The sequence below is a fragment of the Rhinolophus sinicus genome, chromosome 13 (genome assembly GCF_057876585.1).
Source record: "Rhinolophus sinicus isolate RSI-liver-muscle chromosome 13, RSI-T2T, whole genome shotgun sequence".
In the NCBI taxonomy this organism is placed as follows: domain Eukaryota; kingdom Metazoa; phylum Chordata; class Mammalia; order Chiroptera; family Rhinolophidae; genus Rhinolophus; species Rhinolophus sinicus.
The window spans coordinates 3027088-3171266 of NC_142513.1; the positions used below are offsets into that span (position 1 = coordinate 3027088).

The 144179-nt window shown below is 46.2% G+C and overlaps 1 protein-coding gene across 3 annotated transcripts; it reads right to left on the bottom strand.

The window, feature by feature from the left end:
* Nucleotides 1-5066: 5066 nt before the first annotated feature.
* Nucleotides 5067-104812, bottom strand: ZNF831 (zinc finger protein 831). Of its 3 annotated transcripts, none has more exons than XM_019757164.3 (6): nucleotides 104471-104812; nucleotides 63888-67646; nucleotides 62606-62745; nucleotides 48520-48671; nucleotides 7451-7611; nucleotides 5067-6713 (listed from the first exon to the last, which is right to left on the bottom strand). In XM_019757164.3, the coding sequence occupies exons 2-6, from the start codon at nucleotides 67608-67610 to the stop codon at nucleotides 5865-5867; spliced, it is 5025 nt and encodes a 1674-aa protein (XP_019612723.3). In that variant the 5' UTR covers nucleotides 67611-67646; nucleotides 104471-104812; the 3' UTR covers nucleotides 5067-5864. The 3 variants fall into 3 exon arrangements, with proteins under 3 accessions (XP_019612723.3, XP_074173439.2, XP_074173440.2); XM_074317338.2 differs by lacking the exon at nucleotides 104471-104812 and adding an exon at nucleotides 90165-90537; XM_074317339.2 differs by lacking the exon at nucleotides 7451-7611 and having other exon boundaries at nucleotides 6551-6713.
* Nucleotides 104813-144179: the final 39367 nt, after the last annotated feature.

Below are 144179 nucleotides of genomic sequence, written 5' to 3' on the forward strand. Positions count from 1 at the left end.
CCTTGGGCTCCAGTAGCAGGATGGTGACTTGGGGGGCCTCAGAGACATGTGAGGTGTGTGGCTTCAGGGAGCCTCCTGGAAGACAGTTGGCATTTTCCCAGAGAGGGGTTCTCCTCCCAAGCAGCCGGCAGGCAGGCGCCATCTTTCCTGTGTTGAGCCCGCCTCCCACACTTACGGCCAAATCTGAATCTGATTGGCCTGGTGAACTCCGCCCTGATGACTCAGCTGGGACCCTGCCCCCTCCAACTCCAGCACAGTTGGAGGCACTTTCTCTGTGAGCAGGGATCCTCTCTCACATCGCATGCCTTTTTGGAAAACTCTCAGAGTCCTTGGGCCCCAGGTGGATGGCCACTGGCCTCAGTGTGCTCTGAGACTTTTGCTGAGTTGCTCCAAATTGGTATTTACACAATAGTCATGGGGATGTAAAATAAAGCCTAGGGAATATAGGCAATGATGTGGTAATAACTATGTATAGTGCCAGGTGGATACTAGAATAGTCAGGGGGTTCACTTCTTAAATTACATAAATGTCTAACCACTATGCTGTACACCTGAAATTAGTATAAAATACTATTGAACGTCAACTGTAGTTGATAAATTTTAAAAGGGGGAAGAGGTGAAGGGGAATAAGAGGTCCAAATTTCCAGGTATAAAACAAGTAAGTCATGGGGATGTAATGTACAGCATAGGGAATATAGTCAGTAATATTGTGATAGCATAGGATGGTGTCAGATGGTTGCTGAACTTATTGTGGTGATCACTTCTTTAGGTCTATAAATGTTGAATAACAATTGTGTACCCCTGAAACTAGTATAATGTTGTATTATTATTATAATACAACATTTTTAGCTACATTTTTAATAAAAATCTTAAAATATATACCCATATGTGGACACATGGCAAAAAGCATTAAGATGGTTCTCAAAATACTAAAGTTTAGAAATACTGGATTGATTATTACTAGAGTTTGATGAGTTAACAAAAATGCTGTAAAGATCCATCAATTAGTATCACCTGTTCCTTCTGTGTCCCCATTCCCACCTTTTCTTCCAATGTGTTGTGTCTGCACTGACTTCAAGTGGCTTCAAGGGGAATAGACATAGAAGAATAACATTTTGCTGGTATGTAAAAGAAGTCCACTTATCGTTGCAAAGAGTACATGAATTAGCGTCATAAGGAGGTATTGTTTTGAATGAAGGATGCTTTTCTCTGTTAGTGAATAATATTAAATACCCAAGAAATACCAATTCTAAGGGGGAAAGTTTGGGATTATTGCACTGTGGATAGTGCCCTCATGTGGCTTCAAAGTTTAGCTACATTTCTAAGTTATGAACTCTAAAATATGGCCGACAATAACAAACGAGACGTGTGGGAAAAGGAAACGAAAAGAAAATGTGATCATGTGCCCGATCCTTTTGTTGAGCAGGATGAGATACCAAGATGGCGGACAGGCTGTCTGGTCAAGTCCTTGGAAATCGTCAGACATGCCGTTCATACAGGAGAGAGCTGTGGTCGTCTTGGCTAACATGTCAACAAATCACACAAGACATTTGCATTTTCTGTTTTATTTTTATCAAAACAAAATAATTTAACCATGTAAAGAAGAAAATAAGTTTCCACAAATAACCAAGAAGGCAGTTGCTTCACTGATTATGAACAATCCACAGACTAGTAAGTTCTGAAGAGTTGACTGCAAACCGAAGATACTGAGGCATCCTCTAGCTCCAAGTGACGGAGACTTGCTATTTTCCCTGACTCCTTCCCTTCCAATGGTGAAGCAATATTCTCGAATGTCCCTGTTCTTCCTCAGACCAAATTATGTATATTCCCTCGTAACTACAAAGCGTGGGTAAAAAGAATGGTACAGGGTACAGATCCAGCAGGCAAGATTTGCTGGGTCCTGACATCTAGATTTAAATGAGTTCTGAAAGATAAGGACAACTAATTGTGCTTCAGTGTTGAGAACGGTAGTGTTTCAAAAGCCAGTGAGTCTTCCCCACAAGAACTCTGGGAATCATAACTGAAGTGAGCAAAAGTACACGAGCCCTGTGTGCTGTGGTGGGAGAAGTCCGATCGCCCCAGTGCCAGCGGGACCATGTGCACCTCACCATATTAAATTATGTCTGGGGAGCAGAGCAGCAGACATTCCGATAATGATGACAGTTTCCATAACTATAAAAATCTGCTGCACCAGGAAAATTTTGTGCAAAATGCAAATTTCTATGCTGGGGGGAAAAGGAATAATGTGATCATTCTAAGAAATGAATGTAAAGGCAAGGAAAAACTTTTTGGCATGAGGGTGCAAATCATTCATTCAGCCTTCATGCCAAGGACCATGGTCACCATGCATTTTTGCAAGGACACTCCTTCCATCTGCGCTTGAGAGGAGGACCTTTAGGAAGGAAAGTTTGACTTGCCCCCAATTATCCACAGTGCTATCGACAGAGTTTTTACTAGAATCCAGAGGCACCCCTCCTCATCTTTTTTTTTTTTTAAGTCTCTTGGCAAATGAACCATAGGTTCTCCTGGGTTGTGAATTAAAGGTATATTCGCTTCATCCAGAATCTCAAAGGTGATACCCAACAGGACAGATGAAGTGTTCTCCGTCATGCCTTACAAGAAGGAGGTTTCAGGCTGTCCATCAAAAACCACGTGACTTGAAGAGTCCCTTAACAGTATAGGTTGCCAAGGGTCACACAAACCTCTTTCCACCATGCATCTCTAACAAGCGAGATCTGGCCAGGTGTGGGTACAGAGGGAGAGATAAACATGAGTCCTGACATTTGTATACCTTGACCAGAGAGAATAGCAAAGGATTCAACGTACCCCTTGTATTATTTCATGCCAGTATCCTTGGAACTATTCTCTATGGAAGAAGCTGAGGCACCAGTGGTTAAAACCCTTACCTGAAGGAGCAATAAAATTAACAGCACTGGGGGAAAGAGGGGGAGCCCTGATCTTTAAACTCTAGTTTGCCCTGTTCTAAAATAGATTTGTTTTCCCTTAACCATTACACAGTACACAGTTGTAGAGTAGAAAACTGCAGCAGTCATCAATTGACAATACCAAAATCTTATTTTCAGTAACCCAGACTGGGTTATAGGTCACCGGTGTTATCCTGAAAATGTATCCTGTAATTGCATTCCACTTTAAGAAAACCCATAGGAAATCAAGATTTATAAAAGTCAGAGATCGTTTGTTGCTTTATAAAAGGATTCTTCACTAAAAAACAAAAAAAAAATACTTACCTTAGGATGATTTTTAATAGCCAGTTCCTCGAGGGTCATTCAAAATACACTTTTGCTTTTTTAAAGCCACTAAAATATAGCTTTTCATAAATCCATGATGATATAAAATAAGGAACACTTGTAAACAATGGCACCCACCAGCTAAATGACCAGCTGAAACAAGATAGTTTGCCAACCTGCTCACCTTTGTAAGAGAGACACCAGGAGTTAGAGGTGAACTCAACATTCTTCCATATTTAAACTAGGTTGGAATGTGGCAGCCAGCTATGGTGGCTCATAGACGGAAAGAGCGTCCATCACCATCTTGGAGTCAGTGCTATTTGGAGCTATGACTTGCTGACTTAGGTCCAGTCATCCGGTTGACAGCTCAGCAGCCACCCAGAAAGAAGAATCTGGAAGATTGTTTTCTCCCCCAACCAGGGCCCCCCAGACAATTCAGCCTACAGACATGTCTCCCACTCACTCAGTGGTGTTCTGTTTTTGCTTTTAATTTCTGAATTATGAACCAACACTTGTAAACTGGATGACTGCACTCCCACATCTGGAATGCTAGGGAAAAAATTAAATGGAGTATCTCTGAGCTCACATTCTTCCTGGCAATAATTGGCTACACGTGTCTTTGCTTCAGTTCCCCACCCACACTTCTTGGGGGTGGGACCCCTTCCCATGGCGACTCCCTCCAAGCCACCAAGCCCTTATGTATGTAAAGGAGAGGGCTGCTCATCCTCCCTCAGGATCGAGGATCGGAGCCTGGAGAGACATTCAGTTCATCTTGTCCAACCCTCTCGTTCTCAGTTGGGAAAACCGAGGCACAGAGACAGTGTGTGCCTTCACTGAGATTTCCCAGCCGGTTATGGACAAAATCAGACCTTCCCTCTCTCCCTCCAGGACTCAGACCACGTTCCTAGACAGCCTGTCTTATCCAGGTGTCATGGGCAAGTCAAAGGGTCGACAATCACCACATCACCATTGCTTGCTTCAAAAAGTACACAACGTGAACACCTACCATCCCGTTTCCCTCCCTTCTTATGTTTGTCTTACGAAGTCATGTGGATATTTACGAGCTCATATGAAATGACCACAGATACATGCTAAGTCACTAGGGGAAGCTGATCCCTCCTTGAGGTGTTGGACGAATAACCCTAAAGTTGGAAATTTCATATGGACATACTTGAAACTTGACCATCCGTGGTCACAGGCAAGGACGTGTTAAAGTATATTCGTACGTGGGACATGTTGGGTGTCGCTGCCTTAGAAGTACAAGATGTCATGTGAATGTTGTTACATCAAAGTTCAGCCAAAAGTGCTCAGCTGGCTATAAATTTTGAGTTGTACAAAATCATACCAAAAACAAGTATAAAATCTTATTGAAATGCAGCAGCGGACATCTCTAAGTTGAAGGGGAAGGAGAGGAATGCATTCCACATGAGCCTCTGCTCTCTGAGTGAGCTGACGTTGGAGCAGCTATTTTGTTCTGCACGGGCCCGCTGGCTTGGAATGCTGGGGGATTGTATCTGTGCTGTTCTGACTTGCACAATACAGAGGCTGATTTAATTTGACAGCAAAGTAACACCAAGCCCCCAAAATAAAATTACTGAGATGTAAAACAGCGTCAAAACTCCAATTAGTTTTGTATCCTTGAAGCTTCTGGAGGAAATCTAAAAGGCTCCCGTCACGATGAGCAGGCATCAATTTAAGCTGCAGAGATTACTAAAATGTAACCCTCTAATTGAAATTGCTCAGAGCACAATATGACAGAGAGAATCACAGGAAAATAAGTGAATTTTTCCCCCTCAAAAAAATGACTCATTAGAGAGACTGTTCTATTAACTTTTAACACAACGTTCCTTTGCAAGAGCTGGAAAAACCGAGGGCTTCAGAGGTCTCCACAGAAAAGGCACCGGGCACGAGAGCAGTACATGCTGTGTCACTGGATCATACATAAGCATTGACCATTTGTGCAACATTTAAAGATAATCAGCATTTCACCAGATCATAGACATTTTGAAGTGTATTTACAACTTTCACTAAGGAGGAGAATTGCTCTGACCAAACTTCAGTATTTGAATGAACCTGGATTTTGTCTCCAGAATGGACAGAAGTCTGTTGGTGCCCAATTCCCTTGCAAGCCCCATCTCCCCATCTTTGCGAGCCATCCCAGCCATTCCACATATGCTTACCACCTTTGACACAAACCCTCAGTCTACAATGAGATGTCAGTCTCCTTGACTGTGGGGTTGGTTCAGTTGCTGATAAATGTGTCGACTGTGGCTCTGTTGGTTAGTGCCATTTTACAGAATGAGACTGGGGTGGGGGGGCTGCGGGGAGCCAAGCCACAGCCACCACGTGTTGAACATTCTCAGACGGCTTCACTGCCAACTTTGGCTTGCCTGGCACCACACGAACACCAGCAGGATGTACCCCAGGGGTTCTGGGGAAGGGTGAGGCTGACTTGGGGGGGTTGGAGTCGGTTGAGGATGTCTTAGAAAGAACCCAAAATGGCTTCCTAATCTTTAGGTGCTTCATGAAGAGAGTTCAGGTCTCCCGCCAGCTTGACAGCATTTACTGTGAAACACCAACAGTCGTTGACTGCAGATGCCATCTTTCTCTGAGAGCCTCATATTTCTATCACTAGTCGGTCTTCATCATCACTGCTCGTGTCACTGAGCTCTACTCGGGTCTGCTTTCTCATTCCTTCCAAACTCCTCTTCTTCATAGTTTTCGAAGGGGCTTCTGGGATTTCCGTGGGCTGCCCTGGGCTAGAAGGAACCACACAACCCTTCAGGGCAATTAATCCAGATACTTGACATTTCTCACTGTCATTTCCTAGAGGAGGGCAGGGGACGAGCATTTCCCCACACTCATATTGCCCCCCAGAAGGAAAAAGTGTCTTGTATCTCCCTTCCTCTGGGTGTGAGCTAGTTGAACTTGGTCCTGAAGCTGGTATTTCAAGATGAGATTTTCCAGGTGGCCTCAGTGGAACTGGGCTGGACAGTCCTTGCCCAGGTGAAGGTTTTCTTGGCAAGAGTGACGGGGATATGCCGTGTGCTATAGCTTTTCTGTCTGGGGAGCTCTGTGTCAGGGTCTCCCCTGCAGCTCGGCCCTGGTCTTGTGGCTCTGCACTGTGAATTCCCAGCATTGTGTGACTTGCTCTCGCCCCCAGAGAGGTACAAATGGCGGCCACAGAGGTAGCAACATCATGGCGGGGGGAGTTTCCTTTGGACACAAAGGAAGAAGGCTCTTGGGCATCTGAGAAAACGCACGATCTGGGATCTGCTGAGACTTGCTCCTGGGAGGGTGGCAGCTGTGTCTCAAGCAATCCCATGTCGAGATCTTTGCCGCATGAGAGAAGGCTGTTGCCAGCCACGGCCGCATAGGTGTCAGACGGCAGAGATGACAGGGACCCGACAGCAGAGTTCTGAGGACAACAGTCACCACCATGCGCATCAGCAGAGGGAGAAAGATCCTGCAACAAAGTGCAAAGGAAAATAAATGGGGAGGAAAAAGGTTCATTGGTACCAAACCACTTGTGGTCAGAAACGCCGTCCTCCATGAAAACAAGGTCTTGGGTTCTTAACGAGTTTTTACCAACCATGAACTTCAATGTCATATTCTCAATAAGTTTCCATTCATAACGAATCAGTGCATTAACGTGAGGAAAGCTCCCTGTTGACACAGAACAGGTTGATGGGGTGCTGTGTGTTTTTGTCTGGCTTTGTGAAAACTCAGAGCCCTCAATTATCCAGTCAGTCCTCAGAATCCAATTTTAAATCGCAACAACCCAAGGGGTGGATGAGCTGCTTTGTAGCACCATGTATTTCAAGTTTTCCAGATGAGCCTTTTTCAAAGTGTGAGTCAGCATTCTCGTGTTTTTCCACCCTTTGTCCCCCTCCCCAGTCTGGCTGGCAGTGATGTCATGTGGCAGGGGCACCTAGAGAATGACAGCATTTCAGCTCTGTTCAGGGATGAATTAATAATATGTAATGTAAACGATTAATGACATAATTATTTTTAACAAACTGTCAGGGTCATCCCATTCTTCGGGGACACAAGGTTTGGAGGCCTGTGTTTGCCTCATGGGCCGGGAACCTTCCGTACGGGGTCTGAGCAAGTTTTGCCACCGCGAACACCAACAACAAGGAAAGGAAAGCCATAAATCCAGACAACAGGTAGGCAGACACCGTCCGAAATCAACACTCCCACCTTCACGGTCAGTGTGTCTGTTTCCCTGACAGCCCTCGAACTTGTGCCGGGAGAGATGCTTCTTGAGGTTGGTCTGTTCTCCTCCTCTTCCTTCACTTTGTTCCCACAACCAAGAGACAATTCTGAGGTGGCACAGGATGTCTCCCCTTGCAGATTTAGACCTAAAGAGGGGAAGGCATATTTGTATACATCTGACATTATAAAATCCCCAAATAGTAATTTCCTAGGGGTTTATCTGCATCTTCATGACTAGCTCTACGCTCATTAGCCCTCATCGCATAAGATGCGTTCGGGAAATCGATTTACCTCGAACCAGTTCACCCGGTCAAGAAAAATGTCTCTACTTCTGCTGAGGAAAGAAGTGGCAAAACCAATTGCCAAAGACAGAAAAACCCCTAAATATGTTTTAAAATATTCCATGTGCCTCCTTTTCAGAGTCATCTTCCTGGCATTTTAGATGGGCTTGAATTCAACCAGGGGTGGAGAGTAGAAATGTCCCCCTGTACCACATGTGACTTCTTAGTTGCCATCAGAGCACTGAGCACTGGGACATACGGCCGGTTTTGTGTTGCTGTTGTTTTGTGCTGGTTACTGTTTGATTTGGTGTGGGGAAAGGCGGGGCAAAGGTGTGACGTTCACAACATCCATAAAACAGCCTCTGTCTTCGGAGGGAACAGCTGCTTTCCTTCACCCCCGCCCCACCCCACCCCACCCTTACTCTTGCCTCTATTTTATCATATTGACCTGGGATGCAGGTCCAAAGGACCACAGAATTTCAGAGAGAGTAGATCCATCATGAGAGATCAGAAAAACTTTCTAGAATGGCTGTGTCACCAGAGAAAAGCATTAGACCCACTTTTAAATCGGCTTTTATTTTTATTAAAGTTACATATGCACAAAGTTTTAAAAAGTCAAACCTTTCTACTTATTAAAAAAAAGAAAAGAAAAAACAGCTACATCTGCCCACGCACTCATCTTTTACCACTTTTGAGTCTTTTAATATTTATCTCCTTCCCTCCTGGTAACATGTTTACAGAATGACGCCTTGATTTATTGTTTTTTTCCACTTTGGAGGACAGCCTAGGACTTCTCATAGGGGAGAGGAGGGCTTAGGATGAGCCCCCTCGTCCATAACCTTCATTGCTCATATGTATACACACTATTCACCCTCCTATCTTCTCAACAGTTGTATGACCATGATGTCATAGTTTTGTTTAGAATATTCTGCGTTTACATTTTTAGGTTCAGGAACATGCTTTACACCACTGAGCCACGCAATGTGCTATAATTGCATTGCTTTTCTTGCCAACACGGTTTTCCCTGGAGTTAATAATTACTTTGCTGTTTTCTCTTGCTTAGTTTTCCATGGAGTTATTACTAAAATCACCCCCCAACCTCCTTCCCAATTGTCTAAGGTTTCATTTCATGTCCTTAGAAAGGTCCTCCGTGAAAATGTCTGGCCTGCGCCCAGGGCCCAATGTGCGGCTGTGGACTGAATCCCCTCCAGCCCCACCACCCCATCCTGGCAATTATTTTCTCCAGGATGGTTCCTGGACCCTCACACTTCTTTTTCCTTGGTTTACTCCCTTGCCTTCCTAATGTGAAACTTCCAGCAGTTTCATGAAAAAGAGTGTGTGAAATAAAATTGTTTAGACTTTAATTGGCTACTTGTCCGAGTAGAACATTCTGAACTGGAATTTACTTTCCTTCAGAAAGGAAGATGCCACTCCGCTGAGTTCTAGTTGTTGGGAAGTCTGGCGCGAACACCACGTATGAGTCATCAGCCTTTCTGTGCTCCTCTCTGAAAATTCCTGGGCTCGTCTCTGTCCCAGTATCACCAAGGTCCTGGGCCTATTTCCATTCAATGTCTGGGCACTCACTGCGCCCTTTTGATCTGAATCGTCCTTCAGACTTAGAAAAATATGGTATGTCTTTGATGTTTTTCCCCTTATGTTTTGTCTTCTCTCTCTTTCTATTAGGTTATTGGACCTCCTGGTCTAATCCTCTGTTCTTTTCAATCTTTTCTCTCCTATTTTCTATTTCTTTGTCTTTTTATTTTACTTTTGGGAGAATTCTTTCACTTTTGTATCCCAACTCCTAAGTGTCTATTTCTGCTAGCATGTTTTTATTTCTAAGAGGCCACTATTACTATGATTAATCATTATTATTCCTTCTTTAGAGCAGCCTGCTAATATTTCATGGCTCCAACATCTCCTCAAATCTCTGTCAGTATCAGTAATGATTTGTTGTTATTGCTGAAGTTTGTCTCTCCCTACATCGTGTCTCCTTCTTGCAAGTTCCTTTGTTTTTGTTTGGTTTTTCTTTTTTCTTTCGCATTGGAGGCTTTCTTGAGATAGTCAGCGATCTTAACTATCTGCCCTTGTTTAAGAAACAGGCACGAAAAAGCTGTGGGGGAGCTCTTTACAAGTACAATTTGTCAACCATGGGCCACCCTGCATGGCTATCGGGTTGCCCTGTGTAAGTGGACCCTGAAGCCCTTCCCTTTAGATCTTCCCCACGAATAGATCAGCTCCTACACGAGAACCCTTCAACCTCCTCCTGGAAAGTACAAGCCAGGCTGCCAGCATACTGGAGTCACAACTGGGGATAAGAGTCAGGGGGCTCGATATGCAGTGTTACCCGTTTGGTTAAACCCTCTGTTTTCAATATAGCCCCCTCACTCTCTGCTAAACTAACTGCCCCATGTCCCCCAGCATTTTGTATGTGCTCCAGAAACTAAGACCTAATATTCTGCAGGGAAGTGACCACACTGTGAGAAGTAGGGTTAGAGTGCAGATTTGGGAGCTCTGACTGCTGCTTAGACTTTCAACCAAACATCCTGTGTTCAGTCCTACCTGGTACGACAAATTTCTGAGTTTTTAGGGATGTTCCCACTGTTAAATCAAGATTACGTTCTCTTGGGTCTGCTACATTGGTTACTGTCAGCTTCTGCATTCCAGCCCCAACTATGGCATTGTTTCTTCTCCTGTCACTGCGTCCTTGTGGGCCTGTGCACCACAGACACACTTCTTTACTAACTTCTGGATTTTTAGAGGAAAGTAGAGGTCAATGAGTGTGTTCTGTGCTCCATCTTGAACCAAAAGAACAGACCCACTTCTTCTATCTCAAGGGGCATGTTACTAGATTACCAAGTGCACCAACCCTGAGCAAATCACCTTTGGAAATCTGCAGAAACGTGTGACAGCTTGAGAAAGGAAGCAGCGATTTTTCTTTCATACAGTCTTGACTTGAGCACCTGCCTAGTGGAGTCATCCAGTGACACAGAACCAGGCTTTTGGTCTTCCACGCCTTTGCTCAACAAATATGTCCCGGACGCCTTCCATAAACCAGCTACCATGCTCAACCTTGAGGAATCAGAGACCCAGACAAAGGTGCTCTGGCCCTCAAGAGCTTCTGTTCCACGGAGGGGAGGGAAGCAAAGACAAGGAAACTGATAGATGAGATCATTTCAGGTTGTGACAGGGGTCACGAAGGAAATAAACGTCAGGTGGGGCTATCACAGACAGTAAAGATAAATGGGGGTATTACAGAGAGTAAAGAGAAACAGGAGGCTATGACACAGGCTGACAACAAATGGGGGAGGGCGAGTATTACAGCCAGTCATGATAAGCAGGGGGTATTACAGAGGGTAACACTAAACGGGGCATATTACAGAGAGTAATGGGGGGGTGACTGTTTTTACATAATTGAGGAAAGCCTCTCCTCTGAAATAGTGACAGCTTTAATTAGATCTTCAGAATGAGAAAGACAAGCCCACGAAGGCCCTTCCAGACAAAAGAAGACGAGAGGCAGCGGTCCTGAGGTGGGAAGGAGTTTGGGGGTGTTAAGGAATCAATGGTAGACCATCGTGGAATGAGGGTCATGAGCAGTGCAGGAGGCAAAGCGAAGGTGGGAAAGACAACAGGGGCTCAGGTCTGGCAGGTGCAGGTGGCTGATGGAAAGGGATCTAGATTTTAGTCTACACTCATTGTGAAGAATCAGTTTTTCCAGCCGGGCTCCGCATCTTTTACAGATGCTTGTTGCTACTATCTGGAGACTAACTTTGGGGGAGAGAAGAGTGGAGGTAGAAAAAGCAGTCACAAGATTACCAGGGTAGTTTGGGGGCCAGATGGGGTGGCTTGGCTAAGGTAGTGAAAGTAAAATGGATGACAATGGACGAATTCAAGATATTTTCATTTTCACCCAGGAAAAATCACCAAAAGATAATAATGGTGATAAACGTTTCTATAGCCCCATAGTTCACCAAGCACAAGTACCTCACGCTAAGTGGATTAAGCTGTGTCCCCAAAGTGACAAAACAACCGGGCAATTCATTCAATGCAATGAAGAAGTAAAACCAATTAGTATAGAGAAAATAATCAGATTGGCCAAATGTCTTCTCAGCAGGTTGTTTGGGTTTTTAAGCTTAGTGGAAAGGCCATGTGCACATTTGACCAATAACTTCTGACTCATCTGAGAAAGTGAGGGAAGCAAATCCATTGATTTAATTTGCTTTTGACCTACAGTCTACAGAGGAAAGTGAGTTATCTTTAATAATTGTGAAAAATGTCCAAATAATGTCACCAAAGTGTGTTAAACACATTTGGATTATTGAGGAAGGCTGCTAACTTGCTTTTAAATGAATGGCCCTTTTCAAAAAGTAAGAAGTTGCCCTGGCCAAACATGAAGGCACAGAGTGTGATCCTGTTTAGGTTTCAGCATCACTATATGAATCACTTCAGAAGTTTCGGATTCTGCCATCATAATGCAATCTACAGAAATTCCACCGCTGTCGCACAATTATGCAAATCTTATTAGAAAAACCATCTCTCATCACAGCTCTGTGTGCTGTTCTGCTTTCCCCCCGATTAAAGACTGCATTTTTAATAATTTTCCTCAGAAATAATTGCCCAGCGATGTTGAGAGAGGAAGAGACTGCTTAAAGTGTTGCAGCAAATTTCAATTTAGCCGTCTTGAAAAGACTACAGGAAAACTGTAAAATAATTGGAAAGAAAATGGGATGAAGAAACAACATGATGAAACTTACAGCATGGCTGTAGACACCTCTGATGGCAAACCTTCTCCCGGCTGCCTAATTCCTAGGCCTTATGAAAATGCTAATAAACATATTACCCTAATAACCTTATCTGAAAATGTAAGTAGTTTGACACATTTTTTTCAGTTGCCCCCATATGCCAAAAACTCCACGAATTTGGAGTCCAAAATCTCTGAATTATAAGGAAGGGATAAAAATGAGCCTACTACCTTGGCCTTCAAAGTAAGCTATCAGTATAAACAAGAATGCGGGTGCAATCTCTTAAACTATTAATTGATCTGAGATTAAATTGTTTAGAAGCATCTTTGCCACTGAAGATGCTTCAGATGCTTTGCCACTGAAGATGCAGTTTATACCATGTGCAAGCAAGTATAAACTGCAAGTACTTAAGGAAAGCTGAGCAGAACTCTAAAAGAGTTCTAAAAGAACTCTAAAAGTAATCACTTTTGCTCATTTATTCAAAAGTTTGGGGAGCCCATTTTTTTGAGTCTGTATTTTTGAGCCCCTGTTATTAAACCTAAACATTTATCGAGCCTATGGGCACTGAGCATTGAGCACAACTATTACTCTGTGGTAGGAACTGTGCTGAGCCCAGGTCGTTTATCCAGTGGCAAATGAGGCGGACACCCTCATGGAAATTACCATCTAATGGGGAAGAAATTCAGTCAGCAAACAATTACGCAAAAAACCTCACCAAGCAAATGTGGTAAATACTATGAAAAAAAAGTGGAGGGTGCTATGAGATAGTGAAACGGAGCCCTGAGCCCCCACCTACCTCTATGGAAAAGAATAAAACCACCCATACTATAAAATCATTCTGACCTGCACCTGCTTTGGCTGGTTTTCTCTCTAATAAATCTGAAACATTCATTCATATATATATATATATATATATATATATATATATATATATATGTGTGTGTGTGTGTGTGTGTGTGTGTGTGTGTGTGTGTGTTTTAAGTTTCTATTGCATGCCAGATATTATTCTAAAATTTTTTGAGAGTAAATTCATTTGTTTCTGCAATTCTATTACAATTTTGTTTATCAAAACCTCTACAGCACAGCAACAACAACAAAACATGGCTCAAAGTGATGGAAGAAAGAAGCTTTATTTCTCCCTGGCAGAGGCTGGGGGGCATCGATTTCAACCAGAAAATGATCAGAAGTCAGTAGGCGGTGAGCGGTGAGAAGCAACCTCAGACTCTTAGTTCCACAGGCAGAGGGAGACTCAAGAGAGGACCAGAAAAATGTATTTATCGAGTACAGCTTCGGGTATTTTTGTACTGTCCTAATGCAATCTTTTGAAAGTTTGCCTCCAAGTAATCACAAACGAATCTTTGATTTCAGAAGCCACTTTTCTTAGTGGTTTTCATCTCTTTTCTATTCCTTTGATGACAGGCAATCAGGACGAGAACTCTTCCCACACAGAAACTCTTCACCTTAACCATGTACAGTGCAAAGTGATGTTTAAAATCTCGCTGTAAGTTAAAATTTTTATCATGTCTAGACAACAAGAGCATGACTTTAAAATACAGAGCCGAAATAGGATTATGAAATCTTGGAAGGAAAAAAAAAAGATAAACGGAATGCCCCTGGAAATGCCAAATCCCAAGGCTGAACCCAGCAAACCCACTTTAGGTACCACTAGTTTAAAAGTTTCTTGTTGCCAAATGAAAATTATCTGTGTGGGTCTCTTCCCTGTGACATAACTGATATACTCGCAGCGGCTTCTCATCTTTTCTCAAGATTTACACCCGAAAATGAAAGAGAAATTATTCTGTTTCGGCAATTTCGGAGCACTAAGATTTAACTAATAGCTTTAGGGAAAGAATTAATACTTCTCTATTAATTCTAATGAGAGGAGATGTAAGAAAGTCATTAGACTCCTGTCAGAGAAGGAGAGAGAAGGCAGAGGGGGTGGGGAGCCCCAGAGAGACCCCTCCCCAACTCAGGAACACTTGCTGAGAACTCATGGGAAGAGGGAGGACAGAGGTTAGCTCGCCTGGGGCCTGGGATGAACTAACACAGGAAACTCCTGAAGAAAACTAAGTGAACAAAGGCAAACCCTACCTTTATTCCAGGGACTTATCAAGCCTCTTCATACAGTATTTAGCAATTGTACCTTTTATGTGTGTGTAATTAGGCAACACTTTTACTTCAGAAACCACCTGTAATCATGGCTGTCTCTACATCTCTGTTCCTGAGATGAAAGGAAAGTGTTTTGATCACTTTCTCCTCTCAGATATTTTCTCCAAGCTCAGTGAATGGGGCTGGTTTTAAACCTTTCAGTGACTTTAAAGCTTGGTCGTGTACAGAATTCAACAATGTTCCTTCATAAAGTGAAACAGAGACCTCCAGAATAAAGAGAAATAATGAAAACAGCTCAGGAACACACTTAGAAAAGTTGATCTCAAAATCCACAAGGAAAATGGGTTGTGGATCTCTTTATGCCAGTGGTTCTCAGCCGGGTGTGATGTCCAGAGATGTTTTTGGTTGTCCTGATTTTTGGGGGGAGGATGGGGTGCTCCTGGCTTCTCATGGGTGGGGGCCAGGGGTCGCCCAACACCCTGCAGTGCCCCCGGACAGCTAGCCCACCACAGAGAGCGGCCCAGCTCCAAAGGTCAGCAGGGCTGCTGTCAAGAAGCCCTGGTTTAAACCAAGAATCCCAAACTCGAATGCTGCAGGGACCAGACAAGTAACGTAAACGAGGCAAGTTTCCTTGGGTGGAGACTGCTGTGGATGGACGGTATGTTAAGCTCAAGGGCGAAGCTGACCCTCACCTCCTGCCGACTGAGACCGGGAGGGACGAGGGTCCAGTTCACCACAACTGTCCCTTTTCCAAGAGAAACCTAAGATCTGGATTCCATGTGTTTTTAAACCCTGATAAAGAATTAATTTTCAGACAGCAACACTGTGCTAACCAGCGTGTCTGTGGCCTGAATGTGGCTGGAGAGAGGCCAATTGGTGGTGACCCCTGGTTAGTTAAGAAGTTCAAGTGTGGACGACGACGCAGGGGAGATTTTAGGCTTCACCCAGGCTCTGCTCTTGGGCTGAAATAAAGTTTCTTTTAAAAAAAGAAATACTGTTAACAATATTTATAGGAGACTAACTCTGTATTTCAAAAGGAATTCGGTAGCATCTTATAAAAGGAATACATAATTATAAAACATGTGTGCATCCAGCAACTGCTCTTCAGGAAATCGAGCAAGAATGTTTCCTGCAGCAGTCGCTGTAGTAGGAAAACCAATAGCCGTCAACGTGAATATCCGTCAACAGGGGGAGGGTTGGAGAAATAAATGATGGTACAGATATACTGTGGGACTTCATACCATTATTAAAACCATGTGTTGTTTATCTAGTTACAAAATAGGCCTAGAGTTATATACAAGATATATTAAGAAGAAAACAGTTGTAGGTTACCATGTATGATATGATCTATTTGTGTAAAAAAATAATAAAGCAGCTGTCCATACTTGTATGTACATGTAGAAAGATGTGGAAGACAACACCAAACTAACCCTGGCAGCCTCAGGGGACCACGAGGCTGCAAATGGTCATTTCCTTGGCTATATCGATGTTGCTTTCTTTATTGCAACCAGCATGGTGTGGCTTTATTGGATTGAAAGAAAAATAAGAGACAAATAATGACATCGACTCTAAAATTAAGACCGAAAGTAATGAGGAAAAGTCCCAGAGTATGCCCGAGCATGCGCTGTTCAGGCCAACTTAGAGCACACTACTGATAGAGGCAGATAAATCCTCACATTCTCATAAAAAACGTTTCATTTCTCAGGCAGAGAAAAAGTTGGGAGACTCACAAAAGGAAGGAAAAGATACATTTTTCCATTTCTAGCCAAATCTGAAGTATTTCTGTACTATCATAATTTTTTTTTCTGAAATTTTGCCTCTTCTGAGTAATCATTTTCCAATCTCTTTTCTCAGAAACCACTTTTCTGTATGGTTCACATTTCTCTTCTCTTTCTCTAATGAAAGGCAATCAGTCTGAGAACACTTCACTTACCATTTTCTCCAAAAAAAAAACATATTTATTGGGAAAGTATGCTTAAAATCTTTTAGTAAGTTGAAACTTTAATCATGCTCCGACAATAAGAGAATGCCCTAAAATAAAGAGAGGACAAATCGTGGAGAAGCAGAGTAACTAAACGAAGAACAAAAAAATTGCTCATGTTATTTGAATTATTTAGTGCCAGAATTGAATCAAGAGAACCTACTTTATGGATCATTACTTTCAAACTTTCTTAACTCTCAATGAAAATTATAGAGAAAAGAAGCTCAAGCTTTGGAATATAATTGATGTGTTTATATTGCCTCATCCTTTCTTAAGATTTACACCCTGGAGAAGGAGGTGTTATCCTGTTTCAGCAATTCCGTAAGCAATATTACTTAACTAATGGCTTTAGGAAAAAAGAATATCTCCCCATTAATTCTGACAGGAAAAATAATGGAACAGAGCCATTAGCTCTAGTCAGAGGAGCAGGGAGGGAGTTCGTGGATGAGGGAACACTGGGGTTCAGGCTGCCATTTTGTTTCTCTCAGGAAAACATTTTGAGGTGATTTGTGACAGAGAGCAGAGCAGAAGCAATAGCAAGGGGGCCCCCTCAGCTCCACCTCTCCCAGTCCACTCATAACAGACTAACAGAAGTTTAAAGGCCAAAAAGAAAGAAAATAATTCTAATTTACTTAATTTCAGAGAACTACATCACCATCCTCACATAATATTTAGCGATTCTCCCTCTTCAACACGACTAGGTAAACCTTTTATCTCAGAAAGTACCTGTCAGAAAAGTTCTCTTTACCTTTCTTTTTTTTTTTTTTTTTTCAATGAAAGACAGCTGCTTTGATCAAGTTATTCCTGGAGGAATTTCCCCTAAACTGTGTTAGTGAAAAAAAGAAATCCAGTTAAAATACTTCAGTCGCTTAAAAGCTTAGTTATGCACAGAATTCAAAAGAAAAGATTCTGGTGAGAAAGAAAGTAAATGAGACAAGAAGAAAGAACAGAAGTGCCTCCCTCACCCTGGAATTAAGTACGGGTTTATTGTTAACGATTTAAGAAGCTCAATTCTACCAGGTTGATACAGTGTACACACAGCTGAAGAGATGAAAATTAGGACATAATTATACAATGATTAGTATTGTGGCAAATGCCACAGGGTGATGAGTTATGAATCATACCACAAGGTAATCTGGCTCGAGAGTCAGAAGTGACCGGCCTGAGTAAGCCTTAAATGTCATTTCACAAAACCGTCCAAGGAGAACCAATACGATGACTAAGAAGCCGCAACACATTTCTTCAGAAAGTGGTTGAAGGTCCCATCAGAGGGATAGAAAAATACATTTATCAAAGTCTAACTACAAACCAGAGTATTTCTCCCTCCTGATGCAATTTTCTGAAAGTTTGTCTCTTCTAAGTAATCATAGGTTTTATTTCAGAAACTACTTTTCGTGGTGGTACTCATTTATTGTCTATTTCTTTGATGAAAGGTGATCAATTTAAGATTCCTCTCTCAGATATTTTTTTTCCCCTGAAAGGTATTTAGTGGAAAGTTGTGTTTAAAATAAATCCTTAAGTTAAAAGTGTGTGTCCACACCATAAGCAAGTATCTAAAATTTAGAGAGCAAAAGCAGACTTGAGGTGAAGGAGAAAAAAACACAATCAACGAAAATACCATTTAAAATCCATAATGCTAGGATTGAAGTCAAGAGTACCTATTCTTTGAATTAGTATTTTCAATGTTTCTAATTACTAAATGAGTCTGAAAAAGCCAGACTTCTTCTCGAAATATTAATTGAGGTATTTGAGGGAGCTCATTTCTCCTCAAGATTTGCATCCTTAAAAAGAAGAAATTGATCCATTTCAATGACAATCACCGGGAAGAAAGATCTTCCTTTTTCTCTTCCATTAATCCTGATAAGGGGGGAAATAGACACATGTCAGAAGAGAACCAAAGACAGGAAAGAAAATACTGGAGTTGGCCTCATCAATTTCAGCTTTTCCAATCACCTTGGGAAAGAAAACATTCTGAGTCCAGTGTCTGTAAAAAGATAACTGCTCACGGAGAGTCTAAATCTTCCCTCAAACCTGAATTACAGATTACTGAAGCATAATTTGACAAGAAAACCAGGAAAAGAGGATGAACGAACACTTCTCTCTTTTTATAACATGTTTAGATAGTTTATCTCGTGTAGGACTTGGACATTTTTCCCCCCTTACTTCAGAACACCTGGCATTGCAGTCCTGTCTGCTTTTTTGAAGGAAGGCAAGTGTTTGAAAAGCTGAAAGCTCTCTTCCACTCAGATATTTCTTCTAAACAATGTTAGTGGAAGAGCCAGTTCAAATATTTCAGTAATGTAAAATCGTGTACAGGTAAAGAATTCAATAGTGTTTCTTAAATACTAGTCAGGAGCAAAAGGGGACTGATATAAAGGGGAAAAGAATAAAAGCGGCCCCAAAATTCTCTTCAGAAACTTTTCATACCCAAACTTACTCAAGAATGTATGCTTTCAGGCTTACTTTATAAATGTGGTTTTTCTTAATAAGGACAGAAGCTCGGCTGGGTGGACGATGCTGTAATTGAAATACTTTCAAACTTGGCTTCATCTTTTCTCAAGATTTTCATCTCAAAAGCGAGAGTACTTCTGTCACTGCAAACCTGTGGTAATGCCACTCAAGTAGTGTTTTTTGAGCAAAAGCCTCTACATGGTTTCTATGGATCCTGACAGGAAATAAAGGGGGACGGTCATGAGTTCTTTCAGACCAAAAGCAGAGAATAAAGACTCTCCCTGCTATGAAGAGGTCACAAAGACTTGAACCTCAAGGTCACTTGTACCTTGGAAGCTGAGAGGCGTGTAACAAAGGGGAACGTGTAATAGCAGCAAGAGATGGACCACATTCTTACCGAATTCTATGAAGCCACTCTTTTGTCCTCACCTCAGCTTTAGAAATTCTACCTTTAATGATGTGAAACTTGAAGGACGGGCTGTTTCAACTTCAGAAACTACCATCTAGACGTGGAGTAGCTCCGTCTCTTCCTCTGAACTTAATCAGGCTGGATACTGCCCCAGAAATAATTTTTAATCCTACCAAACTAATTAAGAAATCTGATTTCTAATTTTTATTTTTTTTTTAAAAAGCACTTGACATATTAGAGTCATCCAGAAAGTCCACGCTCTGAGGAATTTAAAAAATCTTTACGTCTTCCCTGAAGATTTCTACTCCACCACCCATAAAAGGAGTCTGTTTTGCAATTCTGAAGCAATATAAGAAAGGAAACCCATGATGTGACAGAAAATGGGAGCTGCCCCTTAGCTCTTATCTGGAAAAGAGTTTAATCAATGTCATGCACCCACAAAATTCCACCTGGAGAAGGGGTAGAGAATGGAGTGGGAATGAATTGCACAGATGATACACACAAGCTAAGGGGGTTGTGGAAAGAACAGAATTTAAAATACTCGAAGCTTGCTAAAGGGAGAGACGATAATCTTTAGAGCTGCCTGCCTTCTGTCAGCTCCTGAATCTTCCCTGGTGGGGGTCTGGGACAAGGGTGGGGTTCGGGGCATTGGTGCACCTGACCATGTAACTGTCCACTTGGTTATTTTCTTCAATGAAAGACAGCTACGTTGATAAGATTACATCTTTAAAATGTTCTCCTAAGTCACAGGGTCTAAAATACGTCCAGAAATGATAACTAAATCAGTACATAAAACTCTGGCCCAATAAAAGAAGATTAAAGAAGAGGGTACTGAACCTTAAGCAGTTGTCATTGAAAATCTATTCGGGAAATCTTCTCGACTTCTGTTTAAAAATATGTTATTACTAAATTCAAATCAGAAAAAGAATACACAGCTCAAATTACCATGGAGTAAACTAACATAATGGTTTTGAAATAAAGTAGTTTACACTGTTTCTGTGAATGCTGACAGAAAAATAATGAGAAAATTGCATGAACATCCATCAAAGAATGAGAACTGGAAGCGTGGAGAGAGGGTTCTGGTAGGCTTTCCTACTCAGACCCCTCCTGAAAATAAAAAAAAAATAAAATAAAAAAGTCAGTCTAGAGAAAGCAGAAGAAAAATGGGAAGTGGGCTTGCACCCAAAGGATACTGGTACACGGAAAGGGAACCGTGGCAGCCTGCCAGGGAGGGAATGCTAATTATTATAATATTCCCACATGCTTTCTCTCACTTCAAGGAGTTTTCAACTTCTCTATGCAAAAGCAACCTTCAAAACTTCTATTTTGAGAATTATTCATCTATGTTACCTCCAATATTTCTCTCATATAGAGGAAAACAAGGCTATCTGTTTTTCTTGCAGAATATTCTCCCATCCTATATTCACCATGAGTGATTGCCAAGCATATCTCATTGTTATGAAAGTCCTTTCAGGGAAAGGAATCCATACCCAGCCTCTAATAAACACAAGGGGAGAGGACGGGGAAGATAAAATAGCATGAGGTAGATAATAAACTTTAAATGGGCTTTGGTGTACAGATGTACCCTGTATAGGAAACCACCACGGCTCACCACTGATTACAGAAGCTGAGTGTATTTTCTGAGCCAGAATGGTGCAGCTTTGATGCTTTTCCCTCCTGAATTTCAAAGAGAAGAGAAGATGAACCCTTTTTCTTCCGTGCTTTAGTTTTGAAAAGAAAATGAAGATGGCCTTATTGATAAGGTATTAGGTCCTAGAGGACCACCCCCCCCCCATCCCCACTCCCCTCCCAGCTGAGAGGCAAACACCTTATTTCAGCCAAGCAGCCCAGAAGGAAAAGACTGGGAGGGACACAGAGAAGTGGAAAGAGAGAGATCAAAATGGACCAATTACAGGGGAAATTGAGGGGTCCCAGCGCCCAGGTGACTGGATCCAGTCTCCCACCCCTCTTAGGAGGTAACTAATGGAGAGTTTGAACAGCAGCCCAGAATCAGCCCCACTGAAGAAGGACCCTGGGCAGATTGGGCAGGGATGAGAGGGAGCCTCCAACGCATCACAATTCAGAACTGAAATCAGATTTGAAAGGAAGTTCAGGGTACATTCGCAAGCATGTGGAGTCCCCCAGAGAGGTCTATACCAGAAAGAATGGTCTCAGGGCCTTAGGGAATGTGGAGCACCAGATAAAAAGTGCATGCACAGTTCAATGTCAAGTTCACGGTACTAATGAATCATTGTTAGCATTGGCAAGTCTTGTGCAATACTTGGGGCATACTTACACTAAAAAGTATACACTAGCTGTTCATCTGAAATTCAAGTTGAACTGGGTGCTCTGAATTTTCATTTGCTAACTCGGGCCACCCTTCCTTAGGGTAGAGGGAGACTGGAAGCTGGCTGGGGGCTGGCCGTGCTCAGAAGAGTCTGACTGAAGCCCTGGGCTGGGCAGCCACCTCTTCTCCCAGCTCCAGGCACTGTCCACTCTTGAGCCATGGATGGCTGTAGGGTCTGGATATATTTGGGATGAGCAATTATTATCAACAAGACATCTCCACGAGGAAGGCACCTCAAAAACATCCCGTGTGAGGATATGGCCCCAACAGCCCTCAATGGAGAAATAACTTTGGGGCGGGAAAATTAAAAAAAAACACACACAAAAAAACCCAAGAGCCCAGCTCTCAGAGACAGGCACGCAGAGGGACAAGTAGCAGCCCAAAGCCCTCCTGCCATTTTTAAGAATTTTTTTAACACTACCATGAAAACACAACCTTCAAAATGCCAAATGTGAAAATATATTAGTCTCTATGATTTCAGAATGATTTCTCCCGTGTGTACAAGAACTATCCATAGTATACAAGGCTATCCATTTTCTTCCCCAAAGGATCCCCTCACTTCTACCCACTGGGAAAGACTATCAAGTCTAGTTCATTATTATGAAGTTTTTGTCTGGGTGCGAAACCTTAGCTAGCCTCTAACAAATGCAAGAGAGGAAGGATGCAAAGAGCGGAAATGGCGCAATGCAGATAATAACATCTAAAGGGCATTATGTAGAAACGTATTCTAGAGTTCTGAAGGATGCAGCCACACTCAGTAATCGCAGGTTCAGAGACATTTTCTAGATGACAGTTTTGTTATACTCATAACTTCTCCCTCAAGAATTTTAAAGCAGGAGGAAGGGAGAAAAAAGGAATAAACTTTTTTTTTCTTCTTTTTTTAAGTCAGGAGGAGAAAAAGAATGCAAACTTTGGTTTCTATTGGTAAACGTGTCAATGGCAATGTGCCTCAGAAAAGGACAAGAGCTGACCTTGAGGGCAAAGGGCCCATGAGAAAATGGTCCCTCATCCAAAGGACACAACCCAGACCTTAAGGACAGGGCTCCCTGAAGGGATGGATCCATCAATTCAGGAAGATAGTGTGTGTTCCTTTCCCCCTTCTGCACCTGGAGGACAAAATGGAATGTCTGGTCCATGTGTCCAGTTGGCTGGGGGTGGGCAGACAGACACACTCACTTTTGTGTTCATTGCCTGGTTGCATATAGGAAGAAGAAGGTACAACCACTGCGTGAAAATGTCAGGCCCAGACGGAGGAATGAATTCACAAGGCCTTCAGGTGGACCCAGGAGGCCACAATACGTCATCAGGGAGTGAGGGACTGATGAATGACCAGGCTGAAAAACCCATATCCTATAGCCTTCCTGTCAATTCAAGACAGTTCTAGCCTCGCTATGCAAAAACAGCCCTCAAAAATTACATTTTAAAAACTTATTAGTCTATTTACCACAGAAATATTTCTCCCCCATATCCATCTTTCTCGCTCCACAGCGCCCTACCCTGCTCCCTTGCATGGGTGAAAGAGAACCAGACATGTGCTCCATCGTCAGGAAGGTTCTCTGAGGGGGAGAAGGCTATGCCCACCTGCTAATAAATTCAGGGACAAGAGATGGGAGTCTATGACGTAGTATGAGGTAAATAATAAAATTTAAAATAGGTTTCAGTGTAGAATTGTACCCTGTGATTTTTTTTTTTGGTTTTTGCTTTGTTTTAGTAGGTAACATCTCTCCTCTGATTATAGGTTCTGGGTATATTTTCTCAGTGAGAATTCTAATGCAGTTCCTATCCAATATTTTCAAGGAAAATAAAAATAACTTACTTTTCCAATAATGTTTTGGTTCGGGTAAAGCCTATGAAGAACTCGGTGTTATGTAGCAGCTCTGGGTTATCTTTGTTCCTGAAATGCTAATTATACCATGTGTCACACCAGACAGAATAAGGTGAGCAGAGTGACTGCAGGGCAGAGGGCAGAGGACAGAGTGTGCAAGCGTGGAGAACAGGGAAATGGAGGCAGGCACCAAATCCTTCTGGTAGACAGAAGTGGAACTCCTGTGGTAAAAAGTCTAATGGGGGGAAGCGGGGTAGAGTCACTTTACAGTGGAGAACTTGACACACACACAACCTCAGCCAAGTGACCAAGGTCAATATGAACAGCGATGAGTCATGTTGACAGTATGGACCCTTGATATGATGAGAAGGGCACTTCACCTCTGAGGTCTTGCTCCCCAAGCCCCTCACTCCAGTCTAATCATGAGAAAAACATCAGACAAACCCCATTAAAGGAACATTCTACAAAATACCTAACCAAGAACACTCTAAACTGTCAAGATCATCAAAAACAAAGAGAATCTGAGAGACTGTCACAGCTAAGTGGAGCCTAAGGAGACAATGACCACAAAATGTCATATGGTGTCATGAGTGGGACCCTGGACCAGGGAAAGGACATTGAGGAAAACTAGGAATACCTGAATAAACCGTGGTGTTTAGTTAATAATAATGGATCCGTAGTTAGTGGATCATTACTTGTAACAAATGTGCCCCACTAATGTAAGATGTTTACAGGAGAAACCAGGTGTGGCACATATGGGAACCCTTTCAACTATCTTTACCACTTTTCTGTAACTCTAAAACTGTTTTAAAATAAAAGGTATATTTAACTAACAAACAAAGAGCAATGTGCTAGGTGCTCTTGGAAGGACTGTGCAAACTTCTTTCCCCTGGGCAGAGCTCTGTGGGAAAGGGGGTGGTCTTTCACTCCCATTGCTCTGAGTGTCTCAAAACCTACACAAAGTCTAAAAACCTCCTGAAGTCCACACTTTCTCCCCTTTTGTGGGGCTTGTGCAACATCACACAGCTCTTCTAAGACGCATGAGAGTGTCTGTTCTTCCCTGACAGGCCTTGAAATAAACAGACATATATTATTCCATTTTCCCATTTCACACCACTTTTGTTAACAGTTTTCCAGAGCATTGGGCTGTCAGGACAAACTATCTCATTTGCAGGGCCTCATGCAAATGAAAGTGTGGGCTCTTCTTCAAAATGAGGAAGAATTTCAAGTTGGCAGAGCATCAGATCAAGTGTGCGGCCTTCTGAGGTGAGCCCTGTGTGCCTGCCTGGGTCATGCGTCCGGGACGATTTCCATTAGAAGGTATTTATGGCTTGTGGTGAAGCTTTTCTTAATACCAACAATCACAACAACAAAACAATGGCTAGAGAACAGAAAAGCAGAAAAATGTAGCTTTCGTAAAAGCACTCTGTGGCCTGAAGTGGGGCTGCCCTTTGAAGATGTGCGCCACCTACAGGAGCGGCAGCCCCTCTCTGTGCCCTGTAACCCCCAAAGGGACCCCACAACCCCCAGTTGTCATCTTTTCTCAGGAAGGAACCCAAAATCCCACAGTGGAAACAGTCACTCGTGGCCAGAGGCAGGGAAAGCAGTGAGAATTGAAAATGAAATGGTTCACCTGGGCTATTTCTCTTTTATTCTTTTTCAGAAGATGGGGGTGGGTCAAGGGGATTGTTGGACACACACATATACACACACTCACACACACACACACACGTCCAGAGAGGTGGCTTAACTTGTCAATGGTGGACACGCAATGCATGCAGTTGTCAGTTTTGATCCTCAGGAAAATTGGAAAAGGCTTGAGAAAATTCTTCAAGGTATCTCCCCAATTCCTGTCATGTGTTTGGGATAAAGCAGAGGCCTGGCAGGACCGATAAATGAAACTTCCGTTGATTCCTGTCGCCAAAGGGGCACACAGTGTTTCAGTGTTTATTGAACTAGAGGCCTGCTGTATGGAAAAGTCTGGGTGGCTGCCCTTCCTATCATTTTAAAAGGCCTTGGCTTTACATTTGGTAGAATTTAAGTTCTTGGCTATGTCTTGATGAGATTGGGTTTTTTATTTGTTTGTGTGATTTTGGGTTTTGTTTTCTGGCTCTCCTCTTTCCAGTGTGGAAACAGTCACAGCTGGGTTCCCCTTAATTTCTGGTGACGCTGCTATTTCCTTGTTGCTCAGATTTCCCCAAGGCACGAAGTGGGTCTCAAAGGCAAACGCTGGGAGGAGGCCCTTGGCCAAAATGGCGGCTGTGTGAGGCACAAAGCTGATCGTTTGGGGGAAGCTCCCTGAGACCATTGCCCTGCGCTCAGCACAATCAGAAAGTGACAGGGTTGTAAAGGAAAACCAGGAAACCTCACCTCCATGCAGAAGCCAAGTGACCTGTGGCAGGTCCCTTCCTTCCTGGGCCTCAGTGTCCTCATCTGCACAATGGGAGGAACTAGCACTTCCTGCAACAGTGGTTGAGAGACTGAAATGAGTTGATACTACAAGCACCATACTCAGGCTCTGGGATATTGCACTCCAGAAATGTGGGGCCATTGATCCTATTGGTGCCACCTTTGTCATCATCACTATATGTTGTTGTCTTATTCACTTAATTGTGGTGTGTGGCCTGTCTCTCTTCAACTAGAACAACAGCTCCATGAGTGAGGGGATCTGGTCTGTCTTGATCATCATAGTTTTTCCAGCACCTAAAACGCTGCAAGTAGCACATAATAGGTGCTCATGAAAGATCTGTTGAATAAACTTACTAAGTCAAGCTAGTCTGGCTCCAAAACACGTACCATACACTGCTTTTCCACTTCACTCCTCAGAATCATAAATATGACCCCTCTACAGAGATTTCCACCCTTTGCTGTGACAGTAGACCCTCGGGGAGGTTCGTCAAAGGGTTAACTAAGTATCCAGCATCTCAAGGGTCCCAGGGCGGAGGCGGACCCCAGGGGGGATACACAGTTGGACAGGCTTTCCAGAAAATCTCCTTTTCTGATTAATTCACAGCAGTTCTTCCTTCCCACCCCCACGAGTGAGATCAATAATGATTTGACTCTGCTCCACTACTCTCACTGATTATAATCATATTTTTAAAACCCTGATCATTTTTTTAAACTCCATTTAATGTCAATTTGCATTCATCAAGGTTTTTTTTTTTTTTCTTTAAAGGGGTAGTTCTCTTTAAAAGCTAAATATGAATTTTGAAAGCAACAGGCCCTATTTCTGAAGATTAGTTGAACAATCTACTTCAGCCCCGTTTCTGCAGGGGACCTGACCGTGAGGACAGCGGGAGCATCTCAAGTTACAAGCCAACTCACGTTTTCATGTTCCATAGCGTTTCTCTCCTCTTGGTTGCACATGATATTAATTTTCTTTGGCGCGGGGGTGGGGGGTCTTATATAGGTATATCCATGAGCTCCCCGTGGGTGGTCAGTGGGGGGTACTGGGCAGGGACAGTGTGATATATGAAATAATGGGACACTCTCATTCAGTTATGAGAGTCTCATGCCTTGTTCTGTGTAAATAATAGCAAAACATTTTTACTACTCTTATTACCATAGCTCACCATATAATTTGAGATTTCTCCAGTGGGTGAGAGTGGAAAAGCAGAGACTGAACAGAAGTGGCAAGGATGAAACCAACCCCACCAGGTGTAGTAACCGGAATTGTGTGGACAGAGGAGGAAACCTTGTCCCTTGTTTTATAACTGGGGGTGGGAGCAGGGGATGCACCAAAGGGGTTCAATGCGGAAGCATTCAGAAATGGAAGAGCTTGGAAAAGAAGTGCACAGCCCCAAGCTAATAAACATCAACACGGGTGTTTAGTAACAAGATTCTTGAAGTGGTATCATTTGGCTTTCTGCATATAAACAAACAAAAACATGTTTTTCTCTAACTACGATTTCAAAGTTCTATCTACAGTTTTTTTTTGTTCACTTGACTCTTTACTCTGATCTGGAGTTCACTAAGGAATTACGATTTTACCACTGCATACAGAGACTCATGGTCAAAGGCACAAACGGAAATCTTCGCATGTGAATAGTACCTGGAAAATGGCATTACTGGTATGAATATTAACCGAGATTTTCTTCATAAGGAAATAAATTGTGGACTTTCACCCTATCTCTATCTCTGTGGCAGAGCATGTGAGTTGCCTCCCTGTTTCTAATCCTTTTTCTTAGTGATAAGAACCCACTTTCTAGCTAGGGCACAATGCAGCTCTGTTAAAGCTGTATTTCCCAGTGCTTCTGCAGCCAAGGTGCAGCCATCTTCCCAACCCAGAATCCGGGCTGGTCTCGTGAGTTTCCTTGGCCAGTAGGATGCAGCAGAAGTGATGTCATGCCCGTTCCACACCAGGTCTCAAGAGCTCTGTGTGCTTCTGCTTTCTCTCTCTCTGAACCCATGGAAGGCTGGAAGACACATGCTTCATTCAGCCCCATCCCCCTTGCTGACAGCCAACCAACTTCCATGCGTGTGAATGAGCTCATCCCAGACCAGCCAGACCCCACCAACCTGTCAGCAATTCCCCAGGGGACCCCACAGATACTTGAACAAACCCAGTAAGACCAGCCGAGCCTGGCTCAAATCAGCAGAATGCCCAGCTAACCCAAAGACTCACGGGTAATAAGAAATACTTACTCTTATGACCCACTGAGTTTGGGGGGCGAGGGTGTTTTTCACACTTATATCACAGTGTAAAAACTTATATCACAGATAAATGTGCTTGATATAAGTAGCTAATGCTGGATAGCAAATACCTTTCATCTAAGACATATGTATATAGGTACGTACACTTGTGATGATTAATGTGTATTCTTACAATTAAAATTCTTAAAGATTATTTGTTCATATATCATAGAGGTAAACACGCTATACTTTGGGGCTTCCCATTATAACTAGCGAGGTCTGGAATGAGAAGCATACCGTTTAATCACCTGGGCATGGGGTCAGACCGCCTGATTCCTAGCACTTGCTTGTGTAGACCTCCAACCCGGCACTTAACCCTTCTATGCGTCTCTAAAATGAGTATAATTTAGTACTGTGTTTCTGTCAAAAGTGTACAGGTGATGATAAAAGGGCTCAGAATGGTGACGAGCCCACGGTAAGTACCCCCCCCTGATATTAGCTAAGATTACTCCTACTGTTATTCTTATGAGATAATATAAAATATTGCAAACAAACTATAATCTGGCTGAGCAATTCAAAGAACCGAAGTTTGAGAATAAAAGTTTTCATGAGAAAGGTTAACATTCATGACTATTTAAAATAAGACGTGAAAAAATATAGTTGCTCCCAAATACCCCCTAAGATTGGGTCATCACTTAGCTATTGGGTCTTTTTCTACCTTTTTCAGGTCTGTTTATACTGAAATAAAGAAAGCGCCCCTTCTCCATGTCCTCTCAAATTTTATCTTACTTTTGGAAGGTCACATCTGAGTCAAGCAAGATCGGTTGGCTCCATTTTGGCCCCTTCGCTGGTCACTTAGAAGAGATATTATGCTAAGGACTTGATGTGCCTGAGGGTAAGAGGGGTTTGAACCTCCAAAATTTATCCTTCAGAAAAGCAGGGGTTGCCTTACAGTGAAATCCTTACAAAGTCTCCCATTTTGTAGAAAACTCTCCCAATTACTCCATTTTGAATTACAAAATACTGTTTAGAAAGATTCATTACCCTGAATGCCAATCAGTGCGGGTTTGGGTCACTCATAGATATCGCCTGACAAAACTGATTTTCAAAAGGTGAGGGGAAGGGGGACCTCTAAAACAAATTTAGTCATTATTCCTGAGCTTTTCGGACACAATTATAAGCACTGAATGTTGTAAACAAGTCTCTTGAAGTCTGCTTTTAAAAGCAAAATAGGACATGTTTATTTGGTGGAAATTGCAAATGGGCACCTACCAGAGAAATGAAAGCGTTGCCCTCATGTTACCCAAATGGGTGTTATGGCTGTGGATAAATTTCTATGATGGCATTGTACTCAGATTCTAAAAGTACTAACTCTCAAAGAGCTGGGATGGAAGTGAAGGTGCCCTGCTCTGAAAACTCTATTAGATGACTCAAGCAAGTGGCTCTGGTGATGACAAAGGCCACATCAGATGCATGCTACAAGTTCAGCGAGAATGGCTTTGTGAAATGTGAGCAGAAAACACAATATCACGAAACTAGCATTTCATGTGCCGTGTGATTTAAAGGGGCATATGCAAGAAGATGAATAAATTCAATATTATACATACAAATTTGCCTACTGCGTCTGTACCTTTATACGTTACATCTCAGATTGGCCCCCAAATTCCTTTTGATCTTTGCAATGAGAAAATAGGGCTCGTATATGTTGGGACATATGTGGTAAGTAGCTGCATTTTACGATTTATTGATAACTGGTATCTTAGGTTCTTGTGTCAGTGATTTATTGAGGAGGCGCTTCTGGGAGAAACTTGAAGGAAGTGAGAGAAACGGGAAGAAGTTAGACAAAATATGGTTTCCGGAGAGTCCACAGGAGCTCTGGAATATGAATACATCACAAAATGTGTCCCCCTCAGGGGCAAAAGGGCTGAGTGGTCACAGCCTCATCAGTCAGTCAGTGACTGCAGGCCACCCCCCGGTGGTTGTATGTGTATTGGGAGCGAAGAGGTTCCCTACAGCCAAGGGCAATCCTTTAGAAAAGGGTACAGCTAAGAAACATAAGCAGCTGTCACCCTCCACAGCCAGGACAAAGGCACGGGTGGTGCTTGACATGAAAAGTGGTCTGGGAAAGACACCAGCAGCATCAATGACAACCATCGCCTTGGAGCACACAGCACATGGACTGTCACTGGCTGACTGCACCAGTCTTGGTTCTCCGCTACCTAGGAAGCCAGAGGAGGCTGGGATACACACCTGTTGTTCTGAGCTCAGCAGCCATTCCTCCAGTCTGATTCTTTCTCAGGAAATTTCCCTTCTCCATATAAATTGGCTGGCTTATTACAATCCCTTCTCCAGGAGGGGGCCTATTATACTTGTCTGGCCCAACAGAAAATGCAAGGCCAGGCGTCTGACCCAAACCTTACTAAAGCAGAGTCAATGCCGGGACTTGAATTAGAACGCTGTCTTTCCACCACGAGCTCTGTGGTAGGCTGTAGGCTGGGGCCCCTGGGGCCACCCCACGCCTAGGGGTGAAGGCCCCCCAGAGGAAAGCTAACTCAGATAGGAAGAGAGATGCACAGAGCCCTGGGGACAGCATCTGGGTCCATGGATCCAGCAGGGACCACCCTGGGCTTCTCATTACATGAGCAAACAAATTCCGTTTTTTGCTTAAACCTTTTTGAGTTGGATTTTGGTCCCTTGCTACCAAGAATTGTGACTCATACAAAAAAAAAAAAAAAAAATGTTTTCCTGCCTCTTACAGACATTACTCATTTTCCTTGCGCCCCAGGGAGTGAGATGGGTGGGTGCCACAGATACCTGCTGACCCCACCACCACCACCACCCCCCCCCAGCTATATTAAAGGTGGGATTAGGGATTTAGCTAACTCACCTAATGACAGACTTCAAATTCAAGCCTTAACTATCTGCTCCCAGTCCCGGGAAAATCATCTAACGTGTCTGTATATGAGAAACAATCGTGACTTTGATGAGAGAAGCCAGTCTTTCCTATAAAGATGCATTTCCAGAAGACATTGATTAATCTACTTTCCCATTCTTCTAAGCAAAATAATAGAGAAATCATCATTTCCGTGCTTATCTAACTACACAGCTGACTGCTTCGTGACTCCTCAAATTTATTGAGTGGCAAAACTGGAAGCAAAGAAGAAATATGTCCTGTGTCCTCAGAAGCATGCAAAGCCTCAAGCTCTCAGGACCAAAGCAAGTCTTGCTAAACCAGCTGTGGAAAATCGAAGGAGAGATGGAGAAACGTAAACACAAAACCAAGCAAAATCAAAAAGAGCCTCTTCCTCTTCAGGGAGACTTCCAGAGCAAACCAGGTTAAGTGGGTTTTCTGAGCTTGAATGCAGAATTACTTAAAACTCATGAAAAATGTTCCCCATTTCTTAATTTAAAAAATGATATTTATGCTTTGAATGTATAATGAAATGTTACCCTAATGAATCCAAATAATTGAAATTAAACACAACAGGACACACCATAGGATGTAAAAAGTAAAGCAGATAGAGATTAATAAATAAAAAATCAAGAGTTTTCCCCCCTTCACTGAGCAGTGTGAAAAGCAGGGAAGACCCCTATAGACCCAGGAGTCGTTTTAAAAGGAAAAGAATTGCTTCCATATTAAAGCATACAAAACCAATTTCTTTTGAGCCACTAACATGTGGATTATTAAAAAATCAATAACATATTATGTTTAATCCATGTGAATGAAGATAAATGGGAATGTATGTCTTTGGTCCTCAGTAGCCTTGGCTGTAATGCTTTTTGGAATCACTGTTGCATGTAATTTCTGTTGTTTTTGCTATTACACTTGGAGACGCTTTAAAGTCTCAACGTTAGAGGAGACAGGGGGAACTCAAGGAAGTGTGCTTGATTTGCCCTTCAAGAAACAATGTCAGATACACAGTAGATGCTCAGTAAAGAACCGCTGAGTGACTGACTGGATGAAGCCACTTCCCCAGGGCAGGGCCAAGCGCCAAGAGCAGTCAGATTGATCAAAGTACCAGGACATTAAGAATAGATGGGTCTCATCTGACTAGATTTGGGGTCCACCCGTGTGTGTGTGTGTGTGTGTGTGTGTGTGTGTGTGTGTTTGAATGTGGCTTCATTACTATCATGAAAAAATGGGGAGATTTTACTTAATGGGAAATTCTGAGTCTGGTTTCCCTATAGAGATAAATAAGCCATGAGCTATGATGCTCACCGTACAATGTGATGCCAAGCCTTATTTTTAAATCACATATATGTTTATATATATTTATAAGCCTTATTTTTAAATAACATATATATGTATATTTATATATATACATATATATGTATGTATATATATATATATATATATATATACACATATATATATAGAGAGAGAGAGAGAGCCCAAAAAATGTATACCCATTTTATGAAAGGAAAAAACTGTATTAAAATTGTAATATAATGAATGACGCTAGCATTCATTTGATTAACTTTTGAGCGAACATCATACTACACATTGCTACTGTAATTCAACTTTGAAAAGTAATACATAGATAACATCTCTTAAAATGTGTACATTTTTTGGCACCCCAATATATATAATGATACAAATGATATCTCACCAGCCCTGCAAAATGGATACTGTTATTATTGTTCTCGTGTTACGGATGGGGAAACAGGAAGAGAGGAGCTAAGACATGTCCCCACGGCCACGGGATGCTGGATGGTGGCACTGAGACTTGAACCAGCACTGTGCCACTGTCGCCTCTGCTGGACAGGCTGCTGCCTCTCTCCCTCCCGCGTCTCTGCTTTAGAACATTTGCTTTTTAATATTTCTATGTCTGCCTTTTAAAGATATGGCCAGCTCTGTGGTATGTTTCCACGTTGGGGAGAATAGAAACATCTCATGTGCTTGGCACAGAAAAATTTAGAAGTGCTATTCAGTGTACAATGGCTGGGAGCCTGCGTGGGCAGCCAAGCCAGCATTCTGCATCCCGTGTCCGGACAAGGAGCCCCAAAACATTCTTCAGCACCCCATTTGGTCCTTCCTTTCTCCATCTCGGCGACCCTCTCCTTTTCTCTTGCTCTCAGCCTGGGCTTCTGCTTTCCCTCTTTTAGTCATTATTTTCACTCTTGCACATCTGGGAGGCATTTAATGAGATCAATGAAACTACACAAAGGGCCGGGGTCACCTGCGTGCTGAGACAATGGCACGAGTTGCTTGTCAGCGGGGTTCCAGCCTATTGATTCAGAGACTCAAACGCACAGGGCTTTTGGATCAAAACCCTCCACTCCCTTCCTTTGGCTGCAGCCTGGCACATTAGATCAGCCACCTGAACTCCTAAGAACATAAAATCAGTTCGTGCCCAGGGGTCCCTTGGTATTGAATGCAGGCCCCGCGAGTGCACGGGTCCCCCACAAGGGCAGCGAAGCCCAGTCCATGCCCAGACACACACCTGGGCGAGATCAGGAGAGGGAAAGGAGCAGAGAAGAAACTGTGGCCTCGGGCGCAGACCCGAGCGGTGCCCGCCTGCCTGCTGCTCGCAGACCAGCACTAGGGGGCCCCCTTGAAGCTTGGAAGACGATTTCCCATCAAAATAGAAAGTCGTGCTTCGCTTTTTCCGGGTAATAAATTCACAAGGCTTGTTTTTTAACCCCCACCAGAGGTTAAAATAGTTTGAGAAAAAGTTGTGGTAAATTCATGGATAACTTTTGAGGTTATGTGAGGCTGTTGTCAAAAGAAAAAAAAAAAAAAGAAAGAAGGAGAAAGAAAAAAAAAAAAAAGAGCCTTTCTCTCTGCTCATGTAAGACCCAGAATCAGAGAGCCCGTGAGGGCGGATGGGAGGGGGGCTTTGGGCTTTCGTGTTCCTTCTAGAAGGGTCCACGCAGAACTGTGATTGTCAGGCCTCCCTAATGCCACTCGGGGGGATTTGGGGAAGGTGGGGAGGAGATGTTGATTAGCCGGCACTGCGGCTGCATCAGGCTGACTGCCGCCCAGCCAGCTGCCTGCAGCCCAGACTCTGCGGGATCAAAGGCTGCCTCTGCCGCCTTCTGGATTTTTCCATTGCTCTCACTGCAGTCCGGGGCGAGTGCTGGTCAAGGCTTTTGCACTCACTTCTTCCTGGCAGGTACTCAAGAGTAAGAGCAAAAGTTGCAATGTCTGAGTAGGGGTTAAAAAAGAACAAGAACTTTATCGGATTGACGAGAAAGGAGACAGAGGCGGCAGAAGGAAAACAGCGCAGTTAAGGGAGGGGGCGTCGCACATTAACTGTGATTCAGAGACTCAAATGCACTGAGTTCATTTTTCAATCTGCCTTTAGCTAGGGGGGAAAAATAAGGAAATTATAGAAAATTGAGAAACAAACATCTCCGAGAGTGCTTTGCACCCGGGGTGCTTAATGAACACTTAATAATTTCAAATGCTAGTACTTAGAAAAATGGCTTTTGTCCATTCCGGGAACGCCAGGTGCCTCGTAGCAAAAACGGAAAGCTGAAAATGACTGAAAATAATCATTAATGTCTATGTGGAGGGGGATACAAAAATTACCTTTTTTCATGTCTCAGGAAGTTAAGAAAATAAGCAAGCCAAAATTGTAAGAGTTTTAGCAAAGGAAAAGCCTTGGAACTGAACTTGCATTTCTCTACCTCAATGTTTGAACTTGGGCAAGACTCCTAATTAGGATGGAGAGTGGCCACAACTTCCCCCCCCTCCCCAACCCCATGGGGCCATATTGAAAATTAGATGAGGAAAAACATTTGAAGGAAACTCTCCAAACTCTCACGTGGGAAGCAATGCTAGTTGGAGCACATCCTCCATGATTCCTGCCAGCACCCAATGGCGGGGTAAAGAAAGGCCAGTGTGGATGCATTTATCGTGAGGAAGGCCGTGTCCTGGAGCAGAGGTATCATTGCCCAGAGGCCTGAGATGAGGTGGGGCTGGAGCATGGAGGATTATTCAGAGCCCTTCCTTTATCTTCTCTACCTTCCCCTCAGCAGGGAGAGCACCATGCATCCATGTGACGTGAGTTACAGTGCCCTCAAATACCCTCCTAAGTACCCACTAGGTCCCCATGGGAAATTCACCATTCATTACTCATTTGTTTGGCTTGCAGACCTGGGGCGGACAGTTAGCCCACAGTCAGCCCTGGCAATCACCACACCTACAAAGGCCTTTCTAGTTGACGCAGGACCTTCCTTCTCACCATCTCATGTAGCTGGAGGCTCTCCACAGTCCCATGAGTACATTTCCTAGACGGGCCTCATGGGGTTTTCAAGGGCTGGGTTAAATGAATCAGTGTAGGTGAAACCTGCGGACTGGGAATCTCCCGCCACCCCCTTTTACAGATGAGGATCTGAGGCAAAGAGAAGGGATGACCTTTGCCCAAGGATGTAGTAAGAGGGCAAGTCAGGACTCAAAGGAATTCATTCCTCTGAATCCAAAAACAAAATTTCTTCCTCTGCACCAATCTTGGCCTAAAGGAGGCTGAAAAGGATGGGCCGGGGAGATTATTTGGCTTTCCAAAGTCTATTGTAAGAGGGAGATGGAGAAGACCAGGTCTCTGGGATAAGAAAGCACCTGCAAACACAAATACAATTTAAACAGACCTGTGTTCTCAAATTCTAGCTAGATGTTGAAACCTAACCTCTCTCTGTTTAAAAGAGAGATTAGTAAAGAGTTAGTGAGGCAGACGTTAAAGACATACTAGCATCAACACAAGACTTTCTCTTTGGTGAAATCAAGACGCTTAAATGGGAATTGAAAAGAGAATTACTTTCTCATTATGATCAATGTGGTCTATATATCACTTAAAGTTATTTCTTCTCTAAGCTCACCATTGGTGACACCATTCTGCCTCACCTAACTAACACCTTAGTTAGAGACAATCCTAAAGGCTCGCTTGTCTCCAAAACTAAAAAGGCCTTGCCCCTCCTGAAGACCAGGTACCAGGTGGAGGTGGAAGGGAAAAGTTCCAACGAGATGAGCCCTTCCTCATTTTGTACCCCATCTGGAGACCTGTTGATCATGTCTGAGGTCCTCACTTCTCATCCTGCCCCATCCTCTGATCCCATTTGGCTGCGGGCTCCAGCACATCACATAGAAAATTCTAGAACAAAACTCAGGTTTCTTTTGCAGGCTCTGCTGAGAAGGGGCTCTCTCCCAACTCCAAGATGAGAAGGGTTTTCAGAAAGTCCTTCAAAAGCAGGACAGCCTCCATTTCAGGTTTAAGATTGAAGGTATCCTCTCTCTCTCTCTCTCTCTCTCTCTCTCTCTCTCTCTCTCTCGTTTTTTCTTTTTAATTTTTAACATAAACATGCATTTATCTTTCAATACCCTTATTTCAACTTCTCTTTAAATGACTAAATGGTCCTACTCTCCCACCTCCCCACCTGGACCAGATTCGTGCCCTGGCCATTTTTGCCTTCCCACCTCTGTCTGCGCAGAAATCAGAATTCAGAATGTGTCATTCCGTTTCTACAGGAATCTATTAATGATTGCCAAGGGAAACACTTAGCATTTTAGATAAATAAGTAAATAGTAGTTAAGTGCTGTGCGCCTCAATTTCCAGCAGTTTAGTGTGTATGGCAAAAATATATATATATATATATGGTCCAAGGAGGGAAAAGCATGATAAAGAATGACAGCCTTTGGGTCTTCTGCAAGCCTGCATTGCTCCCATCTGCGGGGAGGGGGGCCGGATGGAGCGGCCTTGGGGAGGGGCGTCGTCGGAAGCACGGCCCCTCCTCCCTGCGGTCTTGCCTCTGCGGGCGCGCGCGCCCTTGTCCGCTGCCGCCGGCCTTGTGAGGACCCCGCATTGGGACGCTTAATCGTATCAGCGAGCTTACCGCATTGCATGTGTAATGACTTGTTTACCAGTCTGTACCGGCTCCCTCTGCCAGACTGGGCTCTCCCTAAGGACAAGGGCCGTGTCGTGTTCTTATTTGCCTCTCTTCCTGCTCCCACACACTGCCTGGCACAGAGCACACCCCGGTAATTGCATGTGAACCTCGGGCTGTGTGACTCTAATCTATTTCACAAAGGTGTCTCGGTTCACCAACCCTTCCCTGAGCTCCGGGAGAAGAGGCTTCATACACCTTCTGCTTCTTCCCTCTCCAGGGGTGTGAGGGAGCTCAACCGTTCACAGATACAGGCTGAATTTCATTAAACCATGAGTCAGAGATGGTTTGGGCGTCTGTGGTGTTGACCTGCCTGGCCCCCTCTCCTTCTGGGAAACCATCACTCCTTTACTCTTAATGGCTGTAGCAGAGGTGACCCCAACTCATCCCTCCACACAAGGCACGACCCAGACCTAGACATTCAAATCCCTAGTGATGGATTCAGGAGAGATGCCGGGCCTGAAACAGGCCAATGAGATTTCATCTGGGGACTTGGGTTATGAACAGGAGTCAAGCCAACATGGGTGTGGACAGGCTGGGCAGGTACCACAGGAGCCAGTGATGATGACGGAGAATAAAGAGGAGCCAAGAGATCGAGAGAAACTGAATCCCAGTGACATCACTGACACCTCTGGACCCAGCCAAGCCTGAAGCCACTATTTCTGTTACGTGAGATAACGAATTTTTTGTTTGGCCAATTCGAGCTGAGTCTCTTTTCCTCATAGCCCAAAGAGTCCTCCGTAATGCAGACATGCAGGGTTTAAATTTCCACCTCTGCTAGCAACATTTCAGAGTAAGAGAACCAGGGCGTCTGTTTGGGGATAAGAAAAGCTTGCAAAGAGAAACATTGCTATTGTATTGGCAGCTGCAGCCCTGGGAGCCTTCTCATTTTATCCCGGGAGTCTGGGCTGTGGCCCCAGATCCCACACCAAAGCAGAAAGTGCTGAGAAATTCATCACTCTGGCTTGTGTTGATAATGAGGAATGAAGACAGTCTCAGCCTTTGACTAAAGCCACATATATCACTGTTTGCTTCCCCGAGCTCCCCAGCGACCTGAGTTTTCTGGGAGTTAGCTGAGTAACACTTTGGGCTCAGAAGCCTGCAAATCAATTCATCTCTTCTGCAAGTTCCTAACCGGGTCTAATGAATTGGCGAGGCACAGAGGAAGCCCTGAGTGGCTGGGTGCCCTTTGCAGGGACGGGCTCTCTGGGAGCAGACTGAGACATCGTGCCTCGGCTGAGGAACAAATCTATTAATATTTGGAGAGAACATCAAATGTACCCAGTGGATTCAAAGTTTGGTCAAGAGAAACTCACTTCTCTGTGATTAAAAAATAAAAAAGTCTTATCATCCCTCCATGTTTTTTTTCGCTGGATAACGCCATCCTGCCACAGTCTGTTTAGGCAAATGGATCTCCCAGTGGGATGCAAAGTCAGGTGGAAAGGCCCTTTTGTCCAAGGGCATTAAAAGAAGTACCTTTTGCCGGTCTAAGGGACTTTTTAGAAAGTGTGATAAGATCAAGGAAAGAAGAGGTACTCTAATATGCGACTGATGGAAATGGAAATTGGGAAGCAATTTGGAAGTATCTACTTAAAACTGCACAACACAACACTCAAGGCCCAGCAATGCTCTTCTCCCGTCTGCCCTGGAGAAAACCTCTGCTTGGGCCAAGGAGTTTCCAACAGTGGGTCCAAGGAGCATGATGCAATAATGAGCCACTGGAGATGACCAAGTGACCCATTGTGAGAATGGCTATGTAAATTAGGGTATTCTGTGCCAGACTCTGTCCCCATTTACGAGGTTGAGATAGGTCTGTAAGTATTAACAGTGTGCAAAACTATGTCGTTGAATAAGAAAAGAAAAAAAAAAGCTTTACAATGAAATGTGCAGTGTGGTACCACTCCTGTTTTACATATATATATATATATATATATATATATATATAGAGAGAGAGAGAGAGAGAGAGAGAGAGAGAGAGAGAGACAAAGAGAGAAGAGAGAAAGAACGATCTGGCAGATGTACTTCAAACTCCAAACCAAACAATAGTTTTATCTGTGGGGGAGGAAGATTGGGAGTGAGGGGTGGGGGGGAGAGTGGGGGGGAGCAAAGCAAACATTAACCTCATTTTAATATGTCAAAAGTAGTATCAGTCATTCATGATTACACATGTGATTAAAAACTGATAATTAACTTTCTTATTCCTGTAGGTGGAGCATCGCTTTTTCCAAGTTCTTGTTAAACGCGGACATGCCCGGTCTCAGGCGCCTTCTCCTCAGCCTCCTGGCACCCACTCTATCCACCCCAATCCGTGTTCCACTCTGCGCCCAGAGGCATCTTTTTAAAACCTACATTGGGTGGTTTCTCCTGCGTTCCTGCCCTGCACCCAGATCCTTCAGTGGCTCAGGATTGTTCTCAGGAGAAAGACGAACCCCCCCACCCTAACCCCCCCTGCAAAATCCTGCCCATGTGTCAATCCCCTCCCCCCCCCCATCTCCTCTCACAATGCCCTGGGCACAGACGCATTTCTCACCACTCCACCTACCACAGACAGCACGCCCACAGCGCCCAAGTGGGCTCAGGTCAACATCTCACCCCCAATGAGGCAGAGAAGGTGGAGCCTTCCAGTGTGTGTGTGAGGGTGGGGGAGTGGGAGGGGTCTTGACAGAAGTCTCTTGAATGGAGAGTTTAAATCTATAGATGTCAAGGCTTTACCAAAGTTGAGGAAATACTAGATTAGACAATACCAGCCAACAGGGATCCTAGTGACAGAGCAAAGGAGGATATAGCAGCACAACCAGAGTCCCAGGGAGAGGCTCAGACCCCCCGGGGTGGGGGGTTGTGATCTCAAGCTTACAGTTAAATAAAACAGAATGACATAGTGAGAAACCTATTCTCTTATAATCCCTCTAATTAAGGAAAGAAGAAAGTCTCAACTGGGTGCTAGGGCATCTGGAGTGCCTCCCTTACACTTCCCAAAATCTCGGTTTAGCAAAGGGAGCAGACCTCGAGCTCCTGGCCTTCCGCCCACAACACATTCTAGCTAGAATGTATGTACCAAAAACACCATTCCTAGTGTTTTTACTCTGTAACGTCCTCTCAGTGGCACGTGATGTTGGCTTTCTGTGTCGGTAACGATTAAGAGCTTCTCTTTAAGGTAAATGTATTTACGTTTTATGTACAAATAGAAAAATAAATAAAATAAATGTATTTGCATGTTTTGCAAGTGAGCCTGAAGGATAACACAAGCACATGATCATCTAGGTGGCGTGAAGCAGATGTGACACTTCTGAAGGTGGCGGATGGATTATTTGCATTTAGAAAACACTGTTGACCACCAGATGTACCATCTCGGTGGCCTTGGGCAAGTCACTGAATGCCTCTCTGCGTCTCAGTTCCTCTGTCCGCAAAGTGAGAACGACAGTCACTCATCACAAGTTTGTCATGGAGATTAAGTGGGGATGAACCTCCTAAGTGCAAAGTGGCTTCTGAGTTTAGTTACTGAGGGAGTGTTCTCAAATCTCACTTTAAAATGTAGCCTTGAACTTCACCGTGTTTACTGCTAGAAGCCATGCCAGCTGCAGGAAATTGCAAAACCATAAACTCAGTGTAGTTCTTATCACTCAATGCAACATCTCCCTTCATCAGTATGACTTCAGATGTGTCATCCAGGCACAGGCCACCCTCACTCCTCTTTAGTGCTCCCATTTTAGTCTGTGTACCCTCAGAAGCAGCACGACCTCCAGTGCCCAGCAAAAGCCCGACTAATTAACCTCCACTACAGCAACATTCTCCATTCAGTTCCGCAAAATGCATTTCTAAGGAAATGTGTAAGAGCACTCTTTATACAATGGAATGTTTGAATGTGTCCCAGCTTTGGAGTACATAGAACAGGTCTCAGTTAATGGAGCAGGTCCTTTTAACACAAAGCGTTTCAATAATAATAATAGTTTAAAAAATAGAAGCTGATATGTTATCGGCAAGGGAGAAAGCGATGTGCGTATAAACCCAAAAACAGAGCAAACCTAATTATGAGATTCTTTTTTGCAGCCCGGGGTCAATAACTGTGACAGTAGGAGACCGGGAATAGGGCTGCGTGCAGGTGGGTTTTAAGCTCCCTGAGACTAGAAAGCCCCACTTGAAATGCAAACAGATTTCAAGGATGTTGTGTTCATCCCCACTGCACCCCACATCCTGAGAAGAAAAAGTGTCCATTTCAGAGCAGTGACGTCATCAGAAGGGTGTTGGGAATTGTGTAACCACAACAAAAGGGTACCGGCAGAGGCTTTCACTCGGGTGGTGTCACCCACTTTGTATGGATGTGTGGGTTTTTCAATTGCTTTCTGTAATGGAAAGATAACACTTGAATGAGAACATGTGTGCACGCACGCACACGCACATACCTGCAAAGCTTCTCTTCTTAAGTGGGACCCTAACTTGGGAAGTAAACATTACAGCGACCATTTTCATGACAAGACTTGGTGGTGAATTTCCCCTTAAGCTAGAAGACACGGTCTTTCCCGCACCTGCACCAGCTGGCATGGGGTCATTGCCAAACAGAGACAGCCCCCAATTCCTAAGCTGGCACCAGAAAGACAGGTGTTCTGGGGCGAGGAGAAACCACCCAGCAGGGTCCCAGCACACCTTTAACCTGTACCCTGACTTTTGAGATGTGCTGTCCCCCTCACTTCCCAGAAGACACACCTCCAATACCTTAGTTAAGCCCCACTATAGCAACCAACCCATTAAGATGTCATAACCATTTTAGAGGCTTAATGCTAAAACCAAATGGCGTATCCTGACCAGCAAAGTGGGGACACTTGAGAATTTCTCACTCCCCTGCTCAGGGGGAGGATTCGCTGTTCATCTTCAAAGCAGCCTAACGGATGGTCTCTTTTTTTCCTTTACAGCAGTGGCCCCAAACATATTGTGAGAATTTCTGCTCAGAGTTGTAGACACCAATTATACTCATGACTGGGTTTATAGATTTTCAAAGATGATTTTGACTACAGGTGGTTTTGACTAAAGGACTGGCTTTGGAAATGAATTTCCCACTTAAGATTCTGTCCCACTGTAGTGCAAGGGAGGATCGCAGGTCAAAGGACATCAAAATGAACATCTTCAGGTCCAAAGTCACCATCTTCATCTATCTGTGCAGAGCTTCCATCTGTACCAAAACTGAGGTGGTATTAGGTACTGTATTTCCCCGAAAATAAGACCTAGCCAGACAATCAGCTCTAATGCGTCTTTTGGAGCAAAAATTAATATAAGACCCGGTCTTAGGTTACTATAATATAAGAACGGGTCTATAATATAATGTAATAGAACAGAACAGAACAGAACAGAACAGAACAGAACAGAACAGAACAGAACAGAACAGAATAGAATAGAATACATAATACCGGGTCTCATATTAATTCTTGCTCCTAAAGACCCATTAGAGCTGATTGTCCAGCTAGGTCTTATTTTTGGGGAAACAGGGTAGATACCCTTAAGGTTGAAAATGGCAATTCCACAAAATTGAATCTAGCAAGGGGGTCAGGGAAACTGGACGTTTCTTTTTAGATGAAAAAGTTTCTTTTATGAAGAAAAGAAAGATGAAGTTTCTTCTGCGCTGTTCAGCTCACTGCCCCCCTAACTAGATGCCTACTGGATCCTTCTGTTACTGATGAATCTCTGTAACACCACAGAGACGAAACCTCCAGGTTGCACAACCATTTCTTTGTTCTCAAACCTCAAAAGATTTGGGGGCTAGTTGGATAGTCCTTTCCAATGAGCCTGACCTTCAAGGAAGCTCAAGATAAGAGATTTACCTCTGCCTGGTCAGTCATTCACTCAAAAAACACTTACCAAGGAAGTGCTACCATGCCAGGCACTCGTACAAAGGTGGAGGTGACCATCAGCTTGGTAAATAGGATCCTTACTAATTGAAATCTTTGCCACTGGGGAAATGCCACCTAAAATTAATTCATTCACAATGGGGACCAAAATTTCACAGTAAACAGTGAAGAATTAAGGACTTTGAGAATTTATCTTGAAAAACAATGAAACCAAAAGTTATCCTCATCAGTTTTCTCTTGTTCATTTGTCACTTAGTCTCATTCTGCCAATGGTCCCTGCCATCAACTTCATGAAATTTTATCTCTTATGCACGATTTGTGGTTTCACTTGGCAATCAATGTATATAGTGTGAAAATTACCCTGAAGGGCAGGGATGGATGCTAATGGTAAGGATTTTGAGAGGAAGACAGGGAGAGAGTGAGAGAGGGAAAGAGGGGAGAGAGGGAGAGGGAGAGAGGGAGAGAGAGAGAGAGAGAGAGAGAGAGAGAGAGAGAGAGAGAGAGAGAGAGAGACTACATTCATCAGTAATTTATTAGGGAAGGGAAGGTCCTATCCCATGACAATCATTATCTCTCCAGCCAACCTCTGATTGGGGCGTCTCAAAAAGAAAGTTGGGATTACAAGGGCCTTCCCTCAAGTAGATGTTCGCTGTCCTTGGCACATTCACTGCCCGGATAGCTAAGAACCTTCTTTTACGAATCCCTTCAATGAGGCAGCTTGAGCTTCTGAGGTTAAATCCACCTAACTCCACACCTCAACCCTGATCCTAAAGGGAACATGGGTGAGGAAGGACGTCCTTTGAAATATTGATACCCCTGCCCATCCAGTCACTTTTATCCTGGGGTGTCTAGTACTAAATCAACTCTATTAGACATCTGTAAAGAAGCTTCCAGCTTCCCCCACCCGCTTGCCAGAAACCTAGCTGGGATGGACCATTGAATTTAGGTTTAAAAAAATGGACTCAGTTCTCAGGAGAGCCTCAACAACGCCGATCACTATAAAAACCTTATAATTTAGGTCTTTATCTTTCATAACTCCTCTGGCCTTCTGCTTACAGATGGCTTCACTGCCAAGCCATCTGTTAATTCAAATGATTAGTTCCAAGCTATCAGAATGGTTTAAAAGAGAGGGAAATTAAGCATCCTTTTAAAAAAAATGTTTTTCAATAACATCCTCTCTCTCTCTCATCCTCATCAATTATTGACAGGAAGATTCTCCAAAAATAAAGAAGACAATCACTTACGTCTTATTTCAGCCCCTGGACACAAGTATTCCTGACTACTTATTTTTAAATGTTTTACTGATTCTAGTCAGCCTATAAAGATCAGGGCCAAAGGTTTTCCCTACTTTTTAATCGGAAAATCTGCCCCCCTCCACAGATCATTATCAATTTTTGGTTGGATTTCATCAAGTTCCCCCAAATCATAGCCCCTCAGGTCACTCAGAACAGATCACCCTACATTACCCTGCCAGAGAAAACAGGTCCACCCCCCAAAAAATATGCACCCTTGCATTCCCTCACAAGCATACTCATGCGCGTACACACACACACACACACACACACACACACACACACACACACACACACACACACACGGGACAGTCGGCTCCCTCACTGAGAAGACAGCTCTGATCTCTCCGCCCAGGACCTGCCAGGTCAAAGGAGACAAGAAAGTTGTTTGTAAACGGTGGACACCAAGGCCCATCTTTCAGTTCCTTTGAAGTTAAAGCACTTTGTCTTCAAACACCCACCACTCTCGGAGGGCCTGTCACTCCACTATGAAATATTGGCATTGGCAAGTGGTGGTACTCACATCCCCAAACCCTTTGATTTCCAGGCGGCATTGATTTGAATGCACTCTACCACCCTCCAATGAGATGGTATCCATCATGATCCATCCAGCCCGGCTTGCTGGCATCGCTGTTCCCCTGACACTTCAATAAGGAGCAGGGGGTGATTAATATTCCCCGGGCCAGTGCTCAGACCACACCCAGCTGTCTCACAGCTGCCCTTTGGGGAGCTCCTTCGTGATCCTCCTAACTGCAGGGGAGAGAGCCCTTTGAAAATGGGCACCGGTGACCCAGGCCTCTGGCTCAACGAGCTGCTCAAATAATAAACATGAAAGTACAGACATATATCACCATTCGAGGCTATTGCTGTGACATTGTCACCGACACTGGGGGCCTACGTTCCCAAGGGGAATTTGAACTATGGCTAGCCTCTTATTTCTTGGCTCCACATTCAGATTTTGTTTCTGACTTTTTTTTCTCTTTTCTGTCCAGGTACGGTTTTGTCCACCATTCATGGGCACCCCCAGTTTGGGGTGCCATTTAGGATTGTGGTATGACAGCCAATGTTGAGAAAAGAAGTGCACAGAAGTGAGATTTCTCCCAACATGGAGGGAGTCGGAAGATGCCCACTGTTGTCAGTCTGTGGGAGGGAGCAGGACAATTCCCTGAGGCTGAGAGAAGCTTTTAGGGGAAGAAGGGATGAAAAGGACAATGAAATGCAGAGGCTTTCCAAATGGTCTCTCTGATCCCCCTGGGTCCCCCACGGTCACCATGAGCACACCTGGCGCAGGTGCAAATTAGGAGGAGGCACCCACTTCTATTGGAGGGTATGTGGAATGGCGCCCCCTGTGGGACGAGGGGAGAAGAGTCGGGGCTCCTTGCTTTGGGCTGACCCGGCCCCACAGCCAAAGCACAAGGCCAGACAAATTGGGTGCTGGCTGGCTTTCAGCCCCTATTGGCACAATCCACACAGCCACACACGGGGGCCCTGACCATCCGCTGTGCAGCCTGCCACTGGGCCTTCTTCCTAAGGAGAACCTAGTGAGTCCCACAGCCCAATGAACCCGTCAGGATGGAGGCTACCTGTAACCACTTGGACAACACTTTCCCCGAGTGTGGGACATGCCCTGCTGGTGATGATTCCGTCTTAATGATTTCATGTTGATTTAGGTTTCAAATAGAACTCTCTTACAGTAAGAATACAGCCGGTGTGTATCGTGCACACTGAATGTCCATGTGTGCCACTGCCTTTTCCACATAGAAACGCACATAGAAACGCGTTTTAAGGTCACTTCTGTTGGTTTGGGGATAGGGGAAAATTTGTGAGAGTGGTGTAGTGGTTGAATCGTGGCCCCCCAAAAAATATATGTCCAAGTCCTAACCCACAGAACCTGAGACTGTGACCTTACTTGGAAAAGGGGTCTTTGCAGATATAATAAATTAAAAATCTCAAGATAAGATGCTCCTGGATTTAGGGTGGGCTCTGAATCCCATGGTGAGTGTCCTTCTAAGGGAAGGACAGAGGGAGCTCTGACCCCCAGAAGCACAGGGGAGAAGGCCACGAGAAGACAGAAGCAGTAGACGGAGTGACGCTGCCACAAGCCAAGGAAGCCTGGGGCCAGCAGAAGCTGGAAGAGGCAGGAAGGACCCTCTCTTGGAGCTTTGGGGGAAGCAGGAGACTCCTGACCCCCAGAACCATAAGAAACTCGCTTTTTGTTGTATTAAGCCACCACGTTTCTGGCAATTTCTTCAGCAGCCCTTGGAAACTAGTACAGATGGTACCCAATGGAAACAGTGACTTCAATGGCTTCCTGTGTCTTCCATGCAGCCCAGCACACACCAGCCCACCTGGACTCAACGTGCCTTCCCCAGGTCCCCCGTTCTCGCCCCGGAGCATTTACTCACCACTCCCTAGTACAGAGAGCCTCTGTTCTATTCTCTCTACATCCGAATTTCCAGAAGAAGTCCTATATCTCCCTAGAAAACACCCCCTTTGGGTTCCTCCCTTAACACTGGCCTCGTCCTCCACTAAACAACGGAGACCCTTATTACCGCATGTCTCACATTCATTTGGCACGCAGCATATGCCAATTGGTATGCATGCATGCTTATTATGCTCAGTAGATAATAACAGCCAACATTTATCTGCTTTACAGTCTGCAGAGCCCTTGCCACACACAGTGGCTCACTTGATCTTCACACAGAGGCATTGAGTGAGTAAGACCTACATCAACAGCCTAGTTCCAAGCAGGAAGCTAACGGACCCACCCCTGTCATTCCCAACGCGATGCAAGCAAAGGGAGTCTGTCTTCACCCTGCTCCACGTTTAGCGACAGCAGAGCTTTTCTTTCTCACCCCTTCAGTGCGTAGCATGGAGCTCAGGGATATAAACATGGAGGCTGAGGTGAGTTGACAGGGGCCGCTTGACTCAACTCTTTTTCAGGTGCTGGGAAGAGAGCTGGTGAGAAAGCTCTGACATCTGGGACAACTGGCAGAGTTCTGGCGGTTTCTGTTAGAAGGGGTGCTATCACCCAAGCACACCCCACTGGGCAATTCCATTGGTTGTATCTATTTGAGAAGGAGGAAACTAATGTGATTGACGATGAGGGCCACAGAAAATGAAGAAAGGGCAAAGCTGGGCTCCTTGGTTGCATTTGTGCCTTACCCCCACCTCACCTCATCCCAGCCTCTCCCACGCGATCTTAACCCTCCACGTTCCACAGAGACGATGCTTTCCTCCCACAATTGGCCATCCAGTTGAGCAAATACCTATCTTGATTTAAATTCTCACTGAGAGACAAGACTAGTCCTGCCCTTGCCCACTGGAAAGGGCTTTGGGGGCTAGGGGTTGGGAGTTGAGGGGGAGCACAAAGCGCCATCTGCCTGTAGGGGGCACTGGAGCTACACAAAGATAGAGGGAGAGCTGTGAGCCAACTGTCCTGTGGGACCAAAACCTCAGACATCACAGAGCCCAGGGTCAGCCCTTGAGCCAAACAGACAACAATTAGCCACAAAAGGATGGTAATTCAGTCACTGCTGGCCAGATGGGACCCTGCAGCCTTTTCACAGATGGTCTTCATTTTCCCCAGTCAACACCCTGCAAGCAAGGCTAAGATTGGGCTCATTACTGCTGGAGAGAGGGGAGAAAGAGGGGAAATTGAGGTCCAGAGAAGTTAAGCAATTTGTGCTGGTTGCCCAGTGATTAGAACTGAAAATAGCCCGTGTTCCAGGAAGCAGTCTCCATTACTCCGTCCTTCATGCATTTCCGAGCATGATGAAGAGGGCCCCTCTTACCACTCACATGTAAGCGACGTTCCCTGCAGCTCCCACACATAATAACTACTTATGTCTCCATTTCACGTGGACGCTCAAGCCCGTCCACTGACCTATTTCAGCCTTGCAATGGCCCTGTGGAAAGAGTCACCTGAACTTTCTTTCTAAAGACGGGAGGAGGGGCTGGGCACCAAGACTTCCAGTTGGGGGGAATCTGTATGTAGCACACGTGGGCAGTACTCAAGGATGTTGTGGACTTCTCAATATTGGATTCGCAATCAATCTCACTGGGTATTCTCACCCAGTACCCTGTCCACCAGTTTAGGGTCCTGTTGACTGCCCCACAGATGTCACACTTTTGTCATCATCTCACAGGCATCTGTCCCTGCTGCTAAACTTCAGGCTCCTGAGAGCATAGATGACTGTCTCCTGCTCATCCTGCAGCCTGGTACCTTTTCAGACGCAGTTTGGATTCACCTCCAAGGAAACTGTTACCTGTCATGTCTGAAGAAGACTGCCCAAGAGTCCTGCATGCGTCCAGCCCCTCGAGTGGGGGAGGGTGACTGTCTTTTCTCAGCGCCCGGAGTGGCTTGCGCAGTCTATCTGCTTTCATATGAACACGACACTGCAAGAAATTCCCTCTGTACCTGTGGGACAGAGAAGTACATGGATAGTGACCAGTCTTGAGAGCATGTTCCCAGAAGTTGATACACACAAAATTCCACAACGGTGATGCTCAGACAATAAAACCCAAGTCCCTGTGGGGGAGGAGGGGGTTTGGGACAACACAGGCTCTAAGTAGCTTGTCAGCTCTTAGAAACCCCTTATCCCTTCTATCCTCGTTTTCGTTCCATGACATGGGGATAAAACAGGACCTAACTCATGAGGTGTGGTAGGGCTTAATGATGCAGTGCTTGTAAAACGCTTCCCAAAATGCTTAGCACATAGCAAGTACTTACTAAAGGTTAGTTGCTGTACCTAAATACTGAACCCTATGGTCGTACACTTACTAAACAGACTTCTGATAGCGCATTCTGCAATGACAGAAATGCTCTATAATCTGCATTGTGAGCATTGAAATGTAGCCAGTGTGTCTGAGGAACTGAGTTTTACATTTTATTTCATTTTAATGGACTCAAGTAGCCACACGCGGCTAACGGCTAATGCACTGGGCAGCGCAGGTCTAAAGGGTCTCCCTGGAAAACATGGGCATTGCAGACCATGCAGAGAAGCCTTTCTAGATGATCTGGTCTAATCTCCAAAGCAAATTATTCACGTTCCAGTGGGAGGGCATAACAACGACAGAAAAAGAAAATTCTAGAGCTCTTATTTATAGTTAATTATTTTCATACAGACTCTCTTATGTCTATCGTTGCATGCCCTTTATAATGTACATAATACATGGTTGGAGTAGAACACATGTATCGTTTGTAAATGAACAAGTATGCATTTGTTAGGGTGCAGGCTCAAAACCATTTACAACCTGTAGTAAGAATGTGCAACAAACAACAGATCAGCAAGCTAGTCTAGCGCCCCCATGTTGCAGGTGACAGAACTGAGACCCCAAGCCGCTGTGATGTGCCCTGAGACACAGGCAGACCAGTTGGTCAAGCGGGAGTTAGGCTCTGACCCAGGGCTCTGTACCATTTTGTAGAGGTCACCATCAGTGGTCAGCTCTTTAAAAGGATCTTTGCTCTGCTTCTAGCTGCCTGGTCAAGCCACAAAGACTCCCTTCTCTTTATAAACCTCAGTTCACAAGAATTCTAGTCCCATGACGCTCTTTCAAACCACCTGGCTGAGGAGGAAGGTGAGGCAACCCGCTTGGCCATTTTCCTTTCTCATTTGTCTGAGCTGCCGACATCCAGCCGCAGTCCCATGATCACCAGGGCTGCTCGCAGAATTTTAATTAAGGTCTGCAGTATGAATGCAGTATCCTCTTGGGTGCTGATTTTTACGGCACCAACAATGAGAAAGTGACTTTTTGTTCATTTTCCCTGGTGTTTGGGAGGGGCTCCACGTACACGGTAATGTTGCCTCCCCGGCCTTGAACAGGAGCTGTCATTCCCCAGGGGTGCCTGCCTTGTTTTTTGAAGCAGTCCATCACTGCTTGTCAAGACCACAGGTTCCTGAAAGAGCTATCTGAGCCGTGGTGGAAAGTAACAGGGCTGCTGTTTCGATAATGACAAGCCCCTGAACCCGTCGGGGCTCCTGCTGGACTGGGGCGGAGAGTGATTTCAAACTGCAGAAACAAAGGGAGGAAGGAAGGTGGGGGGGTCACAGGGAGAATTCTTCTATGTGCTGTGGGTCACCTTTGCCCCCAAGTCCGTGGGTGACTGCCACACGCTTGCAGGTGTTAAGAATGGCACAGTTTGAACTGCAGGGAGGTTTTGCTTTTGGAAAGTGTCCAAGCAAGGCACTCCACTCAATGAAAATAACTAGGAGCCTGCTGGGAGAGTCCTGGCCCCTGAATTCAGATCTCATTCAGGGGGAATTTCAACCCTTTGGACCTTGGGGGGAGAACCCAAGTGGATCTTGGCGTTGTCCTCAAAGCAATACTTTGTTAAATATGGGCAGGGTCTGTTTCTTTCTCTCCTGGGTTCTCCCAGAACATTCCACGTGCAACCCCTCATGGAGCAGGTCCACCCTGGGGATGAACAGCCAGGGTGACACAGGCTCCCCATCACCAGTCACGCCAGGCCTCCTGCCGGTAGGTGGCCCCGTGACTGCCTGTCACCTTCACCAGCTGCACGGCCACAGCCGGTGCTGGAGTGTTGACTACTAACGGTCCACACTTAGCCCCTCTCTAGAGGATTGCCCTTGGCAGATGGGTGCCATCTTGCCTGGAGAGACCTGGGGGAGTTTGCACACACACACCCCTCTCAGGAAAGACCATTAGCCATTGACTGACTGTCATGGGATATGACAGCCCAGTCCCTTTGCTTCTAAGTAGGACAGTCTCTGGTGCATCTCACACTCCAGAGCTCCCCATGGGATCAGGCAGGACTGGATCGCCAACACCAAATCTTTGCTTAGCTCTCCCCTTGCCCTGATCTGCTTCCTTCACTCCCTTACAAGCCTCCTGAGAGTCGGCCCTCCATAAGTTACTTGGCCAAGAATCGCCACCTCAGGCTTTATTTCCCGTGAGCCCAACCGCAGACGCGTGATTTGACTGTCTTTTCCTCCTTCCCTTCTCCTCACTCCCATTCACCTACTTCCGTCAGAGATATTCACTTGGGTGTGTTTGATAAACACCCTTCAATATGCACATGTCCTGATAAACATGTCGTGTCACTTTTGTGCATGACATTGCACCATAGAGCCATTCTTTTGCTTACTTTATTTCTACTCGAGGTCATGTTTATGAGATCAATCTAGATTTCTGTATTTATGTCTAATTTGCTGCTTTCAGCTGGCCTGTATAGTGGTTTACTTTTTTTTAATAACCTGCCATTTAAGGTCCCGATTTTAAATCCAACTCCTAGGCTCAGCGTACCCTCTGCTCTCTTGGTCTCTCTCTGTCGGTCTTCCTTTAAGAGCATAGGTTATTGACACTGCTATAAGATCAGTGTGACATCTTTGTTTGTAGCCCTCATAGAAAACCCATCAGAAAAAAGTCTTCTTACCCCACATTCAGCTCCAGCAGGGACAACGACAACTGGTTGCCCAAAGTCAAGAGCTCAGGGGACTAGTATTGGCTGGAGTGCAGTAGGAAGCTCATAAAAGGAGACAGGGGAGGTTTTTGTCATGTATCTTGATGCTGCCTGAAAACCACTAACCACCCTGCCTCCTCCAACCCCACCCTGTCCCCTTCTCCAAGGAGAGTCTTACAGGTTTACACGCCTACCTCACACATGCTCATCCTGGGGAAAGAACATGTGGCCTGCCATATTATTCCTCTCTTGATCCCATAGAAGGAAATAACAAAGCAAAGAGAAGTAAAGTGGAGGTATGGTCGACCCTTTGTGTCCCCACTAAGCAGAATCTGGGACCATGGTTAAAGCTTCTGGTGTCATGGGGAATGTGACAAAGGACCCCAACCATGTGTAGTGGTGGCCATCACATCTCTACGTCCGGTTGTATTTCCAACTCACTTCAGAGACTGAGCTCTCCTTACTGACAGTCTAATCTCACTGAACAAGTAAATTGTGCCATGGCTAAAGTGAGTAGACACACGCCTCAGACAGACAAACATCTGCTCCGTAAGGAAAAAACACCATCAATTAAGAGAATTACATTTTCAGTGCCCAGGCTTTTCTCTTTTGCTCCTCCCTTCAATGATTAATGTGTAATTTAGGCTTTACAGAGCACCTTTCTCCCACGTAAACTCCCATCTCTTCCTCGTTCATTCTGATTCGCTGGGGACTTCGCAGCTCACTGTTCCGTTTGTCAGAAGCTTCCTAGAACAAGTCTCTGGGTGTTTCATGCTTCATATGGCACTGTACACAGTTACAAATTAATCAATAGAATCCAATTCCATGGTCCAGTGCTTGCTTTAGACATGGCAGAGACGTATTCTGCGAGCTCTCTGAATCCTATGCCTCTAGTTAATGTCAGGGCAATTAGGCATCCAAGTATGAATTTCTACATTTTTTCCATTTCCAGTCTGAAAATGGATCCTGCATTTCCTCATCCTCTCCTTTGACTCATGTACTTTCATTAATGAAAACAGCCATTTTCATTACAGTGTGATATTTAGAGTTAACAACAAACAAGGAGATGGATGAAATGGAATGGAGGGCCCTAAAAAAACTCCAAGTAGGAGTGGAAAGTTAAAATACAGCAAATAAGTGAGAAAAAAAGTGATTAATCCAGGAGTCTGCATCCTTTTTGTACAAGTGTCCAGATAGTAAATATTTTCAACTTTGCAGGCTGCGTACAATCTCTGCCACATATTCTGCGTGTGTGTGTGTGTGTGTGTGTGTGTGTCCTTTTAAAAATTAAAAACCACGTCTAGTGCACAATGGCATTCAAACACAGGTCAAGAGCCAAATTTGACCCATGGTCCATAGTTTTCTATATGGACAAATATTAGTTCTTCCTTACATTATACCGGGGATGCCAAAAAAAATGTATACACATTTTAAGAGATGCTATCTGTGCATTACTTTTCAAAGTTGAATTGAATTATGGTAGCAATGTGTAGTATGACATTCGTTCAAAAGATGGCATTCATCAAATGAATGCTAGCGTCACCATGCGACAGGCAGGACAGTCAGAGAAAATGGCAGAAGCCTGGTTGTTATTCAAGGAGCACAAGACCATTCTGAAGTGGTATTTGAAATTCGAGAACGTTGTGGAAGTACAGCGACAATGGAGGGGTGAGGATGCATCAGAACCTCTAACGCGCCTACCAACTGCACGCATTTGTGATAAGTCTGAGACGCACGGTGCTGTGTGTGACGTGCACAAGAGAAGACCCGGGAGCACTCACACAGCAACACGTCCTGCGGCTTCTGCTGAGGTGTTGGGACAGTTCACACGCTCGCCACAGAAATCTGCCAAACAGTGTTCGCCGCAATCAGAAGGGTCTGGGTGCTGACGGTAACCACTTTGAGCACCTCTTGTAATTGCAGAAGTCAAACGTGACTTGTATTTGCCTTTTGTTATCGGTCTATATTGAGTATTACAATTCTCATACAGTTCTTTCCTTTCTTAAAATGTGTATACATTTTTTTGGCACCTATGCACATTACAGAATATATTTTTGTATTTGAGACACTGGGAGCTTGAAACTAAGAAAATATTTCTTAAACAAGACCTAAAAGTAACAATTATAACTGAAAAGTTAGCTCTGTTTCACTACATCAAAATTATAACTTCTTGATGACAAGAGAATCATAAACAAGGTTAAGAAACAACAAGTCCATTTCAAACAGTACTATGGACTCATTACTCTGATTGACTACCACCATATTCACCCTTATACTAAATACAACTAAAAATGCAGATTAAAATATAAAAACGTTTAAAACTTATATTGCAACATATTGGTGTTAAGGTTAAAAAGTAAGATACATTTAAAAGTCCATATCCAAGTGAAAACTGAAAGCTGAAAAGGTAAGAAAGCTTTCATTTTGAGGGTATTTGCAAAGCCAAGTGAACTTGGTTTTCCATTTTCATGGTCTGCTGCAGTGCGGGGTGCAGAATTCAAATCCAGAATCGATCCAAGGTGACAGTCAAGGGGAAGAGCCAGCTCTAGTCCTGCATAAAGCTGAGACCTCAGAGGATCATATCTCAATAGGTGGGTGAATTAAAAATAACACACCCTACCATCTGGCCAGGAGACAAAAAATCCAATCTTTTCACTGAGTGCAAGGGGTAAAAGTCTCTCTTGTTAATTTCATAACAATGAGACAGTCTTCTCATGAGTTTGCTATCTGAATTCACACTACAGAGTGACATGAAGAAATCTAAAACTAAGAATTTTACTTAAAGTGGTACCCAGTGGGTGCCTCCAGGCACCTAGCAGAAGCAAAAACAAATCATTCCTGAAGAAACTCACATCCAAATCGTCTCAAAGTTCCAAAAATAGTAGCTCACTGTGAAAAATCCGAAAACAAACATGGCCACAAGTTACCAGTATTGCGAGCTAGTACATAAAACGAGTCAAACATGCCAAGACTTCCTATGTTGGCATTATCAGATGCAAAATATTAAGTGTGTCCTTAAAAAAGATGGAAAATAAGAGTAAAGATGAAAGAAATAGAAAAAACAATCCTAAAATCCAAAGGGAACCACAAGAGGCTCCAAATAACCAAAGCAACTTTGAACAAGACAAGTGAAGGAGACAGCATCACACCTCCTGTTTCAAAATCTGTTACAAGGCTAGTGTAATAAAAAAATAGTATGGTACTGGCAGAAAAACAGAACTGTGGACCAATAGAACAGCATAGAGTGCCCGGAAATAAACCCACCTCTTACTGTAAACTGACCGTCAACAGGGGGACAAGAATACACAATGAGAAAGGACAGCCTCTTCAATAAATGGTGCTGGAACAGCTGGATCTCCACATGCAAAGCAATGAAATTGGACCCTTACCTCACACCGTACACAAAAAAACCAACTCAAAATGAATTAAAGACTTAAATGTAAGACCTGAAACTGTAAAACTCTGAGAAGGAAACAGGGGGAAGCTTCTGGATATTGGCCTTGGCAATGATATCTTGGATATGACACCAAAAGCACAGATCACAAAAACAAAAATGAACAAGTGGGACTACATTAAAGTAAAAGGCTCCTGTAGAGAAAAGACAAAATCAACAAATGAAAAGACAATTTACAGAATGGGAGAAAATATTTGCAAACCATATATCTGATAAAAGGTTAATATCCAAAACATATAAGGAACTCATATAACTCAAAAACAAAAAAACAAACAAACAAAGACAACCCATTTTTTAAAATGGGCAAAAGACCTAAATAGACATTTCTCCGTAGAGGATATACAGATGGCCAACAGATATTTGAAAAAGTGCTCAACATCACTAATCATAGGGAAATGCAGATCAAATCCACAACAAAATATCACCTCATACCTGTTAGGATGGCTATTACCAAAAAAAAAAAAAAAAAATTGTTGGCAATGATGGAAAAGGGAATCCTGCACTCTGTTGATGGGAATGCAAATTGGTACATTCAATAGGAAACAATATGGAAAACCGTATGGAGCTTCCTCAAAATGTTAAAAAATAGAACCAGCATATCACCTGGCAATCCCACGTATGGGTATATACCAAAACAAATTAAAATCAGGATCCCAAAAAGGTATCTACACACCCACATTCCTTGCAGCATGATTTAGAAGAGCCAAGATATGGAAAACTACCCAAATGTCCATTAGCAGAAGAATGAATAAAGAAAATGTGGCATATACATACAATGGAATACTACTCAGCCTTAAAAAAGAAAATATTGCCATTTGCTACGACATGGATGAAGTTGAAAGACATTATGCTAAATGAAATAAGCCACGTACAGAAGAACAAATACTACATGGTCCCACTTATATCAGGAATCTAACATAGTCAAACTCATAAAAATATTGAGTAGAATGGTGATTACCAGGGGCTGGAGGGAAAGGGAACAAAGGAGGTGTTGATCAAAGGGTCCAAAATTTCACTTATGCAAAAATGAATTAATCCCAGAGATCAGCTGTACACCACAGTGTACATAGTTAACAATACTGCATTGTATACTTAAAATTGTAAGCGGGTAGATCTGATGTCAAATATTCTTATCAAAAAAAAAAAGAAGGAAAGAAAATTCTAAAGATGACAGATAAGTTTAGGATAGTGTATGTGGTGATGCTGTGTTTCCCCGAAAATAAGACCTAGCCAGACAATCAGCTCTAATGCGTCTTTTGGAGCAAAAATTAATATAAGACCCAGTCTTATTTTATTATAAGACCTGGTCTTATTTTGCTATACTATAATACCTGGTATAATATAATATAATACAATACAATATAATACAATATAATACCGGGTCTTATATTAATTTTTGCTCCAAAAGATGCATTAGAGCTGACTGTCCAGCTAGGTCTTATTTTCGGGGAAACACAGTAACTGTACACTTATCTTCAAACTCATCGAGATGTATATGTGAAATATGTACAGCTTTTAAGTCAATCATAACTCAATAAACAAAGAGAAAAGAAGAGTAAAGAGCAAGAGACTATAAAAACGACCAAGCAGATCTGAAAATAATTAAATGGAATCTTTTGGAAATAAAACATAATCTAGCTACATTAACAATTAAATGTAAAATTCAACAGACCAGTAAAAGCAGGAAAGGTGGGGCAATTCAGAGGCCATTGCAATAGTCCAGGGACTTTTTCCAACCAAGATGGTGTAACAGTAACAAGATTTACCCTCTCAAGTAAAAATTTAAAAACTGGACAGTGTATTAAGCAATGAAAGCAGTGATTCCTGAGAGAAGAGAAACAAATGAGGTAAGCCTAGGGATTGCCTCAACTTAATGGCAGAGAAATTTTCCAGGTCCAGTACCATTTGTTGAAAAGACTATACTTGCTCTACTAAATTTCCTTTGAACCTTTGTCAAAAATCAATTGACCATATACATGTGGCCTATTTCTGTATTCTTTTTTCTGTTTCATTGATCTATTTATCCATTTTGATGCAAATACCACACTGTCTTGAATACTTAGTTTTATAGTAAGTCTTCAAGTCATGTGGTGCAATCAAGACAGTGCGGTATTTGCACCAGAACAAAGAGATGAACAAATGGTGCTGGAACAATTAGATATTTGCACGCAAAAATAAAAACTTTGATTTATATGTCACAACGTATACAAAAATTAAGCAAAAATGAATCATAGGCCTGAATGTTAAACCCAAAAGTATAAAACTTTAGAAGAATATTTACAAGAAAAATTTTTGTAGCTGTGAGTTTAGGTAAAGATTTTTTTAGTTACGACACCAAAAACACAATCCAAAGAAATCAATGAAAATTAGACTTCATCAAAATTAAAACCACTTGCTTATTATAAGACACCATTAAGAGAATAAAAAGACAAAGTACAAACTGGAAGAAAATATTTTCAAATCATATATTTGATAAAGGACTTATAACCAGAATATATAAAGAACTCTTCAAACTCAATAATAAAAAAATAAACGACTCCTCCAAGATGGCAGAGTAGACAAATACTATGCCTGTTTCCTCCATGAACACATTAAAGCAAATAAAGATGGTAATAGACACCTTTATGGGACCACTTCCCCGATGCCACTTCTGGTGTTAAAGCACCTCACATGTGTCATTTCATTTAATCTCTACAACAACATGGTTAGGCAGTTATTAGTAAACCATTTTACAGATGTGGAGATAGAAGCTTAGTGAGGTCTAGTAACATGAGGAAAGTCACTCAGCTAAGTGACAGAACCAGGATCCAAATCTGACTCTGAAACCTCTTCTCTTAACTACCATGTCACCGTAGAAGAGACGGGTAAGGGGGCCTGACTGCACTGCGCTGGTAGGATATTTGCTTAGGATTTTGGAAAAACAGCTTTTCATGGCCTGTCATTGGTCCCATTTCTCATACACCACATTTCCATCTTATTATGTGCCTGCAAGTTCAAAACGTCATGAAGAATTTTGGGGGAGGGGGGGAGAAAAATAATTCCCAAGAGAGTAAGCAAGCTAGAAATGGTTAAGTTACTTCATGCCAAGGTCCGTAGTAAAGTAAGAAATCAAATTAAAAAAAATACATATTTCTAAAAGAAATAAAAAGAAGAAATAAAATAAACAACCTATCTTTTTTAATGGGCAAAAGATTTGAACAGATAGTTCAGCAAAGAAGACACAGGAATGACAAACAAACACATAAAAAGATGCTCGGTACCATCAGTTACCAGGTAAATGCAAATTCAAACTATAAGCTACCACTACACACTTATTAGAGTGACTGAAATGAAAAACAATGGCCACACCAAATGTTGGCAAGGATGTGGAGAAACTAGAACTCTCACACACGGCTAGAGGAAATGTAAAATGATACGACCACTTTGGAAAATCGTTTAGCAGCTTCTTAAATTTTCAATTATGCATCTACCATGTGATCCAGCCATTCTACTCTTAGATGTTTACCCAAGAGAATTTAAAGCATGTAACCATACCAACCAAGGCTTATAGATAAATATTTATAGTTTTCATTTGTAATAGACCCAACCTGAAACAAACCAAAAGTCTACCAACAAGTGAATACAAAAAAAAAAAAATTGTGACATATCCATCCTAATTAGCAACAAAAAGGATATAATTTTTCATACACACAACAACATGGATAAACCTCAAAATAGTCTGCTGAGTGAAAAAAGCAGCCAAGCCAAACAAATAACAACAACAACAACACCAGAGCACATATTGTATGATTCCATTTCTATAAAATTCGAGGAAAAGTGAACTAATCTATAGTGACACAAAGCACATCGATGGTTACCTGGGGACAAGAGGGCCGTAGGGTGGCCAGGAGGAAGGAATTACAAAGGGACACATAGAAACTAGGCATTATGGATGCATTCATTATCTTGATTGTGTTGCTGGTTTCACAAGTGTGTACATATGCCAAAATTTATAAAATTGTGGAGTTTAAATATGCATAACATTAAAATTCAATATACCTCAATAGAGCTTTTCAAAACAATAGAAAATTTAGTAAAATTTTAAAGATAGATCTGAACAAAATATCTAGATTATAGCAGAGACAAAGTTATTGAAAATAGAGGTTAAGAGACATGAAAGATAGAGACTGTCTAGGATACATTATTCCAGAAAGAGAGGACAGAGGATGAGGTAGAGGCAACATTTGAAGAATGATGGCTGAGAAATTTCTAGACAGACATCAACCCACAAATTATAGAAGCCCAATGGATTCCTAATGGAATAAATAAAAGTGGCATGTACCTGTATACATCTAAGTACGGAACACCGAAGATTAAAAGTAGATCTTGAACATAGCAAGAGACAGATAAGACAGATAAGTAGACTTAATAGCCAACTTCTCCACCGCAACACAGAAGCCAAAGGATATGGCAATAATTGCTTTATGTACTGAGAGAAAATAACTGTCAACCTAGGATTTTATACTCAGTAGAAATATTTTTCAACAACAAGGATATTTAGGAAATAAATACATTTTCAGACTAATAAAAATGCCATTTTTCTTTTCTAAAGGAAATTCGAAAGGACATGTTTCAGACAGAAGAAAGCAGTCCCAGAAGGAAGGTCTGATATGTGAAAAAGAATGAAGAGGCAAGATATTTGCAATAATGTGGGTAAATATAAGTGAATGGGCTTAAAAAGACAAATAACAGACTTTGAAAAATATTTGCAATATACATAATAGGCAAAGAATATGTACAAATCTAGAATAGAGAGAATCCTACAAATTCTGGATGGGCAAAAACATTAAAAATCTGCTAATAACAAACATTAGTAAGAATATGGGAGCAGAGCAGACTCTCACTCATTGCCGGAGGAAACGTAAAATGACACAGCCCTGTGTGGAGGGACTTGATATTCGCTTGTAAAGTTGGAAATGTGATTATCTTATAACCAGCAATTCTACTTTTAGGTATATTTCTTAAAACACTGCTTGCATTGTGCCTAAGGAGGATGTGTAAGCATGCTCATTGCAAAGTTAGCAACAACAACAAAAATTGGAAACAACTTAAATGACATAAATAGGGGAATAGAAAATAAAGTGTGTTGTATTCATGGGCTGGAACACTCTATAGTAATAAAGATAATGAATTTGACCATATGTAACATGGCTAGATCTTCAAAAACACAATACTGAATTTAAAAATCCAACTGAGAAACAATAAATTTAGAATAATATTTATATACATATTTTAAAGACACAAACCAATATGATATATTATTAGTGGATACATTGATTTGCAAAGTCTGAAAACAATGATTGAAACAATTAGTGCCAAATACATAAAACTACATAATTACCTTTTTGGTTTTATTTATTTTGTTTTACATAATGTATAATGTATAAAGTAGTATTTCATTTGTTCTTTTTTTTAAAAGGTTCAGAAGCAACTATGACAAAATGTTAACGTTTATTAATTCTTGGTCATTACCCAGGAGTCTATTATATATTTTCTGAGCTTTCTTGTTTTGTTTTGTTTTTTTTCAAAAAAAAAAAAGAGAAAGAGAGCAGATGCTCTGATACATGGACTTTACCCTTCTCTGTGAGCTAAGGCCTTGAGGTGAATCTCTGCTACAGTATTTCATTTTCTATAGAACGTTAAGACAACTGAAGTGAGAACGGAAAGTAAATTTAAAAAAAACAGGCTTCTTTTTTGAGGAGAGAACACACATGTTGATAGATGATAGATAGACAGAGATGCGTTCATACACATGCGAGTGGGTAGGTGGATGTATAAATTGAGAGATAAACTGAGACATGCATATATACAATCATACATGTGGGCAGATGGATAGAGAGTGTGGTAGGTAGAAAAATGACACCCAGACCGTAACCCCCAGAACCTGTGTGGATGTTATCTTCCATGGCAAAAATGACTGTGCAGGTGTGACTGAGGGTACAGCGAGACAATGAGATTATTGGGGTGAACACAATCTACCACATGAGCCCCAAGAAACAAAAGAAAGCGCAGAAGATTGGGTGAGATAGATGGGAGTTGCAAAGTACAAGACGTGGTTTGGGGCAGTGCAAATCATCACTCCTCCAAGACGCAACCTGCTCCAGCAAACTCAGCATCACCAGGGAACTTGTTAGAAATGCAGAATTGTAGGTACCACCCCTGAGGCATCACAAGAAAAACTCCAGAAAACTCCAAGTGACTCTGGTGCCGGTTACAGGCTGGGGAGCGCTGGGGCAAGCTGCTGTCTGGCATACGGGTTCTGGAGTAAGACTTGCTGGCTCAAAGCTGGGTCCTTGGCAGGTCACCTGGCCTCTCTGTGTCTCAGTTTCCTCATGAGAAAAAATGGGGAGTCACTGTACAGTGGCCAGCACAGAACAGCCCTCAGTGATGCCTGCTCTGGTCACCTGACAGAAAACTGAAACGTTGGCAGGGGCCTCAGAAGAGGATATGTCATCTCCAGCCGCTGAGGATCTGAGCAACTGTAGGGAAGAACTAGGAATTTGCGTTGCCTCTTGAAGACCATGTAGACTTTGGATCAAATATTGACAGGTAGGGGGTGGGAGTAGGAGGCTACGAGCATTCCAGGAAGCGGAGACTGCTGGGAGCCAAGGTATGAAAGGAAAAGACAGGAGAGCATCAGTGACCTGGGCTCAGAGTGCGATCAGAGAGTGGAAGCAGGCCGGCCAAGACAGCTTATAGTCACAGTGAGAAGGAGAGGAGGGGATTGTGGGAGAACAAGGCCCAAAAGCTTCATGGGGGGCCGAGAGGGGCCAGGGGCTGGATACAGAATTCACTTTAGAACTTGTACCAGCGGGCAGCCTGAAGGGTTTTGAGCAAAGGAACAAGACAGTCAAAGAATGACGTGATGAAAGAGTGGTATTAAAATCCGTGTTCCCCCCATTTGTTGCTGGCAGATTATGTACATACGCATCAGAGTGAAAAGCCTGGAAGGGCACACACCTGAATGTTAACAGTGACTCTCTCTCGGGTGGTGAGAGTACCAGAATGCTTTATTGTTTTGTCTTGGCTCATCTGTATTTTCTAATCTTTCTGCAAAAGACATGCATTGCTTGCATAATTAAAAAAGCAATAAAAGCTGTAAATAATTAACATGCTCTCTCTTCAGGACTTAAACTGGATGGATGTGTTTTCAACTCAGTTATTTCAAATATTTGCTGAATTCCTGGCCTTAGAAAGATGCCATTGAAAACTACATGGCAGCAGGGCCATGCGGGGCAGACGGATGGGGAAGCAAGTTCAGTCCTTCACCCGTGAAACTTCAGACCTTGGTCATAAACAAGAACTCTTTTCTCTGGAGCACAGAGATGCCTTTTGAATCCCACGTGAGGTTTTTCCTGGGGGGTTAGGGAAACCATGGTCTACAGTTCCTGATACTAAGGGCACATGTGGAAATGACAGAGGTGGCTACACACCCTACCTTCTGGAGTTGATGCTCAGTTTCTTCTGCTTGCTGCTCCCACGGGACCCCTTCCCTCTCCTCCGAGGCAGTCCTTTCTTCCATTCTGGCTCAGACCCCCGGTCCTGGGACACCATCCCTGGGGCTGTTGGGTAGGAGAGCTGAAAATACCAGGCATGTTGGTATCATATTGCTCAAAGCCCTTACAGTGGGAACAACAAAGAAGGGTTCTCTCTGCAGATAGGATGCCTATCTGGGGAAATCGAGGCATGGAAATGCTGTATCACCAAGTAGTCTAAGCATTCCTGGGAGGAACCTTCTGGAACCCTACCTAGGCTCGATCCACAGGGGAAAGCCCACACTTGTGGTGTTAACCGAAGGCCTAGGAAACAAGATAGCTGCCCCAACTCTCCTTCTGGGAACCCCCACTCCCAGCACCTAAGTGGATTTTGGAAGAAGAACTAATCTGGGCCTTGAAGCCCCACCTCTCTCAGGCCCAACACCTTATTATGAATCCGCCACTCTCAGGATGAAGGAAGTGCTGCCACTCCCTCAGGCTCTGCCCACCCCGGGGGAGAGCAACCCCCGAGGCCCTGTCAGTGTTCTCTACAGTAACCTCGCATTGAAGCTCCAGGATCCCTGTCAGTTGCCCTGACCTGAGACATGCCAGAGCAGCACAACACTCCCCAATTATAAAATCCAGATGCGTGGAACTGCTCTCAAGATAGAACTAGAAACGTATCATTTAATCACCAAGTGAGAACTCGTGAGGCAACCCAACTCCGTTCCCTTTTTGGTCACTGCTCCCAGGAAACTCAGAGGTAAGTTGAATCTGATCATCGTAATTATTTCTCCAGAGTCCCTGGTGCACTAACTCTCCTTTTAAGAGATGGGTTTTTGCCTGGAGTCTGTCTCTCAATGAGTGTCTGGTTAATAACCTTAGATGGCTGAGAGTGCTCTCCTGGGCAGTGCTTCATTTCACTTTTTCCCTCTGCTACCAGGAAGTTCAGAGTTAAATTTTATGTTTACTTAAGAAAGCTACTTCAGCCAGAGTCTTGGGTAAAATAATTTTTCCTTTTAAATTTATCTTGTCATCATTTTCTTTCATTTTGCATTATTGGCCTTGATTCTCTCTGCCCTATTTGTGGTAGCCCCAACTTCCCTCTGGAAACGGCTGAGAAGGTGTCCTAATGGACAGCAGATGTTACAGGGATGGTTTCACGCTTTCTCTCCATCAAGACAAGGCCTGCCTGCTAAGCTTGCTTCCTCAACCCTGTGGCCCTGGGCCAAAGCTGGGCGTTACCTTAGACGTCTGTGCCTGCCCTCCTTCAGTCAGGTTTGTGCTGGTCCATCCTCCAGACACCGCCTTGCTGACCGGTCCAATGTCCGGACCCTCGTCTGGGGGGCTGTCACCAGGGAAGTGCAGTGCCAAGTACACAGAAGTAGCTTTCTCCTTCTGCTCCGTGGGCAGAGGGAGGCTGCGGTTCAAGCAACACCATGTGAGCCGGGGCTCGGCCTTCAGCGAGGGGAAGGGGCCCTGGGCCCTGCAGCTCCCAGGAGTCTCTGAGTGGGTGCACAAGGCCAGCTCAGGCCAGCCCGGGGGAGTAAGGGCTGAGAGGAAGGAGCTGGGCCGGAGGGAGCAGCAGGGGCTGAGCACTGGCAGAGGGGGCCCCGAGTGAGGGTCGAGTGGGGCCTTCTCAGGAGGCTCTCCCACCTCTCTGCTGGGTGCCCAGGGACTTGGGACGCCAGCAGAGGGCCAGGCCTTTGCCCCAGCGCCGCCCATGCCAAGGTTGCCACTGTCATGGGTCTCACTCCTCTGGGAGTCACAGGACAGGGTATGTAGGAAAGAGGCCATCTCCCTGGGAGCCCCAGTGGTCAAGCTCAGAGACACCCCCACTGCTGGGGTGCTGGTGTCCAAGTGTCCTTTCTCTTCTCCTTGCACCCCCTTTCTCCTGCCCCACAGCTTGGACCAGCTGGGGTACTCCCCGAAGCTGTTTGCTTCACCTGGGGCCAGGTCTGAGGCTGGGCCCGGAGGCAGGACCGTCCCCATCCCTGATCCAACAAAGGAGGCCGGTTCCTTGGGCCGCCCACTCCTGCAGAGAGTGCCCTGGCCTTGTCCCAGACCCTGGGTCTCTCCCTGAGGGAACTTGAGGAGGTACTTAGGGGGAAAGGCAGTGTCGGCCAGGGCAGGGAGGACTCCGGGAGCCCGAGGCGGGGTGGCCGGCTGGGAGTGACCCCGGGGGACTACAGCTGTAGGACTCAGTGTGACCTCCTTGTCTCTCGGCCCCACTGGCCTCAGGGCTGAGGAAGAAGCAGTGGAAGAGGCGCCAGAGGCCTCCATGGGCCTGGGCTGGGCCCTCGCCATGCCGTCGGCACTCCAGTGCAGCCCCCCTGGCTGGTCCCCAGGGTCACTGTCCTGGTTCCAAGATGGCAGGGAGGCGGCCTGCTCGGGGCCCCCTGGGGTCTCACCTCCTGCTCCCAGAGGCCCCGGCTGCTCCTGGCAGCTCAGCTCCTCCACCCTCAGCTTCTTCCTCTCTGAGGGGAGTTTGCCCGCAGTGGGCTGTTGCTCTCCAGAGCTCCCGCTGGGCTGTCTCAGGATGACGGTTTGGGCCCGCTGACAGGCGTCCTTCATGCCCTCACCACCGCAGGTGCCTTCTCCTTCCAGCTTGGGGTCTGGCAAAACTGGCCTGGGAGCCTCTAGGTCCCCTCCTTTGAGGGGCCCAGGTACTGGGGATAGCTGACACCCCAATTCCAGCCTCTCATTTGGAGGAAGCAAAGGGCTCTTGCTGCCCAAAGAGGGGGGTTCTCTGCAGTTTGTGGTGGGGGATGACACAGCCCTGTTCACCCCGGGCTGGTCACTGCCTCCTGCTCTGGCCACCATCTCCCTCTGCTTGGGGGGCTCAGTCACCAAGAAGGTCTCTGTGGCTGGCGGACTTCCCCAAGGCCCGGGCTTGGTGCCCACAGAAGTGTCCCCACAGACAAGGGTCCTCCCATCCTGGGATGGGGCTTTGCGCTGGCCCCCATCTGCCTCTTCCTGGAGAGGAAGGTCCAGCTCTGTCCCACTGCCCACTCTCCCCTCCCTCACCTTCCTGCCTCCATGGTGGCTGGTTTTCAGCTTCTGGTAGAGTCTCTTGAACGTCTCATTCCCGTACACTTGCCACTTCTCCTGGGAAAACATCTTCAACTTCCTCTGGCTGCGTTTCCTACCGGCCACTCTGCCCTTGCCTGCTGCCCCCTCCCCTACAACAGCTCTCTTTCCATCTAGGTCCTCTGCAGGGGCCACGGCGTCTCCAGTGGGGGGACACAGCAGGTCCTCCACTGCAGCCTGTCTGACCAGGGCCCGGGGGTGACAGCTGGGGACATCCACCAGTTGGGCAGGGACGGGCCTGGGGCTCAGAGGCTTCTGCCTCCTGGGGCAGGTGTCCTGGGGGTCTGGGGGCTCCTGCCACATCCTGGTGCCCTCAACAAAGGGCAGTGAGTTGCTCCTGGTGACAGGGATGCACTCCACGGTGGTGGAGAGCTGAGTGGGGATGGAGTGAAAGAAGAGGGGCCGGGCCTTGTCCGGGGCGGTGCAGGTGGAGCGAGTGGCGCAGAGGGCCCCAGGCCTCCTCCGGCCGGGCTCCAGCGCCCGGATCTCGAAGTGGAAGGAGTCCTTGTAGGTGTAGGGCACGGGCAGGTCGATGCTGCCCTGCTTGGACAGCACGGTCTTACGGGGCCGCACGTGGTCCAGCTGCGGGTCGTCCACCACGGCCTGGTTGTGTGAGATGAGCCTGGCGATGCGCTCCTCCAGGTGCCGCTTCTCCAGCTCCAGGCTGGCCCCCCGCCCCGCCGGCTCGGCCCCGGCCCCCCCAGGCGCCGGGACCCCCTCCCCCTCGGACTCGGCACTGTGCTCCGACAGGCTGTGCAGGGGGCTGCAGGGGGCCAGTGGCTGTTCCACGCTGTCTGAGCGGGACAGGTAGCCCGAGTCGGTGCTCTCACACTTTCTCAGCCGGCTCTCCAAGGCCTTGGTGTCCCCGGGCTTCTCCGAGGACATCGCCTGCTGCTGCTGCAGGGAGCACGACCTGCTGGCCGTTGGAGACTTCTGCTCTGGCAACTTACGCCTGGGGTGTGGGCCGGCTGGGGGGAGCCCAGGAGAAGCCGTCCGGGTGGAGTCCAAAGGGGCCTCTCTGCCAGCAAATGCGGACCCTTGGCAGGGAACGGCTTCCAGCGTCAGATCCAGGTTCTTGGCTGTCGGGCACACGTGCGTGGGGGGCCCTGGGCAGTGCCCAACACCCTGCATGCCCGGAGAAAGGGATTTCTCTGATCTGGCCCCATCACGCCCACCCTGGCTCCAGCTGTCCCCCTTGCCAGCTGCTCTGGAGGTCTCTCCAAGCTTGTCCCCCTCCTCTAGGAGGCTGCCCCCGGCGCCATCAGACTCTGAGGACAGCCGAGAGTTGTTGAGGTGCGTCTGGGTACGTCTGTGCTTATACAGGTTGCTCTGGGTCTTAAAAGCGATGCCACAGCTGGCACATGGGAAGGGCCTCTCCCCCGTGTGGGACCGGATGTGCTTCTCCAGAACACTGGGCTTCAGGCAGTCCCGGCCACAGTGTGGGCACAGGTGCTTGCCAGCACTGCGCACCTTGCCCGGACTGCCCAGTGTGGGCCCCAGGCTCGGCGACAGGATAGGCAGAGCACCCACGATATTCACTGTGAGTGTCGGGGCCGCCGGCTTCCCGACCTGGGGAGGGCCAGGTCCTTCAGGCTGCAACAGGGGGCTGAGAATGAAGGGCACGCTGCCCCCTTCCAGGCTGCCCGTCACTAGGGGGGCACGTGGCTGGAGGCCCCCAGGAGGCACCGTGTGGTACAGTGGGATGGGCAGGGCCTTCAGGAACACAGCCGGGGCCAGGCCCTGCTCCGGTGGCAGAATGACAGGGCCCAGGGTCAGGCGAGGCAAGGCCTGCCCACTAGGGGTTCCTGGGGGTCCAGGAGCAGGAGCTGGCTGGTCCCCGGCAGGTGAGGCAAGGCAGTTGAGATCTGGCACTTCCATCGCACATCATCTGGATGACCCAGGATGCCGGGTCACCTGCAGACAAAACCAAACTTTACCACGGGCACTTCTCATCGTACAGCACACTCTCCCTTGCCTCCCACCAGGCAGCTCATCACCCTGCAGAAGCCTGACAAGAATCCCCCAAGAAAAGTACTCTTATCCCCATGTGAGGAAAGGGCAACTGAGGCCCACAGCCGAAGTGACTTGTCATGCAGCTGAAACATGGCAACACAGAATTTGGATCCAGGTCTGTGTGAGTCCTGTCTCTTATTTAACATGTTCAAAGGGAGCTCTTGATTCTTGCCCTCTACAGGGGTCCATGACAGGCTTGTGACTGTCACCCCCTGACACCCAGCACGGTGCCCTGTGCAGAGGAGACACTCAGAAAATGTGCTGACTTCATGAAAAAGCAAAGTTGTGTAGCTCAGAAGGTCCTCACAGTGATCCCATGCTTTGGGGCAAGTCCCTTTCCTTATCTGGAACTCAGTCGCCAGATCTGTAAAATGGGCAGAGCAGCTCCCTATGGCTCTTGCCACACTGCAGTTCTGTCTCTGCTATTGAATGAGGCAACAAGGAAGAAACCTCACCGGAGGGGAAGCTTACAGAATCTAGCCAATGAAAACACACGACCCCCAACGAAATTTGAATTTCAGATAAACAATGCACAGTTCTTTGATATACATCCCAAATCTTGCATGTGTCATGCTTATACTAAAACATTACGCATTTTTCACCTGAAATCCCAATGGGACTGAGAATCCTATATTTTACCTGGCCACCTCACCAGGAAAAGCACTTCCTAAACCTCAGGATCAGGCTTGGGCCTCTGCTCAAAGGTGGGGCTTTCAAAGCCCATCACATCCAGCTGGGACACAATTGGTTCCCTGTCAGCCAGCAGGATCAACTGGGCAAATGCTAAGCAAGGGAGTGAGAGAGACCCAGACCTGCTCTTCAAACAAGGAAAGGAAAGCTAGAAGCAATGGGAAAATGCCAGACAGGCCCATGCTGACAGGATTGGGGTCTCCAGCTCCTTTTTCCTCAGGCACCCCTCCTCCAGGGCCTCCCTAAGCACTTCACCCATCCCCCAGCTTGGCTCCTCAAGAAAGCAAATCCAAACTCCAGCCTTCAGCAGCAAGGTTGTCGCAGGAGGGTAAGATGGAGGTAGTGGCATGCTGGCGCCAGCTCACACGGGCTCACGAGAGCTGATTGTTAAATTCTCAGGAATTTTGCAAGTTGGTTGTTAACCATGGCTGTCATAAAGAAAAATTAAATTATATCATCTTAAAATGCAATAGATTACATTAAAAGCAACGGTACTACAACTAGGTATCACATGCAAAAGAATGAACTTAAACTCTAATTTCACACCATACACAAAAATTAACTCAAAATGGATCAAAGACCTAAATGTAAGAGCTAAAACTACAAAACTCTTAGAAGAAATTATAGGAGTAAATATTCATGACTTTGGATTTTGCAGTGACTTGTTAGAGATGACACCAACAGAATAAGCAATTCAAAAACAAGATAAATTGGACTTCCTCAAAATTAAAAACTTTTGTGCATCAAAGGACACATCAGAATGGGTGAAAAATATTTGCAAATTGTACATCTGATATATCCAGAATTCATGAAGAACGCTTACAACTCAATAACAAAAAAAAGACAAGCAACTCAGTTTAAAAATGAGCGGAGGACTTGAAGAGACATTTCTCCAAGGAAGATATACAAATGGCCAAAAGCACAGGTAAAGATGCTCGATATCATTAGTCACTAGAAAAATGTAAATCCAAAACTCTATCAAATATGAGTTTACACTAATGAGCAAGGCTGTGGTAGTAATAATAACAAACTGGAAATAAGTGTTGGCGAGAATGTGGAGAAAGTGGGACAGTCACACACGGCTGGTGGGGATGGAAAATGGTGTAGCCACTGTGGAAAACAGTGTGGCAGTTCCTCCAAAAGTTAAACACAGAACTACCACATGACCCAGCAATTCCACTTCTAGAATTGAAAATACCCAAAAGAATTGAAAATAGGTATTCAAATAAAAATGTGTATATGAATGTTGATAGCAGCACAATTCCCAATCGCCAAAAGATGGAAACAACCCAAATGCCCGTCAACCGATGAATGGACAAACAAAATGTGGTCTATCAATATATTTTTCAGCCATAAAAAGGAATAAACCTTAAAAACATGCTACAACATGGATGAACCGTGAAAACATTATGCTAGGTGAAAGAAGCCAGACTCAAAGGGCCACATTTGTATTATCCCATTTATATGAAAAATCCAGAATAGGCAAATTTATAGACACAGAAAACAGATTATAGTGGTTACAAGGGGTAGAGAGATAGAACGAGGAACAGCTGCTTCATTGGGTACAAGGCTTCCTTTTGGTGTGCTGAACATGTTCTGGAACTAGATAGAGGTAGTGGTGGCACATTATGAATGTACTAAATACCATTTAATTGTACACATTAAGTAGTTAAAATGGTAAATTTAATGTGTGAATTTTACCTCAGGAAAAAAGTACTAAATACTAAAACTCATCACTTACCAACTATTTTATTACATCTTACCATTCTCAGTGTTCTTGAGGTTAGCTACATTGGTGGCGTTGGTGTAATGTAAATACCAGCTCACTCCACATCCCACCTCTTCCCAATTTTGGGTTCAGTAATGTCATGTTCACAGTTTGGAACTGGCCATGGTGGGAGTATTTACACCATGGAAATGGGCAAATGCTACAAGTCAGTCCTTTTTTTAATCCTGAGACCATCTCTCCTATTCTCTATTACTCACAAATCTGTTTAACGTTATGAATCTCACAGAACAATGCCACCTTCCTCAAAACATTTGAGACCTTATCAGTATTTAAGGAACAATTTAAAGGCAGGTATCTCTAGAGATCAGCAGGGAGCTGCTCGAATGACTCAGGGCTAATGTAAGTAGCAGACAATGGCTGACCTCCAGACACTGCATCCTCTGCGAGCTAAGGAATTTCAAGGTGCTCCCCAAGGGAACCGTCAGACCTGAGTTTCTGCCCTGCTCACCTGGCTTGCTGGTCTCTGCCTGAGACCCAGTTCCCTGGGTTCTCAGGACAGGTCACTTGGGCAGAACTACTGGACGATCAGATGAAATCGTGTGTGTAAAAACACTGAGGGCGGTGCCAGGCAAGGAGTAACTTGAGTTCGACTTACTTGAGTTTTCAACCATTCACCATAATATTTTGAATTATTAGCTAGTGATTCCTCCCCCTCCCGCTCCTTCCTCCTACCCGTCTCTTCCCCCATCAGTTAGCACAGCAGGATCCCTTCTTTGCCTCTGGGAAGGGGTGCTGCTCAGGTTGGGTTCCCAAGAAAAGGACGCTATTGCAAGGATTTTGTTTGGGAAGCAATCCCAAGAAACACTCACAGGGGAGTGGGAAAGCCGGGTGACAGAAGCTATGCAGCCATCCCTCACTGGGGCAGCTGGAGCATCACAGGGCTGGGAACACACCTCAGTTACCCAAACCTGGGGCAAGGGAGCTGTCAAGCATCGAGGGCCACTCCTGGGAACAATGACATGCTGGCAGGTCCAGCTGGCTGAGTGGACGCACTGAGCTGGCCCTGGTGGCCCCAGAAAGCCACCAGGCATAACAATGTTGCCCATGGCTGGCTCCAAAATGACAAGTGCAGCGGGAGATAGACGGGCAGGGCTTCTGTGGAAGCTGCTGTGGCAGAAACAGAATGAAGACTTCTGAATTCTAAAGCCTAAACCCTAAAAACATCTGAAGAGGATGAGCCAGTTTTCCCAGCCCTTGGGTTATGATGGCCCTGGGTTGGGAGGAGGTAGCAGGAAGGCAGAGGGAAGGGAGGAGACCTCCAACTTTGGCTTCACGGGGTCAGTTGGAGGGGTGACCTGGACCCAGTCCCCCAGGGCCATCTGGGCCGCCCCAGGCCACAGAGCAGCAGCCCACGGCTCATGTCCAGCCAGGAGGGGATGGAGAAAGCCCACAGGTTTCCCACACCCAGAGCCATGCAGCCCCAGAATAAATTTCAGAGCACCCAAGAGAGGCCCGGCAGTGACCAGGAAAATGGGTCATAAAATGGGTCAAACGGCATGTCCTCGAGGGGTATCTCGGGGAAGCGGGGGCTGCTCGAGGAGCTGAGGACCAAGCCCCACACATCCCCCCCAAATAAGCCCAACCTCCGGGGGGGAGGAGAAAAGAAGCCCAGAACTGACTGCCTCAGGGTGGGAGGAGAGGGGCTTCAAAATAGAAATTCCGGAAAACAGAGCGCACTTCTCACACACCTGCCGTGGGTATCGTTTTGCTCTCTCTGCAGCATGTTCTGTGATCACAGCAAAATTGACGCCTTTTAGGAGCAGCGGATCCCTGCCTGCAGGATAAGGAGCCAGCTAGCACCTTCCCGGGAAATGGCACGTTTCTCCAGAAACCTCAAAGCGCCGCTGCTAATTTTCCTCACCCTGAATCAAGGAGGTCGCAGATCACACCATCCACGTTAGACTCATGGGGAAACCAAGACACAGGTTTGGGAAGGTGGATCTCAGGAAAGGTTCTGGGAAGGCCACCTGGTCAGCTAGACTCATTGTCAAGGGCTCACCCTTGCCATCATGAGGGCCCACAACGCCGCACTCTGCCACGTATGCAGCCCCCCACCTCCAGCGACCCCCAAGCCAGTAATATTCTTGGGTATGAGTGTGCAGCATTACGGAGAGTGGACAGAGAGCTGGGAGAAACGAGGGACAGCAGTGACTATTTCCAAAGCCCCCATCCTCCTAAATAACCCACAAAGGGGCAAAGAAAGAAATAGGCTTTATAAATTCACAGTTGGGGCCCCTCGGAGGAATGTACACAATGTATTAACCACAACTTTTCACAAAGAACTAAACAACAGCTGAGACTGTTGTTTTAGTTACAAGTTTCCAAAGCTTCAATCAGTCCTGCACCCCTGTCACCTGCTATACCATGTGTGGGGACCACTCAGGCCGTTACTTCCTCCCATGCCTGGGTAATGGGGGTCTGTTTTGCTGAAATACCCTGACTCTAAAAGGGAAGTGTTTGCACAACAATGTGAATGTACATAGCACCACTGAACTGCACACTTCAACATGGTTAAAATGACAAGTTTTATGTTATGTCTATTTTACAACTTTTAAAAAGTAAAAAAAAAAAGAGGAGGGAGAGAGGAGGGAACCATATCTTTACTTGATGAGCCGAAGACTTAGAATCATATAAAAACCCGCACACGGATGTTTACAGCAGCTTTAGTCATAATCACCAAAACATGGAAGCTACCAAGACGTCCTTCAGTGGGTGATGGATAAATAAACTGTGGTCCATCCAGACCGTGGAATATTATTCAGCACTAAAAAGAAATGAGCTGTCAAGCCAGGAAAAGGCATGGAGGAAACTTAAATGCATGTTACTAAGTGAAAGACGCCACTCTGGAAAGGCTGCAGACTGTGTGATTCCAACTACACAACATTCTGGAAAAGGCAAAACTATGGGGCCAGTAAAAAGACCAGTGGTTGCCAGGAGGTGGGAGCAGGAGGGCTGGACAGTTAGAGCACAGGGTTTTAGGGCAGTGACACTACTCTGTGTGACACTGTCATGACGCGTACGTGTATTTTTACATTTGTCCAAACCCACAGAATGGACACCACCAAGAGTGAACCCCAATGTGCACTCGGTTAATACCAATGCATGATACTGACTCCCCAGTTACACAAAAGCACCACATTAATGCAAGACGCTGCTGACAGAGGAAGCTACAGGAGGGAGTGGGTTAGGGTGGTGTTTGGTGTCTGTGCTTTTCCCTCATTTTCCATAAACCTAAAACTGCTCTAAAAAATTAAGTCTACCAACTTAAAACACTTTTTAAATCAAAACAATTTTTAAAAAGGCATATGAAAAGATGTTTATCCTCGCCAACCAAGAAATGCAAAGCATATTTACCAGGATGCCATATTTTTACCTATCAGAGTAAAACAGCAAAACAATAACAACAAAAAAAGCAATAAATAAGTACTTGAAATAACTGGAGAAAAAAAAGAGGGGAGGACTATATCATTGCCACGATTATCATTGTTTTCTAAGAACTATTAAATAAATATATAACTATTCATCTTTTTAAGTGCGTATCTGTGGGCCCCTCAGATGATCTTGCTCATCCAAGTGGTATGGTCCCATATTTGGGGGTCTATACCTCTAATTTAAGATCTCAACCTGGGACACCTTCAGGCTAGACCCTGGAGATGGGTCCGATCTCCTTCCTTCCTCCCTGAGCCCCCGAGGTTGTAGCCACGGGCTCCCCTGTCCTCTGGTGTCCACGCCAGCAGGTCAGCATAGGGAAGGAAGAGAGCCAGCCAGCGCTGGTCCCAGGTGGCTCTGTCTCTCTATGAAGGCCACACTTTTGCTGGGTGGCGTCTCCAGGTCCCAATTACAGCTCCAGCCCCTGGCCTCTGGGGTAACACTGCCAGCCCTCGCCCCCTCCTTAAACTTCCCTCAAGAGCCCACTCACACTTGCATCTGGGCCTTCCAGGACCCAATGTGAAATTACAACTTAAATTATGTGCATGGTTGAGTTTTCCCAGCAAGCGAGAGCATCTCTGACTTTTGTCAGATTCTAGAGCAGTCTAGAAGGTGAGTGGGAGTGGGACTGTCCGGTCAGGTAGAGTAGCACCTCTCTGAAAGCAGGAACCCTTCCCCACGCTGCTACAGAACCTCACTCCAGGGGCCAAACATATGGCGGTTCTCGCTACAACTTTACCCAAATTCATTCCGCTTGATGACAAAATATATTTTGATTAAACAAATTGAGGTAACTGAGCCAAGAGGGAGCTCACGGACAAAACCATGGTGTGCAGAAGGCTCATGCAGAAACGCGTCCCTTCAAATTACCTGGTTTCATTATACAAATCCTGTGGTTTCCCTGTAGATGGTCGGTAGGTTTCAGATGTTTCAATGTCAGGGTGGCTTGGCCAGATGGGGAGGCTGCCCTCTCCTGTCAGGCCTGCCCAGGGCCGGGGTTCCCTAGGTTGACAAGAAAACACTCCCAAGTTCAGGCTTTAGTTTGCTACTTACCCCACTGAGTGGCTTCTACAAGTCCCTTCAACATAAAGGACTCTCCTTTGTCAAATGGGGATAAACACGGAGGATTAAATAGATACCATCTACCAGCACTTGTCACAGCCTAAGCCCCAAAATGGGAGCAACCTGCTAAAAACGATTAATATGATTTTCTCTTTTTTGCTTTTCCAAGTCAATTGGCTTTACCTCAGGCAGCCTGAGGTGTGTCTCTGCCTAAAGAGAGATGGTGACAACATACATGTTTACCTTCGTCACAGACGTAGCTGAGTCTTACATAGCGTCTATCCTGTACCAGTCACTGGTCCAACTGCTTTACCTGTATCAGGTCACCTGACCCACACAATGACCTGTGAGGAAGGCACCGCTCTGGTCCAGTGTGGGGAATGATGCCCTGACAGGTGGAGAGATTTACTCAAGGTCAAGTCGTTGGGAAGTGTATTCCTTTCGAAAGAAGGAAGACGGACAGAACCAGGTGAGATCCAGCCTCAAATATGCAAACAAGGATTTCTGGTCAGACAGACAATAATCTTGAGAGCAGATACTGTTGCTGAGAGAGAAAGGGTTTTTTTAAATTATCTTCTCTCTTTGTTTTATTGTTTCAGGCACCAAGGCAGGAGGACGTGTGCCTGGAGTTGGGTGGCCCTACGTCCAATGACTGGTGTCCTTAGAAGAAGAGAGGAGAGGATACAGAGGTACAAGAGAAAAGGCCCTGTGAAGACACATGGGACCACGGAGGCAGAGATTGGCGTGACGCGGCCACAAGCCAAGGGCCGGCCAGGGACCCAGAAGCTGCGAGAGGCAGGAAGGAGCCTCCCCCGAGCCTTCAGAGGGAGCACGGCCCGGCTCACACCTTGATTTTGGACTTCTGGCCTCCAGACTGGGAGAGAATTAATTTCTGTTGTTTTGTGCCTCTCAGTTTGAGGGACTTTGTTATGGCAGCCACAGGACACTAGTACAGAAAATAAAGAAAATGATGCCATTTTCCTAGCCCTGGAAGATGGTGAGGAGGGAACGGGTTACATGAGGTAGGCGAGCAGGAGAGTCAGGTTTCAATCAAGAGAGGAGAAGCTGTGGGGGCAACACCAGGGCTTGTCCCATCTCCCTATTGAAAAACTGTATGGAGACGTCCAGGGCAAAGCAAGGGTGAGCAGAGGGAGCCCCCACCCCAGGGAGCCCCCATGCCGAGGTCCTCCCATGGCCTAGATGGGGGTTGACTTAGAGCTCGCAGAGTGCTGGAAAGGGGCACCTAGTAGGAAGAATAGCTCTGTAATGAGAGCCCCAGCGTGGACCCAATGGATTGCCAGATGCCATCTTGAAGATGTGAGGGGCATGGTGGGAACAGAACGTGAAATGTGGGGACACAGGGGCCTGGACGTTTATTAAATTGGCTCCACACAGTGGTTAGGTTAAGGGAGATGGCTCTGGAGGCAGGGCCCTGCATTTACAGATGCTGTGACTTCCGATGACCTGCACAACTTCCTTGTGACTCAGTTTCCTCATCTGTAAGATGGGGAAATACTAGCACCTCCCCCATAGGGTTGTGTGAGAGTTAAATGAATTTTAAACAGGCCTGGCCCAAAGTACAAACTCAGTGAAGTCAACAAATACATGCTCGCTTTTTGAAAAATTTCCTCCCACTACCCAGGGAGTAGGGCTTTTGAGCAGATCCAGTCAGCTACAGGCAACGTAAAGGAACATTTTCTTTTCATATATCCAAGGTGCAGCATGAGCTATGTTTTCGGGCTGTGAAACTGTCTCTGAATTATTACATTTAACGGCTGTATACTATCAGTCATTGACCCAGGACGGCCAGTGTCCCAAACAGTATTCGGCAGATGGGAGGTGTTTAATAAATATTTGTGGAATGAATGAAGTGCAGTCTGGGGGAAGACTGTGGAGTCACTCAACCTGAGGTGAGGTTGAATTCAACCTCAGAGGTTGCCCAAAAAGGAAGACAATGTCCGTCGCTTGGCACTGCCCCTAGCCGTCAAGTCCATCAGCGTGTGGCAGCTAAAATGAGGAGACCTGAAGCCTTGGTCAGCGGAGCTCCCCTTGGCCTTCCCACCATGAGCATCTCACTGCTGATTGCAGTTCCAGTGTTTGCAGGGTTTCAGGTACAATGTGCATTGAATATGCAAGCCCCCTACTGCATTTGTGGATGAAACAAAGAAATAAGTTTCAACACCAAAGGAAAAACTGGCTGAGTTGGAAGTACTGAGAAATACTGTTTGTAGTGGCCAAAAAAGTGGTCTCAGTCCCTTACACCTCCCTGTTTCCACAGCCTTTGCAGGGGGACTTGCTGCTCTGCCCTTCAAGAGATGGAGACTTTTTATCTACCCCTTGATTCTGGGTAACAGAGTGGCACTAGCGATGGTGAGCGGGTTCCAAGACTAGGGCTTGGGACACGGGGTGCATCTGCTCTGCCTCCTCCATGAGAACAAGCCCAAGCTAGGGGACTGAACAATGAGAGGCCACATGGAGCCCAGACCAGCCATCCCCGGGGAGGCCCTCCTGGCCCAGCCAGTCCCTCCCACACTCACATGTGTAAGTCCAGCCAAGATAAGAAAAACCACTCAACTGAGTCTAGCCTAAAACACTGACCCATAGAATCAGAAGCTAAATAAATGGTTCTCATTTTAAGCCACTGTGTTGGGGGTTGTTTGTTAGATAACAAGAGATAACTGAACAAAGAATGTGGCTTCAGCATGGTACCTGACTAAAGAATTTTAAGGGTAATTTTGACCAGTGCTGATGTCTACCTTGCCACATCCCTCACGGGCTGTGACGCTACTGATAACCCACTTCTCACAGCGGACATTGCTGGGCTAGATAAATTCATTAGCATTGAAAGGGTCATTATTGCTGAGCCCCCTGGAAATGGCATTGTACTTTCTATTTTCCTCAAATATCACAAGGTCTTGACATGCTTCAGACCTGAGTTTCTTCAGCTTCCCTTTTTCAACCACTGGTCACCTTTCCAGCTCATTTGGTGTCCACAGGGCCTGTGTCTGCTGATCTTTACCCTCTGTTTTCTCACCCATTTCTTTGAAGGGCTTGGACTGCCCATAAATCTGCATTTTACCCTATAGCAAGATTATCTTCCTCTGTTTCTTGGGGCAAACCAGCTGAAGTACTTGCATATTTTTTGACACGCATTTTAATTCAGAAATGTTCTCTGGAATGCAAACTAACTAGCTAGGAGAGAGGCTGCGGGTCACTATTGGCAGAGAGAGTTGGCAGAGAGAGCGCCAACCCCCCTTGGCTTAGAGTACACTGAATGGTCGGCCATGATGTGTCACCTCAGCTGGGGGCTCATAAGAATGATCGAGACACTCACACTAACAAGCATTAGCTTTATTTAGTAAAGTATTTCAAACCAAAAGTGATAGACGAATTAGCACTCTTCAGAGCGACATTAAATGGAGCGTACGACTATCGTGGTTTCATTTCTACCTATTGATCTTTTCATCCACGCAAAGGTTTATGGAACACCGACGGTGTGTCACAAAAGAGCTCGTATTATGGAACTTGCATTCTAGTTAGGGAGACAGACAATTTTTTAAAAATAAGTTATATAATGTATCAGAAAATGGTAAGTGTTATGGAAGGAAAGAGAGCATGGTAAGGAAAGATGGTAAGGAAAGATGGTAAGGAAAGATAGGAGTGGGAGGGAGGGAGGTGGGAGAGGGACCAGGCAAGGAGGGAGGGCCGCTACTTTACACGGGACGGGTCAGGTGAACCACACTGAGAAGGTACTGTCTGAACAAACACAGGAGGCTAGTGACGGAGCGAGCCAAGCTGGTATGTGGGGGAGGAGGGTTTCAGGCAGAGGGAACACCCAGGAGTGTGCCTGGTGTGCGTGAGGCTTAACTAAATGTAAAGGAAATGCAGTCAGGGATGCCAGATGTCCAGCAATATTTTGTGATTCTTTCTGGAAAAAGCTTTTCGTTCCCTGGGCCTTTGTTTCCTCAATGGCAGGACAGGGCAGGAAAATGTCTGGGTACAAAAAGACCTGAAATTGTACGTATCGAGGCACCGTTCTTAGCTAAATGACAACCAAGAGGCCTGTCTTTCTTACTGCTGTGCCTACGACTCAGCTGCATGGCAGATGGAGAAAGCTCAGTTTACAGCTTTACTGCTGGCTGACAGACAAGCCTCACACAAAGGTGAGGATGGTCACCCAGGACCACCCCTCTTCCTCCACAGAACACAGGTTTGAAGGTGACCTCTGCTAGCCATCACGCACGCCCCAAAGGCAGCTCTTCCCATTAGGGGCCTGGAGGTATATCATGATCCCTTGCAGCTTAGAACATATCAAATCGTACCTAACACCACAATTCACAATCGCCTGGCAGGGTAGAAACAGATTTGTTTGTTTATGAAGTGAAATCACATAATTCAGAATATTGTCTTGGTGATGGCTATTGTTTTAGATAATTACATTAATTAGGCAGGGAAATAGCAAACAGATGCAAGGCTGAATTCAAGGCTGGGGAGGACAAAGAGTCCCAAATACTGACGGGATTCTGAGAATCACAACACTTAACCCCTACGTGTTAAACTGCCCGCTTTGGAAATGCAGCGTTTGGATGGACACTTTGTGAGTGCTCACAGTGTGTGCACGAAATCCAGTGCGCGGATGGGTTTTACTCGTAAAGGTATGGGAGTCTCGGTGAGGGCTGGGGGGTTTTCTTCAGTTTATTTTTTCAGTTACAGTTGACATATTACAGTTAACTAGGGCCTGCAAAGATTATCTTTTGGCTGCAGAGAGCTGACAAGAGATCACACCCCTCAAACTTCTCCATCTTTCAGCAATACCACCCTGCACTGAGTTTTGTTGTTGTTGTTTTTTTCATTAAGGAACAATTTACGTATAGTACTATTCATCCTTTTTAGTGTATAATTCTAAAAATTTTGATAAACAGATATAGTTGTGTAACTACCAACAGAGTCAAGATGCAAAGGAATACCTCCCCATGGCCCAAACTGTCCCATACCTCTTTGGTCAGCCCCTTCCTCCGCCCCTAGCCCCTGGCAACCACAGCTCCATCTCTGTGCCTGTAGTTTTGCTTTTTCCAGAATGTCATCTATATGGAGCTATAGCCTACGTCGCATTTTCAATCCAGCTTCTTTCTCTGAGCAGAATGCCTTTGAGATCCATCCAAGCCGCTGTGTATTTCAGCAATTCATCCCTTTTGATTGCTGAACAGTATTCAGGTATGTGGGTGTGGCACAATTTGTTTATCCACTTCCCTCCCTGCTGGATGGTATCTGAGGAGGCCTGTGCAGAGAGTCAGGACGTTCACTGCCCTCCAACAGCAATGAAACCACCCTCACCCACACTGTCAGTGGAAGTCACATGGGGAATAATCACAAGTCAGCCTATCTTTCTAAGGCTCTGCCATCTCCCAAGGGAGAGATCAGTGACAGCCTAGTGGGGAGCTACAACTACCACCCTCACCAAGCAGTAATGACAAGTTCCTCCTTGGGGGGTCAACAGAAAGTGAGTAAGTGACCTGGACCTCTAGCTACCCTCTTCTCCTGCCAAACAGCATCCAGAAACGCCAGCTGAGGCCGAAGGTTTAATCAATCCAGACTCTATAACATAGTACCCAAAATGTCCGAGTTTTCATTAAAACTCACTTCTACAAGGAACCAGGAAGAGCTCAAACAGAATGAATATAAGATAATCTGTAGATGCCTAGACCAAGACACAGGAGACATTGGGATTATCTGACAAAGATTTTAGAGCAGCCATGATAAAAATGTTTCGATGGACACTTACAAATGTGCTTGAAACAAATAAAAAATAGAAAGTCTCAGCAAAGACATAGAAAAAAAGAAAAAAATTTTAAAAACAGCCAAACGGAAATTTTAGAACTGAAAAATATTATCACCAAAATTTTAAAAACTCAACGATGGGCTCAACATCAGAATGGAGGGAACAACAGCAACAACAACAAATCAGTGACTTTGAAGACACAACAGTAGAAATTTCCCAGTCTGAACAACAGAGAGAAAATAGGCTGAAAAAATAAACAGAGCGTCAGAGACCGGTGGGACTAACACAAGCTATAGAATCCTGTCGTCAGAATCACGAACGGAGAGGGGACGAGGACCGGGCGAAAGCCGTCAAAGAAAATACGGCTGAAAACTTCAATTTGGCAAAAGGTATAAACCCATGGATTCAGGAAACTAGTGAACCCAAAACAGGATAAAATCAAAAAAATCCTCACCAAAATACATCAGAGTCAAACTTCTGAACTGTCAAGACAAAGAAAAAATTCTTGAAAGAAGTGAGAAAGAAATGACACTTTACCTAAAGCAGACAACAAATTCTAATGACAGCAGGTTTCTCATCAGAAACTTGGAGGCCAGAAAGAAGTGGCAAAACATTTTTCAAGGAATGAAAGAAAAGAATTGTCAACCCAAAATTTTACATCCAGCAAAAAGATTCTTCTTGAATGAAGGAGAAATCCAGACATTCTCAAATAACGGAAAACAAAGAGAATTTGTCACCAGCAGACATACCTTAAAGAAATGGGTAAAGGAAGTTCTCTGAACAGAAAGCAAACAATAAAAGGACACTTGGAACACCAAGAAGGAAAAAGAACTATGGAGAGAGTGAAAATATAGGTGAATGCAGTATTTCCTTTGGAATTTTCCAAATGACGTTTGATAGTGGAGACAAAAACAGCACTGACTGATATGGTTCTAAATGTATTAGAAGAAATTTGTAAGACAATTGTAAATGGGAGAAGGTAAAGGGAGGTAAAGTTTCTACATTTCACGCCAACTGGTAAATACTGACACCAATAGACTGTGATGAGTATAGCCACATAATTAATATGAGGCTATCTGAGGGAGTCTGCCTGAACCACAGACCACAAATGTGATCCCTCTGCAACCACACAGCTTCAGATTGGAGAGGATGTGTGTGCACCTCTTGTCAGTGACACTAGGGCCTTGTGCAGCCAAAGCACAGCCCACCTGTGGCTGGAGGTCCACACAGAGTGGCTGTTCCTTCTGCAAGCCCTACTTCCTACCACACAGCCCAGGAGCTCCGAAGGCTTGTGTCCCCACTATGCACAGACTCCCAAAGCACACCCACGGCTCCTGTTGTCCAGCGCCTGCTTTCTGCCCGCACTTCAGTGTCGCCTTTTGTTTGTTCAGCAATGCCAGACAAGGTCCAGTCTGGCTAACGCAGCCAACTTCTCTGCCCTTCGATGGTCCAACCACAACTTCTCCAATGAGATCTGTACCCCTTCTGAGGTTGCTCCTCCTCAAATACTCTCTCTCAATCTTAGGGTACCATATAGAGCTGCTTTGAGTCTTACAGTTACTCTTTTCTTACAGTTAATCGTGTAACTTACTGTGTGAGTTCTACCTGACTACACATAGGTTACTACAGAACTGGTGCTGGGAGGGGCCCAAGAGATGGATCCCTAAAGACGGGCTCTGGGGATTGACTTGATCAGGCCTTTGGACTTGAGTGCAATGCTGAGCTCCTTGCCAATGAGCAACTTGATGCTTGTAACCCATGACATGCAGGGGCATCACAATTAATCAGGCTATTACAGGTAGGTGATTGTGATAAAGTGCCGATCGCAGCACATGCCTCGGGAACTCAAGTGACTTCCACTCTTGCCCTGTGGCCGTAGTGATGACCATAAGGGCTGTGCTGTGAGATGAATTTTATTTTTTATTTTATCTTTTTTAGTGCCCTTGAGTGCTTACAGAGAGAAAATGACAAGCTCAGGTTCATTAACTCCCACTTCAAGTCATGGTCTGAGAATCAGACAGCCTTCCTGACAGTCCTAAAAGAATCTCTTATTTCTTACAGCCACAGGGCTGATGTTGCTGAAAATCAAACAGAAAACTTAATGGTGCAAGTTGCTGGATTAAAATGGCCGCCGACTCCACAGTCTCACCACGTATTTCATGTGAAAATTAGGACATTAATTGGGTGAGAGTGAGATCCGAATGAGGACATCTTATTGGACATAGAGGCATGGACACTGTTACCTCTAAATCACGTTGAGCCTCTCCTACTAGTAGCTTTGCCTCCTGTGTCCAAGAACACTAACCTTTCTCAGCCTCAGAACCCTGTGACACTCTCGCTTGGCCTAGATGCTTTGAAACGGATTGTTCGTTCTTGTCAGAACCCTCCACCACCCCGTTGCCAAAAGGCCCATAACTCAAGCCAAGTCTCAGCCTGATACAGGGGGACAGGTGCATCCTATAGCCAGGGAGGAAATAACTTACACACCAAAAAAGGGGGAGGCCCTTGCTCATGTCTGTCAGCAGAAACCTAGGGAACGCGTGTGGGGGGATGGATTCTAAGGGTGTCACACCGAGAGCGGCAGAAAATAACACCAGGGATTGAGCCAGGTTCATTGGCAGGGCTGCACTGAGGAAAGTTACTGGATTTAATGCATTATTTGTGCCACTGGACATGACTTTAACAGTGTACTAGGTTGGCCGACTGAATCCTGGACACAACAGTGACTTACATTCAATGAGGTTGAGATGCCAGTTTCCCAGGCAGGACGTGGAGGAAGGAGTCTTAGGTAACCAGGGATGCTGGACTGGGTGTATCGTGTGCAGCCGTCAAACTCCCCTCCCCCACTCCCTCAGTACAATCCTGAAGAAGACCCAGAGTATCTCTCTTCGCTAGGACATTGGCAATACATTAGTGAGGGGTACTTGCCTCCCTGAAGACTTTGTGGATGATCCTTTTTCAGGCCAAGATGGCTGGGAGAGATGTCACCCTTGAGAAGGACTCCCTGGTTTCAGTGGGATGACGGAATCCCAGAATCACAGAGGCCAAGTGGCAGCACTTAATTGTCAGAAGAAAAGTGGGCATGTCAACCACAGAACAAGAGGGCCACGCCAGACATCAGAATCCTCTGGCTCTGAGAGAGCTCCAACAGGAGCTGATTGGTCATGGTGTCCCCAGGACTGAAACGGGTGCTGAGCCCACCAGGATGATTGCTTGATCTATATACCAAGAAACGTTCTAACTGTGGTAGCCTGCAACCTGACTGAGTCACCAAATACAGAAACACAGACTTTCTTTCAGTTTTCAGACCTAAGTCAGTCCACAGACCCAGAGGCCTTTGATTGAAGAGAAGCCTGCGTCCCTTGAAAAAGGACCCTGTACTCTTGCCACAAAGACACACTATAAATCTTCCTCCTCGCCTTCCCTGAAGGGACCGATGGCCACATACTAGAGTGACTGTGATTTGGGGGGAAAAGTAAATACTCAGATTTTCCAGGGATTACTAGATACTCCAAGAGGTAAAGAACCCACAGCAGCTGAGGTTCTGCCCTGAGGGCGAGGGGCGTACGGGGTGGGCTGCTGAAGGAAGGAGTCGCAGCTATAGACCACATGCTCGGGCCAGTTCCAGAAACGAAGACGGGAGTGGCTTTGTGTGTGGTCTCTGTGCCCATTACAGGAATGGGTTTATTTACATGTACTAACCATTCTCTACTTCTTTATCCTTCACTTTCAAGTTTATACCTGCGTTATTGGAGGTGAAGTTCACAATGTAGCTTTCAAGGAACAGAATTTTCAGGGAGCCCCTGACTGGATCTGAGGGGTAATTGATAAAGCCCACGATGGATGCAATGCCTGGGTCTTCTTGTTTTGAATTCTGAGAACTTCTTCACTTGTTAGAAAGGGAGGGGGATCTGTTGTCTTGCTGTTTTAAGGGAGTCCTCGTGTGAATAAAAGGATATGTGTGGCAGCTGAGCAGCCAAAGGCATAGACTGTGTCAGTCATTAGTTCATTACCTCTGGACTCCAAATACACTTTTCAACATTTGCTGTATGATACACAAAGCAACTCCTTTAAGCTTTATCCCTTTAACGTGGTCACAACACCCAGTTTTCCCAATAAAAGGCGCTGGAAGGACATTCCAGGACGGAGTGGCTACCCGTGATTTCCAGCAGGAGCCAGAGCGAGGGTCAAACAGTACGGGTATGCGGACGTCTTCGCGAGCCTACCCCTGCCAACAGCCCCAGATGCAGCCCCTGTGTAACCTCGCCATCGTGGCCTGGCGCTGAGCTATCTGCAGCCCCCACACGGGGAAACCAAAGCTCCCGCTCTGCCTGGCCGCAGCCTGCCTGTGGCCAGAGGGTCGCCGTGGGTGTGCAGCAGCTCCTCTGCAACCCCATGCACAGCCCACCTGTGGCCGGGGCCTCCACAGAGACCCACTCCACTTCCCACCGCTGCAGCCAGCGAGCTCCCAAGGCCTCTGTCCCCACGGGTGTGCAGACTTCCGATGCACACCCACGTCTCCTGTTGTCTGTTGACTGCATGCTTCCTGCCTGCACTCCAGCTGCCTGTCACTTGCCCCCCAACAACAGAGACGTCCCAAGCTGGCTACACCAGCCAACTCCTGCTCTCTGGGGGCCAAACCACAGCTTTTCCAGTGGGGTCTGAACCGGTTCCAAGTTCTCTCTTCCTCTCAACTCTAGAGTTCTTATGGTCACTCCTTGCACTGTTAAAAATTCCTATGTTAAACGTCTTTTGTTGAACCTGCTCTGTGGTTTCTGCTTCCTGATTGGACACTTGCTGCATCAAGATAGATCATATCTTGGGCCATAAAACAAACCTCAGAAAATTTAAAGAACTGAAATCACACAGAGTGGGTTCTCTGACCATAATGGACTCACCCTGGAACTCAACAACAGAAAGATAACAGGAAAATCTCCAAACAGTGGGAAACTAAACAGCACACTACTAAATAAGCCACAGGTCAAAGAGGAAATGTCAAGAGTAACCAAAAAATACATTGAATGAATGAAAGTGAAAATACGACATCTTAGAATTGGTGGGACACAGCTCATCCAGTGCCGAGAGAGAACTTTGGGCGCTAAATGTTTATATTAGGAAAGAAAAGAGTCTTGAGTAAATAATTTAAGTGCCTACCTCAATAATCTAGCAAAAGAAAAGTATAGTAAACCTAAAGCAAGCAGAAGGAAGGACATAATAAACAAAAGAGAAGAAATCAATAAAATTGGAACAGAAAAATAATAAAGTCAATGAAAGAAAAGGCTTGGTTTTTAATAAGATCAATAAAATTGATCTTTAGAATCTCTACAAAGATCGAGAAATGAAAAATGAGAGAAGACAGAAATTACCAATATCAGAAATGAAACAAGGTATGCACTACAGACATCCAAAGGACACAAACCCTGCAGACATCCAAAGGACAATACAGGAATACTGTAAATAATTTTAGCCCTATAAATTTGATAACTTAGACTACATGAACCAGCTCCTCGAAAAGCACAAACTATCACAATCTACCGAATATGGAATACATCATGTGAATAACACTCTGAGTATTAAACAGACTGAATTTGTAATTTTCGAACTCCCAGAAAAGGAGTCTCCAGGTCTTGATGGTTTCACTAAAGAATTGTATCTAATCTTTAAAGAAGAATTCAACCTCTTCCAGGAAACAGAAGAGGAGGAAATAGTTCCCAATTAATTTTATGAAGCTAAGTATTACCCTGATGCCAAATCCAGACAAAGACAGTACAAAGAAAAAGAAAGAAAACTAAAGAGCAACACCTCTTGTGAAAATAGATGCAAAATCCTTCACAAAGTATTAGCAGATAGATTCTGCAACATAAAAAGAATTATAGATATAGACCATGACCAAGGGTCCCAGGGATGCAGCAACAAAATCCACCATATTAACAGAGTAAATAAGAAAAGTCACATGATTGTATCAATTGAGGTAGAAAAAGCTTTTGACAAAAGTCAACTCCTATTCATGATAAAATCTCTCAGAAAATAGAAATAGAGGGAAAGCTTCTCGACTTGATGAATATCCACAGGTAACATGATTCTTAATGGTGAAAACCTGAATACTTCTTCCCTAAGACTGGGAACAACACAAAGATGCCCCTCTTATCCAACATATTCCTAGTACTGGAAGTTCCAGCCAGTGTGATAAAGCAAGAAAAGAAATAAAAGACATACAGGTAGAAAGGAAGAAACAAAACTATCCTTATCTGCAGGTGGCATGATTGTCGATGTAGAAAATCCCAGGAAATCTACAACAAAACTTCCTAGAATTAATAAGAAAGTTTAGCAAAGTGACAGGATACAAGATCAACATGCAAATACCAATTCTCCTTCTATATACTAGCAATGAACAATTGGAAACAAAAATTTAAAATACAATGCCATTTGTAATCACTCAAAAAAAAAAATAACTTAGGTGAAAGTCTAACAAAACATGCACAGGACCTATATGCTGAAAACTACAAAACACTGATGAAAGAACTCAAAGAAAATCTAAATAAAGAGACATATTGTGTTTATAGATCAGAAGACTAAATATAGTAAAGATTTCAATTCTCCCCAAATTGATATACAGGCTTATTTCAATTCCGATCAAAATCCCAGTAAGAATTTTTATGGGCACAGACAAGATTATTCTAAAAGTTACACAGGAAAATAAAGGAATGAGAATAGCTTGATTTTGAAAAAGGATAAGAATATGGGAAGAATCAATCTACTTAATTTGAAAACTTATTACATAGCTATAATGTTCAAGACCGTGTCATCCTGGTAGAAGAATAAACATCCGTAGAACAGAAGTTAAAGAAGAAGAAGGAGGAGAGGAAAAGAAAGAGGAAGAGAGAAAAGAAACAGACCCACACAAATATGGCAAACTGACTTTTAACAAAGGTTCAAAAGCAATTTAGTGGAGAGAGTACAACGTTTCCAACAAATAGTGCTGAAGCAGTTGGCATCCATGGGCAAAAATAAATAAATTGCAACCTAAACTACACACCTTACTTACATAAAAATTAACACAAAATGTTAAAACAGGCTTCAATGTAAAACTATAAGGCTCTAGGAGAGGAAACAAATATATAGGAGAAACTCTTCAGGGTCTACAAAACAGAAAAGAGTCCTTAGACTTGACACCAAAAGCATGAGCCAAAGGGAAAAAATTGATAAATCAGACCTCATGAAAATTAAAAATATTTGCTCTATGAAAGCTTTGGCTTTTAAGAGAATGAAAATAGCAGCTACACACCAGGAGAAAATATTTGCAAACCACGTATCTGACAAAGGACTCCTATCTAGAATATGTAAAGAACTATGAAAACTTAAGATTAAAAAAAAATTCAACAACAATCCAACTAGAAAATGAGCCAAAGAAGATTTACAGATGGGAAGAGCACAAGAAAAGACATTCAGGATCGTTAGCCATTCAAGAAGTGCAAATTAAAACCACAGTGAAATACGACTGCACACCTATCAGAACGGCAAAAAATGAAAATCATGACAACACCAAATGCAGGGGAGGATGCAGAAACATTGCAGCTATGAATGTGAAGCAACACAGCCATTCTGGAAAAGAGTCGAGCAGTTTCTTTTCAAAAATTACACATGCAACTACCATTCAACCCAGGAATTGCAGCCTGGGCATCCGTCCCACAGAAATGAAAACTTCTGTTCACACAGAAGCCCAGACACGAGTGTTCCGAGCAGCTGTGTTGGTAATAGCCAAAAACTGGAAACAGCCCAGAGGCCCTTCAGCAGATGACTGTTTCAACCAATGGTGGTACGACCCTGTCATAGAATATTACTTAGCAGTAAAAAGGAGGGAACTATTCCGTATGGAGCCATTAGATCAGTCTCCAGAGACGTATGCTGAGTGAGAAAAGCCCATCCCAAAGGCCACACCCACTCTCTATGGCTCCATTTATATAGTGTGCTTGAAATGACCAACTATGGAATTGGAGAACAGCAGATGGTTACCCGGGGTGAGCGGAGGAAAGCGGGAGGAAAGTGAGTGTGGCCACCGGGGATCCCTGTGGTGACGGAAATGGTCGTATCTTGATGGTGTCAACACCAATATCCTTCCTCCTGGTTGTGATTTGCAAGATGTCACAACTGGAGGAACCTGGGGGAAATGGTACATGGGGTCTCTCTCAATTATTGCTCACAAGGGCACATGAATCTATAATGGTCTCAAGACAAAATGGCAAATTTATCAAAATCATAAATAGTAAATAAATAGATCAAAAGAAAGAGAATTGAAACAGGAGCAACCTTCCCAGCATGTGAGTGGATGTTATCGGATGTAGCATCTAAGGTTTCCCTAAAACCACGTCCCTGAGCCCCACTCAGCATATTTCATTTTCCTTGACTTTGTTTTCTTTGTATAGACTCACTTTTCCTTACGTGTCTTTATATTCAAAGGATGTTTTACATCACTACTGAGTAAGAAAAAGCTGCACTGCTGCTGTGAATACAGAGGGATCATAATAAAACTGCAGCTAAGGCTATGAAGTCCTGCGAAGACCTCTCCCTAGGTTGCAAACCAAAGCAGAAAAAAGACTTTCGACGGATACACCCCAAAAGGGCTCTGCAGATATTTCTGAACGTGAACATTCCAGGGTAGCTCAGCCATCATCTGGGTCTTTCGGGGTGACCCTGCTTATGGGGAACTGCTCCTATCAGACCATCCCCCTCCCCAGCTTCCCAGCTGAAGTGCAACCTTCATCCGTTGGCTTTCTCAGAATCTTCCCACACCCCCCAAGTTTGCCACAGAATCTAAGCACTTGCTCTAATTAATATCAGCCTTGTGGTCCTAAATGATTGATTTTTCCTGGGGCAATAGAATTAGGGTGGTTAAAAGGCACATTATTTTAAACGGGCCCTGACATTTATTCTGCTTTTCCCAGTCAGCTGATATTATCATTTTTCTAAGTTGCATCCTGTCCCCCATTGCATTGCGGCAGATAACATCTCTGGTTTCATTCTTACAGAAAGATTTGCTACGGGAACGGAGAAGAACATTACCTCCCAGAACATGGGCCCTGGGGCTTATCTGACAGACCCTCCATCTCCTAGCTATTTTGGATACTGGGAAACCAAATATGTGTATAAATACATGGTCCAGAGTCCATGGTCCCTTATAAATCTCATTGAAAAATGCTACCCTTGGGTGGTTGGTAAATGGGACCGCTATAAATAATATCTCTATCAAGTACCTTGATATTTAGATTATACTGTACATTTCGCTTTTCCAACTCTGGGGCTGACATAATTGATGTTTCTAACAAATTTACACCTTCGATTTAGTTAGGTACATCATCACAACAGAACACCGCTTACAAAGCACCACATTTTCTTACAGCTTGTTTTTATGTTTAGTACAACGTGGTTTGTGGACCTGGTGTCTGACAGCCATTATGAATTGCGGTAAATATTTTGACAAAAACCAACCATGGTGTTAAGCACACAAGAGAATTACGAAACTGGCTCAGACCCAGTTTTACGTAGCATTTTCTTGATAAGTGCGCACTTGAAGATAAATATATCATTAAGAACATAGGGTAAAAAAGAGTTTGCTTTTTTTTTTTTAAACTGACATCTTCTATATGCCTGTCTCGTACAGCATGTTACATACCTTTATGAAGAGAGATGTATTTTCAGCCGGTGATGCTCTGATTGAAACACAAATGGCCTGGCCTGAAACTGAGAAGACAGCGCAAGGTCCGGGAAAGACAGGGGCTGGCCACCTGGAGAGAAGGGGCTCCGTGCCCTCCTCCCTGCCTGTGTAGGGAGTTCGCGACTCTCAGCTGAGAAGGCCACCTTAGGCATCCTCCACTGGTCCCCAGTGCGCAGGCAGCATCTCAGGGGACAGAGACATGCTCCCGGCATCTTAGGAAATACAAGGAAAGAGGGTGGCCTTCCATGGCTTGGCCTTTGAGTCAATTCCGTCTCCAACTGAGAAATGCACCGTTCTCAGCAACCCGGAGGGGACTCAACAGAGATGAAACCTGAACCGGCTCAGAAATAGGAAGTCAATGATTGTCTATACATTACTTAATGTCACAGTAGGAACCCTTTGAAAACAGGAAGAGATAGATGCAGAGAGGGGAACCGCTTAGAGCCACAGCTCGTGACTTTGGCATAAGCGTGACTTGACTACGGATCTAAAAACCTGTAAACAGACCTCTGCCTGGGAATGGAGGTGTGCAACCCATTGCATGAAAGTTGAGGTTGTTCTGTACAGGCTGGTAAGAACTGGAGCCTGTCTGGTCATTTTCCTGGTCACAGGATTAGAAGCATCTGCAGAGTCTCCCCGTGAAAGCCTGGATGTTCCTGGGGGCCCAGAAGGAGCATCTACCTCCCTTGCAGCTGATGATGGCGGGAGGCCCCACAGGCTCTCTGTGAGGCTCTCTTTATTCACAAGTTTGACATTTGGTTCAATATGGAACTGCTTGCCTTAATTTTTATATTTAAGATACTGCCCTAAACTATGCTGTTGATGACTGAGCTTTGGGCGCCCCTTAAATTCTGCTCCTTCAGTGAGTTCCTCTCTCTCGCCACACGAGTCCTCACCCTGCTGTTTCTGACTTCGAAGGAGTGATGGAGAGTGAAAAACACAAGTATTCTAAATGACAGAGGCTGAGAGGCAGAACGGGTCTCTAACTCAGAACAGGAGCTAATGGCAAGAAACGCGTTTGGAGCGAGATGGGGCACCAGATGTGAAGCTGACCACACACAGTGGTGGTGTGTTAGCTTCTTTCAGCCAGTTTCCCGATGCTCTGAAATGTGCCATTTTTCACCAGTGATCCCCAGCTGGTCGTGGGTCTAAGCCTCATGTTAGCTAGATTGGGTTTGGGGCGGGGGGATTTCATGTGGCGCAGTGAGCTGAGCTTTGAAAGAACCCAGTTATGCAGACTCACGTGGCTTCCACTCCCCCTACCCCCACATCAATGGGCATGCACCTCGCTGGCTGTGCAAGCCTCAGGGAGCACGCAGCTGAAAGTGGACGAGAGACAGGTGCAGAGCCAGCGGTCACGCAACTCACCCATGTGAGTGAGTCTCCACTCACTGGCATGTGGGACACAATTCACTTCCAGGGTCCCTTCCCCTCCCCAGGGACCCTCAGAACCCAGCTACCAAGGAGTAAATGCCTGCCGGGCCCTGACACTGGCATCCATTCTGATGTATTGATACTTGCACCTCTCTCGCTGTTAAATATGATAAGAGCCATCCCAGCCATGAGACATATAAACACAGCATTATGGGAGCCCAGGAGAAGAGGAATTGGGGAGCCTTCCTGGAGGAAATGACAGATGAGCGGGGCATTGCAGGATGCACAAGAGTTTGATGGGCAGAAGCAGCAGCAAGAGGTAAACTAGGGAGGCCTGAAAATGTACGAAATGTGAAGACTTGTACGGCTCCACTGCCCCTGAAAGGGACAGGGCCATGAGGCAGCCATGGACCTGGGGAGAGACAGGGGGATACTAGAAACTCAGGTTGGTACCAGCCAACGAAACACCCACACTCATGCTGGAGAGATGGGCCTTCCCCTGGAGTGGGGGAGAAGCCTGAAAGCTAGAAGGCTGAGGAGCAGAGATCTACGGAAAAAGAGAGGCTACAGCAAAAAGGGGCGAATGAGGCTCCCCCAGGGGGCGGGGCCAGGTGGTTCCCAAGCTTGACTGAGGAAGTCCTCAGATACAAAATTGTCCCTATAGCCTAACAAGACCTGGATTTGCCTTTTTTCTCCCCCGTTGCAGCCTGAACGCACTTCATTAAGATAAATTAATGAAAAAGTTACCTCTACAAAAACTACTTTAAAAAACTCACCTTTGGAGTTGGTTAAAAATAAATTTATCGACAGGTGAATGGATACACAAAATGTGGTATTCATACAACGGACTATCATTAGGTCATAAAAAGGAATGAAGTGCCGATCCGTGCTACAGCATAGAGGACCCCTGACAACATGATGGTAAGTGAAGAGGCCAGACACAAAGGCCCCATGCTGTACAAGGCCACTTATCTGAAATGTCCAGGAGCAGCAAATCTGTACAGACAAGAAGCCTGCACAGGGGAGGGAAGGCAGTGAGCGCTAATGGGTACGAGTTTGTTTTGGGGGCGTAGAAGGTGTTCTGCAATGAGATAATAGCGATGACTGCACAACTCTGTGTATATACTGAAAACCAGTAAATGTTATAGTACGTGAGTTATATCTCAATATAATAAATAAATCGCTCCCCTTCCAATTTTTCTTAGCACCATGATGTAATTCAACTCTCCAGAGCATGCGACAGATAACCAATGAGTTAAGCATGTGGCAACAGTCACCACAGAAAAAGTCATTTTCAAAGAATGGTGAACTCGCTTTCTCGGGCCTTGTATTCCCAAGGAAACAAACAAAAACGGTATTACCGCTCCCTTGCCAAAAGCAAGGCTCATTTGGCAGAATTGCAGCCTGCAGTGACTGTTCTTTACAACAAAGCTATTTCAAAGAAAAAGCAGCAGAGCCAGGAGAAGACGTCAGACATTCTGTGTGTCCACGTGAGACCAGGTGAGAGGAATAGCGGGGCCCAGGGGCCATGCCGCACATCCCTTCATCCCAGCAACACACATTCCTACAGAGAAAGCCATGGCCACAGGAGCTCGATGAACCTCTGCCTTTGGGGTTTAGTCCAAGGGACCTTCCCCAGTCCCCCAATGTGCAGTCACGTGGCAGAGAGCCACAGGGAGAGGGGCTGGCTGCAGCCAAGTTCAAGTGCAGCCACCTGGCTCCCCCAGGGCTAAGGCTGTGATGAGCCTGTGCAGGAAGCCTGGGGCCCAAGGACCTGGTGCAGCCTCCCCAGCAAGCAGGGCACTACGCTCCGCAATGCCTCAGATGAGTCAAATCGATAGTGACTGCAAGACAAGTCTCTCTGGCATGTCCCCAGGGGCTGTCCCTGTCCCCACATCCTGCTGCCTGCCTTTATTCCCCTCCCCCCACCTCCAGTGGCCCTCTTCAAAGCACTGAACTGAGTCTAGCACAGCGTCATGGTCCCCAAAGCATGATAAATAAATAAATAAATAAATAAATAAATAAATAAATAAATAAATAAATAAATGACAACGGGTAGATACGTTCACTTGTGTCTTTGTTTCAACACTCTTGTACACACCATGGACACAACTGGTGAAGGACCAAGACGGGGCAAGACCAGTCAAGACAGGCTGCCACCCCTCCTCGGGCGACTCTCCGAGATGGATGCTTGGAGCATGGCTCTCGTTCTGCATGACCACCCCTTCTCGGGTTAGCTGTCCCATCTGTCACGGTGGCTGCTCAGGCATTCCTCTCTGTCCCCTGCCAGGTCCTCACGCACACCCCACCACATGGTGGGCTCAGTGCTGGGCACAGAATCAGCCCTCGGTCAACATCTGCTGAGTGACAAAACTATCAGATTCCTCACTCCCTGAGTGAACCCAGACCTTTCATTGAGAGACCGACAAACTCACAAAGCAGCGGGGCCTTGCCTGACCTGGCAAACCTCATCAGTGCCCCACTTCGGCCTCTAATCAAACTCAGGGCCCTGGGGGTGGGGGTGGGGGTCAGGGAGGCAGAGGGACATGGCCCCCTGTGGGGCTGGACACTGCTGTCCCTTGGAGCACACACTCAGATTTTCGTTTAAGCCAGTGCCCTCTTCGGGTTCAGTTGGCTCCTCCTCGAGCTCTCACTGTCATCCACGTGTGATGAGCAATGCGCTTGAGCCTGTTGGAGCCCTGGAGAAAGGAGCGCCCCACAGGTAGGTGACATTGTACTGCTGGCTGCTCTCATTTTGTACAGACAGAAAAGTTCCCCCCTCCCCGAAGAGTAATTGCACAAGTGCCCCATGCAATTATCCAACGGCACGTCCTCAGAGCCACTTAAACAATGTTTTTATTTAAAACATGATGCATCCAGCCAGGTTTTGATTATCCATGGTAATGGGGGTCAAGGGTCGGCTGAATAATTGAAATGGAAACTTTATTTCCACCGAGAGTTTCCTCCACCTCCTTCTTCCTTCCGCTCAGGAGAGAGGCGCTGTTGGTTTGTGGAAGTCCCCATCCTGGGGCCCCCCCAGGCCTTTGTGACTGGCTTTGTGGGGGACGCTGAACACCGCCCTTCCCTTCACTGGGGCTGTGAAGGGAAGGGGCTGGACACAGCGTGCCTTGTTCCTCGTCACCAAGCTGCATGTTATCTTCACTGATATTTATAACGTATTTCTTCACATTGACTTGCTCTTGTCACTCAATTTGCCCCAAGCTGTAATCACAGTTGACGTGGTCATAATGTATTTTTGTAACAGCCATTAAAATAACTGCCTAAGTATTAACTTTTTTAAAAAAGTGTTATCAAAAGATACCACCTGACTTGGGTACTAGAGGAGAAAGATAACCCTCAGAGAAGTACTGTTGAAATCCAGATAAAGTCTGGGGTTCAGGTACAGCTGAGTACCAGTCATGACAAATGCCCCACGCTCGTGTCATACCCGGGGGAAGGGGTATGGGGACGTCCTGTGCTAACTTTGCCCCTTTTCTGTAAACCTAAAAGAATTCCAAAAGGGAAAGTTTATTCAAAAGAAAGAAAAAGGCCCACCTAAAGTTAAAGACGTTTTAAAAAAAGATTTCTTTAAAGAAGTACCCCTGGGGGTCTGATAACAGTCCTTAGGAAGTGACAGACCACCTCCTGAGTCAGTCCTTTGGATTCTTCTGACACCAGGACGGGCTGGGTTTGGTTGGGTGTCTCTGGCCCAAACTCCCTGGGGAGGGCTGAGTGAGGAAGCAGAAAGATGCCCAGTGCCGTGGCCAGTGAGTGGAAGGCAGAAGTTCACCAAGATGACGTCCCTCTGGCTCACAAGTCCGTTTCTCCAGAATGGTCCTCATTCCCTCTCCCTGTGCTGCAAAGGCTGTTGGGAGATAAATGCCCCCCCACCCCGCCCTGCCACCCCGACCCTTTGCAGAGCAGCTCCCATCGCGCTGGTGGAGATGGCTCCATCAGGCTGGCTCCCGGCTTCCAGGGCCGTGACTGACACGTGGCGGGGAGCTGTGAAGCCCGGGAGGGCCCGTCACCCACGGTGCTCTCCCACCGTCTTTGCCTCTGCAGTTCTTCACCCAACCCCTGCCCCTGGCTGCAGTCTCACAGAGCCACATAGAAAGCAAGTGCCTGAGTGACAGACAAACAGCGAGGGGGAGGCAGGGCCTCTGGTTCCCCTACAAGTGTGTCCCTATTTAGGAAGACGTGATGTGGTTCCTGAGCACTCGGCCACCAGACTTCTCACCACCGAGTGTAAAAATGAAATCACTTTCAGCACCTGAAGAGATTCTGTTGGCATCACCCACTGCTTTTGGAGATTAATTTTTTAGACCAGAAAGAAAAAGCCCTACATTTCTTTCAGCTGTAACAAGAAAAACTTGTTCCCCCCTCCTCCCACAGGCAAAAGTTTCTTATATAAGGAATTTGTTTTTGTTTTTGTTTTTCAAGGGGAAGAGTTCACAGGTCCAGATGGGGAACAAAATGGAAGCGCTGGGACCCCACCCCCTACCACCACTTGGGAGACAGGCTAATCAGCATCTTTTGGATGTATTTACGCAAACAATATGCTTAAATGTTTCAATAAACAGATTAAAACAGATTTGTATATTAGCCTCTGCCAGCTGCTTCTTCAGCCAAGAATCCTTTTGTCCTTGTGAAACCAAATGATGATTGTTCCGTGAGCCCAAGTCCCAACCTGAGCCCCCCGGCCCTTCTCAGAGATGTAGTTTCGCTTCCTCTTGGGGGCCTCTGATCTCACACTCTGGCTTTATCTCCCACTGTCTTGTCCTCTGGCTGTGTTCTTATTGTAAGCCCCGCAAGCCCTTTACAGAAGGGAGCAGAGCCCCAGTTGTAAGCCACCCAGTTTCCCTCCAAAGGCAGCGTTCAGAGTCCCATCTGCACCCAGAGGGAAGAGCAAGGCTGACATTTGTGTCACCCTTCCCGCAGCACAAGCACAGCCATCTCCCGCTCTCCGTGGGACTTGTTTTTAAATGCTGGGCATTTCAGGGTCTTTGGTTGGGTACCAGGAAAAACGCACACCTCACACATCCATTCTGCAGGTTGACCATCACTTCATACCCTCCAGGAGGGGTTTCCTAGCACATCTCTCAAAACCAGACTCTGAAGATGAAGTCATCCCAATGTAGGGGAATTGGCCCCTTCGCTCCGGGTCCCCATCTCATCTCTTCCCATTCCCAAAGGATAAGGGCTCATGGAATTTAGAGGTAAAAGTACTTCAGGGGTGATCTAACATGTCCCTTCCCCTTCCAGGACCCCTGGCAGTCTTCCCCACAGAGCTGGCCTCAGAAGCCTCTTCACCGAGACCTCCTGGAAATCATGCCCAGTGAGATTCAGCGCATAAGTTAAAACTGGTGTGCCACCCCCACACTTGCAAGGTCATAGAGGCGGGACCAGAGCCCACCTCTCACCAGAACCCAGGCAACTACCCACAACACCAAACTGTGGCTGCCACTGTTTTTGTCACGGTGTTCTATGCACATACGTGCAAACATATGTGGACATACGTACAGATGTGCAGATGAGAATACTGATGACACATGTGCCAGCCCCTCTGCTTTCCCACCCGCTGAAACCAGACCTTCCCAGTGAGCTCCTTCACTTCCCGTGCCTTGAGAGGCTTTTGTCTTCACTAGATGGTTCTATAGTCTTTTATGTGATACATAATCAAGATATTGGGGAGAAAATAAGGACAAAAACCAATCAAGTAGATACTAATGATAAAAGCAACGGAAGAAGAGGCCACCCCACCACCACTACCACCCCCAGCTGTCAGGGAAATTACATGCAACAGTTACCTGTCTACCAAATATTTCTTGAATGCCAACCAGCTTCCAAGCTCCCTTCTAGGTCAGAGGATTAGGGGACAGTAAGACAGAGACGGTCCTTACCCTCATGGGGCTGACATTTTAGTGAGAGAGAAAATCATAAACAGTAAAACACATGAATGAGTAAGGAAATTTCAGGTAGAGATATGTGTGATGAAGAAAGAAAAATGGAATGTGATGACAAGTGATGACGGAAGGGAAGGAGGCATCCCTGAGGAGAGACCTGAAGTTAAAGACAGAATCAGCCATAGGGAAACCCAAGGGCAAGAGGTTCCAGACAGAGGAAGCAGTAAGTGCAAAGGCCCTGGGGTGAGTCCTCACCTGTCAAGGTAAAACCAGCAGAAGACTAAGGGGTATGCAGAGGAGTGGTGAAGAGGAGAGTGCTGGGAGACCAGGCCACAGGGCGTGCAGAGGACAAATGACGCAGAGCTTTTCAGGCCACAGGAGAGCTTTTATTCTAAGTAGCATCCACCACAGCACGGAGGTAGGGAAAGCAACCGAAAAATACCAGGGGCAGAACAGAGGAAGGAACTTTGCACAGAGTCTGAAGAAGAGGGCCACTGATGAGAGAAAGTGGATGGGAAAAGAAAGAATAAATTTGGTAAGTATTGCTGTGGGTGGTGGTTCTAGCCCCAGTTGCAAAGAAATCCAAGCAAGGACTGTGTCTATGAGCCCATGCGCCCAGGCAGCAGCCACCTCCAGGGTCCGGTGGCAGCGCGCCCCTTCTTCCTCATGCACCTGGGACAGGGTATTGCAATGACCTGTGTGTGTGTCCGTCTGTCTCACTAGACCATGCACTCCTCGAAGACGGGGACAAAAATCTAGCTCTCTTAGCTGAGCTCCAAGTAGGTCCTGGGTAAGGGGCTGTGGAATGGAGCCTCTTAGTTATGTATGTCAGAATAAAAGGCGCCTGTGACTTTTCCAAAGGAAGAGTTCGCCTCTGCACAAAGTAGCAAAGCAGGAATGCCCTCTCCGAGGCCAGGCTGGCCAAAGCATTTGTGGGTCTTGTCCCTCCATGACTCAGCATGGTAGGGACACCATACCTCTGACACGCCCTTCTGGGGGTGTGCTGGTGGGCCCTTGGGACTGTCAAATGTGTTCATCCAGCCTCCTGATCAGGTCTTGGCAGCCGGGAGACCCAGGCGGCCTGGGCAGCGGCCAGAACAATTAAGCACTTCACCTTGGAGCGCGCTCCACTGGGAAGCAATCTGCTCGTCCTGCCAAGCCTTCTGCTCCCCCAGGGAGCGCAGCCCATGAAGACATGCACGGCCCAGGGAGGAGGGCCAAACAGAAACCAGGCCCTGACCTTCTCAGCGTTCTGGCAGTGGTTCCTAAGCTTGCTTCCTATCTGTGACTTCTTCCTGTTCTCTTTGGGTCCAGTTGTGCAGAATTTGGCTCAGAGAGGAAGAACTCAGAGAGTGTGGGCGAGGAGCCAAGGCACGTGTTGTCCAAAGGAAGGCGGTGGGGAAGCCAGGCGGGAAACAGGGGGACTCGGGAACAGGGTCTGATGAGACCCTGTTCCGCTGCTAAGTAGCCACTGAGCCCATTGGGCCAGGGGTGGTGGTGGTGGTAGCCAAGCAGAGTTTTGATCGAATTGTACGGGTCACAGCTCACAAAAGCCCAGTGATCTACTTTCAGCCTTGCCTCTTACAAATCCGTTCTTCAGCCATAATGAAGGTACATCTGCACACACCCCACTCTAGTTACAAGCCCTCAGCGGTCCCAGCTCTTAAGTGATCTCCTCTGCCTGCAAGACCTCATGGGCACTGGCCTCTGCCACCTCCCCAAACCCCACTTCTTGTTTCTGCTCCCCAGGAGACCACACGACACTGGCCTTTCAGTTCCTTATGCTCCTGCTCCTGCCGTGTCAGGGGCCCTGCAGGAACCACACTATTAAACGTATCATTACTTGCAAGCCCCATAGGTCAGGGACCTTTCTACCTTGTCACCAGCACCGAGCCTAGCATGGTGGGCAAATGGACGCACCCCCCACCCATACTCTTGCTTACGTTGCTCCCTCAGCTGGAGCTCCCTTCCTGCCCCAGGTGCACATGCCCAGAGCCTACTGTCCATCAAGGTAGACCCTAGCACAGCCCCCTAACAAGAGCCTCCGTGGTCTCCCCAGCTGGAGGTATCCCCCCACCTTGACCTTCAGCAGCACATTCTCTGTGGCTCTTTTTGGAGCGTATCTTAGCATCCGCGCATAGTGATGGATTTAGCTTGGTTTCCTGGATGCTAAGATCTGCCAAGGTGAGAGCCACATTCAATAGTTTAATTATAATTGCGATGAGTACTAGGGAATCGGAGCCGTCAGGGAGTGGGTATGTGAGAAGGCTTTCCTGAGGACCTGAGAATCAAGCGAAGATATGGAGGTCTTGTGGGAGGCAATGAGGTAGAGGAGAGGAGAGAGAACCTCGGCCATGGGAGTGGCTCCAACCCCAGGCTGCTCAGCAGAAGGATGCCCGGGGAAAGGGGCTGCCTCTTCCTCGGCAGAGAGAGATGCCAGAAGTGCCTCGGGAGGGTTATCCCAGGACACCGGAGCCATGTGGCTTGCTGGGGGTGCACAGATCAAGGTGGCAAGTCATGAACACGTCGACACCCTCCCCCAGCCTCACACGTCCACCTCCACACCAGCCCCCCCCTGCATCTTCACCCAGCCAAGAAAGCACGTGTGCGCGCTTGCTCACACGCGCACACACACACGCCTCCCTCCCCAGCCCACGTGCAAGCCAGGAACGTGGACCTCTCTGGGGCCCAGCGTGCTCAGCCAGGTACACCTGCCCCTGCCGGAAACCCAGGGTTGCAGGACTGTGCTCATGCATCTCCCGTCCAGGTAGTGCAGTCTGCTGTGGGCCAAGTGTATTTGCATATAATTTGCATGTGTTGACACAGCCATTCCCATCTCTGCACAGAGCACTTCCAAGCTAACCTGTTATTACTGCTCCTCTGAAGCCTGCTTTCCCAGTGAGCAAGCTGCTTACCCGCCCACTGCCAGAAAGTACTATTCAGTGAGACAGGCCGCAGCTGACGAGCGCCCTGAGTCACGCCAGCTCCCTGGCCTCAGTTTCTCCCCTGGACGATGAATAACAACGCGCCTCCACTGGGCAGAACCTACCCGCACGGAACATGTCAGTGGGCGCCCAGGGCTGAGGACCCGCTGGATTTATTATTATAAAAGCTGCTTTCTTTTTTATTGTCACAGGGCCAGAAAGCCAGCCTGGAGGGAGACGTTCCAGATGAAGCTCTGAGTCTCGCGTGGTGGGTCCCCTGTGTGCCGGTTACTCATTGTAGCAAATACATAAAAATTACAGGATGCCTAGCTCAGTTTGAACTTCAAAGAAACAATGAATAATACGCTAGTATAAGTGTGTCCTGTGCGATATTTTGGACATGCTTATACTAAGAAAGTATTTGCTGCCTACCTGGAATTCAAATTCTAACTGGGCGTCCTGTGTTTTATCTGACAACCCTACCTGGGGCCTGAGGCCCGTTGGCTTCCATCATTACTAATATCCTGTTTTCTCACAGCTTCTACCTAAGCCCAAAGGAGCACGGACTTTGTTTCCTAAACGCCCAGCTTCCCAATGTGGGATAGGAAGGGAGGGCAGAGGTTACATGTGAGGGGAACTGAGAGCTGCTGAGGGGAGAGAGAGAGGGAGGGAGGGAGGGAGAACATGTGTTTCCTAATTTAGTGAAAAGCCTCAAATCCATCCCTCTTTGGTTTCTGTGAGGAGCCTGGTGGTTGTCACTGCGAACGTGAGGCCGCGTTTCCTGTGGCGAAGGCTACGTGTGTTTTCATCAACAGGGCCCGTTTCTAGGGCTCCTGTCAGGATGTGAGGCCCGTGGCAGGTCGCAGAGGAAGAGGAGAGGCGGCAGGGAGGGCCTGTGGCCAAGGGCTGCTTGGGAGTCAGGGTCCAGCTCTGGGGGCTCCCTGGAGAGCCCCCACCCCATACCATTGGCAGAGCTTCCCCACTGCACACCAGTCAACTGGGATCCTTTGCAGAATGCCGACGTAACAATGTATCTGATTCCTCCTTTATGCAGGGACGGTAAGGAGCTCGGGGGGCACTGGCCAGAGTCACCATCAGACGCAGAAGGCTCAGCACTAAACCTACATGGAGGGCATCCTCCCTCTGCTCAGGGCTCTGTGGTCTGTCCCTCCCATGGGCTATGCCCCAGCTTTTCTGCTGGGATGCGTGTACTTCCAGAACAGGCAGGGTGCCACAGGAGTGCCACCTTCTAACAATACAGGTAAACATGTACCTCACCCAGGAGTGACAGGTTTCCATCAAGATTTTTTTTTTTCAGGGGCAAGTGTTATTTTGTAGTAAGGCCAATGGCTATACTAAGAGTACAATGCAAAAATTTATATTTCTAAGATGAAGTGTGACAAATAAAATATATAAGGTTCAGTTTCCTCCTCCATGAAGTGGTGGTGGAGACAGTGCCAGCCTCACCAGGCCATTGCAAGGATGAAATAAAGAAAGGCAGGTGAACCCCTCCTTGGTGCAGCCCTGGGCACCGGTAGGACCTTCTCGGATCAGAACTTTGACTGGTCTTGCAGGTCAGAACTCCATGTGCATTAAAATAAATAAATAAATCGCAAAGCAGCAAAATTACTGAAGATTTGGGGCAGCAGAGGAAGCTTTCACTTGATGTTTGAATGGCATCCTCTCGTCAGGTCTCAAACAGGACAAGAACCTGAAAGCCACTGGCGCAGTCTGATGTGCCAAGATGGACACCCACCTTGGACATTTGTGACCATAGACATCGCTGGTCGGGAAGGGGCCAGAGAGTCTCATTACCATGCCTGGCTCCCCCTCATGGTCCCATGCCAGGGCTGAACACAGGGGTTCCCAGCCCAGAACGATCCACCAGTGCCTGCTGAGGAGGCCCTGGGGACGAATGTTACCAACAAGACTCATCGAGATACATGTAGCTGAGATGGGTGGGCTTGGCATCCCTGAGTCAGCTGTCGGGGTGACAGGATGGAACTGAACTTCATGGCATAACACCCAAGGTCAGTGCCCTGCTCGCTCACACCCTCTGGGTCATTCTGACCTTTCTTCTTCAGGACGTCAGAAATTCAGTGGTGCTCCTTGAGGACCTGAAAATTGACTTTGCCAAGGGTCATCAGCAATCACGCACCTTGTGTTTCTCCTCTCAGCAGAGAGGCCAGCCACATGCCTTCGGAACTACCCCCGCCCATTCAAGACATGTCCGTGCCTTTGTCTTGGACAGACCACCAGAAATGCCTTAGGAAGTAAGTGAAGACTCCACAGAGGCCTCAATAAATGGCGCTGAACAACGAGTCGTCAGTGAGTCATCTGACTCTAAGCTACTAGGGGAATATTCTGGAGAAGAGAGTATGAGGCACCTCTTCTAATTAGGGGCCCTGATAGAGTCATACTTTCTTATTGACCTAATAATTGTTGCCAATGTACACAGACCGTTGTCCCAACAGTTCGACTCCCACTTGGCCTGGCGTTTCTCCTTCTCACCTATTGCTCAAGCCGGCTGCTATTCTGTGACCACCTTGGGAAGCAAGGCGCCGTGCTCATGAGAACTCCTGCATTTAAATTCTCTCCATATTTACTGCCATGGCTCTGACACGTGGACAGGCTTTGGGGGTTAATTAGCCTCACATGCGATTTCAGCCAACATCCGATCAACCCCAGCCCCATAGTTAATTCCTGCTGAAATCTAACCTACATTGGAAGACGTCCCCGGTTATGAAATCTACTTTGTCCAAATCACCCTGGTTTGGAGATTAGGAGGCCCATTTTTCTTCTTTGTGACGATGGAATTGTCCCCAACGCCATTTTTTTAGTTTCAAGCCATGATCCAACATCTTTTTTTTTTTTTTTTTAATTTCAGCATGTGCAGCCTTTCCTTTTTGAAAAACAAAGCTAACAATCCAATCCTCCCTTGGCCAGTGGCCAGACCCCCAAGCGCTGGAGCCAGGAGATTAACGGATACACCCGGAGAGGGCAAGGCCAGAGAGCGGAACATTCTGGACCCGTGTTTGTGTCGCAGCCCAGACCCCGCAGGACCACGGGGGGCCCCTCCACCAGGGTCGACGCCTCCCCGTTTGAGTGACATGCTAAGGGCCTTCAGAACCTGTGAATGAAACATGCCTGTGACATTAATGAATGCCAGGCAAAATGTAACAGATCTTGGAAACTAAAAATAGATCTATGCCAACGGATTCATTCCTGACTGCACAGAACTCGGAGCTTTTCTAGCTGCTTCTCTTCTACACGTACATTGCATTACGGCCTTTTTTCGGTCCCTCCATCTTTGTTATTCCTGTTTTATTTCTCTCCTTCTTGTCGACAGGTTTAAACCTTCCAGAAGAGATGTCCCCACTCGGCTTCCCTCCGACCCACAAACATGCTTAATAAGCAAGGAACTCATTTCCTTTCCTGGCTCACATGGTCGGGAGCTGTGTCATTTGTACTTAATATTTTCCATGCAGATGCTCCCGCCTGTTGCATCATACACAGAACTCTACAGCTTTGTTTCCAACTGCGGTCCCTTCTATTTTAAACTTTGCTGATTTCTACTGGGAAGGAAGCCTATTTCATACAGATTAGCTGGACAGCTGGGTCTGATGGCTTCTGATTACGGGGCTTGGGGTCACTGGGGAAACAGGTTTCCCAAAGCCCCTTGGACGGAGAACCATTCCACGTGGCCCCAAAGGGATGGGTCTGTGCTCACTCCATGGAGGAAGGGTCAGCCGCCTGAGTTGGAAATCAACAGGTCAAACCAAAGGCAGGAACAGACCTGAGTCCACATCTCGGGCTCAGGAGGCTGTGCTGAAAGGTGGAGGAGGGGGCATTAGACACCCCCTGGCTCAAAGGCTCTCGCAGGGACCCGAGTGGGGGCTTGTGTCTGAGATGACTGCGTGTGCGTGGCAGGGAGCATCCATCATGCTTGCCTGATAGAATCACTCGGGAGGCAACAGACAAGCCTCAATGATTAAGGTCCCTTCATCTGGCCTGGCCTCCCAGACCTCCAGGTGCATAAAGAAATCATAAAGACCTCTCTCACCTTTCAGTGGCCAGTCCACAGGCAGGGGGGGCTGCCGCGTTCTCCCGAGAACCGGTGGCTCCGATGAGGCAGGAGCTTTCTCCCTGCTCGTCCCATCTCTGCCTTTGCTTCTCTTTATGCCTTCTCTAGAGAAACCGAGTGCTGGAGATTAAAAAAAAAAAATTGTGTGTGGGGGGGTGGCGGGTGGCGGGGGTGCCGGGGCAGTGTGGGTGGCAGAGGGACACCGGTGTGGGTGGCAGAGGGACACCGGGGGGTAGGTGAGCAGCCTGTCCTGGTGTGGGTTCGGGTTTAATGGCCGACGCTGGCGCTACGGTTTGCCTGCTGAAGCTCAGTGCCACTGCAGCTCTGTGTGTGGGCGGCGGCAGCTACACGGCTGGGTTTCAAACCATTACACTGAACATTTGCAAACAGATAAAAAAACAAAGCCATCCGGTACAAGTGGAAACTTCTGTTTTCCTTTCTCTTTCTATACTGTCTGCCCTTTCACCTCTCCTCTTGGGTATTGGAGGGGGAGGGGGAGGGTGGGCACAGCCCCCCTGGGGTCCCCCTACCCTGTGTCTTCTAGCCACACCCCCAACGCCCCATGGCCACCAACATGGACTGGAAAGTCCCATCATCCAGACTAACCCCCACAGCTTTGGAAACGCCCAGAAATTTGAGAAATAGTTTCTCTTCTCCAATGTCCTGCTCAGAATCCAGCCGCTGAGTGCCATCACACCCAAAGAGGGTTTGGGCTTCCATACTTGATGTCCCATCCTTCCTACTTTCAGAGCTACCTTAGAACTGGCCAGCGGAGGCTGGTGAGGTGCCCTTGTACATCTGGGTGACATTTTTCCCAAGGAATAATCTGTGGGCGGTGCCATGAGATACCCCAGGAAAAGAAAACATGCCCTGTGGTCAAATTACTTTGGAAACTGTAGTAGCTGGTATTGCTCTTGGATAATCACAGAGCGTGTTAGCAGGTAAAGGCTCTGAGAAGTCCTGCAAGAAAGTATCCTGTTTAAGCCAATATTTCCAAAATGTGGGAGACCTTAGATGAAAGAATCCCCTCTCCCTGAGTAACACCACCACCAGTGACAAGACACACACCTCACAAACACACTTGTACCCACTTTCCAAGTGGTGACTTGACCCAAAGCAAGTCTTTTGGCCAGAGAGCAAGAGAGGGCAGGCTACTGGAAACCAGGCAGGTCAGAGTTCACCAGCTAGGACTCCGAGCTTGGCATTAACACAGGGGCCCCGAATGGTTATCAGTGAACTTGAGTCTGTGGTTCTGGCAGGACAGGGGACATGAGGGATCCAAACAATTCCTCAGGGTTGTGGGGACTCTTAGTGCATCTTCTCTGCCACCCTAGTGAGTCCCCTTCTCACTTCCACAGCCCAGGGAGCGGGGCAGCCTGTGACTGGGAACTGCCCAGTGCTCCTGGGGTCACTGTGGGGCAGCCTCACTGAGCAGCTTTGATCACGCCCTGCCCACAGACTTCTGCTGGACCCTCCACATCAGATGAGATGTCTGAGCCTTCCTTGTTGGGTATGAAACTTGGGAGGCAGGAGAGCATGAAACAACACCTAACCCCCCAAGAGGTAAATGAGCTGAATTAGAGGCACTCATGTTGAAAATGACTATTGCAGAAGGACAGGCTGGGAAGTTGAACAGGGCTCGGGAGAGGAAAAGGTGGCATGCTGTGCTGCATTGGGGGCTACTGAGGGCTGTCAGTGCCGACAGCCCCCCTCACTACAGGGTGCCGTCACTCGGGCCCTGGGCATACCCATTGAGCTGTGACCCCTCATCTGAAAGCTGTTCTCAACCAAGGGAGATTGCCCCTGCCAGTGGACATTGGGCAACGTCTGGGGACATTTTTGGTTGTCACAACTAAGCGACAGTGCTGAAGTCCAGTGGGCAGAGCCCAGAGACACTGCTAAACACCTTACAATGCCCAGGATGGCCCTGCATCAAAGACTGACCCAGCCCCAACGTCGGCAGTGCAGCAGGAGTTCAGAACCCAGTCTGGGTGTGCCCTCCAGCCCCTCTCAATGGGGCTCAAAAGACACCGTGCATGGGAGGGTTCTGAGTAGACCGGAAGCTGATCATACTACCCTTGATAAGAAAGAGACTTCCATCTCCTTCAGATGGCACTTAATTTCTTATTGGGTGACAAGATGGAAACAGATGGAAAGCAGAGTAAAAGTGCTGACCAAGAAGAGAGAAAGCCTGCCTGCCTTGTAAACACTCCAAATTACATGATTAAAAAAAAAAAATGAAGGAAAGAAAAGAAATGCTTCCTCTTGCTTAAGTATATCGGAGAACTTGAACTCTGTGTGAACAAAGTGAAATGGGTGTAGAAAAGCTTTAAAAAGCTTGTAAGCGCTGCAACAGGTAATTATTGGTAATTAGAACATTTTATAGGATCCGTTAAAGAGGCTTTAAACAAAGCTGAAATTATTTGGTGACCTTTCCTCTGAAGGAGAGTAATGGTCGTGCTGACAACTGACAACACTAATACGTCCAGCCTGGTTGGGGTTTTCTTTCAAGGAAATCTTCAGCCAAGCTTGCAATGCAATCCTCGGCACATGGCAAATTATTAGAGGCCAAAAAAAGAGAAAGTGAAATTAAAGTTCAGTGAACTGCCCAGCCTCAAGGAAGCAAAGCTGGTCAGTCTCACTCTGTGTCCCTACTTCCGAAGGAGTCTCAAGGCAGGACCCAGGAAAAGGCCTTTTCCCGGATGGTGGAAAACTCCCAGGTGGGTGTGAGAGCAGAGGAGAGGCAGCTAGGGCCAGGCCTGCTATGAATGGAGCGAGGGGAAGGCCCGTCCTGGGGGGAAGGAAGAGAGGATGTGTGAGTGCAGAGACCAGCGCCCTTGCAAAGAGGCTTTCGAGGAAAGAATGACAAGCCAAGTTGCTGACGTGGACACGGAGCTGGGCCCACATGAGCCAGTTACGTCAGCTTCCTCCGGGAGCCAACACAGAGAGCAAGCCAGCCTGTTAATCGTGACTTCCTGTGCCTTCCTCATCCACCTGGCTGCTACTAACCAGGACAGGCAAAGGCCACCCCGCTGAGGGCCTCCCATGCCAGCACTTCACTTGGCTCTAGGAACAAAACGGTCATGGGAACACAGAGGCACGGTCCCTGCCTTCAGGGGGTCCATAGTCAGTTGGGGTAAAAAGACAAAAACCAAAGAAAAAGGAAAAAGCACCCAATTCATTCACTCATTCATTGGCTGAGATTCTGACCCTCTCCTACATACCAGACAGTATTTAAGGAGGAAAAAAAATGTGCAAGCAGATTATCGAAAACCACACCAAAAATAGAGCAATATGACAAAACTCTAGCTGGACAGTACTGCTCATCAAAAGCCCTAAAGCCAATGCCATCTCTCTTTCCTAGAGAGGGTGGGGCAGGGCCAGGTGTGAAGGACCCACTGATCTAGGCTGAGACGGAGGGAGAGGCAGCAGCTTCCCATGTGGTGATCAAAGTCAGGTTCTGTGCCACCTAAAGGTGTCTTGTCCTCCACAATTGCTGTGAACCGCAGGCTTTGGAAACACGACCTTCAACATGGGGGAGGTGTTGAAAAAGAACCCACAGACTTCAGGTCTCACAAAAGGAAGCCTGTTCAGAACCTAGGACAGCTCTCAGGCGCCTGGTTGTCTAGTTCCCCACCTTCCCTGGCACTGCCAGGCCAGAACAAGTGCCCGAGGGCTTCCCTCCACGGGGAATCGGTTTCGCCTCATCTTGGTGTCCACTGCATGCCTCGTCCCCTCTGTCTTCATGGCTTCCACCCTATGCCCACTGCCAACTCCTGACTCTTTCTGCCTGACACTCAACTGTGCCAAAGGAGGATCTGATTGGTTCACTTAGTCCTTACAGGGCCTCAGAGTTGGTCAGAGTTTGCCCTCTGGGCCACCCTATAAATTGCAAGCCATTGGCCAGCCAACACTGAGCCAGCCCTAGACAAAGGACAGAGTCATGTGAATTTCTGCAAGGGGTATAGCCAGCGTTCCACTCCCAGTACAGGGGTGCTGGGAGGTGAGGGCCTGGGCCACACTAGTGGTTTATGAGATCATGTCACATGGCTTACAGATGATTGTTTTTTATTGTAGTAGTTACATTTTTATTTTAATGTGACTTAGTATAGCTCTAGCTAACAGATCAAATTCACATGTTTCTCTTTTACATACATTTTAATAGCCAATTTAAATAAAATATTAATTTTATTCTAAGATGTATATGGAAATCCAAACAAACTAGAATAGCTAAAAGGATTTTGAAAAAGAAGAATAAACTTAAAGGACTCACACTATCTAATTTTAAGCCTTACTGTGTAGCTACAGTGATCAAGAAAATACGGTGTTGATGGAGAGACACACATAGATCCATAGAACAGAATAAAGAACCCAGACATAGACCCACACAAATATGTTGGAATGATCTTGACAAAGATGCAAAAGCAAATAATCTTTTCAACAAATGATGCCAGAGCAATTGGATGTTTTAGGGAGGAAAACAAAACTATGGTAAACCTCACACTTTATACCAAAACTACTCAAAATGGATTGTAGATTTATATGTAAAACTATAAAAATTTTAGAAGAAAAAGTAGGAGAAAAGCTTTGGGTCCTAAGGTTAAGGCAAAGAGTTCTTAGACATGACACCAAAAATACAATCATAAAAAGAACAAAATCAATAAGTTAGATGTTATTAAAATTAAATATTTTGCTCTGCAAAAGACCACATTAAGAGAATGAAAAACAACTTTTATTGAACAACTGGTGTTGGGAAAACTGGACATCACATGCAAAAAAACATGGACCCAGACACAAACCTTACACTCTTCACAAAAATTAACTCAGAATAGATCACAGACCTAAATATACAATGAAAAACTATAGAACTTCTAGAAGATAACATAGAACAAAACCTAGATGACGTTGGGTATGACGATCACTTACCCTAAACGTACTCTTACATATGACCCAGCAATCACGCTCTTTGCTATTTACCCAAAAGAGCTGAACACTCATGTCTACACATAACTCGCACACGGATGTTTATAGCAGCTTTAGTCATAATCGCCAAAATTTTGAAGCAACCAAGATGTCCTTCAGAAAGTGAATGAATAAATAAACTGTGGTCCATCCAGACAATGGAATACTATTCGGCGTTAAGAAGAAATGAGCTGTCAAGCTGTGAAAAGACAGAGGAAACTTAAATTCATATTCGTAATCAAAGAAGCCAATCTGAAAGGGTACATCATGTATGCTTCTAACCATGACATTCTGGAAAAGGGAAAACTATGGAGACAGTAAAAAAGATCAGTGGTTGCCAGAACTTAGAGGAGAGGGGGAAGGATGAATAGGCAGAGCAAGAGGATTTTAGGACCGTGAAAATACTCTGTTTGATACTATAGTAATAGATACACATCATTATACATGTTTCTAACCCCACAGAATATACAACACCAAAAGTGAATTCTAACGCAAACTACAGGCTGAGCGGTAATGATGTGTCAGTGTAGGTCCATCGATTGTAACCAATGCATCGCTCCGGCGGGGAATGTTGATAATGGGGGGCAGGGGCTAGCTGGGAAATCTCTGTACTTTCTGCACAATTTCTATGTGAACTTAGAACTGCTCTAAAACTTTTATCTTTATATAAAAAAAAAAAACCTGGAAGAAAATATTTACAAACCACATATCTGACAAAAGACTAGTAGCCAGAATATACAAAGCACTCTCAAAACTCAACAGTGCAAAAAACAATCCAATTAGGAAACGGGCAACAGACATGAATAGACACTCCACCAAGAGGACAAGCAGATGGCCGAGAGGCACAGGAGAAGGTGGTCGGCACCATCAGCCATCAGGGGATGCAAACTAAAGCCACAAGGAGATAACCCTGCACACCATCGGAATGGCTAAAAGAAAAAATACCAACAATAGCCAATACTGGCAAAGACACGGAGAAACTGGACCCCCCACACATGGTGGGTGTGAACGAAAAACGGGGCAGTCTCTCTGAAAAACAGTCTGGCAGTTTCTTATGAAATTAAACATGGCCTAGCAATTGCCTTTGTGGGCATTTCTCCTAGAGAAACGAAAATTTATTGTCACATGCAAACCTGGATGTGGACGTTTATAGGTGCTTTATTTGCAATAGCCAATAACTTGAAACCACCCAAATGTCCTTCAGCACGGAAGAGATTAAATAAACTGGTGTGTCTATACCACAGAATATTATTAACGCAGTTTTTCAAATACACTATTGATACACTCGACAAATTGGATGAGTCTCAAGGGCATTATGCTGAATGAAAACAAAACAATCGTGCATACGATATAATTCAATTTATATAATACTCTAAAATGCCAAAATTATAGTGACAGAAAACAGATTAGTGGTTGCGGGCAGTTGTGGACAGAGAGTGGGGTGAAACCATGATGAGGCAGCACAGGAAGCTCCTGGTTGAACAGGTCTGTGTCTTGATAGTGGACAGTGTCCACACGTGACCAAAGTGCACAGACCTACACACACATATGCAAATGAGCACGTGCAAAAACTGGTGAAATCTGAATAAGGCCTGCCGCCTACTTAATCATAGTTTCCTACGTTAGATACTGTAGCGTAGCTGTGAAGCTAAAGTTGTTATCACTGAAACTGGGTAAAGTGTCAACAGAACCTCTCTGTAGTATTTTTGAGTCTAAGATTATTGAAAAATAAGTTTTTGAAAGAGAAAACTATTAATTAAATAATAGCACAGGTGATTCATGAATTTGGCAAAAAAACTGTGATGGTGACACAAGCCTCGCCCAAGGCCTTGCGGTGATGTCCCTCTGATGCTGAAGAGCCTCGTCCCACCCAGGGGCAGAACCTGTGGGCATCTGAGCCTTAGAAACCCAATGGGTGTCAGAGGCAAGGCTCCAGCCGTTCTCCAATTCAGAGCTGGTCAAATGTAAAATCAAAATGGCCCCGGAATCCAAATGAACCAACTTTCTACATGGCCAGAGACCTTGTTTAAACTCAGCTGAAATTGAATTGAAAGACATGGCAGATGTCTTTGTGATAAGAGCAGCCTCAGACAGAAATACCCCATTTTATCAACTCTAAGACACACAGTTGCAAGAAGCACCATTGTTTTTTGTTCTACTGCGAGAGAAAAACACACTGCCAATTAATCCAGGACACAATGCTTTCTTATCGCTTGGAATTTTTAATTTTACTTATTGAAAGAGTTCCTTGAGACTTAATTAGACAGATTTTTATCACATATTACTATGTTGTGCATACATAAAAAATGAAAATCCAAGTGAAATAAATTGGTTGTTATCCCTCAAACTTTTTTATACTGAGTTCAACTCTTCTGAATCACTCTTTGAGTCAGATTCATCGATGTCTGCGTTTTTTCCACACCATCCGTCTCATCCTCTGTGCATTTATCCATAACATTGATGATGTGGCTTTTTTTTTTTTTAAAGAATCCATAAAAGGATTAAGTCATGAGTGCCAGACTCTTAAGTAGACTTTAGAATTAAATACAGTTTTTCTTCTTTGGTTCCCACTGCAACAATATCCTTAAATACGTAGGATTTGCCCCAGGGCTCTACTCCATCTCTACAATCATGACATACAATCAGATGTTAAAAGAGGGCTCCGTGTCCAATCGGGATTTCCTTCCCGTGTGCTGACACTGCTCAATTGCATGTTAGCTACATGTGTTGGCTGCAGAAGGGAACTTCAGGCTTGGATGCTGGTCATTTTGATGTCCATGCATGCGAGGGCCATTTGACTATGCCATGGCCTATAACACACGTGGACCATGAGATCCATTCCCGATTTCAGAAATTCATACATGAAAAAATGTTTATCTTGGAAATAATGAAATGCAGTAAGTGGACAAATAAACCAAATAATGTCAGATGGCCTTAAGTGCTACGAAGAAAATAAAGCAGGGAAATATGATGAAGAGCAGCTGGGAGGAAGTGGACAAAAAGAACTTTTCTGAGGACAGGATATTTGAGAAGAGTCTGAACAATAAGAGGGCATCAGCCAAAGGAAACTCAGGGGGAAGTGTATCGGTAGGGGACATCAGATTATGCTGCAGGACAAAACAACCCCCAAGTCTCTGTGACATAAAACAGTTAAGACTTGTTTCCATGTCATGCTGTGTGTCCAGAAACAGGTAGGCTGAAGTATCTTTCTCACTTCAAGACCCAAGATTGATGGATAGGTCACTGTCTGGGGAACCTCAGTTGCCACGGCAAAGGGGCAGGAACAAGGTAAATGGTACGTGGCTCTGAAAGTTTCTGCCCAGAAAGCACACATGTTACTCTGCTCATGTTACCTTAGTGGAAGCAAGTCACTAGGGCTGCATAACTTCCAGGTGGTGGGGAGCAGAGTGTGCTGTACCACGTGCTTGTGAGAAGAACCAGAAAGACCTAGTGAATAGCAGTAACAATAACCACACAGGCAGAGAGAGGAGCAGGCGCCTACACAGGGAGGTGCAAAGAAGCGTGGTGATCAGAGGACAGGGAGCAGGTTGGTGTGACCGAGAAGGTGGAAGGGGGGGACAGGTGGCAGAAGACAGCACCTAAAACCCAGCCACGCTCCAGAAACCACAACCTCATCCCAAGTCTGACCTCAAATGCCTGTAGACAGAATTAAGCAACTAATTATATAATGAGGTGGTTGAATTACACCTAATTTCCACAAATGCTTTTATTGAGCAAACATCTGCAACGCCAGAATGAGGTTTTCAATCATTTAACCAGTCTTCCAAAAATGCCCCAAAATCGGTGTTAATCACAGTTTTAAAATAATACATTCAATGTGTCCTTAAATACTTTGCTGTGTCTCTGCATTAATCCTGCAATTAAATACGTTGCATAATTGATACACATTTAACACCTGGCACTCGGGATGTTGAAAATCATGCATTTCTGAGAGTAGGTAGCCAATGAGTAGAGCGATTAGCGATTTCCTCTGGGATGGCCAGGGAGGGAGAGCTTGGCTCTTGGAACGGGAGGGTGCATGAAGAGATGAGGCCGGCAATAAAACGAAGGATTTGGGGCTGGATGCAGGGTCAGAAAGCGCCTCTCAGAATAACACGGGCGTGCCCAAAGGAATCTACGGGCACTGCCAGGTCGCTCCACCCATCCGGGCTCAGTTGCTGTAAACGCGCTGCTCCCATGCCTGGGGACTCCTCCAGGAGGTGGCCATATTGATGATGATACTGAAAATCAAAGGTTTAAAAGTGCAGGTGGGCTTCACAACCCCCACACAACACGAGAACTGCTAGGGGGCTAGCGGACACTTCAAGGGGATGGAGAGCTGACAGGGACCCCAGCTTTGCGTCCCCATATAGTTTGAGGCACCAAGAGAAACTGAAAAGGTTGCGTTTGAGTTTGACCTCCTCTGGCAACCTACAGATGTCAAGTGACATGTCTGAACTCCTGGTTCTTCAACTCAGCTTGACCAGGAAACAGAAATAAAGAAGGATTTATCATGTACAATAAAAAACTGTTGTGGAAAGTGCACGATATTTTATCTTGTATACTATGCTCCATTGATTCACTCCAAAAAAAGGGGTTTATTGGGAGCATATTAAAGACATATTCAAGTATATGACATGTCGGCAATACAGATGTTGCTGTCTTGGGATTCAAGTTTTCTCTTGTGAAAAAAAAAAAAAGTTTTCACTTGTAATAAGACCCAGAAATAGCAGTGGTTTAAGCAAGATGGATGCTTATTTTTCTGTGCTATAACAGTCCAGACACAGGTAGTCCAGTGATGGATGGCAGACCCACAGAGTCAAAAGCATGGCTTCTTCTAACTGGTTGGTCTTCTTCCCCTGGATGTGCCCTGCCCGCATGATCTCAGGTGGTTCATCACCTCCTTTAAGGATGGACGAAGGGGTGGGAAGCAACCTACTCCTTCCCTGTAAGGGCTTGACATTGAAAGGGTATAACTCACATGGTTCTCTGCTTTTTCTGTCTGACTTATTTCGCTCAGCATTACACTCTCAAGATCCATCCATGTTGTCACAAATGTTCCTATATCATCTTTTCTTACCGCCGAATAGTATTCCATTGTGTATATATACCACAACTTCTTCATCCATTCATCTATCACTGATATGTGGTATATAAACCAAAAGCAACGAAAGAACAAGACAAACAAATGAGAAACAGAAACTCATGGACACAGACAATAGTTTGGTGGTTGCCAGAGGGTAAGGGGGGCGGGGGGTGGGGGGTGGGAGATGAGGGTAAGGGGGATCGAATATATGGTGATGGAAGGAGAACTGACTCTGGGTGATGAACACACAATGGGATTTATAGATGATGTAATACAGAATTGTACGCCTGAAATCTATGTAATTTTACTAACAATTGTCACCCCAATAAATTTAATAAAATTTAAAAACAAAAAAGAAAGGGTATAACTCATTTGTCTTTACAGCTCTTTGGCCAGAACTTAGTCATAGAGCCATATCTAGCTGCAAGAGAAAAACGGAAGGTTGTACTTTCATTCTAGGTGACCAAGTGTTCAACGAAATGCTGGGGGATCAGTTACCATGAGACAGAGAGGAAAAGCAATATAAGGGGACAACTTGCAGACCCAGCCACGTTAGCCTGGGGGAGTTCGGAGTCTACTGGGGAAGAAAAGCACACGGCCGAATTCTAACATTTCATCCTAGAATGGGCCAAATGCCTACGAGGGTGGAAGCTCAGGGACGGGGTAGTTTGGGGACCAAAATGTAGAGGGAGCTACAGTATCTACCGCATACAATAGTTGTGGGCTTACCATGAACTCAAGAGAGCAAAGACAAGCTCGGCGGAAGAAGGCGGCGTGGGTTCCAGGGTCACGGGACAGAGCTGGAGTCCTGCCCCTCCACTTACTTTCTGGGTGATTGTGGAAGGCAGAATTCTAAAAGTTTCCGCTCCACAAGATTCCCAACCCCTGGTTATTCAATCAAACATGAGTCTAGGCACTGCTGCAAAGGACTTTGCAGATGGCATTGAGATTACTAATGAGCGGACTTTAGGGAGAGAATTCCGGATGATCCAAGTGAGGCCAGTGTAACGCATAAGCCACTAAAAGCAGAAGAGGAAAGCAAAGGGATGCAGGGGAAGAGAGAGGCAGGAGATAAGCAGAAGGGGAGGGAAGAGAGGGAGTTGAAGCATGACCCCCAGCATGAGAAGGACACAACCTGCCAATGCTCGGGCCACAAGCCAGGGAACATGGGTGGCCTCCAGAAGTTAACAATGACCTCCAGCCCACAGTGAGTCAGAAAATGGGGACCTCAGTCCTACAACCACACGGAACTGCATTCTGCCCACAACCTGACTGAGCTTGGAAGTGGGACCTTCCCCAGAGCTTCGAGGCAAGAGCACAACCCTGCTGACTCCTAGATTTCAGCATTGTGGGACCTGGAGCAGAGAACCAGCTGAGCCCAACAGGCTGTGAGATACTAAATGGGTATTGATGTAAGCTGTTAACTTTGTAGTAATTTGCTAAGGCAGCAAGAGAAAACGAATCTGATGACCTTGGGCAGGTCCCTCTCCTGTGGCTTATTTTCCCCATGGGTCAACAAGAATAGCAGTACTCCCTAGGACCGTTGCAAAGCTGAAAGAAGACGATTCAGGTGGCTGAGGTATAGGAAACAGTCAACAGATGCTCCTGTTACAATATGGATGATGATTATTTCCACCTTGAGGATGATGGGGCCATCGCAATGGGCACTTTACATGCATGGTCTTACTCAATCCTTGCCACAGCCCTAGAAGGCAGGTATTTTTCTTAAACACCCCCCCTTGCAAAAGGGGAAACTGAGGCACAAAGAGATTAAATGATTTTCCTAAGGTTATACAGCCAATAAGAGGCAAAGTGGAGATTCCATCCCAAGCCATGGGGTCTAGAGCGCTGAGAGGAGGGAATGCAGCAGTTCCCATCGCACCCACATTGTACAGATGAGCAAAGAGAGACCGGGAGCATTGAAGGCCAAGCTCCATAAGAATAGCAGGTCTTAGGTTGAGACAGTGATGACCACATGCCCTCCAGGCATGGCCCACAGTGGAGCTAGTGGTTTCCTCTCGTCCTTTGCAGGTTGCAGGGAAGTCCAGTGTCTTGCTGCTCAGCTTCCAAGAGCAGGCTGCCCCAGGAGAAAGGCCACAACTCCCATTGAAAGGCCAAAGAGAGAAACGTAGACAAAAAGCCCAGTAGCTTTCCTCCGTTTATTCAGCCATCATTGGGCTCCTAGATGCGAGGCACTGTCCTTGGCTCTGGGTTACACTGGTGAGAAAGACAGGCACAGTCCCCGTGAGGAAATTAGGACAAGAAGCAAGTAAATAACCAAAGGAGTGAATCAGATCATTGCGGGTGGACAGTGCCCTTCAGGCCTGGGTCCTGCGGCTTCGAGGCCTGCCTGGGGGGCTAGAGGCAGCGGATCTCTTGGTTACAGCTGCTACTAGCCTCTGTCCACTGTTCAGTAAGATTATGGGCATCACCGTGCATGTTAAAGGCATCTGGGGTGGTCCCAATGCCACTGGGAAGCTGGCACAGTGCTAACGCAGAGACATGCTGCGACCTGTCCCCACACAGGACTGGTCTTCCCTGCTGCTCATCAGTGACCCCCACCTGATGGCCATGACAGTCTGAACTCCGGAACCCGAGAATGAGCAGAACGGTGAGGAGCAGGGGCTGAAGCGGAAGGAGGGGAAGGAGGAGGGCCCCACCCAGGACCAGCCCTCGTTATTGATTTCCTCCTGTCTCTGAGCCTCCGTTGTTTCCAAGCTCTAGAATGAAGGACGATCACCCCCCAGGCCTCCTCCAGCTCCCAGATGCCACCGTGTGCTCATTGCTCACTCAGCCAACCAGCCTCCGTCCGCTGCCTGCTGTGCGCCAGGCCTGCATTCATAACTATAAATTGATGCCTTGGGTTCCCTCTTCCTGCTTGGCAACCATCAAGTCGAGCCACACATGGGGCCACCTGGCCCGCCACGAGGGATGTCTGGTTCTGCACAGAGGGGCCATGTGCGGACTGCATTAGCGCGTTGCTTTAAATCATTTCAAAATTGACTTTGGGCGAGAGCTTGACAGGTGAGGTGTGTTTTCCTACCGGAAAAGCAAGCAGAGCAACCACCCAAGGCGACCCCACGGCAGTCACGCAGGACCAGAGGTTGAATAGGCCCTAACAGATCAGCTGAGAAGCTTCCAGCTGCGGTCAGCAGCATAAGGGGCCCCTGTCAGGACCTGGGAACCTCAGCGAAGCAGAACCTCAGCCCTGCGGGGTTTTAGCCTGGCCCACTGGGGCCCCCTTACTGGCTCACCTTCTAGGCGAGGGGTGCTTGAGACAGAGTTGAAGCTTTGCAGGGGGCTTGACTTAATTCATCAGTTTAGCAATCCAGTGGTTTACAAAGACGTATGAAAAGAACAGAGCCCCAAATGGGCAAAGATATTTCCAGAAGCTGTGCAAATGACCAGGGAGCATATGAAAAGCTTCTCCACCCCTAGACCACCAGGAGAAAAACAGGTGAGAATGAGATCACAACGTAAAATATTGCCGGCACGTTGGTTGCCAAGGGTCTTGGGAGACAGGCATTCATTCTCCTTCCCCCCCGACGGGCATATAAAATGGTCAGCTTTTTGGAGTCCAACCTGGCACTATTGGCACAGCGATTAGTCATCTGGGCATTGTTTTTCCTGACAACATAATGAGACACATTCACAATATGTATGTACAAGGTGGTTTGTCGAAGCCAGAAACACCCCCTCCCCCAAAAAATCCCCAACAAAAGATCCTTGGCCAGCGAAATTACGGGACACTCATGAATGAAATACAATGCAGTCATTTTAAAATGCTGGTATAACTCTACATTTTCTGACTTAGAAAGATATCTGTATCATACTATTGGGCAGAAAAATAGCAAGTTATGGAACAGCACAGGACGATGTTCCAACTTATGTGGAATTGCTCGTACAATGGGGCCTGTGTGCGTTGTGCGCAGTGAGACGCTGCAGAAGACATGGCGACCGTGTTACCCCTCCGTGGAGAGAACTGGGGGGGTTTTCATCGTCGTCTTTCTGCTTTGCAGTGTGGTCTGAATTCTTTACAAATGATGATGTATCATTTGTATAATCAGGAACAGTACAATAAAAGCAGTTTCCATTCTAAGAAGAGCGGATTCAATGAGGCACAAAGCATGCAAAGCACTCTGAAGGCCCTCGGCGCGCCCGGGGGGGGGACAGACCTGCCTGGCGCCCGCAGAATGAGAACCCGACACTTAGAGACCAGAAGACGGGAAGGAGGCCTCAGAGAAGACCACACAGAGCGACCAGTGAGGCGGACAGAGAATCAAGAGCTGGACCTAGAGGGCGATCAAGGAAAACGTATCCAGATAAAGAGAGCGATGAACAGATGCAAGGTGGTAAGAGATGACCTTGGAATTCGGCCGCTGCACGTCGCTCACGGGCACAAAAAGAAGCCACATCTATGGGGTGCGATGATGAAAACTGAATTGCAGCGGATTTGAATGAAAATGGAGGACAGCTGGGAACAGGGAACAGTCAACGCTGACGAGATTTCAGGTGAAGGGGAACAGAAGAAACAGGACAGTGGTGGACGCGAATATGGCACCGAGATTACCCGTTGTTTTTTAAGATGACAGAAATAACATGAAGTTATAGACGGCTTGCTGGAAGAGGGGACTGATGTTGCAGGAGAGAGAGAGGACAAATGTGAGAGCACAGCGCACGCGCACACACACACACACACACAGGACAGTTGGCTACAGATAGGAGCACAGACCGTGTAGTAAATTGCATTTTCTAAAGAAGCCCACTACTTTCCAGCATGGGTAATGATTAAAAGTACCTTCTGACAAAATGTGCCCTGCCAGCCAGGGACGTGTGCATGGGGACACTCAATAAATATTTGTTGATGGATTGATTTTCAAGTACGGTTCCTGCTAAACTCGCACACACCAAGGTCCGTTTATAATTGGAAGCTTCTCGCTGCGTCCGCCTGGTGAGCCAAAGTCCTGCAACACAGTTTGCTCAGTCTTGCTGTCACTCCAGCCAGCCCTCAGGCTGGCCCCGTTTAAATTATCACTTCAGAATTGGTGAGGCCTGAATTAGGGAGATTTTACTGCACTCACAGCTTCAGATTAAAATCAATGCTGCACCCACATGTGAGTCAATGAAAAATGGTTGGGAAAAGCAGAGCTACTGAACAACTCTCCCACATTTGTCTGAGATGCTGGCTGAGGCCCTCCTTCCATCTTCCTGAGTTTTCTCCAACTCTTTGGCATATCTGAGGTAGGCGGGCCAGAACCTGCAGACCCAACACATATTGTTGTGTCTTGGGGGGAAACTGAGCCCTTGCTGTCAAAACCAAAGCCCTCCTCCATGGGACTCGTTCAATGAGAAGTATGTGCACGGGTGCAGGGCTCCTCAAAGTTGGATGTGCACACAAACCGCCAGGGGATCTCATTAAAGAACAGAGGCTGAGGCCACAGGCGGTGGAGTCTGAAATCACCCGATGCTGCTGGCCTGGTTAGGGGACCATTTTTGAAGCGACAAGGCATTTAGGTTGAACCGATAAGGACTTAGTTGCCTCATGTAACAAAAGGTCCTACAGTGGGGCAAGGACAGGGATGGCAAATTCAGGGGCTTAGCAGTTCCTAGCGGGGACCAGTGTCCTTTCCTCTTGCATCCCTAGAGTACAGGCTGTGTCCTCGGGCTATCCTGTCACAAGATGGCCGATGCCACCCCATCATATCCTGTCACAAGATGGCCGATGCCACCCCAGGCATCATATCCAGTCCCGACAGTGTCCAGCCAACAAAAGAGCCATCTCCACCATGAGCCTCTAAGAGAAGCTTTTTCCAGAAGTGCCCACTGTACGCCACCGAATTCCCTGTTGGCCAGACCTGAGACACCTGCTCACCCCAACACCAGCACTGGGCAGAGGAGGGAGATTGCCAGAGCCGCCGACTCTAATCAGAATGTAACCCCTGCCTGGGGACGGAGGAAGGGGACACACACACCACACAGAGGTCCCACCAGCAAAGTTGAGGAGGGGTGACTAGCCACGCCTGCTATGGTAACAGCCACTCAGTTCCAGACTGAACCTTGCCAAGGTGCCACCCCTACAAGGGAGGAAGCTGAGGCTGCAGAGAGGTGACTCGACCTGAGCCCTATCTTCTGACGAGAAGCTCAGTGTTGCCATGTGTGACCTCCTCCTTCCTCGGATGGGGAGTCCGGTGGAAGAAAGGGACGCCCCTGACGCTGTGCACAAGGAGACACCCAGAACCCCCCCGAGAGGTTAGTCAATAAAGCCCGGATCAGCTGCTAATCGTCATTGCCAGCCCTGACTTATCGCAGAACTCAGGCTGCTAATCCTGAGACAGATGGCCAGTCGGTGCACAAAACAAACCTACGTGGCACTGGGGACGTTGCCAAGGGTCAAAAGAGATGACAATTTTATTCAAAATGAGAACCTGTACCCAGCTGCACTGCCCCCCGTCACCTATGCCAACGTGAGGCCAGACAAGGCCATCAACACAGGATCCATCTTTCTTTGCCAATGGGCCTGAGCAATGACCCTGGAGGCTGACATGACCGAACACAAGCACAGCCGGCCCTGTGTCTGCCTCTCCCTCAGAGCCTTGTGAACAGAAACAGCCATAGGAGAGACGTTTATTTTTCCTGAGCTGTTGGGTGATCGCCTGGCGTTGCCACCAACACAGATGATTTTGCATCAGACGCCTTTCCTCCCTCGCTCGCTCCCTGCACCTGGACCAACACCACTGACCTTCGCGGGGAGTGGAGGCACGCTATCCTGGAAACGGAAGGGCTGGGGCACCTGCTCTGTGTGCCCGGCTTCAGCTCCTTACAAGTCGAAACTGCAGTACCGTTTCACCTGGCACCCACTTCAAAGGTGCTTTGCAGAGCTTCTTACTATGGTTTCTGTGCTGTGAGCGAGAAGCCTGGTCAGAACCCAGAGGCCCTGCCCTGAAGAAAACACCCGGGTTAGAGACACTCACTGGCAGGCAAAACCCCTCTGCTGCTTGCTGCAGCTGACAGGTGTGGGGAGACCACTGCCCTCGAGGAATTCAGGGGCCGTCCACTACCCCCTGCATCCACCCTGTCACTGAGCTGCCTCCACACCACTGCCGCCTATCTTTCTCCTCCAGTCAACGCAAAGATGCCGATTTGATCTGCAAATGCCCGCCAGGCCCTGCTCTGACACCGGCTCAGATTGATCCCCTGGGACAACTGGGGACCCTCCTCTCCAGCATCACCCAGGTGGGGCACAGAGACCCTTCCCTTACAAAAGTTCTTAGCTGGGGTTGTTTAGGTAGGACAGCATGTTCAGGTCTGAAATGTCCCTCTGAATATCCAAGTGGTATTTGCCCGTCCTTTATTTGTTATGCATAAGATTTCCACACATGGCCGGTGATTTTCTCTCATACACAGATTCCCCAAACTTCCTTCCTCTCGCTCTGAGTTAAATCCCACATCTGGGCCATCTGTGTGGATGCGACATTCTGTGGGGGCAGCCACGGGTAGGAGAAGGGGATGTGGTCAGGGGAGACAGGCTGAAGCCCTCAAGCAGACAGAAACTTCCCCGGGACTCTGCAATTTCTTCCATGACAAAGTGAAAAATAAAAATAAAAAAAAATGGAGCTATGTTACCCCTGAAGCAATGCATGCTTCTAATAGACTGACGACCACATGGAGGCAAGTTGTTGTTTGGGGGGAAGCTCTTGAAGGCTAATTTCCCCTGCCTGCCCGTCCAGACTTCTAGGAAGGTGATTGAAAGATGGGGCTGCTTTGAAAATGACAAGCTGCAACCTCCAACTGTAAGATTGTGACAATGACAGTGGCTGTCTTAAAAGGCACCATCTGAGAAGATCCGAGACTCAGTTGGGCCTCTCTGGTGTTACTGTGATGATTGTAGAGGCAGAGTGACACGGTAATAGTAAAAATAATAGCAAGCAATTTATTGCAAACTCCTTGCAGGCTGGACTCTATGCTAAGTACTTGCTTGTGCATTAGCTCAGGAGATCTCACCAGACTTTCAGGCCGATATTACTACAATCCCCCCTTACAGGAAGGGTCGGTGAGATCAGCGGCTTGCATTACGTCACACAGCTGGTAAACAGTGTGGTCAGACTTGCCTCCAGGGCGGGCTGGCTCTGGTGCCAGAGCACTTGCCCACGCACTAGACCAAAACCCTAACATTGTGACCTGGAGTTGGCCCTGGTTTCCTTCCACAGAAGGAGAGAATGAACAAGGGACCAGGAGCTAGATGACCCCTTCTGGCTTGGACAAGGTCTAATTCTTGGAATGAAACTTGACTGAGAGGGAATGGCAAACTCTTTAAGGCCGCACTTAGTGACTGCACTTCAGGCTGCTGTCTGGCTGTGTGATTTCTTCCCGCTGAGGAGACGGGCCATGGAAGAGAGGAGCTTCCTGTTGTTAACTTTATAGCCCCCAATTCAGGCAATGCTTGTTTCTAATAGACTGACGACTACATGGAGGCAAGTTGTTGTTTGGGGGGAAGCTCTTTAAGGCTAATTTCCCCCTCTCCTTCTGATTCTTCCTATTTTTTATAGTCTTTTGCCTTACTAGACTCGGATTTTCAAACCTGTTGTCAAGGCAACACTAGATTTCTCTCTTTGCACTCTAATGTCTCAATGGGGGTATCCATAGCAACAAGAATACCTAGCGCTTTCAAAGTCAGTGACCTCCCAAAGCTTCGTGGGACTGGTGGAGATAAGGTACATTTAGGCAACTTTTCACCACAGCAACCAATTTAATATTTAACAAGCCTAACCAATGGCGTCTGTAACAGTCAGTTTTTTCTGTGTAACAAATAACCCCAAAAGTTGGTGTCTTAAAGTAGTAAGCATGTGTAGTTACTCTACAGGTCGGCTGGTCTCCCCCGGGCTCACTCACACATCTGCATAAGCTGCAGGTAGGTGTGCAGCCCTGCTTATCCTGCCTGGACTCTCTCACGTATTAGGGGGTCAGCTGGTCATAGACTGGTTCAGGATGGCCTACCCTAGGACAATTAGGCTCTCTTCCTCGGGGTCCCCCATGCTTCAGCAAGCCCAGGCTTTTCACATGGAGGCAGCAGGCTTCCGAGAGAGGGAGGGGGTGGGGAGAGGTAGGATATGACCAGAAGCCCACTGGGGCTCTTGAGGCCAAGGTTGGAGCTGGCACAGAATCACTCCCACCACATTCCACGAGCCAAAGCAAGTCACAGGCCAGGCTAGATTCAACGGGTAAAGAAATAGACTCCACCTTTGGATAAAGAAACTGAAAAGTCACATTGCAAAGAATGTAGGCGGACAGAGAGGAGGGGTGGAGAATTGAATTGCAGCCATTTTTGCAAACAATCTACCACCACATTCTTGTGGGGAGATTATGGGAGCAGTCAAATGCAAACTGAGTTTCGGAAACCAGGAAGTCAGCTCAGCACAGACGGAATGGAACCTGAGAATTCTCAGATCTCCCCGCTGCCCTCCAGAAAGAGCTCTGGATCCCCTCAGTCTCGGGACCATTGAGATTTTAGCTGGAGCACAGCTTCACCTGTGCACGCTGCTCAGTCCATTTCAGCCCCACAGGCTGAGAGTGCAGTGGGTCTCCAGCAGAAAAGAGAGGTGCTGTCACCAGGAAAAGGGACACGAGTGCTGGGAAGCCAAAAATCAACAGATGACTGTGGCAGATCTCCCCCAACCAGTACCAGCCGAGAAGGAGGGGTCAACAGTCAGGTCTTTAGTAGGAGAGTGGTTTCTGGTCAGGTGAGAACTCCCACAGCTGTGCGCCTCTGGGAAGTTTCAGAACGCTGTCAAAACTGTTTCAAAAACCAAACTCTAGAAATCTCAGCTGGCTGAATCCTACACCAGCAAAGCAGGAGAAGCTTTCCACTTTGCTACAGGATTCTGCTTCTTTCCTGAGGTTGGTGAAGGATGCTATACTCCAGAATGGTCCAGAAGGGTCCAGAATGGAGGGTCACGGCACACATGGGGTTCACCAGCAGCCCAATGAAGGGGGGAAACATCACCTTCTAATGAGCATTCACCACATACCCTCAACTTAGCAAATAAGAGTTTCCTGTTTCTCAAGAGTCTTTTGGTGGTAAGTGACAGAAGCTCAGCCCAGGCTGGTTGTTTCCAAAAGGAATTTGTCAACTCAGGGAGTGAGGTCAGGCTCCAGCAGTTTCCTCAGATGTGGCCAGGTCAGGGTTCCAGATGACGTCAGCAGCCACAGCTCTCTCTGTCCCTCTGCCCATCAACCTCATTTCAAACACCAGTTGATTTCATGGCCCCACGGCAGAAACCCCCAACGCCTACAATTTGCCTGGGACCTAGTAGGTGCTTAGAAAAAGAACTACCAAACGAAAGATGGTGAAAAAGAAATTTCTCGCAAATCAGAACTTCTCAGGCAATGTATGCTTTCCACGAGGAACTTGAAAACTATCGTACGACGCACCCCTCACTGCAACAGGTGAGAACCCAGAAGGACTGAGCCCAGTATCCCTTCTGCCAAATTCCCCAGAGGGGAGGAGAGAGTTAACCTACTCCCTGAGCAGGAATCTGCCTGCTGCCTCACCGGTCTGTGCCCTGTCACCCATCTCCCACTCCCTGCTCTCTGTGCGTCAGTGAAATAAGTTATTCTCTACCATTTGGTCTTCAAAAAGCAGAAGAACAGTGTCACATTTCGGAATAAGCCACGCGACCTGCTATAAGGTTCTCTCTCCAGCTGCTCTTGCCCCAGCTCTAATCCCCCGGTGATTCATCCACTTTAAAATTCCCGCTTTCCTCCCACTCCTTGAAATGTCAGGAGCACCTTGTCACCACATAATCAATTCTCTAATCCCCAGCTTGAAAACCTATTTTTTAAAAGGTGGTTGTTTTACACAGAAGCAAAAAAGACTATCCGAGTGTGAACTCATGACAGTCTGTGGAGGGAAAAAGTTGAAGACAGATGACTGATGAGACTTTCTGGAGATATTCTTTTTGTTATTTTTAAGGGAACTTGCAAAATGCATCCAAGGGCAGTGACGATTAATTTACGTTATCTCACTTCTGTGGAAAACAGTGGCTGGAAATCATCACCCAAAATAACCCTGCACAGCTTTGCTTCTTCCTCAAGATGTAATAAGAAAAACCCTAGTCTGGTCTTCATTAATAAAGCACCTTTATATGAAATGTACTTCAGAGCAGCAGCAAGTTCAATGGATACAAAGTCAACAACAACAAAAAGCAATATGTCAAAATTGATTTATCTCCTGCGTGTTAATGTTTCAGATCATTTTCTGATTCACACATGTGCTGATTTTCAATGATAATGTTCCATTTTTGTCTAACTGTAATGCGAGGAAATTGGGCTGATAAAAGACAGTCAGTCTGAGGCTCCAGCCCTGTGTGGGTCACAGAATATGTTATTGGTTAATTCAGTAAATAGTTGATTTTAACCCACTTTAAAGCTTTTCACTTCCATGGGCATTGTGTGTTTCTGTTTTGTGATACAAGTATACTTCACATTTTATAATCCATCTGTGAAATCTCCACATTTGTGATTTAAGTTGCAGTAGCACAGCCGAGATATTTACCTTCAAGTTCCCTCACTGGCCACAGCCACAAGCCCCCCAGCAATGTGTTCCCAACACAGAGCAGGTTGTCAAGAGCTGCCAAGTGAAGGAAATCTACTTTGAAAGGCTCCTGTAGTATCAAAAGTCATCCTTGAATTGACAAATCTAGGTAATCCTGAATTCTCCAAGTTGAGTTTTTCTGAAGTCTCCCACCGGAGTAGGGAGCCAGCTTCTCAGATTCTGGGGAGAAAGCCAGGCATTGGCTTGAGCTCGAAGATAAACACTTGGCCCTTAAAAAAGTGCTGCCCTTGATCACCGTTGCTGTATTTCTCAACATATTATTCTCTACATGTCAACATATTATATTAAAATAATTGTCTAAAGGCATCGCTTTGGGAGATGGGGCTGGGACGAGAGTAGGGGCAGTGGGGAACCTGTCCCCCTGTTCTTCTCACCAGCCACACCATAAAGTTTTCATTTGTGCTGCTTACGCATTTTATTCAGTGTTCTCTAGGCTGAATAGGGGTACAAAATCCCACTACTGGCAATGTAAAGTCTTTCCTCCAACATTTTTTCCTCTATCGGGTGCCATCTTCCCCCACAGAGCTGACACTTCAGCAGCAAGAAGATGCAATGTCATTGTTCCTCCACTTAGAACAGAAAGCCTCTTACCAGTCCTTGAAGTGGGCTCAAGGACACGCTCCATGCAGATTTCATCCGGTCATCAACTCACAGGTTTATGCCACCTCAAGGTCCAATATCCTCTGCGGATATTAAGGAACAAAAACAATCTCTCAGTGGCACCTGGTCATTAAACATGTATGTGGCCCGGAGCTATGACCAGCTGGGCACTCACCAGCTGGCTCAAGGCGGATCTTTCCTGGGTTGCAGAAGCTGCGGATGATTTCAGAGGGGTTCATGTCCCTGGAAGCAGCACCTCTGGGTTTCTTACAAACGCTGAGGGGAGGATTTTGGAGGGGGGGGAAGGGTGCTTAAATATCTGTCCCAATAACAATAGGATCTCAGCTCCCTGCAAGGAGCACGTCCCCTGAGTCAGCTCAGAAACAGAAAAGAGCACAGGGGTTTAACAACTCAGAGAGTGAGATGCGAGGGTGTTCTTGGGGATGAGGACACTAGCCCTTTGTCCAGACTCTCAGGAACATCTCAGCCACGTGAGGCAGATTTTGACACCCCGCCACTTGGCAAGGTAAACCTCAGAAAGACACCTCTCCCCAATTAAGACTTTCAAGAATCATCTGCTTCCAGAAGGTACTCAAGCCCACTTCAGCCTCTCCATCTCACAAGTAAATGAATTTAAGAGATTGAAGGTGCATTATCTCTACTCCTAACAACAAAGACTTGGGTTTTTATCTGTTGTCAAGGCAACACTAGCAGTTTTCTCCCTGGTTTCTTAATGCCTGGATTTATGTTTCCATGGTTACAGGCAATCCCTAGGTCTTCCAGGTAACACATCGGTCCACCCAAACTTTCAGTGATGGGACTATGGCCATTTACTCTGCAAAGGCAAAGTTCCCTTTGGGGTTTAGCGCGACAATGACATGAGGACAGGGAATTGGGAAACACTCTGAGATACGTGGGGCCGCCCAGGCAGCCTGCCGGGCTTTCAGCTCCCAATCCCCAAGCTTTGTGACATCAATTTCTAGGACCCAGAAATCAGTCTTCTCTCAGGATTAACTCACACGGAACTGACCTTTCAAATGTTTGTACCACTGGGCTTACAGTCTTTTGTTGAAGCCAATTGAGTAATAAATCACTACTTTACATCTCTCTGTGGCCTTGTTGGCCTTTCTCAGGGTTTTATTACCTCAGGAATATTCTGGCAAATAGTTGTATATTGTTGCTCAGCGTAGTAAAAGCAAAATTGTGTGTCCGTGTGTGTGAGAGTGAACAACGGGACGTGCGAGGCAATGAATCTGATGAGTCAGTGATACTGTCGGGGTCAGAGGGGTCTGGGCAGAGGAGGAAGCCTGAATTGGGACACATGCCCCATTCTGAAGCTCTTCCTTGCTGTCCAAACATCAGCATTTTTAACAATGGCTGTGTTGCCTCCTGCTGAGACCTGAGGGAAGCACTGGGCAGGTGCTGTCTGTGGTCTGTCGGGGACACAGAGACAAAAACCCCAATTGCATTAGCTCTCTAGGGCAGCAGTCACAAAGTACCACAGACTCGTGGCTTAAACACGGAAATTTATTGTCACAGTTCTGGAGCCTAGAGGTCCAAAACCAAGGTGTTGGCAGGGCTGGACTCCCTTTCAAGGCTGCGGCAAGGATGTGTCCCAGGCCTCTCTCCCAGCTTCTGGGGGTGGCCTCAACCCTTGGTGGCCCTTGGCTTGTGGCTGCGTCACTCCAATCTCTGCCTCTGTTGCCACATGGCCTTCTGCCCTGTCTGCCTTTGTCTCTGTGTCCCTTCTCCTTTTCTCACGAGGACACCAGCCATATCGGATTTAACATGCACCCAACTCCGGTATGACCTCATCAAAACTCATTACATCCACGATGACCCTATTTCCACATCAGGTCACATTCTCAGGTACTCAGGGTTAGGAGGTCAACATATGAATTTCTGGGACGCACTTCAACCCGTAACACCAATCCAGACATTTTGGAGGAGGACATGACACCTACCACTCACTGGATTCTAACCATATGCCAGCCATGGGACCAAGCCCCTGACAACATCCACTATCCCATGTCCTTTGACAGAGAAGCTACTGAGGCTGAGCAGTTTCCTGGGTGACATATAATTGATAAGTAACAGAGCCAGATGTCAAACCCAAGACTGTCAGAGTCGAAAGTCCTGACTTCGGGGCATGAAATCATCATTCTGATGATACCCAATGATACTGAACACATATTAGATTGATATAAATACCAGAATGTTCCTGAAACTTCATTAGCGAGAGATTATTTCAAGGGAAGGCTTCCCAGAGGAGGTGAAACCTCAGCCAGGCCTAGTAAGTTTATTTTCAAAAGAAAAATAAAGCACGAGCTCATACTAGCATTTCCCATTCAAATTTTAAGATGCCAGGTTTATGTCTTTAAGTTTCAAATGTACGTCTCTTTAAGTTTAAACTGAAATTCGGGGTCCTAAGGAGATCAATATAATTGCCCTTTGCTTTAACCTGCATTATCCAATAAATACTTTCAAACTAGCAATGATGAATAAAGCTTCTGAATACAAGTTAAGATTTATTTATGGTTCCTTTTGTCCTTAGGATACACTCGTATTCCACTGGGGGCAGAGCGTCCAAATACTGTGTCTTAAAATCATTTGAAATAACGTTGTGAGTGTGGTTGGCCATCAATTTTCATATTCACTTAGATTCATTTATTTCAGTTTGTTTTCAATTTTTAGGGGTTGAATTTTTATTTTTAATTATGTGAAATATGTTCACGCTTCCCAAATGGATTCTATAAAATAAAGTACATTTTCACAAGTCTTACTTCCACTTCTGTCCCTTTCACCCTCTTCCCTACCTTCCCCTCTAGGTCCCCTTACTAAGCAGTTTTTTGGTTTATCTTTTCATGCTTTTTTTGGTTCTTTTTGACAATATAAGCACATACATATATATTCTCCCTTTCCTACACACAAAAAATAGAATACTCTTAACGCTAGTCTGCACTTTGGGGTGCTTTTCCCTACTTAGCAACACATGCCGGAAGTCACCCCATATTCGTACGTCAGGATATTTGTCATTTTTTACAACAGCGTGGTACTCGACTGTTGGACTTTCCACAGTTTATTCAGCTATGTCCCATGGGTAGATTTGGGCATTTCCACCCTTTGGCTCTTACAAATAACACATTCAAAAGCGTTATGTCTCCAGAGAAAAAATACACATTTTTATCACTTAGCTTCTGGTTAAACTGAAGGATGCCAGTGGTAGGAATTACTCCCGTTTTTACCCCTAAAATCTTACTATTTGGACAAATTTGAGAGATGACCCAAGAGGGACAGACCAGGGTGGTGGTCTGGAGCTGAGGCGTGGAATCAGAGCCTGACGCCGCCATGGCCAGCAGGGGGCTCTGAGCCCCTGACCTTGACTTACTGAGCCTCAAGTCCAGAAAATGGAAAAAATGATTAGTAACACACCCCTTGCAGGTACACTGTTTTCTGTCAAGGTTACATGAGCTATTCCATATACAGCTCTCATCACGTAGCAAGTGCTTGACAAATTTACCTATTATTACCATGGGGTTTTTCCTAATTTTTTAATATTTCATCCCAAACTAGGAGGCCCCAGATGAAGAAGGAAACTGTTCTAAGCAGGGGAAGAGCAGGCAAACCTGTGAGGCAATCAATACCTCACCCCCCTCAGCTGGCTGAAAGGGTTCAGGGTGGAGAGCAATGGGAGCTCAGAGGGTAAGTGTCCCCTGATTTATTCACCCTGCTCTGACTTTGGAAGTAGAAACACCACCAACACTTTCTTTATTCCTGCAGGAACATGTCTACATAAAAACTGACTGCCCTGTGATGTCTTAGCTTTCAAAAGTCACCAACACCGCCAGTCTGCCACCCACTTCTTTGCTAACCAGGCAGAGCCAAAATCCTGAGTCAGTGAGGGCAGAAGTCTGTCCCCCTTGGCTTCCAGGCCAAGCGACACTCGTTCAGACCTTCAGCGGCACCTGCTCACCCACCACCCTGACCTCAGAGCAGCCTGGGGTCTCTGGCTCAGGAACACAGAACTTTCCAAGAGAGAAGTTGGTTCCTGCCCAGAAAGAACATCAAGTTTTCCCCTCGGCTGACTTCCATGAGAGCTGGCATGAAGGAGTGGTTATCAGGAGATCCAGGCCCAAGCCAGAGGAAACCTGTTTCCACTGGTTCTGGGGACCCTGCAAAATGCCTCTAGGGCTTTGAGCTGCGCCTTAGGAGCTTTCAAAGTCACCATGCAATCAAAAGACCATTGCAAGCAGGGCACTGTCCCAGGTCCAACACAAAGACAGAAAAACAACAAGGGTGTATATATATTCACCCAGTGAAGTGGTCGTGCTAGTTGAAGCCCCCACATCTGTTCATCCCTAAATGATTAGTCCAAGCCAAGCCTTACCAGCAATTGGCCGACCATAGGACATGTGACCCACTGTGACTGCAGGTAACAGAAAACCCCCACGGAAGCTGGTGTGTTTGTGTGCCCCTCCCATCAGTCATTGCCCGAGGGGGCTCCTGAGGGAGGGGTGTTGGTGCTCGGGCATTTGTGGCCCAAGAAAGCCCCGTTGAAATACAGGGGCTGAAGCTGGGGGTGGGCTGGGGGCACTGGGGTCCTCCAGCCACCCAGGTGAAGGGAGGGGCAGCTCAGTGACGGCTGCCGTCCTTGTCGCCTCGCTGGCCTTCAGCCGTCTTTTCCGTTCTGTATCACGGTCTGGAGACCGTGTTCCCCAGTGTGCCAGGCTCTCCTCTGAATCAGGGAACTAGCGCACAGTCTCTGTGGCCCCAGAAGTTCTCCTCGCTCACCTCTGGTCTGATGCTTACTTATCTGTTTGGTGCGTATCAGTGAAGAATTGATCTGACTGCAGGTAACAGAAAACCCCCACGGCAGCAGCTTAAGCACGGTAGGGGCTGACATTTCTCTTCTGCAATGAGAAGCCCGAGGTGGACATTTCAGGACAGAGTGGCTGCTCAAGGATGGCAGGGGACAGTAGTGATCCTGACCCCTCCATTCCAGGCCTCTCTCCCGGCGTCTGGGAGTTGTGGCAACCCTTGGTGTCCCTTGGCTTGTGGCTGCATCACTCTAATTCCTGCCTCTGTTGTCACATGGCCTCCTATGCTGTCTGCCTTTGTCTCTGTGTCCCTTCTGCTCTTCTAACAAGGACACCAGCCATATTGGATTTAAGACCCACCCGACTCCAACACGACCTCATCGTAACTCATTACATCCACGACGACACTATTTCCACATCAGGTTACATTCTCAGGTTCAGGGAAGGACATGTAGTTTGGAGGGACACGATCCAACTCAGTGCAGGGATCAAGGCTACTGGTTAGGGAATCAGCTGTCCACAGGGTGTCAGCAGAGCTGCCCCTTTCCTAGGAAACTGTCCCTGACGTCACCCAAACCAAGTTAGCTGTCCCTCTTCTGAGCCCTGAAGGCACACTGTCCTTCCCAGCCAGACGGCTGCGTTGTAATTGTCCATTGACTTGTCTGAACCCCTCACATGTCAGAGGGCAGGGAACTCTGTATTGGTCCTCTGCCTCTCCCCTCATCCCTGGGGGGGAGGCCTCAGGGAATGTTGCTTGTCTCTGGCTTTAAGTGACAGAAAAGCCAGACTCATAAATTTTAGCCCTAAAATGTATGAGAATTTCTTTCCTTGCCCAGCAGTAAGTCCAGAGGTCGCTCAGGGAGTCAGGCTGTGGCTCTGCTCGTGCCCACCTTCATGTCTCAGCTTCAGCCTCAGGTGACGAGCAAGACGGTGGCCTTGGTTCCAGATGAGCATTTTTCTAGAGAGGGTATTATCCAGACTCCTCTGCTTCGTGGCAGCCCACACCTTCCCAGCAGTCTGGCCCGGGCTGGAGGTCTCAGAACCGGGAGAAGAGCGGGGGATCTGTCCTTTGGGGCTGAGTCCTTCCAAGTAACAACTGGCTCCACCACTGGGCTCTGGGCAGAAGGCAGATTCCCACCACAGAGACGTGTGCTGTTTATTCAGAGTAAAGCCTCATGCTTGAGGCCAGGGGTTCTCAGACTTGACAAATTTACAGGCTGGTGTCAAACTTGTTCTTTATTTAGGGAAAGTGATATAGACTCCAACTTCTATTTCGCCAAATATAGATGCTGACAACATGCCCTAAACGCTCTATGGTCACCCTTATTTCTTGAAAAGGGGGACAGTTTCATACTGAAAAATCAGATGTGTCTTTAAGTTGACTAACCCTCGCTGGGTGGGCAAACCCACACCACCTGTGCTTTGTTTTTCTTGCCTCACCACAGGTGTGAGAACTTGGTCTTGGACCGCCGTCTATGAAGCCCTGCCCTACATCTGGCTAGAGAGGCAAGGCTGACATTTGGCTGGGATCTGGTCCCCAGTTCCTGGGGAAGTGTGGCCCAGTGACCCCTCCTGGCAGTCCCATCCTTGTGTAATCCTCTGCCCTTGGGACCTGGTCTTGCTTCTAACCCGTAAATACAGCCAAGGTGGTCGGAGGTCACTCCCTGCTTGGGTGACGTGTAAGGCTGGAGAGAAAGTCCCTTGCCTCCTTAATAGAGTGAGCGGCCATGCACAAGAAGCCCACGTGGCAGGTGTGTTCATTTCCTGTGGCTGCCGTAACGAAATACCTCAAACTGGGTGGTTTAGACAACAGAAACTCCCTTACGCCCATCCCTATGTCCAAATTCCCCTTTCTTATAACTGCAGTCATATTGGAGTGGGGTCCACCCTGATGTCCTGATGGCGGCTTGGTCATCTGCAGTGACTATTTCTAAATAAGTTCATGTTCACAGGTACTGGCTTGAGATGTCAACATCTTTTGGGGACACAATTCAATCCACAAGAGCAGGGAACGGCAGGCATCCTTTAGGTCCTGAGAATGGCCTCCAGCCAACAGCTCCAAAAGGCTGGGCCCTCAGTGCTACCACCGCAAGGAAGTGGACCCTGAATTCTGCCACCCACCAAGTGAGCGTGCAAGGAGACCCAAACTCCAGATGCACACGCAGCCCAGCCGACTTCCGATCGCAGCCACGTGAGACCCTGAGCAGAGAGGACCCCCTACGCCACGTCCAGACTCGTGACCCGCAGGAACTGTGAGATGACCAATGTGTGCGCTGTGCTAAGCCACTGGGTGTGGTAATTCACTACACAGCACAGACAACTAACAGAGGAGAAGCATCCAGCCTCTTGGAGAAGGCCTGCCGTGCCCGATGCCCCCAGGCAATGTAAGGCCTTCCTCCTGGGACATGTGTTGACATGTCAGCAATACCTGTCTCCATTTCACCCCTGTCATGCGGGAGATCCTGCTCGCTCTCTGCTCCCGCTCCCCACACAAGAACACAGGATATGGTGAGGCCAAAAAGGAACACCCACGGAGCCATAGGTAGGGGAGTCATACCACTACGGTCTCACTGGAGGCTGGGTTTACTGGATGTGCGACCTGCTGTCCGTTTTGTCTGCAACCCACCGACGACTCTCTTTCAGTCTCCTCCACTCTCCTCTCTCCTAGCGTAGCCACAGCAGTTATATTAGTGGCCAATGGCTCACTGGTTACAGCTGACGGCCAACTAGCCACAGCTGATGGCCATGCAATCACAGTTGGCCATTTACTACCTGAGCCAACACCTTTCTATGTGAGGCCGAGAGCCTGGAAACTGCTTTTTGGGGCTCTGCCCCCACACTCCACCCCTACAGGCTCTCGCCTCACAATCTACGCGACAAGCGTCTTCCGCGAGGGGACCTGTGCGAGGAGCCTGGGGGTGAATGCAATATCCTGGACACAGCCAGGCTCTCTGGGCACAGCCAGGGTTTCTCAGGGCACCACCAGTGCTTCTGGGCACGGCCAGACTTCCTGGACTTCTTAGGGTACCACCTGTCTTCCCGGACACAGCCAGGGTTTCTCAGGGCACCACCAGTACTCCTGGGCACTGCCAGACTTCCTGGACTTCTTAGGGTACCACTAGTTTCCCCGGGCACAGCTAGGATTTCTCAGGGCACCACCAGTACTCCTGGGCACTGCCAGACTTCCTGGACTTCTTAGGGTACCACCTGTCTTCCCGGACACAGCCAGGGTTTCTCAGGGCACCACCAGTACTCCTGGGCACTGCCAGACTTCCTGGACTTCTTAGGGTACCACCTGTCTTCCCGGACACAGCCAGGGTTTCTCAGGGCACCACCAGTACTCCTGGGCACTGCCAGACTTCCTGGACTTCTTAGGGTGCCACCTGTCTTCCCGGACACAGCCAGGGTTTCTCAGGGCACCACCAGTACTCCTGGGCACAGCCAGACTTCCTGGACTTCTTAGGGTACCACTAGTTTCCCTGGGCACAGCTAGGATTTCTCAGGGCACTGCCACTTTCTCTGGGAACAGCCACACTTCCTGGACACAGCCAGGGCTTTCAGGGCACTGCCACTCTCTGTGGGCACAGCCACACTTCCTGGACACAGCCAGGGCTCTCAGGGCACTGCCACTCTCTCTGGGAACAGCCCGACTTCCTGGGCACAGCCAGGGTACCTTCAGGGCTCAGCCAAACTTCCTGGACTCAGCCAGGGCTCTCAGGGCACTGCCACTCTCTCTGGGAACAGCCCGACTTCCTGGGCACAGCCAGGGTATCTTCAGGGCTCAGCCAAACTTCCTGGACACAGCCAGGGCTCTCAGGGCACTGCCACTCTCTCTGGGAACAGCCCGACTTCCTGGGCACAGCCAGGGTATCTTCAGGGCTCAGCCAGACCTCTCAGCTCACTGCCACTCTCTCTGTGCCTCTCAGGGTACCCTGCTGGAACAACAGCGACTCACAATCAAGGTGCTTACATATTCTCAATGGCGGCCAGTCAAGAGACAAAAGCAAATATCCCCCAGTTCCACTAACAACAGTTCCCAAACAAACAGTCCCCCAGTTCCACTAACAACAGTTCCCAAACAAACAGTCAAGCGGTCCATTAAATTAGGGATGGAAGGCAATTCCCCATAGTCCATAGTCATTCACCAGGGCTGTCCTGGGGGTGAGGGACGACCTTGACCTCACCCTCATCTCCCACTGAGGACTCAGCAAGCGTTACCTCCTGGGACTACAAGTCCTGCATCCGGGCTGCCTGAGCAGGAACTTCTCCGGCCCACAGGACTGCAACGACCTTCGCTTTCTCCGGCCTGTGCTGGTTGGGGAACCGTCCACATCTTTCCACCTCTCCACGGGGCTCCATCTCTCCAGCAGCTGCATGGCTTTTCCTGTGCTGGTGGGAGAAACGTCCACGTCCTCCCACCCCTCCACGGGGGTCCAGCTCTCCGGCAGCTGCTCCTCCTGGTCTTCCTCAGACTGAGTGTTCATACACACAAACTGCTCCACCGTCCTTCGGAGAGCTTTGGCCGGCACCATATCCTGCCGACTACGCCATGTGTCATGCGGGAGACCCTGCTCGCTGCGCCATTTGTCGTGCGGGACGGCCTGCGGGGTCTCTGCTCCCGCTCCCCACACAAGAACACAGGATATGGTGAGGCCAAAAAGGAACACCCACGGAGCCATAGGTAGGGGAGTCATACCACTACGGTCTCACTGGAGGCTGGGTTCACTGGATGTGCGACCTGCTGTCCGTTTTGTCTGCAACCCACCGACGACTCTCTTTCAGTCTCCTCCACTCTCCTCTCTCCTAGCGTAGCCACAGCAGTTATATTAGTGGCCAATGGCTCACTGGTTACAGCTGACGGCCAACTAGCCACAGCTGATGGCCATGCAATCACAGTTGGCCATTTACTACCTGAGCCAACACCTTTCTATGTGAGGCCGAGAGCCTGGAAACTGCTTTTTGGGGCTCTGCCCCCACAACCCCCTTCCCAGTCACCAGGGCAGGGAGACTCCAGAACCCGGATTCCCCACTTGCCCACTGTGGGTTTGACCTTAATGACGAGCGTGGAGACTTTCAGAGCAGAGCAGAATTTTGCTGAGCGTTTTGTGGGCTGAGTTGAATTAAGGTGCAGAAGGGATGGAGAAAATTAGGATCTAGTGTGTGGACTCCCAGGAAAGCATTCCCCTCTTTCAAACAAGCGATGGGGGACGGGAGCATCTTTATCTCCTAAGAAGTTAAATACATTGCTGGAGCATCTTCTTGACCTGTAGACTTTTTTTGAAAGGCTGATGCTGGTTAGGGAGACCAAGGAATGAGCTGGCAGACAAGGACAATGGCCATTTTGGGTCCCAACAAATTCTCCCCAGACATGAGATCTGATTTCACTGTCTCTGAGGTTTCCAAGCTGTTGCTTAGCGCCCTGATGCCCTCACTCTAAGCCTCGAAACGCCAGGGATATAACAATAACCAAAAAGAAAAGCAAAAAAGCTACACCAACAAGAAATCACATTGAGCTATAGCAGAAGGTTTGCAATAAGACCCAGAGAGAAGCTGAGGGCAGGATGAAGGCAAAACCCTTTGACTAATCATAAAATGCCACCTTTTCTCATAAAGGCAGGGCTTATTTACACGCTAAAGAAAACTTCAAAAAAGGTTCCAATCACAGCTGAGGGTACTTTCTGTAGGACATGATTGCCAGGTTCTTTTCCCTTTTAATCAAGATGGAGTGGATGTTGCAGAAAAGAGGTTGTTGCTGAGTGATGGAGAAGCCCATTACTAGTGCGGGAAGGCTCTAGAAGCAGCTTCTCAACCTCGCAACACCAACATCTGTGCCGGGGCTGACCTGGGCCCTGGAGGATGTTTAGTGACACCCCTCTACCCAGGAGATGCCAGTGGCACCCTCCCCAGAGCTGACAGCCAAAAACGTCCTTAGATGTTGCCAGATGTCCCCTGGAGGGCAGACTCGCCCCTGGTTTAAGAAGCAGCCAGCTCTGTTATTTACTAGCTGTCTGACCTCAAGCAAATCCCTTCAGATTTCAGGTTCTCACTTCCCTCATTTATAAGAGAATCTCATAGCCACCCCGCTGGCTGTGAACTTTTGAGAAGGTCAGACATCATGATGGGAAATCACTTTTAAAGCTCCTGAGTCCTATAGCCATAGAAGTGAAAGGAGGTCTACCACCTGCTGCCTAAAAAGTTTTTAATATCTAGGGCTTTTCCTTTTTATCCAGGAAGCAAACACGAGTTCCTGGAGGAGAGATTAGAGTTATTACTTACAGCAATAACTGCCCAGACCCCATGCCTAATGCCCTCCAGGGACCCAGTCAGAAGCAGATGTCACTCTCTGCACAAGGGTCTGTCTTTCAGAAGAGGAGCCTCAACATCAGTAACCTGGGTGTTATATACAGAGGCTACACACCGACGCCTCCCCTCTTAGAGAGAACCTTTGCTTCCGAATGTCTTACCATCCTTTGGAATATAAACAATTCCTTTAGGAAAAGGAAGAGGGCAGTCCCTGCACCAAAATGCTCTGCGGGAGATAAGTTTTTTCCCACCTTTATTGAGATAGAATTGATATATAACATAGTGTAAGTTTAAGGTGGACATGATGACAGGATATATGTGGATATCATGACACAATAAGGACAGTTAGCAGTCCCGCCGCCTCACACACGAGTTGCCTTTTTGTGTGTGCATGGTGAAAACATTGACGATCTACTCTCTTAGCAACTTTCAAGCAGTCAATACCGTATCGTTAATTATAGTCACCTGCTGTCCACTAGGTCCCCAGAACTTATTCAACTTATAACTAGGAGTACCCCTGACCAGCATCTTCCCCACCCACCCCCCCCAGCCTCTGGCAACCACAAATCTACTCTTTGTTTCTATGAGTCTGACTTTTTCAGATGCCACATATAGGTGAGATCATTCACTTTTTGTCTTTCTCTGCCTGACTTACTTTGCTTGGTATAATGCCCTCAAGGTTCATCCATGTTGTCACAATGGCAGGATTTCCTTCTTTTTTAGGGTAGTAAGTTCATACATTCGTATAAGCCACACCGTTATCCTCTCATCCATCAGCAGACACTTAGGTTGTTGCCATGTCTTAGCTATGGTGATTAATGCTGCAATGAATGCTGGGGTTTACAAGTGCATTTCTCCCATCCCAGGGATAAATCCCACTTGCTCATGGTGTGTGACCCTTTTAATGTGTCAATGGATTTAGTTTTCCAGTATTTCGTTGAGAATTTGGGGCTCTATATTCATTAGGGATATTGGCCTGTTCTTTTCTTGCTGTGTCCTAATCTGCCTTTGTTATCAGGGTAATGCTGGCCTCATAAGATCAGTTTAAGAGTGTTCCCTCCTCTTTAATTTTTGGAAGAGTTTGAGAAGGATTGGCGTTAATTCTTCTTTAAATGTTTGGTAGAATTCACCAGCGAAACCATCTGGTCCTGGGCTTTTCTTTGTTGGGAGGTTTTTGATTACTGAGTCAGTCTCCTTAGTATTGGTCTGTTTGGATATTCTATTTTTTTCATAATTCAGTCTTGGTAGGTTGCACGTTTCTAGGAATTTATCCATTTCTTCTAGGTTGTCCATTTTGTTGGCATATAACTATTCATAATAGTCTGGTATGGTCCTTTGTATTTTTATAGTATCAATTGTAATGTCTCCTCTTTTATTTTTAATTTTATTTACTTGAGTCCTCTTTTGTCTTGTTAGTCTAGCTAAACATTTGTCAGTTTTATTTATATTTTCAAAAAACAACTCCCAGTTTTATTGATTATTTTCTATTGTCTTTGTAATCTCTATTTAATTCATTTCTGCTCTAATCTTTACTATTTCCTTCCTTCTGTTAACTTTGGGCTTAGTTTGTTCCTTTTATAGTTCCTTGAGGTATAAAGTTATGTTGTTTACTTGAGATCTTCCTTTTTTCTTCACGTAGGCATTTATCACTATGAAATTCCCTTTTAGAACTGCTGTTTTGCATCCCGTACATTTTGGCATGTTGTGTTTCCATTTCCATTTATCTCATCGTACTTTCTGATTTTCATTTTGATTTTTTCTCCGATCCATTGTGTTAATTTCATGTATTAATTTCATGTATTTGTGTATTTCCCTTTTCCTTGAATTTACTTATAAAAATAAAAACAATAGCCAAGATTTTCTGAGCGGTGATGACGTGCTAAACATTGGGCTACTTTATATGGAGTAAATCAATGAAGTTAGGACTATGAATATCCCCATTTTATAAATGAGAAAACTGAGACTCAGAGAAGTTAAATCACATGTCCAGGGTCACAGAGATAGTAAGTGATACAACCGGAATTTCAATCTACAGATCAGGCTCTGGTACCCACAGTTACCCGAGAGGTAACTGGTTTTCCATAGCACTGTGGTCAGTATAGTACTGTGCAGTAATCACTGGTTTACTTCTTTGGGTTCCCTACACACAGGAAAGCCCCCCATAGGGAGAGACCTTGTGTTACTCCTCTCTGTAACCTTCTTGTCAGGTAGAGCCTGATACGCATGAACCACTCAATATTTGTGGAGTAATTGATTTTTATGTTGCTGACATCTCCTTAGGATTTCTTTTTTCATTTCCAAAACCAATATCAGCTTATAACTGAACCAAAACCAAAATGTCCAACAATCAAACATTTATAACCATATGAGCACAAAGTTCTCAAAGTTGTTTGCCTTTTCTGATTTCATCCAAGGGCATCAAACACTGGGAATATAAATTAACTCTGGATGGAAGTTAGAGAGGAGAATTCACTGGACTGAGAATGACAAACAAGCAAAAACAACAAGAGTATAATCTGTCCCCAAGGACAGCATCCAAAATCACAGAAAAGGATTAAGTTTTACAGTTGACTTACCTGCCCAGAAATTCAGCCCATAGCTGAATAGAAAGAAGAAACCAGGCTATTTCTTCCTACATGTTTTTTTAAGACCAGATTTTCATCCTATAAAGTATGGCAAGAAAAGATAACAAGTTGATTTTCCACTCTGGTAACTGAATTTGGAAGAAGAGAAACATTTATTTTTATTGGTTTCTCATTTGCTCATGATGGTGCTTTTGAAATGGATGGTAGGAGCTTCTAGATACCCACTCATGAGGCACAGGACGTCCCTTGTCGCCATCCAACACCATGTGAAAATTACAATTGTTCCGTTCTGCAGAATTGATATCACCTTGCCTCTGGAGGGCTCTAGGCAGTATTCAAATTACATTTAAACACCAAATTAAAATTTTAACTATAAAAAATAAGGGGATAAACAAGAGAGAATCATATTATAATATTATATTAGTAAAAATATGGCTGGGAGAAGGAAGTGGATTTTCCACATTGCCATTATGCTAAATGCAACGATATTTCCATTAGAGCCACAGGAAGCATTCGGCCCATTTAGCATCAGTCTTCATCAGTGCCCTGGTCTCTCAGTAACATTTATAAAGGACCCATGGATTCCAGCCACTCTCCAAGTCAAGTCACTAGAGAGTAAATTCCTCTACAAGTTTTCCTAATGGTGACTAATGCAAACCTACAATTTCCTATTTTCTGAAAGACATTTTCAGAATAGAAAAAGACATCTGGCCAAGTTGAGAACACGCCCACTATTGACTTGATTCTTGCTTTCTACCCAGATGTTCTGGCTCAGGAGAACAAAGCCTCGTTGGACAGTTGTGCCAGAGCGGGGTTTCCTCTTCCCTCTCAAGCATTTCCTGTCCTCTCCTTCGGTACCTTTCTCCCTCCCCAAATGCAGAGGCCATAACTGCTTCAAGCTATTGAGGCTTTCTAAGCAGTATTGGAAAAGACTAAAGGACACATTTAAAGGAGAATTTGGTCTTTGGACTGATTTTGGTAAAATAACAAATGGTGCCACTTGGCTGTTTATAGAGCTAGAGATAAAATTAGATTCTAGACAGTCCTTCCTTTCGCACATGGGGTAACTCTGATGGATTACTGCCTTCATGTGACTTAGGATAACAGTGGTTCATGGAAATTTACATGGGGCTCCTTGAGAACACATTTCACAGCCACATCCAGTAATTCAGAAGGATATTTTGGGTCCCCAAATACTCAAATTTACTATGGGAACAAACTTGAAAAGAGTAAGCTGATTAAAAGTCTCAAGTAGTTAACAATTTTGAAAAATTCCTTCAATTGCCACATCTAAGCAGAAATAATTCCTACCCACTTTCTCCCCAGTCTCACCTCCACTGACACTCTTAGCCTGGCCACTCAAAACAATAACCAAAAAGGAAAGCAGGGGTGACTCAGTGGATTGGAGAGATGGACATTTCCTCAGCTGGCCAAACAGGAAGGAATTTGGATTTTAGAGCACTAATGCCCTCGATCTTGGGAGTTTTACTTTTGGATAAGAAGTTGGAAATCAGGTCAACCTGAGTGTCAATAGCTATAGTCTTATTGACCTGGCAATAGTCAGTTGTGTTGAATCTATTCATTTTATGTAACAAAAAATTATTGGGCAACTACTATCTCCTTTGCATTTAATTAGTGCTGGAGATATAAATGGAGACCAAAAACAGTCCATGCTCAAAATCAGCCTGCAAAGCAGGGTGCAAAGTGCTCTTATGGAGGGAAAACAGAGGGAGTGAGTAAATAATAGATAAACTGAGAAAGTAACCTTGCCAGGTGAAATTCTTGGGGTGGAGGCGGTGGGGTGGGGTACAGAGGTAGTACAGATGGAGCATGAATTTCAGGCAGAAAGGCAAGACTAAGCCCAACTAAAGTGAGACTGAAGCGTCAGAGAGCAACTAATTGATAAAAGGCCCCCCTTCCAGCCACGTGTAGGAGCTGGGGCTTTACGGAAACATTGCCATGAGATGTCCTCAGATGTACGCTTTCGAAAAAACACCCACGAGCATGCAGAGTTTGGATGCAGGCATGCGGGGCAAAGGTTAGACCCTTCCAGTCATGCAGGTGGCCTAGACCAGGATGGGAGATGACAACTGGAGAGGTTCTAGATATATCTGCAGGGCTGAGTTCACAGAACTTGGTGATTGACTGAACATGCAGATGGAAGCAGACGGAGAAGCCACGGTGATGCCCCGAGTTTGGCCCTCACCGAGTGGTGGAGGGACTTACTGATGCTGGCACACAAGAGAGGCAAGTTCTGCGGACCAGTCCTGAGATCACTTTTAGAGATGGGTTTGGAGGTGGTCAGAGGGCAGAGACAGGTGGAGCTGCTTCAGAAGGAATCTACTGCACGGGATGGGAATCCCAGCCCGCCTTCTACCCCTGACCCTGGGAAACGATGATAAATCGTTAGACAACCAGGTAAGTTCTCAAGCAACCCTTTTTCCCCAAAACTACAAGAATCCTGGAACAGCAGGGATTCCAGAAAAAAAAAAAATCCACGTGCAGCAGGAGCTGCGCATGTGCGCTGAGTAAGAGGGCGGAGCCTCACTCTGAGGGGCGGGACTTCCGCCGAGGCCGGAAGAAGCCTTTCCCCCAGCGCCGGGAAGCTGGGCAACATGGTGGCCTGCGCACTCCCCTAGGTTCTTGATGGCAGGCTGTACATGGCCAATGGCTGCTCAACCAAAATACGGAGCAATTACAGTGAAAACTGAAAGGTTCCATGCACCTCTTTCCTCTGTGGGCCTCACTCTCCAGTGGGGGGCGGGGCAGTGTGTGAATGTGTTGGCAGTTGTGCAAATCCCTGGGGTCCCCCACCCCAAAGCTGCCTCTGACTTGTGTCCTCTCCCCAAGCTGATCGGTCTGGAAGGGCCTGATGTTTCCTCCCCATGGAGGCTCCAGGCTTCATGCTTTCTTTCTCGTTTCTAGGCCAACAATAAACAATAGAAATTCAACACCAGCCACATAGGTCATTTTAGATTTTCTAGTAAATACATGTTAAGTGAAAATTAAAATGTGAAACTAATTTTAATAATGTATTTCATTTATGCCACTATATCCAAATGTGTCTTTAATTCTCAAGGTATTTTATATTCGTGTGTGTGTGTGTGTGTGTGTGTGTGTTAAATCTTCAAATTCTGATGTGTGTGTTACACTGAAAACACAATTGCACTAACCTCTGTTCAAGGTGGCCTGGTGATGCCGTGTGGGACAGCGCAGCTCTAGACCGTCAGGCCCAGACCTCAAGTCCTAACAATAGTGATGAGAGATAACAAGTACCAAGCACTGAAGACCAGGGCCCGTGATGGGCGCCTCACATGCAACACAACATCGAGGCTGAGGGCACAGGTCCCTAGGTACCAGCACTTCACGAAATTAGGCCAGTTATTTAATGTCTCTCTGCCTCAATTTCCTGGTGTGAAATGGGACTGCTCATGCTACGGTCTGAATGTTTGTGTCCTCCCCCCGAAATTCATATGTTGAAACCTAGGCCCTAGGTGATGTTATTAGGAGGTAGGGCCTTTGCGCGTGGTTAGATCATGAGGTAGAGTCCTCATGAATGGATTAGTGTCCTTATAAAGGAGGCTTCAGAGAGCTCACTGTCCCCTGCCACCATGTGAGGACAGAGACGAGGGCTTTCAGCAAAACATAACCATGCTGGCACCCTGATCTTAAAGTTCCCAGCCTCTGTCATGGTGAGAAATAGATTTCTGTTGTTTATAAGCTA

Excerpts from the sequence above, each read along its gene's own strand:
- ZNF831 (XM_019757164.3), bottom strand. The coding sequence starts at position 67,610 with ATGGAAGTGCCAGATCTCAACTGCCTTGCCTCACCTGCCGGGGACCAG. Across the intron at positions 48,672-62,605 it reads CTGAGCATCAACTCCAGAAG|GTACAGAGGGAATTTCTTGC; the intron begins GTAGGGTGTGTA and ends TCTGTCCCACAG. Across the intron at positions 6,714-7,450 it reads CAGACACACTGACCGTGAAG|GATCTTTCTCCCTCTGCTGA; the intron begins GTGGGAGTGTTG and ends ACTTTGTTGCAG.